This window comes from Uloborus diversus, chromosome 2 (genome assembly GCF_026930045.1).
Source record: "Uloborus diversus isolate 005 chromosome 2, Udiv.v.3.1, whole genome shotgun sequence".
NCBI classification, from domain to species: domain Eukaryota; kingdom Metazoa; phylum Arthropoda; class Arachnida; order Araneae; family Uloboridae; genus Uloborus; species Uloborus diversus.
In genome coordinates, this window is record NC_072732.1 from 143,894,931 (window position 1) to 144,039,109 (window position 144,179).

Below are 144,179 nucleotides of genomic sequence, written 5' to 3' on the forward strand. Positions count from 1 at the left end.
AATTTCTCGCCAATTGGCTTGCCCACGTTACGGTTCCACATTATGATAACTTGGTAATTTAGTCATCCATCTTATGATAATTTTTCTGGGGAAAATGTTCTTAAAATTGGAATAGAAAAAGAACTAAGTCGAATTTTCGAAAAATCGCTTAAAGGTGCACACCCCCAAGCTACAAACAAATTCTTTGCCAAATTTCATGAAAATCGGTCGAACGGTCTAGGTGCTATGCGCGTCACAGAGATCCTGACAGAGAGAGAGAGAGATTCGGACAGAGAGACTTTCAGCTTTATTATTAGTAAAGGTTAAAAAAAAAAGATAAAGATAAAGAAGACAAAAAAAAAAAAGCGAAAATGGGAAGAAAAAAAAAGTTGGGGAATTTTATAAGAAAATTTGGCAATTTGGGGAAAAAAAATTTTTTAAGAGACAAAAATATCAGTAGGAGTCGATTCATTTTATGAAAATATTAGTGGAAAAATAATTTTTGAATTTGGGGAATTTTGATAGAAAACATCGCTTTTTGGGGAAAAGTTGGAATGGAATTGGGGAAATCTGGATTTGACCATCTGGCATCACTGGTGGAAGGTGGAAGAAGTTCCCAATCGGAATCATTTTTAACTGAATATACGCTAAAAAACAATTTTAGACTATTCTTGGCCAAGTTGAGGGACCAAATCAAGTGTTGAAAAATGAAATTCGTTTACCCCCCATAAGGAATAGACTAACATAAGATCGAAAGTTGTCGCATAGATTTTCTGCTCTCAAAAACAAGAAAACAGAAATCCCTTTTACTTCTGTTCAAATACAAAACTCTTGTAATGAATGAGAAATCAAAGTAAGCCCTGCAACATACAAAGCCATCCCCTGTGATAAGCAATAAATTGTTTCGTGTACCATTTTCCCCCCTCTCTTCATTTCTTACTATCTTGTCACCATTTTCTTGAAGTTAAGAAAAAAGCTTTTGGTCCACTAGGAGGTTTTCAAGAAACTCTTTCTCTTAAAATACAATGTTAACTCTTTCTTATAACGAAAATTGGAAAACTTCATTGTCTTCTTCCTCCTGGATATAACTTCTACAGTCTAAAAAAAAAACATTGGTCCCATGACTGTCTACTCCCGCCCCCTCAGAAATAAAACAAGGAATTGTACTGATATGCTATCATGAAAGACTTATAAAAGTTTTTAAAAAAATCATAAAGTATATAAGTAATTTTAATTTAGTAGCGACACAAGTCTTACAAATCGAAGATTTTCATTTTGCCTGCTGTAACAGATTAAAACAATAATTTCCTTATTTGGAAAAAAAAAATCTCCACATTAAAAGGGTTAATTTGCCGCCCCACGAAATGTGCCGCCCGGGGCGGACCGCCCCCTCCGCCTCTCCCTAGCTACGCCACTGATTTACTTATTTATTTATTTCTGTTATTCGAATGGCTTTTTTATATTTTAAAGAATATGACGTATTTGAATCACGTTTCTCTCTCCTTTGAAATCATGTTTTTTTTTTTTTCACTGCGCCTTTTTCGTTTTAAACCGATCTTTTTAGGTAGGCATTCTGTTTGTTTTAGGATGTAGACAAAACATACATCATTCAATATATATATAAATAATGTTTTGAAAAAATGAGGGCCGTACAGAACTATGAATTCATAACAGGGATTGCAAAACATTACGTTTATTGCTGTCCTCCCATTTTCGCTTTGCTCTTTTTAGTTTTTACTTCGTTTTCATTTTATTGTAAGGTTTTTTTTCCCCCACATTTGAGGTCCAAATCCGAATTTCTTTTCTCTTTATTTGTAAAATACCCATACTTGTTTCGTCTTCGTTTCCCTTACTGTTTTTCCTTTTCTACAGTGCTTAGTTTCAATCTAGTTTGATGTAGACTATAATTTTATTTCAATTGAAATGCTGCTGCTTTTGGTTTTTCTTTTATATTTGAAGGGTAATATTTGCGGTAACGAGCTTTTTTCACCACGAGTTGATTGCTTTTTAGCTATTCTTCTTATTTTATAATGCTACATCATTAGAGAATTTTTATTTTGTGGCAAAACATACCGTTTAACAGTTTTCTCAGCTTCGATGTCAATATGATTTTATTTTCTATTTATTTATCGCCATTCATTTCAACACCACTGATGTTCGCTTATACGCTTTGTAAAGGAATTGTTTCAGTGAACTACTATATTATTTCAATATATTTTTAGTCATTCGTTGTCGCTGACTTTTATTTAATAGTAACTGCTTTCTACATTCACTAAACGTTTACTCCAATACAACATAAAAGCACGCATTTTGGTTTTCAAAAATTTACAATTGAATTCTAAAAAACGCCTTAACAAGCTATACTGCTCTAGATAAGCAGAGATGCCCCCTCCCCCCAATATTTTGAGTTTTCAATAAATCTTGCATTTCTTGATTTTGGTTGAAATTTTCGGATTTTAGTTTTATAAATAATAACGATTACATTAACTGTAAAATATAATATATTCTTTGAAAATATTTTTTTGGCTATGAAATCTAGAATGAAGTATTCTTTAACGCACAATTTGCAACTAGATAAAAAGATGGCATTGGAGGGGAAACCTCTACTAGCCCTAGGTGTCATTTCCTTGTTCTATCTGCATATTTGTATCAAAACATTAATATAAACCACTTTTTATTTAGTTGTCATGAGTTACACCTAAAATTGATGTTTTAAGATAGGATTAAAATGTCTTCGTGCTTGCAATATGAGGTTCGTGCAAATAAATAAGAAAGTATAATTTTGAAAATGGTACTGAATAGATATTTCTATTTTTTCTTACATATTGATTAAGCACATTTAAATATATTAAAGCTAAATTTAAACTCAAACTGCGCATTGCACTGCATTTATTTGTTCAAGAAAATATTTGTGTTTACCACTTATAGATTAAATGTTTTGATTATGTATGTCGTCTTAAATAAATAAGACAAATGATTGCCTGAATTGTCCATAGAACACGTTGTAGTCAAGGAAATATCGTCACAAACTTTCTCTACTTACTTGATGAACTCTTTTATTTTTTTATGTAAAAATAAACAGAATACAATATGAAAAATTCTATAACCAAGTTTCTGTACAATATTTTATCGTTATGTAAGTCAAACGTAGAAGGAAGAAAAATAGGTAATGAGAGCAAGAAATGTGAGAGAGAGATAAAGAATGCATTAAGATAACTTATCCTTGGAGTTTAGGCTCTGTGGAAATCAAAACATGTAAGCAAAGTCCTGCAGTCTGTTTGTCACGCTTTCATGATCATCTTAAACGTTGAAATTTAATTCATTACGAGAAAGAGAAACAAAGAAGGTACCACAGTGCTCCTGATCATCAGAGGCCTAAGTTTATCATACACTTGAAAAAAAAGAAAATTACGAAATTTTATTTTATGAATAGTTAACTGTGCTTGATTTTAATGACATTTAATACGTTCGTTGAAATGGGCTCCACGTCAACACCAGCAGACCCACCTAATAATTAATATCGTTTTAAGGAAGAGGATCTATTTTGCTTCTCGCGAAATCGCGTGATTTGGCAATGAATATGTTGAACAGCTTAAGGTTTGAATTAGAATATTTTGAAAATTTACGTGAAAATCTTTCAGTGGTGAATTTTCAGTTAGGAGGGGAAAGGGGGGCACATTTGAGCAATTTTTTTCATTTGTTTATTTTTTTAAGAAATATTATCAATTTCTCAAAATAAAGATGTCCCATGAATGAATATTCTTTTCTTTGGGACATGGATTTTTTTCAAATGTTAAAAAAAAATTATTTCTTTACTTTATAGAGTTTTCTTTTAAATGTCTTCAATTGTTTACATGTGCCCCTATAGGGGGGCACATGTGTATAAGCCTGGGTCACATATGAGCGCGATTGAAAAATGCAGAACAAGCATCAAATTTCAACGAAAAACTCTTTCACATGAAACATATACGCATAAAACAATTACATTGTAGGGCTTGTAGCCTATATTAAGTGAGATTATTGCGCAGAAAGTGTGTCATTACGAAAATATTTTTTCAGAACTATATAACTCTGCTCACTGAAATTTTAAAGTTTCGTAGCATGTTCCGATCACTGGATAGACAAGAAAAAATCTTATAAGACTATATAATACATGGAATATTTTATTGCATGCTGATTATTGCTATATATTACGTTTAAGCTTCATAAAAAATATAATAATGCATTTTAAAACAATTTTAAACTGAAATTTTTAGTTAAATGAATATATTTTATCTTTTTATTTCATGGAAATAGTATATGACACTAAAATCTTTATCAACCATGAATAAATCTTTTCATTTCTTCAGTTTATTTTTAAAAGTAAATATGTATAAATCTACTTCTTTTCATTGCTTATGAAATTAATTAGCAACCTTTATGCCCTATTAGGTGCTTTTTTTTCTGGACGATTTCGTTCTTTTTGTTGACACTCAAGCCGTTTCAGAAATTTTTGTTTACCAACACTTGATTTGTTTATTAAGGGTTAGAGGTATCCATCAGCATGACTCTTCCTATAATAGTAGTCTGTATCCGCCCCTGATGTTAAAAAGTTTTGCTTGAAACCAAAGCTGCTATATTACGAATACGAAACGTCTGTAACCATTTTTACCTGCGAAGCACCGAAATAATAGCAGATGGGAAATTTAAAAACAGGAATCGCGTTTTCAATTCTCTGCTCCAACTTTCTTCATCCTGAACTACCTCAAGCGATCTCGAGACCGGAAAAGAAAATCGCCGTACGGTGGCGCTGATGTTCTCTTTCCCCTCACCTGTGAGTTCATCACATCATCAGCGAACTTGCCGTGCGGTTGTTAAAAAAGTTGGAGCCCAGACTTGTCGAGGAGGCTGTAGATGACAGATATGTGGTAACAACTGTTCGCTCACAGAGTCGGAATTGCTCCAATGAACGGACAGTTCGGTAACGGGATACTCAACACCAGTCCATTTTTTACAAAAAGGCGCGAATATTGCCATCCGAGGAAAAAATTGTAACTTTGAGGTTTTTCTCAATTTCGAAACTGAGAATTATCTCTCAGTGGCTTTTCGAACGGTTTTTATGTGGGTGTTTATCTGACCTGGATTTTTCATTTATTAATAAAAAGGATAAAACACATTTCCCACCTACTCTTTGGGCAACAACTAGTGCAAGACTTGGTGTGTTTTTTAATGTCAAGAACTTGGATAACAATCTGTTGCATCACGCGATCTAATTGTTTGCAGTAATCAAAGGATGAGCTGAACGTTTACATGTGTTGTGAAAGTGGAACGCGCAAGGGAATCTTTTAATTTTCTTCGAATGGCAACTGTTTCTTTTGCTGGTAAGTGGAATAAAAAAAAAAATCATTTATTTCAATAAATGCAAAATTAGGTATAATAGTTGTTTGAATGTCCAGCTGAAACAACCTTGGATGATATAGGATACAAATTTTACTGGAGAGCATTTTTACTGACAGCGCAATTAAATTTGAAAATGCTGCCAAGAAAATGTCACATCTAATGTTGCTCCACCGTAATAAATGTTTTTCTCCAAAGGATAAAAATAAACCCAAATTCGTCTTTTACCGAACCAACCAACATTTCACCGAAAAACCAATTTTGAAAAAAAATCCCATCCAATGTTGTTCCAGCCGACCATTCATCTTTACTAATAAAAAAAGCTGAAAGTCGGTGTGTTTGGATATCTGGATTTCTGGATGTCTGTGTTTCTGGATCTCTGTATGTCTGTTACGCGCATAGCGCCAAAACCGTTTGGCCAATTTTCCGATTTTCATAAAATTTAGCACAGAATTAGTTCGTAGCATAGAGTTGAGCAGTTCGAAGCGTTCAATTTTGTTCTTTTTCCATTAAAATTTTAAGAACTTTTACCGAGCAAATTATCATACCGTGAACGAGTAAATTACCAAATTGTCATTCCGTGAAACCGTCACATGGACGAGCAAATTGGCAAGAAATTCATCCTCCGTTATTTGCAACAATACAGGCGAACCAAATGATTTTTTCATTTTGCTACTACGGGCAAAGCCGTGCGGGTACCACTAGTGCTTAAATAAAATCATAAAATCATCTGTTTCAGTATCTAGTTTAAAATATAAATACAAGGCTATCCTTAAAACAATGAAACGTTGATTTGTTAGTAAACAAAATAATTTTTTGTATGTGATAGAAGATAATTTATGCATGATGGAAAAAAGATAAAAGAATTTAAACGCTAGAACCTTCAGTGTTGTCAAAACTTATTTTAAGTTATAAAACTGATTGAACAAAATATATTTCTAAGAATACTCATTTTTTTCCATTGTGTTTTACTTTGAGTAAATTATCAAAAATAAAATTTTTTAATGGGATTTTTATTTATTTTAGTTTTTGTTTGGAGTTCTAGGTTGTGTACATTTCAAGAAGGTTTACATAATATTTTAAACTTAAGGATATTGCTGTTTTAGCATGATATCTCAACAGATCCCTGCTTAGAGGGAATTATTGGAATATTTAATTAATTATCTTCGTTTAAAAAAATTAGATGATAGGTTATTTGTTGTAAATCTTTGCTCTAATCTAAATAAACATTTGCTCAATTGCATTATTGTTCGGTTCTATGATGTTTGAACTTTATTTTTATTGTTCATTTGCTGATTTAAATATCTTGTAGATCTCTACGAGCATCAATAATGTTTACTCAGAATTGTATTTTTAGGCTCTATTCAGATAACATAACACGAGGAATTGAGCATATGGACTTATTTTTACAAATAATTATATTACGAGGTCAGGTTTAAATATTTTATTTCGTAATGCTGGAACGCACGTTAAATAAACATTAACTTTTGATGTTTAATGAAATATTACCTTCCGAAATGTTGTACCTTTCACTCATTCGTTTTTTTCCTTCAGTTTTGCCTTCTTTTTCCGTATTTTTCCTTATTTGAATTTTGAGCGTGTTTCACAATGCTATCCGTGGTCTATCACATAAGAAACATATTCCCATCTTAGAAAGATCTTCATTAAATCTTGTTTTCGAAGGTTTTCTTGCCTGTCAGCGTAGGCATGCGCAATGGGGTAATTAAGATGGAAAGACCACAAAGAATTTACGAACTTCGAAAAATATATGAAAGCTGTAAATCTTTACTAATAATAAAGCTCAAAGTCTCTCTGTCAAGATGTCTAGATGTCTGGATCTCTGTGACGCGCATAGCGCCTAAACCGTTCGGCCGATTTTCATGAAATTCGGCAAAAAGTTAGTTTTTAGCATGAGGGTGTGCACCTCGAAGCGATTTTTCAAAAATTCGATTTTGTTCTTTTTCTATGTCAATTTTAAGACTATTTTCCGGAGAAGAATTATCATAAGATGGACGAGTAAATTACGAAATTATCATGACGTGGAATGGGAGAGCGAATGAACATAGCCAATTAGCAAGAAATTCATCATCCATTATTTGTAAACATACAGACGAACCAATTGACCATTTAATTTTCTACTACGAGCAAAGCCGTGCGAGTACCACTGGTAATTAAATATGTGATCGGTGTAGAATTTTTAAATTTGCATCTTATTTTGTTAAATGCATTGTTTATAAGCTATTTAGAAAAAATTACATTAAAAAATAAAACAACTTATATTAGCATTCGATAAGTAATTGACTTTTTGCTGAGCTCTAAGTGAGCATTTACGACATAATAGTTCTTCGCATGTTAGTGCCCTAGCCTTTCTGTTTTGAAAAATTAAAAATTCCCTTCATGCCTGTAAGACGTTCTTAAAGAATAATTGTTGCGATGAAGACAAAGAAGCACTAACTATATTTTATGCATCAGCAGCTGCATTAATGCTGCAGTTTTATTCACGTCAATAATACTGAAGGAAAATTCCACATATTTTCTGAATTATTTATGTACAATCGAGTCTCGACTTCAGCGAAGGATGCGTTTAAAAATCCCTCGCGTAAGTCAGAATTTCGCGTTGTGGAAAAGGGTATGTAAAGGATTTTTCAAATAAACCTAACCATTTATTTCAGATGTTTGTAAAAAAAAAAAAAAAAAAAAAAACCTAAACTGTTTTAAACCATTTTCACATTAAAAACTAAATTTTTACTTTATTAAAAAAAAAAAAGCTGAGTATTTAAAATACTGATACGATGCACAAAATGAATGGGAGACAAAGGCACAAATAATGATAAAGTCTAGCACTATAATAGTACTGTACAGTAGATCCAGTAATTATATTTATAACTTAAAAAATGATGGGGATAATTTATGCCGCGAGATCAGAACGTTATCAGTCTGCTCTTGACAGTGTATTCACATTAGGCAACTCGTCAGAAGTAGAGAAAGAAGAAGAGTGATGAGCAATACTAACGCACCGCGAGTCCTTTCCTAAAATTTTCGTGCTGCGGGCAAGGAATTTGCGTTAGCTCTAAAATTTGTTACTCGTGGAAACCTCGAGTTGTAGCCGTTTCGCGTAAGTTGAATCGCGTTGTAGCGCAATTCAACTGTACAGTTAAGAAAAGGATACAAGGATTCATCCAAATAAACTAAATGAACGTTAGATTTGAACATTTTTTTTTTATAATTTGATTGTCTGAATTTAGAAATTAATAAACGTGCACAATCGGGAATTCGTGAACACATATTCAGGTGTAGGAAGTATTTATTTATTTATTATTCGTAGTAAGAGTGGCAAGTTAAAACAATTAATAGTACCAAAATAATTTCATTTATTTAAAGCGAACAGTTGTCTAATGATGCTTCAAAACTATGACAATCACCCTCTCCCCTTATTTTTTTCTTTAAATTTTTTTAAATTGTGTATAAAAGTAACCACGAATGCAATACTTTTCTTCTAAAACTTCCCTTTCTTAGTAATTTTGTTTTAAATTAAAAAAAAAAAAAAACATAAATTGTTTCTCTTGAAAGCTGAAAATGAAATTATTCTCTTGTACCTGTATGGATTTAACATCTTGTTGCCAAAAGCGGGCTCCACGATAACATTTAAAGGGCTACGGGGAAGAACGATCAAAGTCCATTTTTCTTTAAAAAAAACAGGGTTAACCTGTTACTGTTTACACGTATATTGTTACAGACAGTATTCAAGAGAAATATTATTCAGGCTAAAATCATCATAGTGTGTGAGTTTTAACAGGGAAGAAGAAGACTAACTGGGAAATGATTCGAGATTTCAAGCTCAAAACTAATGAGGGAAATTTGAGCATGGTGGACTATGATCATTCTTCCCCGTGGCCCTTCATTTAATTTCACGTGCTGGATTGGCCCTAATATTTCTTTTTCTCTAAAAAGCGCAAAGGATTCTTTTGTGGATCATGGAATAGTAGCTTCTATTATCCTATCAAAGCTGATTTTTGCAGCACTTTGGAAATTAGTGCTTTAAGCCAGTGTTTTGCGAAGTATGCTGTATGTATCCCAAGGGGACTGGAATTTTTTTTGGAAGCCATAAGTTGCACTGAGCTGAGAACATTGGGTAAACCAAATAAGGAATAAACCATAACTAAAAGCAAGATATAATTTTGGATTGTGGAATTCTGTCTTACAGAGAAAAAGGCCAAAAATATGTCTCTTCCGTCAGCATTTCAAACATCAGGTTAAGTTCAAAAAAATAATAATAAATTAACAAGCTTTTCGATATATAAACACATCACAGGCTAAAGTTAACAAGAATTTAAATTAGTTATAGTTATTTGTTTTCTCAACATTTAAATAGTTCCATTCATAACACTGATAAATGTTGTTCATTATATAACTCACATATTTTATTTTTATTCTACTACTAGTGGTACCCTCACAGCTTTGCCCGTAGCTGAAAATTAAAAGGTCATTCGGTTCGCCTGTAATAATAATGGATGACGAATATAACAAATGACAATAATAACAAATAATGGATGATGAATTTCTCGCCAATTTGCTATGTTCATTCGCTCTCCTATTCCACGTCATGATAATTTCGTTATTTACTCGTCCATGTTATGATAATTTTGCTCTGGAAAATGTTCTTAAAATTGAAATAGAAAAAGAATAAAATCGAATTTTCGAAAATTCGCTTCGAGGTGCACACCCCTATGCTACAAACTAACTTTGCGCCAAATTTCATGAAAATCAGCCGAACGGTCTAGGCGCTATGCGCGTCACAGACATCCTACAGACATCCAGACAGAGAGACTTTGCGCTTTATTATTAGTAAAGAAAGATAAAGAAGATGCGTGAATTTTTGTTTTCTTCTTTTTTTTTTTTTTTTTTTTTTTTTTTTTTTTTTTTTTTTTGTCTATAGCCAAAAAGAGGAAATTACAATAATCATATTTTGATATTAGTCAAACTGTATAGTTCTTCTTCGCCTTTTTTCAGTTTTTTTTTTTTTTTTTTTTTTGACGCGGGTTCTTAATATTACGAAAACTATGAATGAGGTACACATATGGTGTACCTCATTCATAATTTTATTTAGAAAACACTGATTTAGACACACAAAAATGTTCTTATTTTTCGAAAACAGGTAAATATGGCTTTTTAAGAACATTTACAAAAAGGTTTTAACCATTAGTTTATGTCTTCCACATTCAAAGCCTAAAAATACTACGTGCAATGATTTGTAGTTTTGTGTTTTATCATCGTTATTATTATTAATTTCTACTATAGAAGGATGGACCATTTTGTGTATATTTTTATTATAACTAGTCATTTCATGTTGGCTATTAACTTTTTGCCGCACGACTTGAAATGTTTGTCCATGTTCTTTTGCTCTCAGTGCATATTTAGTTTTAAATCATGTTTGAGTTGGAAACGTTTTCTGAAGTAAAGTTAACAATCTGAATGTATTTTTTAATTTCTGTCTGGAATCTTAAAAAAATGGCGAAAAAGGTTATGTGGTCAATGCTCATAAATTGCTTATTACATACTAACTTGTCCTTGTAAACATAGTGTCAATTCTATACATCCACCTCTTCTGTAATAAATATAAGTTCTAAAATTATATTCTTGCGCATTTGGAACTTAAGTGTTTTGTTCCCGTAACTTCTTCAAAAGCAGTTGTACCCCGATGGGAGGTTACTGTAACCCCCCAATTTTTTTCTTATTCAGCAAATTTTGTCTGACGATTCAGAAAATTTGAAGGCATAATTGCAAAGATTGAAATTTTTAATGTCCGAATGTACCTTTTTATAAGATGCATTTAGGCGTGCATACTCGTATTTTATCATTCGGCATAATTTGAGCTGCATTTGGTAAATTGAGAATTTCAGCACTCCCAAAATATTAAGTTCGGGACTCCCAGATTCAGAAAACCTGTTTCTGTCAAAACAAAAGGCGGAAATTCAAAACCAATGACGTATTCTGTCAGACAAAATAAAAACGCGCATTTAATTTTCCGTGAAGAATAGTAACTTTTATGCATTGAGCAATATGAAACATCTTACTTCGTTAAACATTAAATATTATTGAATTCACGTATTGTTTCCATCGAAAATGGAGGGGAATGTGGGGCAAAATGAAATTGCGGAGCGAAGTGAAATAGTGAAATATTTACAATATTTTTAGAGCCACCTATCTAGTAATATTTTTAATATGTAGTCTATTCCTGTCAAGAAACAATTACCTCAGAAAATCAAGAATATGATAATACAATCATTTTTCAAAAACTGATACTCATATTGTTATATTTTGTAGTAAATCAACAATTATTTTTGTTATTATTGAAAGATCAAGTTCTTGTTATTAACATTTCAAATACTAATTTAGACCTACTAATTTTCAGTGCAGTATATAGTTGTTTAATATTAAGCTAATTTGTACTTTAAATGCTTTGTATAGTTAGGCAAGTGCATTCGAGGGAAAGTGAAATAGTTCGTTTCATTTACTTTTTCAACGTTTTATCGAATCACTTACGTATTCCTTTATTAATTATTTCATTTACATTCTTTCATTTAATTATTCTCTTTCTTAATCCTTCATTTACTTATTTTCTTCTTCATACACTATTTTATTACCTGATTTTTTCTCATATATAAACTTATTTATTTATTTCTTGTTTCTTTCCCTTTCCATTTAGTCATTCATTCTTTTATTGTTTCATTTATTTGATAAAAATATCTTTAATAATCGAACAGAAAATATTTTATTAGAAAAATATTTTATTTTTCACCTTGCCGAATGAAAGTTTTCAAAAGGAGTGAACAATTTCAACCTTTTTTTGGAGGTACAAATTCATTGCCATAAATTAAAAGAAAAAAAATTAATGCAAGTTCTATAGTAAAATATATTGTTTTTTCGTTATGTATCGTAATTTTCAGAATAAATTTTCTACTTGTTCGTTTTGAAAAAAAGTAAGTAATCTTAACCATTTCACTTTGCTCCACATTCCCCTACTTTAAGCACAAGTTTTACACACATTCTAGTGATATCAGTACAGATTTGTATTGCGAACTTATTGTATGCACTTTATATTCATGCAATTTATTTAATCATGTATTATGGAAAGAATTGTTTTTCTGTTTTAGTAAACACTAGGGGAAAAAAGGTTCAATAAAAAGAAATATTATCTTTACTATCCTAAACAATACTAATGACCAGAGTCCGACAAAAGTTGTAGTCTTAAGTGTAAGGAAAAATTTTTAGGCCCCACCCATGACAAATTATTTTTAAAAATTCAGTTTCAGAGAAAGGGCTGATACAACATGATTGGTTCTCGCATGATTTTGTGGTGAACAACTAACTTTTTCAATTAAAAACAGAGCAGATTATTAAATCTAAAATTGAAAACTAAAGCAGAAGAAATTTTATCTTGAAACATGCCAAAAGTACATTTTTTCTGAAATCTCAAATAATAAAAAAAAATGCTTTTTTAATTTAAAACTTTAAAGTGGTTTTCTTTGTTCAGTAGGAATGCTTCGAATAATATTCGACAACTTTTTGAACTTAATCTTTGATTAATAGGCTACACTCTCCAATTCTAAATTAACTGACAAAATATGAACTTATTTAACTTTTTTATAGTTTACACATATGTGGGACGTTAACAACATGTTGTTCAGGAGAAAATTACAATTGATGATGACTGAAAATTTTAGAAAAATAAACATTACTTTGCTTGTAAATTATCTCTTTACTTGAAATTGCAAAGACTAAAGGCAAAGTGAAATTAATCCAAATTAAAAAATTATGTACTAAATTGATTTTTTTTGGCTCGTCCTAAATGAGCTAGTCATTTGATTTGTTTTTTTTTTCAGTCGCCAGAGAGAACTGATTCACGGGATTTATGCGGATTATCTTTAGCAAAAAAAAAAAAAAGAAATATTTTATCTTTTTATTTTCTATAAAACCAGACGAAATGCAACACTTATAACAAAAGACCAACTTGTTTACTTTATGGTGCAGTAACGTCCCGCATTCGCATTCTACAATTGATTTATTGCGGTGGAGATCTAATGTATTACGTCGAATGCTGTCAGCTATAGAAAAAGCTGTCATTTCAAGGAGGTGCGGCATGGACGATAAAGTCGAAAGTGAAATGCTATCTAGCCGATGTGCGTAAAATATTAGACGGCTATCTTGTTGCTAATATACGAAGCTGTGGGTTTCCTTGTGTAAAAGTAGAAAAGTAAACCAGGGCTATTCGGAGTCAAAAGAAAAATGACTGACTTCGGCTCCAACTTTGGGAATTTTAGAGCCTTCGACTCCGACTCCTTTACCGCAAAATCAGTCTTACTCCGACAGCACTGACAGAGTTGCGGATTAAGAGAAAATGACCAACTCCGACTCTTAAAATTTTAAACCTTCGACTCCCGACTCCAATTTTGGCTTCTTTAGCACAAAATCAGTCCGACTCCGACTCTGCAGGCATTGCTCATGTCTGACACTTTTGCAAATTGAACATTGCTAAAGATTCTTAATGGCTGCTTCTCCACATTACGAATTCGAATAAGTTTATCTTTACGAATATTGGTTCTATAACATTGTTGTTTCATACTGGCTGCCATGTTGGTATGGACGCTTTACCTGTGTTCACGATATTTTTTTTTTTCGTAAGTAAACATGGAAAACGTCCTCTACTGTAGCTCAGACTACTGTTTCTGGTCACAACACAAATCAACTGTTACACAACTAGCTCCTACATTCTCCGTTAGATGTCTTATGCACTGAATAAAAAATAAAGAAGTACCCCCAGTGGCGGTTACAAGGGGAGGGTCGTGGGGAACGTGACCATCACCCCCCTAAATAGTCGACAATAGTATCTGTCCGCATTGTGTTTAAACATTGTATGAACAAAATATTAAAGATTTTAGTTGTCTTTTCAACCCATTAATTACTTTTGAAAGTAGATTTTTGAAATTTCTTCTTTCTTTGCTTATAAAATTAATTTGCAACGTTTATGCCGAAAAGAACCCTATTCCTGATCAATTTCGTGCTTTTTTTTTTACAACCAAGCGAAAACCGTACGTTCGTTTGGGGGGAGGGTCATTCTTTATCATGACCTCCCACTCTGTCCCATGGTAGTCTGTATCCGCCAATGGGTACCTCATAATTGAAAGTAACGTCATGTTGGATGACTTTACTGCTCCTGCCATTCATTCGCTATTTCCCACTGTTCGGCAGTTTTTAAATATTTTTCATTCTCTATAATATTGCCATGAAGTGAATTTAAATCCTAAACACTACTCAACAAACTACTCAAGTATCTGATTGAAATGAAGCGCAAACTTGCCATTGAATACATATGTAGACACTCTTTGTATTTGTACACATATGTGTGAATTAAAAAAAAAAAATCTGTATTAGTTTTACTGAACAAATATACTGCTAACCGAATGTTATAATATATGTATGTAAAGTATTTTAGTCAAGAATCATCTTTCACCAAAATGAGAAAGATTTCAAGACTACGTTGCGACAACTAATTAGCGTATTAAATCGATCTTAAAGACAGATAATTTGACTTCTCCTATTTTAGAGGAACATTACCCTAAAAACATAAAACATGTTCAGTGGAGCCCTTCTAGCTGCCACAAGAGAGGGAAGTAATAAAAGTGTTACGCTACGTGCTAACAAAATGTGTCCGGTTTTCACTTTTTAGAGTGTATCCCAAAAGGTTATAGACAAAGACGATTTCTTATTTTAAGATTTTAGAAGCGGAAAAAGGAGATCTAATTATAAATAATATTGAAATAATAATACGGCAGAAAAATATCGCACCATCACTGAAGATCAAGATTGAGAATGTTTTCTGATCGTCAGTAGCTAGTTGCATCAAATTATATTAGTCTCATTTAATATTTTTCTTTCTGTTTTCTGATCGCCACTTTTTTTGTAAACCAAGTAAAACAACTAAGCTTATAATTAGCTTTTAGATTGCTACTAAAACACAAAAATTGTTGGTTTAATTAAAAGTAAATGTAATTAAGCAGTGGCACTAACGTTAATTAATAAATAGGTGGAGTTGGATGAAGGAACGATCGGGTGGCGGTTGTTATTAATGCAATACCTACTTTTTCATTAACGTTCGTATTTTTAAGCCATTTTTGATAATCACTTTAGAAATTTCACCAGACACTCTCAAAACAAGATTTTGAGGAAATTTTGGCTTAAAGAAAGCGATTTTCATTATTTTCCGTACTTCAAATCTTAAACTGTTTCGAATTGTCTCTTATTAGCAAAGCTTCGTATTAATATTAACCAGACATTCCCTATTCGGCGAGACCAGGAATCATAGCTGATGATCAGTTCATAACAGTGACTTGCTTTGTTTAAATTAGTGCATGATTGAGGCACATAAAATGGGCCAACTGTCAAATTATAGTTATGATAGAAACAAGGGACCCTCGAGGGTGATGTCTTACTATAGTTAGGGCACAGTAACTTGGAAGCATTGGGAAGGCTACAGAAAGCGTCATCACACCATTGCGCAAGCGGTCAGGTTAGGTTTACCCCAACCATAGAGCATCCATTTGTCTCCATCTAGCAACTTTCCTAGTTACCGTACTTCAAGAATTTTCTGATAATCTTCGCAACGCTGATGATTTTCTTTTCTTAAAACACTAGATTTTCCATTGAACCACACCATGTATGAATCCTCTCCCATTGTTGTCTGCTAAAATTTGTTCGTGGTTCCTTGCAAAGGTCATTCCAGTAATATCATTACAGAGGAGCTAGGGGGACAACGATCGACTCCGATTCCTTTAATTTTTGAGTCTCCGACTCCTTTATTTCAAAGCCTGTCGTATTCCCACTTCCCGACTCCAACTCTGCAGCCCTGAGCAATGTGGCCCAACCATCCAGTCCATGTAAATTAAACGTTTTTTCATCTCTAAAAATATCTTTCAACCATTCATTTATATAATTCATGTGTTTTCGAGCGCATCGAACACGAGTATTTAATCTGTTTATAAACTGACGATTGGTGTCGTCTATACCAATTTCATCAGCAAGTCTGAGAAAGCTCGGTCTACTCTTATTATTAGTCTATGTTTTGAATCAAAAGAATCTGAGTAAATCTTTTTACTGCAGAAACTCCATAACCTCTATTTTTTGGTTTACAAAATGTTCTTATTTTTTTCAAGCTATGATTAGCTACCGTATTTATGAATCTCATCAAAAAGATCTATTTAATAATTGAATCAAGTAGCATAGAACCCAATAACCTGAACTGAACAGGAAGCAATTGGAATGAAATAATTCTCTGCTGCATTTCCTTCGAAAGAGAGCCTCGAACGAGGTGCTTTATATCACCACGGGTACGTGCTAGTGATAGCTATCACCAACATAATATGAAGTGGAACACATGAATGAAGCTTTGATAGGGATTAAAACAACAGCAAAACTCGCTGACCGCGAAGCAACTCCAACAATGAAGTGAGCGTATGTGTTCGAATAAATACGCATCCGGATCTATTCGTTGCTTTCTATAATAGAGGTTTGCAAAATGGCGCTGATATAAAAACGCCACTTAACATTTCCGCGAATTAACCCGTTACGATTCGAATGTTCTCCTAATAGATCTTATGGAAGCTGTTACTGGTGGCGTCTGCGGAAAAGGTAAAATGGAAAATCTCAAGCAACAAACCAGTGAAATGTGACGGTTTTCTTCCGTTATACAGATAACGGTCTACTTAAGCATGTCGTAATATCCACCAACATCGAGTGGATCACTGTATGTGTCTTGTAATCTGTTTGTAATGATGAACTTGGATTATGTAAATGTTCAAAAATGCCTCGTGTTGTAGTAGTTATAATGTTTGAAGACATCTTTAGCTATAATGTACCTGTAAATGGAAATTTTCAACTCTTCAACTATAAAGTAAGAAAAAACAACGTCAAAAAAAGCACAAACTGCCAGTTACAGCAAACACGTGAAACACGTATCTGCTGTAATTGGCAGTTTGTGCTTTTTTTGACGTTGTTTTTTCTCACTTTACTGTTCAGCACAAAGGTATTTATTTACCTTCTTCAATTATAATTGGCGCAAAGCTAACCTGGGAGCATTGTAGTGATGTGGTAAGAATCTGCGGAGTCTTCCCAATGTTGGCAGGTTAGGTTTGCACGAGTTATAATTTTACGTTAGGGCTTGCCTCGTACATGTCGTAAGTTTGTCGATTGGTAAGGCTAGTTCATAAAGTCACCAGGGGTCCAGTAAGGCATGAACACATTGGACACGAGTTCATGGCACCAAATAGGTCACTGAAGTGTGTATTTTAAAAAAAACTCAATTTTAATATTTTTCTTAAATTGCCAAAACGCTACGAAGTCACCACTGTATGTATACTCGATTATTACATTTAAAAGTTATAAAATATTTTGTCTTGATATTTATGTCTTGTCCCAACGAGTTAAAACTTGACGACAACTTGTATTATAATTAGCGTATGCGAGAGAGAGAGAGAGAGAGAGAGAAGATATCTGTTTATATAAAATAGCTTGTCCTGACTGACAATCAACGCACAGCCAAAACTACTGAGGCTAGAAAACTGAAATTTGGAACATAGATTTGTTTTAAGAAAGGATTTTTGGAATTTTCAATTTTAAGGGGGTGAAATGGAATGGGGAACGTTGCGCACTTATATGCGAAATTCTCAAGAATGGGCACGAGTTCAAGGTCGAACCAGGTATTTTAAAAAAACGAAATTTTACGAGGGTCATAAATATCCCAACCTCAACCACGTAGGACGCTAATTAACGGAGAGACTAATAAACTCAATTTTACATCCAGTTGAACATACATTACGTCTATACCAAGAAATGATCAGATTTTTTCGGTTTTTGTACCGTTGGAAAGCCCATAAAAAACACCATTTCAAAAATATCGGCAAAGACTAAAGCCGTGGACATCGAAAAATGACTACAAAAAAGTTATAAGCGTTTGAAGTAAAAATTAATTTATTTCAAAAAGAAATTTCTTCCTCCATTTTTTGCGCGAGATTAATTTTAGCTTAAAGAAAAACTGAACAATATTATTTATTGCCATTTCTTGCTTGAGTATCTAGAAGTAAAATTTCTTGCAATCGGCTTTTAATGCATCGAGGCTTTGTCTGTAGCAGGGCATTTAAAATATATTTCCCTTTTGATTAAGTTTTCGCTAGTCGATATTTTCACATACGATTTTAATGGATGCGTAGTTTTTAAAAATATCTGACTCTTTCTGGTTTTGTTAACGATATTTTTAAGGGTGAATGATATGTTTGTTTTAATGGCGATATTGAGGAATATTTCTCTAATTTGAAAGGGTGTTTTTTATGCTATTAGATCCATTCCAATGAATATTTTCAAAACTATTCCAGACGAGGATTTTAAAGGGCAGTTGCCGCTCTTTGAAAACTGTTACCTTTATTATATCGGAGACTCGGTATTTTTCCGTTACAGCACATTATTAATCTTGACGATTGTTTTTGTTTAGCTCATTGTTATCATGATTGATTAAACCTTCATAGAAGGTTTTTTTTACATGTACGCGTGGCATTTTTTTTTTTTTTTATCCAACAGACTTCCTTTAAATTTTTAGCACGGGCACTGCCAGTAATGTAGTATAAAGAATCGCTAAAACTGACTTGGTTTCTATAAAACGAAAGTGTCAGTATGTTTTATTGTTTCACTCTGTAATGCCCGGTGGAAGGGGATGGACAACAAATAAGGTTGGTAACTAGTGTTTTACAGACTCATATTAGGGTCGTGAGTGGAAGTGAAGTATTTGCACCTATGTTGCCATTGTTGCGGAAAAAATTTCACCAATGAGGATTTTCCAATAGTTTTTGATGCCACGTGAAGTTTTTTAGCACGTTCCATTGTTTTGTCTGATGCGACTTTGATGATGTTGTTCCTAGAAACATAGTGTTAATTTAGAAACGGAATTAATGGATATTGTATTCGAATTTTAATATGTCGAAATAAGATGGAGCCAGGAGGTTGTTTTTTCAAATAATTATGTACTTATATGTTAGAAAACAGAAGTTTTCGGTGAGAAAAGATATTTAAGAAAATTCTGCATGCTAGAATTGATAGTTCATTCACAAAAAATCATGGAATTCTAAAGAAAAATCCATAAAGTTGTTGTCGTGTGCCAGCTAGGCTGCCAATTTGGGGTGCGCTGCTTCACTTTTCCAACTGTACCTTAATTTGGTGTGAAGTCCGACTTCTACAGTACACACATGCCATAAGGACCCGTTTATAAGGTAGGCAACCATTCACACAGCACATTCACACAAAGAAAGGACAGGAGAGAGAAAGTACGTCCATGCCCGAGACGGGATTTGAACCCGGACCTTCCTGTCATAGTCAGACTTCTCTGACCACTAGACCATTCAGGCGGCATCCATAAAGTACCTTATCAAAAATGCTTCTTCAGAAGCTCTAATTATTTATGTATAAATGATTATGTATTAGTTAATGTTTGAATACCAAGTGTGGGTGTATTGGTCATGTACATAAAGCATTCGAAATATGTTATTTAAACGCTTGTTGCAGAAATTCTTTTGAAAACAATTTAATAGAAAAACTTAAAACTCCGTTGAAATATGAGCCATAGTTTATAATACTGTATTGCTTGATAGCTAATTTTTTTTATGAAATTCTTCCGAACAGATCCAAAAACACACGATTTATAAATAGTTTTAGACCGATTTCAGATTACTTGAGAGTAATTTCGAAACCCTTAACATCAGAGATAAAAAGAACAGCGCATCAACCTTGAACTCTTTCTAACGTTCTATGCACCTTTGGCTTGTGATATTTCATTCTATGCTTCACCTCAATATTATGTAAATTCGGCTTTGTGTGCATAATAGACCTTAATTTTCCTGAAACAGACATAACACGAAACACACTCGTGTAGCCATAACAGATGGAACTATTGAAAACAACCTGAAAGGTAAAAAGCAATAAATCACAAGATTTATGCCATTTTCTCCAAAAACTACAAACGTTCTCCCTCATTTATATCCCCCTATTGTCTGGTGCAGAATTAACCCCCACTTTTGTTCCTCGTTTACGTCGGCACATAGCGTGACTATAACCGGCTTCCTCAGAACAAATAAAATTTCCAGATCTCAGAACCATAAACAACCAACTAAACAAACACCACAAGCCGTGAAATGATAAATATGGAACTGATCGTGCTGTTGCTTTGCTCATTCTTTTTTTCTTTTTTCTTTATACCCTTTCTTCCTTTTCATTGAATCAGATATTTTAACCCGTTACCTGTATTCATGATAGTGACTCAATGCATCCCACCCTGGAACGCTCTGAAAGGGGCGGATGAATTAAATCGTTATTCTGGGTTGCTTTCATGTTTAAAAGATATCACGGCTTTAGCCAGCTGACCTCGAGAATTATGTATTTGGATGACCCGCTGTCTAAAATATGATTTTTTTTTTGTGAAAAATAGAATTTAGTGATTTAGTAACTGGACGGTTAAAAAAATGTGTATTCCTGGTTATTCGTGTGCGGATTATACGGTTTGAGTCTAATCCGTGCACATTGAAAACCATTTTGTTATTTATTTATTTATGTAGATTTTTCGTAAACCAAAAAAGGACACTTAGTCACAGGTTTTGTGACGTATCTTTTCATCTTAACAGTATATAGCAAGGATGGATAAGAGGGAGCGATTGTCCCTTCCTATCCTATATTAATGTGATGTATTCGCACATTTTGTTTGTCGAAAGTTTAAAATGTCTATAATCAAAAGTTTAGCGAACTTGCTGTAAAAAAATTTTTAAGTTACTTTCTTCCAATTGTATTTTTATTTTTGCCAAAATAAGAAGTTTATTTCGAACGTATTTCGCTAGAAAAATTTATAAAACTTTGCAGCACTTGAGTGTATTGACCTTACGTTTTCCCCTTACAAATACGTTAAGGTCAAAAAGAGGAAACAGAAGCTTTTGCAAACAAAATTTCAATTACATTCGTCTCTCTCCACAACACTGTGTCCTTTTTAGTTTGTATTTTCTTTCTCGAGTTATTGTTAACGTTCTCAAAACTTGCTGTTGCTGTTATTGTATTTTTGTTTCTCTCGAGGAACTGGTTTAAACTTCCATTATAAAGGAATTTCTCAAGATAATTGCACATGAAAAACAAACTTCTGTTAAAATTTTTGGTGACTGATTTTTTCTTACAGCACAAATGATAACATAGATTTGCTCAGTGAAGGCGTGGAGAATACAGTTGAAACTTTAAAAATATAAACAGGAAATTATGTCAAAACATTTAATAAATCATGAAGAATTTTGAACTTATTTATGAAAGCGATTTTTGCCACAACTAATATCAATATGAATTTAATGGAGTAATTCAAATGAAATTTCAAAAGCGTACAAGCATATTACAAAAATAATTTAAGGAATTTTATCTTTCTCACCAAAAACAAAAAACTTTTTGAATTTCACCAAGAGTCATGTCAACGAGAGTTGAAAAAAATATTTTTGTACTAGAAAAGTTACAAAATACAAAATAACGTATTATTGAGCAAATTAGCTGGAATAATGCAAAGCACTGCAGTACTCCTGTCAATTTGTGCATTAATACGTTGTTATATATATATATAGTTTGGATTTTAGAAGTTTTATCAGCAAAACTTACCCATTTTAAGAACTTTCGGGTGAAAATATTTAGTATCTCAATCGTAAAACTAAATTTTTAAAAGCTGCTGGTGCTAGTTGTATACAATAGATGCAATAGTATGTGATCTAAATATCATTGTTTGACAAAGATGGTATCATTTAACGCATGCAGAATTTTTTTTTTAAATGAACTCCTAAAACATTTTACGTTGTATTATAACTCCTTTTAAAACGGTAACTGCGCTAAATGTTGAATTAAGTCTGAATACTTTTCGTAATATTTTGGGAGATGCTAAAATAAAAATCATTTAAAGTGAAAAAAAAAAACAAGCTATTCTTTCCCCATAACTTGATCTGAATTCTTCACAATTGTAAAATTTTATGCCACTTAAAGGGCACAATAGAGTGCCTAATGCACTATTAGAGCTTCGATGAAAGGAGTGTCAGGCAGTAGCAATACTGTCATAACTAGACTATTTTCATGAAAAAGATCTGAGAAATTATGCAAGCATAATTTTCAATGAGGACTGTTTAGATTCATGGAAAATACACCCCAAGAATTGGATAGTTTTGATTCCTAATTAGATTTTCGAGTTGCAAAGATAGTGTTACCCTTTTCTATAAATAACTATTGAACATTTTATGAATAAAATACATAATGAAAATAATTTTCAGTTGTATTTTCTCTAAATCAAAACTTTTATCAAGTAATTGTCTTAATTAGCTAAAGAAATAATAAATGATAAACTATCGATGTGTCTACGAAAACTTTCAATGATTCGAACTTTTTGAAAGATATATCTATCACCAGAGAATTATAAATAATATTTTCCTCACTCATCCGTAGTGCAATTTTAGTGACGATCTCCAAGCAACAATGTTTTTTGCACTTACGAGCCAAATTAATAATTTAAAATGTATAAACCACAACGAAAGATATTTTCACTTAATTAGAATAATGATAAAACAAATTGCGAAAATTTTATTAATGTATTCTTTTTTCATTCAATATTCTCTAAAACTAATTTAGAATGAAGAATGCATGTGCATAGCAGTAACGTGTTAATGAATTATTTTTGTATCAATAATAGAACTTAAAACAAAAATATAAATCTAGAGTCATGACTGAGCTAATTAAAAAAAAGTTGATAATTTGTTTTTTTTTTTTTTTTTGCCCCAATATTCTCTAACATATATTTTCTTTCAGAAAAATATAAAAGTAAAAATAAATAAATAAATGATCGAGATATCAATAAACTTTCAAAACAGAGATGCCCCCCCCCCTCAAGTTTAATGCCACAAATTCCCCCCTAAAATTTTTCTCAACCCTCTTTTTCCCCTTTTTTTATTTTTTAGCTCTTTTTTTTTAAATTTATTTTTTAAAAATATTTTTTTATTTAATTATTTATTTATTTTTAATCATTATTATTATAAGAAACGTTCTGTCCTGCGCCAATGACATACACATACACACAAACTGAATTAATAAATGAAATACAATCTAAATAGAATAAAATAAAAAGAATTAAATTAAAAATAAATAAAAATTAAAAAATCCCCCCTCCAAGCTTAGATGGCACAACTTGCGTCATAACACCCCCCCCCCCCACCTCTGGGCACCCCTGTTTCAAAATGACGCGGTCTCAGGGGCGTAGCTAAGGGGGGGGTTTTGGGGACAAACCCCCCCCCCCCCCGAAAAGTTAGTCTCAAAAAAAAAAAAAGAGAAAAAGAAGAGAGAAGAGAAAGAAAAAAAAAAGAAGAAAAGGAAAAAATTCCAAGCGATTATACATATATATATATATATATATATATATATATATATATATATATATATATATATATATATATATATATATATATATATATATATATATATATATATAAAAGAAGTAACCCCCCCCCCCCGAAAGTCGAGTCTAGCTACGCCACTGCGCGGTCTTATCAGAAAAAGAATCCTTCACCAAAGTAATTTTTCCCGCCATGGTGTTTAGTCATCCACTTTTCGCCCTTACATGGACTATCTAAATATTTGATGGTTGTCTCCAGGCGATGAGAAATCCAACTTTTTCCAACTTCTTTAGAGTACAAAAGCGAAACAGCATTTAGCTCGAATGACTTCATTCTATCCAGGTCAAGGCTCTGCCAACTGGTCTCTGGAGAACAGACTGGTGGGTGAAGATAGTGAGAGAAAAAAATCGCCAGGAGTTAGACCAGAATGTATTTCACGCGCTCGATTTTATTTAAAATTCTGCAGAAGATGCCTGGACCGCTTTCTCAAGATTCAAGGCCATCGTCTGAGAGAATAAAATATATGACTGTGACTTCACTTTTATCTTCTTAGATAACTGATTCGAATGAAGAGTGTTTCACAAGTAGAAAGCCATTTTGAATTTCGTTCACACATTTTAAATGCAATTTCGAGCTCGATAAAGCAAAACATTTTCCTAGAATGTGTGCGTATAGCAGTTTCTTCTAGAGAATACGTAATTTTTAATTATTTCTGCTTATGTCGCTGATTTTATTGAAGTGATTCTAATCAAATTAATTTTTAAGAGAGCGTAAATTAAAATATTCTATTGAAGCTTGAAAGAAAGACCTTACAATTATTACACTGAAATGCTTTTGAATAATTTGTTCAATTGAATTTTCCTATTGGCAAACTATTATCGGCAATTCTCTTTTAATCCGCAAACCAAAAATGAAAAATAATGTTTCAGTGCACATTTTATTATAAAATTTATTGTTCCTTCTTTATGAACCTAAATTTTAGAATACGATTCCGTTTTTTACAAATTGGAAAAAGTAAGAGATTTTAACCATTTCACTTTGTTCCACACTCCCCTACATGTCAAAAAAAAAAAAAATGAAAAAAGTTAAACGGTTATGGTCCTGCAATATTCTCCTATTTAATTATCCATTCGCAATAATATTATTAACTAAACTATCGCCGAAGTTAAAATGGCTGTTATTTTCTGCACTTCGCACACTAAATATGTCAAATAAATCATAGTTCAAGGATTATTTTTTAAGTTAGTACCAATTTTGTAATTGATCCCTTTTTCATTCCGAAGCACATTACCTAATTGTTACGTAACATTGGATCTAGAGAGGAAAAATCTGATTTTCTCCCTGAAAAAATGGGGAAAGAGGAAAAATTGATTTTTTTGCAAATTAAAATGTAGTTAATTAGATATATTTTCTGTAAAAAATTTTTAAACATTTCAAAATATTTATGCAATCCATATTCTGCTTTCTTTTTTAACAGAAATGTACACTAAACTTTTAAACCTATTTTTTTTAAAAAAATAGCCTTTTTTTTTCTTGCTCAGAGCACAAAAACACTATCCAAAATATTCGTTTTAGTGATGGAAGTAACAGTTTTAATGAGGAAAGCAGTAAATAATGCTTTTTGGTGTACAGGGAAGTTAAATTATCTTTAAGTATGCTCTATCTGTATTACATGTTCAAGTGGGATACTGACTATTAAACATTTTTTTAAACAAAAAAGAAAACATTGGAACATAAAATATCGTAAATTTCTGATTGCAGTATTTTGTGCCAAAAATATTGAAATTTTCAATTTTTCTCGGGTGAGAAAAAAAATGAAAATCGATTTTTTCCTTAAAGTTTCCGGTTTTTTTCCGGACCGTTACCATCTTTAGTTAAGTTCAAATGTAACATTGTTTCAATGCAATTGAAATTGCATGCATGTGTATCGAAGTTACGAATAACCCCGGTCATCTCTGCAAGAATATGCAGATTTTTCTTAATCTCAAATCTAGCAACTGCGATGAACGTGTATGTAATTTTAATTGCTAATTTTCATGTAAAGCCGTTGGATATAGTGCTGTATTTCATTCGCTTTAAAAATCTTCTAAATGCGTTTATGTGTGATTTGTGACATCATTATAACTCATGAGTAAAAACTTATCTTCTTCAAAACTCGCATGAAGTTCTTTAGTAATTTGAACGGTTGATTAAACGAAACTTTGGTCCGAATTATTCAATCTTAGCTTTTAACTGAACAAAATTAAAAAGGCTTCTTTTTCGAAAATATAGTTTAACCTTTTTTTTTCTTTTTAATTTCGTCTTCACATTAGTGATGAATGAAGCATCCCAAACTACAAGTCTAAAAATTATCCCCCTCTCTCTTTCTCTTGATTTTATAATCGTTTTCATAAAAATCAGTTACTGATTTTTTTTTTTTTTTTTTTGATCATGTGTATTATGTGCTTGATTTTGAAAAAAAATTATGACAAAAACCAACTTAAAATTCAACTCTAATTACTTTTTAAAAACTTTTCCTGCTATGATGCTCATTATAATATTTTGTTACTTAGCATCTTGAAAATGTAGTAATCTGCCTTTCTTTAATATTTTGTGTCAAATAAAATATCACAATTTCTTCTACTGATGCTTATTATCCTTTCCTATACATGCCGTATTTTCAATTTCAGACAAAAAAAAAACCTGAGCTTATGAAGATGGCTATGCAAAACTCGGACCAGATCATAAAAGCAAACGAATGAAAATAACTTGCAAAGAAACAGGGAAACACGCACTTGAAAGTTTCTTTTATTTGTCGGTCATTTAACTTGAAAATCAATTAACCACTCAGAGTACTTAAAGGGAAATATGATAGAAATGAACTCTTGAGCTATCAAAGCAAACAAACATCTCAAGAGGCAAAAAAGTTAATAACATGGAATTTAAACGTCTCTTAAATTTAAAGACATCTTTTTTTATTAATAGCCTTACTTTTACTCAGTAATTTGATAGCACAGGGAAATTTCAATTAAGAGGCCCTTTTTTAGGTTCTCTCCTAAAGACTCCTTCCTAGAGGTCAATGACAGGATTAGAGGTTCCGCTGTGGTAACTTTCCAACTAAGAGAATCCTAATGATAGTGATTTTGAAGACAATCGTTTGAAATTGATGTGATTAACTCGAATAGGTATCTGACTTCTTTTTCTTTCTCTTACGTTGCGTTTGCTTCAATTTCTTCTTGTTCAATTCGGAACTACAGAATACATGACAGATCATTGTCATTAAATGACTTGCATGTATATTTATGATTTTGATTTCTGAGTATGGTGCATGCACTGTCTAGATGACAGTGTTTTCAATCAGGAGCATCTGTTTTGTAAGTTTTTAATGCTTTTGTTGTCTCCTTCAACAGTTCAGTGACTTTAAATTTTTAATTTTACTCATGTTTCATACAATTTTAATTGATTCGAGCCAGCTTAAGATGAAATATAGACCGTATAAGATCACACGACAGATCATTGTCATTGAATGACTTGTATTAAAATGTATATATATTGAAATTTTAATTTCTGAGTATGGTGCGTGAATTGTCTAGATGGTCGTATTTTCATTCAAGAACATATTTTTTGAAAGTTTCTAATGCTCCTTTTGTTTTCTTCGACAGCTCTGTAAATTTCAATTTTAATTTAAATTTTTCTCATGTTGCAGAATAATGTAACTCATTCGAATCATCTTATGGTATATACATACACATTATAAGAATGCATGACAAATCACTGTCATCAAATGACTTGCACGTATATTATTTTGATTTCTGAGTTAGGTGCATGAACTGTCTGGATGGTCGGCTTTTCATTAGGGAGCATATGTTTTCAAAGTTTCTAAGACTTTTTTATTTTTTGTTTCCTTCAATAGTCCAGTGACTTTATTTTAATTTTAATTTTTGTACTGCAGAAGAGTTTATTTGATTTGAACCTGCTTAAGGTGAAATGTAGAGACTCAGTATGTGAATACATCATAAACATTTTCGTTCAGGAGCCTGTTCCTTCTAATGGTGTTTCTTCCCCTTAAACAGTTAAATAACTTCTACTTTTAATATTTTAAATTTTTGTTTTTATAGTGGTGGAAAATAAATCGTTGAATTTGTTTCAGTCAGTGGACAGCGAAATTAAATTTAGCATTAGCATCATACTACTGCGCAAGTTTTGGGTTGCTTATATTTCTGTACGATAAATCGTGATAGGGTACACCTTTTTAAATGGTAAATATAAACGTCAGTTCTGACAAAGTTTTTATCACTGCGAAATTTGAGAATTTTAGTTTCACTAGATAAATTTAATGAATATATTGCTTCTTTTTTATTTATATTAAGGCAATAAGTAGCAATTGCCTTGTAAGCATGCTCTTCATAACCCTTTTAAAAAAAATTGCTAGTAAAAGTGTTTAAGTACTTTTATTGTTTCTTTGAATCATATATTTTCAGTAAAAAATTTTAGGTAGGTAAAGTTCGAAAATTGAAGCTTTGAATCGACGCAGTTCAATATCCTTTGCATTTTTTGAATTCTTTAGTTACATGTTTCTTTATTAATTTTAGCTCTTTTCATATTTAAATTTCTGTTCTTTTTCACTTCCATGTCAATATGTATCGAGTAATACGGTCAATTTTCATCTACGTTTTAAATTGAATCCAACCTAACAATGAATTAACAAGTATTTTAATTGTTGAAAAAATAATTCTCTTGTTAACTTTTAATCAATACTCTAAATAATGACATTTACAGATTAATTAATTATTTGTCGTTGTACTTCTTCAAATACGGTAGAAATATTGAATATTTTTTTGCCCTTGATAGAAATATCTACTGTGGCTTAGAGTCCCGTCATATGTAGGGATTCAAAGAATGCTATTCCATCACACACACGATCGGATTTTACAGCTTAGAACTTTATAAATGCATGTTTAAGTGTTATCTTGCTTTTTCATACTATATGTATTGGTTGAAAACTTTTTACTCCTCTGGAAAACTTTGAAATGGCGCGTTTCACTACGTATAATTACTAATCAAAACTTTTTTCCCTTAAAGTCGTTTAATTGAAACATGGTACAGCCATAAGAACATAGGTAGTGGCGAGAAGTTATTTTTTAGAAAACTTTTGAAAATATTTTTTTTTCTTTTAACTCACTCAAATTAAATTTCATTCAAAACGTATTGGAATAAAATGATGAAAAAAGAAATCAAGACCTTGCTTTAGTTAGTGGTATTTTTCTAATAAATTATTGAATTTAAAAAGCAATATTTATCTCTAACGATTAATGTTTCAAAGAACTTTTGTTGCGTACTGAGAGTTTTTTAAAGCTTTGGTAGGTCTATTAAATCCTTTTCTCAATGTTTTGTCTTTCACTTTAATGCTTTGTCAAAAGGAACGGCAGTTTTAAATGTTAGATGCCATTTCAGGAAGACAAAAAATGAGTGAAAATATGAAGGTTAAATTCCAGTTTTGAATCATCTCTTTAAAATCTCTTATAATTTCGCTTAAACAATAGAAAATGGGTGAAATGTACAGAAAAAGGTTTATAGTTTTCTAAAAGCGTTTCTTAAACCTGTTTTCATCCACACAAGAAACGTTTGGTAAAATTAATTTCTCCATTGTTTTCACTCCGCTGAAGATGAAAAGAAAATGTACCAAAAAACTCGAATTTCTGTCCTTTATCGGAAAGTATAAATTTGTAAAAGCATCGTTTATCATGTAATTTCATGGGTCGGCATTCTTGTGGCTTTCGGAACTTGTGCCGAGACACTTCAGGAATTTGGCTGAAATTGCTTGAGTTTAAGAAATATGAAACTGGGAGGTCTCAAGGTCTTTGACACTGTTTCGAGAATTTTCTTTGCATCATTTCTTTAGACAGATATGAGGCGTCTTATTCTGTTTCGGTCTTCGACAGAAGTATTTCATGTACTACGAAACTTTACAGTTGTTGTCGGATGTAACCGCAAACTCGGATTCAATATTTCTCTGAAATCCATTAACATGAGATGATGTTCTATGTATAATAGTTTGATTATGGTAATTCTGTTGCGCTGAATCCGTGAAATACCTCCATAGTTGGTTAAGAACTAAATTACACACTTCGATATCGATGGAGGGAAATAAATCACTGCGCATGTAACAGTTAGTGTCAAATGTAACCGCAAGCTCACATCTTATGTTTCTTAGGAGTATGGTGTTAAGGAAGGTTCTTATCATAATGGTTGTTTGACATGGTAATCATCTTCGAAGAATAAGTCAATACTTCCAGTCATATCGATATTGATCAAAGAAACAACTTTAGGGGCTGCACATAATTGATGTCATCTTTTCCCCCCAGCATTTTGACCCTCTCCCCCTTCTCACAATGTGTCACACTTTAACTTACCCCTTTCTCATATTCACTAGCAGTCACATTTTCACGAAAACGCCGCCTTCTTCAAAGAGTGACATCATTTGTAGAGGGCCCGTTATGAATGTGAATCTTTATTTTGAGTAAACCTGATGTAATCTGGTGTACTATGTGTGATTGAAGTGCTGTGTGTGTTTATGTTTGTGTACATACTCTGTAACTACTGTATTTAAGTCACCTCGTGGAAGTATTGCATGTATGTAAAATATGTGTAAATTTTGTAGGAGTGAAATTTTCTCTGTAAGACTAAAATACTGTAAAAGCATTTATTTCAGAAGAATAATGTAAGCGAAATGCAGTGCGACTGTTGTATTTAAGTGCAACATAATGCAACTACAGTGTTTAAGAGAAATACTGTTTTTTTTTTAACTTATGAAGCATATTAATTGATAGCCTTAAACGATATTAGCAGCCTAAATTGAATAAAATTCATTGTTTTTCTCTTTCTATAGTTAAATTTGTTTAATAATTTAAAACAATGAGAGAATATAAATTCAAGAGCCATATTTTTACATTCATATTATTTATGGGATTATTTATTTAATAGTATTCATGGGCGAACTCAACGTTGTCAATTTTCAAATTTCAGAAAAACAAAGTTAAATTCATAAGTGACCAAAATCGGCATAAATGTAATCATTTAAATAACACAAGCATTTTATCTTAATATTTAAAAGACATTTTATTAGATTCTTTTGACACTTTGGTTTTGTATTTAAAGAGTTTTTCTTAAGTATTTCGTTTACAAATTACCTGAAAATTTTGTTAGATGTTTTAATGCTAAACTGAAAACACACTTTCGTGTCAATTGAACGTTTTCGATGAAGTTTTTGTTACCAAAACCTTTTAAAAACTAATTTCTTCAATTTAATAATCAATGCATTTTATTAGAATGTTTGTAAAACTTGAAATATTGCAAAGTGCTGAAGGAAATTTTTAAGTGTGCTATTGCACTAATTTTTAAACGAATAAAATAACGATATTTTGCATTTAATAGTATCCAGTGGGTTTCACGAGGGCACAAGACTTTTAACGAGGAAAAACTTAAGAGAGAACTGAAGGATGTGTTTTAATTTCAGGAAAAACTACGAACTCAAGTGCTTTCAACCCTGTTTTTTTTTTCCAAACCTTTAAATGTATTGTGTTGCCATTTGGCAACATACCCAATTGAGACTTCTAAAATACTACTAGAACAAATTTAAAACTCTGCAGTTACCAATAACCGAGAAAATACTTGCTGAAGATGGAAATCAAAAATAGATTTCGTTTTTCGACATTCGAAATTGTAGGACTTATTTTTTAGTTTAATATACTTGAAAATGCTTACTTCTTTTAAGTCTATGACGATTCAGTTTTACTGCTACTTAAATAGCAGGATATTTTACAGTTTTTATCAATGTTTTGGGACGTGTCATGGTAAATTATTTGTTATATTTTCAGTTAAAGCCCGATGTTGCCAAATGATTATTTGACTATACACCATACTTAAATGAAACAATTAGTTTTTAAAAGGATTTTTCTCTTGATTTAAGCAGAAATTTAAAGACAAAAACATATTTTAAAGTGTTAAAAAAAATCATGCATTTGAATCAATGTGTCGGTAAGAACACCATCGTGCTTTAAAATCACAAGAAAACAATTATTCGCATACGAGCGCTTGCAAAAAATATTATAGTGACGAAATAAGCTCCTAAAAGTTCTTATTCTGATGAGAAAACCTACATTTAAATTGAATCATTTATAATCCCATTCTTCTTTGGCATTCTTTTATCTGTTTTCACCTCAGTTGTTCGAGAATTCGGTCTACTTTAATTTTCACCTAACATCACGTGTTACTACTGGTGCTTTCTCATTGGTCGCGAAGAGAAGAACAAGATCGAATTATTCTCTGCAAGATATACTATAATGAATAGAATAAAAAACTCTTCTTAGAACTTTCTCATGTAGCACGAAAACTGGTAATGTCAATTTCGCACGCACAAGTGTTTGTCTTAGCTTTTCTTTTTCGTCGACTACCTTCTGTCTTCGACAATGCTGATTTTTGCTAAGATAAAATTTCAGATGATGACTTGCAGCTGATGAACTCGCTTGATGAAAATTAATGTAGCGAGATTTTTTTTTATTATTACTTCTTTAACATTTTGTTTGTACAAGGATAAATGAATACAAAATTTTTTACAAAGAAATAGTGCTCTTGCAGTCAGGGGTGTCTCGAACTTAAATTTTTGGGAGGGGGGAACTCTTGATCTGCCGAATAGAATTCTGAGTTTTACCAAGTGATAAAATACGAGCATGCTCACATACTTACATTTAATTTAAATGATACATTAGACATCATTTAACAAGTTGCCATATTGTGCTACTGCCTCTAATTTGCTCAACCATCAGACGAAATTTCTCGAATGAGGAAATTTTTGCGTGGCCACGGTGACCTCCCGTGGCAACTCACTGGGTTACAGTTTAGGCTTCTGGCATGCATTGTATCTTATATTATGTACTTGATAAATTTTTATTTCATCCAGTATGTTTAAAATTTACTGACAAAGTGTGCAATGCATAGAAGTGGAACAATTTGAAACAAAAAGGAGACCTCATGTATCCACACATTCACAGAAACGTACAGATAAAACATTTGTCAGAAAAAAAAAAAAAAAAACTGCTTCCCTTTTATTTTTAAAACACTGCGTGGAGATTCAAAATTTTCTCATTTATTCATCAATTTTACATTCTTTGAAGCTTCATAAATTTTCCAAGTAATTATAACAGATTGAGTAGCATTTTCTTAATTAGGCGTAAAGCCAAATTAGAATTAGACCGTCAACCATGTCTAAACGCAGTGTTCGAACTGGTATTTCGGTGTTTCCTGAGAAATTTTGATTATTGTAATATCACCCCGGAACTAAGAATATGATTAATATATAAGGATTAGTCGTGCATCCAGAGACGTTGTGGAGTCATATCTCTTGAACCCATGCACTGTCAAAAATGAAATGCTCAATTTTGACGATTCGGCAATCCTCGAGCACTATTTCGTAATTTTCGACGATCCTTTCGTCACCGAATCACGTGATATTTGACGAAGCCAGAAATCTCAAATTTTTCACGAAATTATTTCGTCCCGATTTCGTCACATTGCAGTGCATTCTGGGAGTTTTCGTTTCAATCTTGTACTTGCTCTTTAAATTATCTTACCTCAATTATTCTAATGGATTCATAAAAAAGGTTTGTATTTATTGAAATTTGTATGTGCAATGTGCCTTCTTTTATGTATTGTTACATTTTTGTTTAGTGTTGTGTTTGCAGTTGTATTTAAAACACATTAAAATTGAAAACGAACGGTTCGGTTAGGTTTAGAATTCTGTGTGCGCTAACTTTGAGTCGCCTCCACGTTAGGCTTAGCTAGCGTTGTTTTTTTCATTTGTAAAAGAAAATGTTGGTTCGTTGACATTTGTTTTCAAAAGCGTACTTCCTTTATTTCGTTAAAAAAACTACAAACATGACTAAAGTTTGTACGAATTTAAACTTACAAAAAAAAAAAAAAAAAAAACCCTCCCGTAGCTTAAACTTAACACAGATGTTAAATACAGCGCTTTTATAAAAGGCATAGAACTTTGAAGCTTTTACTTTCAACATGGAATATATTACATGGTTATGTGTTTTCATTCTTCTCCATGAATTTTACAAAAATAATTCTGTTAAACAAAGTGTATTTTTTAGTTTAATAGTTCAAATTTGTTTCGTTCTGCATTTTTATTTTCTTAAACAAATACTATATACCAATTCCCCAATATGCTTACCAGCTTACCGCAAGTTGTTTATAATAATCTCCTTTCCCTGCGGCAGATGTTTCTAGCAATAAGTGCTTATGTTCATTATTTGTGCAGCCTTTTTTTTTTACTTGCATAAACATGAAGTAAAGTAAATATCAATTTGATAAAATCATTTTAAGATAGAGAAAATATTAATTTCCATAAAGAACTCTATCTTTATTCTTGATATTTCAGCAGAATATTTTCAATATTTTTTCAATTTTTCCGCAAATTAAAATAAATTATTGAAGTGAAGTTTTAATGTTTATTTTCGATTTAAAAAGGAAAAAAAAAAGAAAAATTAATTTGAATTTTGACATCTTGAATTCAAATTATGTTTTTCGCAATCACGAGTGTGTGTGTTTATGTGTGTGTGGGGGGGGGGTATGTGTGTTTGTGTGTAGGGGGGTATGTGTACGTGTGTAGGCATGTGTGTTTGTGTCTGCGTGCAGGTATGAGTGTGTAGGTAGTTGTGTGTATGAGTGTTTGTGTGTGGGGGGGGGGAGAATGTGTACGTGTGTGGGCATATGTGTTTGTGTCTGTGTGCAGGCATGAGTGTGTAGGTATGTGTGTGTGTATGAGTATGTGCTTGTGTGTGTATGTGTTTGTGTACGTGCGTGTAAGTGAAGGATATTGACGAACCTGGAGACGGTTTTCGCTAGAGGAGCAGCATCGTGCGGCCGGCCGGTCGACGTGACGGTGGCGCTGCAGAGGATGCTGGCGGGAAAATAAAATGATAGGACCTCAAAACAGTCAAATGAAAGCAATAAGCAATCGTGATTGCTCAAAAAAAAAAGATAGTATAGCATGTTTGAAAATTGTAATAACAATAATAAGCATTTTTTGTTGTTTATTTTCCCACTTCATGCACTAAATTTATAAGTTTTTCTATGTCAATTTGTGTTACATGATTTGTCATAATTATGAATTTTTCCATTATACATAGTTTCTACAGCTAAAATAAATGCAGCATTAATTTTATTGCCATATTTGCCGCCTCAAGATATTGTCAACAAAAAGTAAGAAATCCCGGTCTACATTAAATCAGACTAAGAAGCATTTTATTGATGAACTTCCAATAAATCCAAATCTTTTAGTTGGAGTTGTGATTTTTCTGAATGTAAAGTAAAATGTCTGAAAATTTAACCGAACTTTCAATTGAAAAATTGAAAGGATAATGAAAATATATGATAAGCTTTATATATGTAACAAGCTTTGCTCACCACACTAGTCCCTATTTTCCTTATATACCTTTGAAAAAAAATTCATTGATATCAGTCAATTAGTTCTCAAGACACAAATAAACAAGAAAATGCACTTTGTTATTGGGTTTCCCCTATCTTTGGCAACTCTTCTCCCTTGGCGTTTTTTATTTACTGCGTGAAAATTGCATATTTTAAAAATCAAATATGCTTAGTTTAAAGGTGATACTCCCTTCGTCTCCGTCCCAAACTAGTAAGTAGAGCTATGATTGAATATTTTTGTACTAGTGATTGATTTTGATGCTTTTATGATTTTGTTCGAATATTTATTAAAGATTTCAAGGTACTATACTATCAATTAACAACTTTACTTGGCAACATTCCCTCTTAAAATCATTACCAGCTGAGTTAAAAAAATCCGAAGTACACACGCCCTTAAGCTACGCCCCATTTTGTAAGTACTCTACTCCCAGTATAGCAGAAAAATCAGTTTTTTCTCTACTAAATCCCTATCCATCAGCTAGAAGATAGCTTTATGTAATTACTAGTTAACTTATGAAATGGAGCGTGGCTTCGAGTGTTGGAGCCCTGGGTTTTTGACTCTATTTTGATAGTGGTTTAAGGAGGTAAAGCTCGGTAAGTAAATGTTGTTTATTGATAACATAGCACAATAAAATCTCTGAAAAAAGTGCAAATAAAATCATAATCACCAGTTTCAGTACTACTTAATTCATAAGTACTTTATTGGAACTAATTTGGGTAGGGAGGGGTACTTCAGAAAACATTCGTGAAGAAAACGGAACACGAAAATCGAAAAAAAACGGTGTATTTTGGCTATTGATTAAAATAAAAAATAAATTAAAAAAAAAAAAATCACAGATCAACGATTTTCGCACCCTTGATTTTTTTATAGCTCAAAAAAATGAAAATTTACGACTTGATGTGCAAAAGAATTAACTCGTTTAATGGCTAAATAATGCTGATTCTCGATTAATTGAAGAAACTCTAATTCTAGAATATTATTCAGAAATTAATTTCAGAACTAACTGAGAGTCAAGCTGCCTAAATAAAAATTTTGTTCATCCGCTGTAAAAATAACTCATTCTTGCAATCTGCTTGAAAAAAAACTGTCAGCATCGAAATAATAATATATTTTGAAAAATATGAAAATTAAATCAGATGCTTTTCAAAGTCACAAGCGAATCGTAGCTTTTTAACTTAAGAAAAAGAACTGAGATTTTAAAAGTAATCGTGAAAACATGTTTTATTTCAGAAATAAACTGCTGAATTTAATCGTAAAACTTTCCTCGAAATAGAAAAAAGATCCATGTGTATGAGGGCATACACCCATGGACTTAAACCTTTACTTATTATGTATATATTCTCTTTTTAAAACTTTTTTTAGGATGGATCCAACATCACGGAGATAATCGGAACAAGGACAGACGAAGACTTTTTCATAATTATTACAATATTCTAAATGTTCGTATATTATACATAGATTTCATGTTACACATGTTTGGAAATAAAAATAAAAACTTAGGGGTAAAAAACAAAGGTATATTTTTATAATTATTTAACAAACATTGCACTAAATTAATTTTACCAAAAGATTTATTTCACATCTGCATTTTTTTAAGATTTATATTTTCAAATACCTTTTGCAATTTTGGCAGAGAATTGTTTTCAAAGTATGAAGTATGAAATGCATGCAATAATAAAGTTCCTGTATTAAACATAAATTTGGCCAAATAAACATTCTACATACAAGCAAAATTAATAAAACAAATAATTAATTGGAAAACAAAAAAGGTAAGGTTTTTCTTAAGATTATCTAATTTTATTTTCTGTATCTAATTTTAAAACAAATATGTACTAACTTAAAGTTGTCCATTTTATTGTACTTTTTCTTTGAAATTTGTGGTATAAGTTGGATAAAAATCTTTGTTTTTTTTTTCTGGAATCTTTTCATGCGATGCAATGAAGAAGAAACTTCTCAGCAATTTTCTCCCGAGCATATATCGATCTAACTGTGCATAAAAGTGGCACATGATTTATTTTTCCAGAACCCAATGTCTGCTGAGGAAGTAGCACTTTTATATTCCCAGTAGGGGCAATGGCGATGTAGGAATTTCTACATCGTGATGCCTCGCCATCCTTACATAGCGATGTAGTTCAAACAGTTTGAAATATTCTTTCCGCTTTAGGGGCACACCCCCTCCCCAATTAGGAGTGTTTTCCTTACAAAAATCCAGGCTTTTATCAGATCTTTTTCTAATTTGGCGCATAGGTTCTTTAATCACATGGGGTAGTACCCCATATGAATACTACACCATGAAAAACTATCCTATGTGGATTTCCAGCATTAAAGGACATCTGGGTCGAATCTGGAAAAGATCCGACGAAAACTGGATTTTTATAAGGAAAACTCCTGTGGGGTTTGCCACACATAGCGGGACGAAAACTACACTATGAGAATTCCCAAACATCAAAAGACAAATGTACCAAATTTGGAACAGATCAGACAAAAATTGAGTTCTTATAAGACCCCTCCCCCACACACACGTGGTTTCCCACTCCATAGCGGGACGCAAACGGGAATTCCTGAGCGTCAAAGGACATCTGTGACAGTTTTGGAAAAGACATGATAAAACTGGTTTTTTGTAAGAAAACTCCTCATTTGGTGGTTGTCCCCCATAGCGGGGCGAAAACTACCCTATGAGAATTCCTGAGCATCAATGAACGAACCTCTATGCCAAATTTTGGAAAGATTCAACAAAAATGAATTTTTTTCAAGGAAAACACCCATCGGGGTTGCCCCCCCCCCCTACCCATACATTGACGAAAGCTAACCTCCGTGAATTCCTGAGCATCAAAGAACCTCTATGGCAAATTTAGAAAAAATCGGACAAAAACTTTTTTTTTATATAAGGAGAATCCCCAATGCGGGGTTGCTCCCCCCTCCCATCATGGAGGGTTGAAAACTACCATGTGTGAATTCCCGAGTATCAGAGGACCTATGTTCCAAATTTGGAAAAGATATGATAAAAACTGGTTCTTTAAAAGACCCCCCCCCCCGTATTGGGGTTGCCCCCCATAGCGGAAAGAAAACCACCCTCTGAGAATTCCTGAGCATCAAATAACGAAACTCTGCCAAATTCGGAAAGATCCAACAAAAACTGGATTTTTTGTAGGGAAACTACCATAGGGGTTGCCCCCCCCCCCATAAAAGGCCGAAAACTACCCTGCGTAAATCCCCGTGCATCAAAGAGCCTATGTGTCAAATTTTGGAAAGGTCCGACAAAAATTGGATTTTTTCAAGGAACACCCCCCCCCCTCTACCCCCTTCCTCTTATAAAGTGATGAAAACTATCCTGCGTGATTCTTGAGCATCTAAGAACCTCTGTGGCAAATTTAAAAAAGATCGGACAAAAACTTTTTTTTAATACGGAGAACCCCCAATGCGGGGTTGTCTGTCCCCTCCCGCCCTCCACATAGAGGGACATAAACGACCTTGTGTGAATTCCCGAGCCTAAACTGACGAACTGAAATAACGAACCTCGGTGCCAAATTTGGAAAAAATCCGACAAAAATTAGATTTTTTGAAGGAAACCCCCCATTATGGGGGGGGGTTAATTAGATACGATGGGGAGTTTAATCTGCAATGATTTGTTTTACCTTTTTTAAGAAGTTGTTTGCTTGCATTTTTACATAAATAAAAATTTGTTTGACATATTTTGTGTGCCTTTTTTTTTAACAATTACTTGTCTTCTTTTTTTTGGATGGGAAGGGGGGGGGGAGTGCAGGCCCGTTGTTTCAATTTTTTCCCAAATATGACAAAGAGTCTGTACTCAATAAAAATTTTACAGAAAACCAACTAAAACAACGGCCAGTAATGTGTAAAAACATGAATGTTCAAAAATCAAGACGGGAGGGGGGGGGTCAATTGACCCCCTGACCCCGTAAATGACGAGCCTGTGAAAATAACTATAAAGTGGGAAACTACGGTGGTAAGATTCTGAATTTAGGATTTGATCACACGCACACAAATCTTATAAAATACAGTCGAACCTCGTTATAACGAACTTAAAGGGACCATTAAAATCGATTATTATAAAACGTGGTTCGCTTTATCCAAAAAACAATAAACAATAAGACAAGGATTGCAAAAAAGTTCATTTCAGCAGTTATTTGTTTTAAGCGTGTTCGAATTAACGAGGTTCGACTGTATTCTCAAAAAAAAAACTAATGTGCTCAAAGAAAAAAAAAAAAAAAGGGGAAATAAATTTTCTTGAAAATTTACGAAATTAACGTCCTCATATATGACGAAATTAATTTGACGAAACTAATGCTCTCGAAACTACGAAAATGATTGTTAATTTGACGAAACTAGAATGAAGAAATATTTCGTTACATTTGACGAAATTCGCATCCTCAAACCACTAACAAAAGCAGTTTCTTCAATTTGACGAAATGTTCGCTCGGAGCATATCCCTGGAAGTGGTTTCGTCAAAAACGAAGAAAATTTCGTCAAATTTGAAAGTCCATTTCTGAGAGTGTGGTTTTAGCACTTATCACCAATCCAAAAATGGTACTTTAAAAACTTATAGAGATTGTTATGACCAAACCTTTGCTGCCAGAAGAGAAATTCAGACTGCCAGGTCTATAGCTGGAAAAACATATTTGGGGAATTCACCTATGGGTTTGGAGGGACTCATGAGAAGAAAATGTGGAGTAAAACCAAATTGCACTACCATCGCAATATTAAAACGAGCTGATGTGTGCATCACATGACTTCCTTTTACTCCAATTTAATGTCATTTCCCCATTACTGGCAATTTTAATATGATTCAATAGTTTACTCTCTAAATATCACCAACAGTGGCCAAACTAAAATCAGATTTAAAAAAAATTTAAAAATCGCCAAATTGGTCGCTAAGTTGGCGACAAAACTTGGCGACCAAAAGAGTGGGGATATACCGCCAAGTGTACGCCAAATTATAACACCACTTGAGTTTACATCGAAATTAAGAATGATTTCCCCCCAAAAAGTGGTAAAACACCCCTTTAGATTTCCCCCCAAAAAGTGGTAAAACACCCCTTTAGATTTCCCCCCAAAAAGGGGTAAAACACCTGAATGCAACCAAAAGGAGAGGTGCGCAACTAGACCCCACTAGGAATCTACGTACCAAATTTCAACTTTATAGGACCTTCCGTTCTTGAGTTATGCGACATACATACACACATACACACATACATACGTACATACAGACGTCACGAGAAGATTCGTTGTAATTAACTCGGGAATCGTTATTACGGATATTTCGCGTGTCTATACGTTCTTAGGCACTTATCCACGTCTGGTGGAGTCGAAAAGAAAAACTCAGTATTCATTCGGGGGTGGGTAAAAGGGAAAGTAAGGTCGATTTCTGAGTGAAATTTTTTTTTGCGAATACAATACTTCCTTTTTTGTAAAAGGAAATAAAAAAAGAAGCCGCTTTTTTCGGGTAACGGCGTCCACCATCCCCACCCTCCGAGTGCAACACTGCTGACTGATGATAAAGATTATTAATAGTGCTATAGAAATATTTTTTTTTTAATTTTTATATTAAATGCTTGCTTGATCTGTATTACTTGGTTTAAATTTCGTTTGTCTAAAACAGATATAATTTTCTCTAAATCAACAGAAGTATCATTATTTTACACTGATAGCTTATAAATTCTTGACAGAATGACGTAGGTATAACCTGAACCTGCCATTTTGTTGTGCAGTGATAGCATAATTATTACCGGATTTTTTTGGTTGATTGTTTAAAATGGCTCTGTGAATGTTTCCAGCGAGATTCGTAAATTATTGTAGCTTGAAATTTTGTTAGAAAAAGAACGAATCCGAATCGCAATCTTCTTGAACTCCTGTACGATACTTGTGCAACGAAACATACTCGTACATGAGCCAAATGATTTTTTTTTTTTGAAGAAACCACGATTATCAATATTTTGTACATTCCCAGGCGAACTATTTTATTCAAAATTAGTTCCCTAAACGTGATTTATTGCAACTATTATCATTTAGAAATAATACCGTAACATTATGAATATTTCTATTCATTAAATTATATACCTATTTATTCATTGTGGAATCCTTTTAAAAAACGACTCCGCATTTAGTTTAAACCGTATTATTTTTCTACCGCTGAATCACGCCAAAATAACAACGTATTAACAGTGCAAGGTGCAACTAAATGCAGGATATATTTAATCATAGGATTCATTGCCCTGACATTCAATCAAATACGCAGCATTTTCAGACGTAGCAGAGTAGCAGCTGCGAAAATTACGTATCATTTACCGAAATACTGTGAATAAATTGAAACATATTAAACCAAGTAAGTATGTTTATGTTATGGGGGTTTTGTAATCCCTGAAAGAAAATCCCATAATTAAATATATATCTGCACAGGAATAGTTCAATTTATCGTAATTACATTTGACGAGTTGTCCTTTTCTAGCTGTCTTTCTTTCTTTTCCTTTTTTTTCTTTTGCTGATATTAAGATTCTGAGGTCTTAATAGCATGAACAAAAAAAAAAAAAATCATTTTTTTTGTAAAACCCAATACATAAAATAAACTTGAATTTTAGGAATATACGTGAACGTGTCTTATAATTAACTATTAAAAAGTTGAAAAAAAATTCTCATGCAGAGGTTAATGACTCTAAATATGTATTTTTTTCTTTTTTTGCTCAACCTCATTAAAGTACATATTTATTAGGATTTCCTGAAAAAAAGTGCTTCAATCTAATTTATTAATGCGTAGTAAGTTTTCCCTTTGTCAAATGAAGTTGTTCAAGGAAGCAAATCTACTTATAAGTACATGTGTTTTCCAGCTTCCCATATAGATCCGGTCTTAATCCACTATTGACCCACAAATTAAGTAACATTCGGCTTATTTTAAGAGCTTAAAAATGCTCTAATTTCTTTCGTTATTGTTATAACTTTCTTAGCTATTTTCGGAAGCATTACCTTAAACTGAAAAGAACATCTTAAACATAAAAATAGAGAAACTCTGAAAAAGGTGAAAATGCTTTCCCTTACTTAGAGGTTTAATAGTTGATATCCATTTAGAAAGAGAACTAATCTGAGATTTAAAAGTAAATTAGAATCTTGGAGCTGATTGATTTACTTTCTATTATGTTTCGAATGCGTACCTTCGCCTTTTCACTATACAGTGCTAGTCAAATTATTAGACTAAGACTGTTTTAAAAGCATATTCTTTATTGATTACATAACTATAGACACATTAACGAACAGTCAAATAATTATCTAATAGTTAGTATGCATTCCTTTGTTCTTGATGAGCATTTTAACTCTTTTCGACATGCTTTTCACAAGGTTTACACCATTTCTTAACACTATTTAAAAAAGGAGGTAAAAAATTGTTTATACTCACAATTATATATATACTCAGATACACATACTCACTAGTTACCTAAAACTAACTTTAAATATAACAGAACATACTAATAAAAAGAACTAGTGAACTGTTTAAGCAGATTGAGGTTATGTTCCTGGTAGGTAGATAAACAAAGAACATAAACAAAGCAGACAGTGCTGCCACCTGCAAACATTAAATTATGCTAAAATAACGTAATAATCAGTGTACAGTATGTACTGTACTTTAACAGTAAAATAAATAGTATTTTAGTACAAATAGTGTACAAAAAACAAAAAAAGGCTCTTTAATCTAATAATTTGGCCAGCACTGTACATTGCGTTCAATATCAGAACTTTAAAAAAAACATTTACTTCTGTTAGCAAAAGTAAGTTTCTACTCCGGTTTATGTTCTACCTATTGTTACATGGAACATCAACGCTTCATGGAAAGTCATTGATATATTTACGTTTTCGTTTTGTTCGTATTGGTAAACTTTTATTTCTAAAAGTTTTACTTTCCGTTGATACTGTGTAGAGCAGTGGTGCCCAACCTATGGTCCGTGGGTCACATGTGGCCTGCGAACCTGACTCAAGTGCCCCATTGTTTTGTACAAATTGAAACCCTTAATTCGCCCCTTTATTTCAAATTTGGAGAAAAGTGTTCAGAAATTGGTTTCTAGGAAACAGACGCAAACTCGGCATTAACAAAATAAGCATCATAGAATGATAATAGCAATTCTTGGTTTGTGAGTGCTTTTTTAATTTTCCTTCTTACTTTGGGAAATTTTAAAAATATTATTACATGTTTATACGTATTTCGGACAGCAAAAATTATCTTAATATATGGGGAGGCCCTCAAAGGAAAAAAAAATGTCCACCACTGGTGTAGAGCAACAATAGTTTATGAAAAAATATGAACAGCTTTACATTCTCATTGTCTTTCTTTTTTTAATAAATTTGGTTTTGGGATGAATTATTTTGTTTTGTTAATGGGTTATGTGGAGCATTACTTTCACAATGGAAGTTCATTTTTGTTGGTACCATTTGTAAAATTATTTCGACTTTTTAGTGTTTTGTTTTTTTTTTTTTTTCTTTGCGGTTGCTTATGCGACGGTGTATTTTTCAGCAGTTTTGTTTGAGGCATCAGTTTTCAGCAGAAAATCAACGATACATCTTGTTTTCTTTTCTGAAATTTTATTGTTGTACTGATACTTCAATTCCTAAATCCATATTTAAAACACTAACTTGTGATGATTATCACAAGAAACTAAAAAGACATGAGTATGAAACTTTTCTGCAGCTCAAAATACTACAATAGCTACGTTTTGAAAGTCAAAGGCAAATGAAACTTTAAATAAAACAAAAAATATTGATCTTTTCATCTACGTTATTTTTATGGAAAATTACGCCCCTAGAACCAGCAATATTTATCTAAGTGCTCGCGAGAAACTTAAAACTTCTAAGATGGTTGAAATTGTCGTAGTGTAACAAAATGGTACTGTAAAAGCATTTATTTTTGTGTGACTTGAATTTTCGCGAGCCCGTCGTAATCCCAAAAATTTAAGCCTCGCGAAATATTTTTTCGAGCGAATTTCTCAACTTTCGGTTCTGTTCACGTAAAATTCGTGACATTTTCAGCTCGCAAAACTACCTATACATCTTCATTTCTGCGAAACTTACGACTCGCAAAAATAAATTCTTTGCAGCAATCAAATTTATCTCTCAAACTAGTTTTGTCCTCAAAGATCGTAAGATTCCAGCATGTTCATTAATTATATTGATGAATTTGTTCATCAATGCTTTTCAATTCCTCAGAATTGCTTGTGAAAATGCTTCCTTGAAAAAATTCAACCTCAATCAGGCGAAAAGATGTTTTGTCAACCATTCTCAGCTGGAGGCCATGGAAGTCGGCATTCCCTGAGGAATCGTCATGCATCAATGGAGTCTGCGTGGAAAATGCATAAACGAAACCGCAATTGCTATAAAATATGGAAAAATGCTCCAATGATATAACACACTTAAGAATGACAATGACACAAAACAATCCTAATGCCATCGAAGATAACGCCGACTCAAGTGTCCGAGCAATTGTCCGGACGAGACGTGATAATATTCGTCAATGAGAATCGGAATAATTCAAACTTTGGATGCCTGATGATTCCCACCGGCATTATATAAACAATGCCTCACCTGTTGATGTAATTCATAAAGAAATTCGTTATTACTCCCATTCTTTTTCTTTGTGCTTCGTAAATTTGAAGCCGAGCTGCATCCTAAATGATATGTGAAGGTTCTTGCCATTTTGCACCTTCCATATCGCGCTCGATGCTATTCTCTCGTTAGTTAAGTTGTTTCCTGATGAATATGGTTGATATGATATTCTAATCTTATCATAACTATTACGATATTGAAGTACGTACAGAGGGTGGCCAAATTATTACACTTAAACGAATTTTTCTGTATTTTCATTATTTTTTACTGTTGTCACATTGTTTTATTATTTGAACATATTTTACAATTTTTTTAAAAGTAAATTTATTCCGGCAACACTTTACTTTTTGCTTTTTAAAATGTTTTTAATGTGATAGACGGCAGTGTATTACAATTTCAGTGAATAGAAATTTTCTTTAATGAACACTGTAAATTGTAATTAGTTTGCAATCATAAAGTTTAATATTTGTAGCATAGTAGTAGATTTTTTGCTTTTTAAACACATTGATGGATTTAAAAAAAAAATAGTTTTATGTTTTGCACTTAGCTGATTAATACAGAGAAAAACCAGTAAATATATAAAATAAAAAGTAAGGAGTGGAAGAATAAATAAAAATAATATTTCATCATTACGATAGATGTTATTCTGACACTTTCCAAATAAATAACTGAATTTAGCACTTGACTACAAATTGCCCTTTTCATTTCGCTAAGAGCTCAAAAGATGAAATAAACATTGGGAAGGATGTTCTTCAACCCTAGGAGGATTTCACTTGACGTGTTTGCTTGGAGAAAGTGGAAAAGTGTTTTAAGCTAACGCAAAAGTGTATGAAACTACGTACTGATATTGTACGTATATTTTAAATATTGTAACTCAGCTTTACGATAAAAATAAACACTCTTACCTTGAAAGTACTAGTTTATTGTACCATGTACCGAAAAATCAGTACTAAGAAATATTTTTAACTCATTGAATATGCGCAAGTTAAGATGATGTTCTTACAGTGCCTAGTGTTCAGTGACAATGAACACACAATTTCAAGATCTACGTGGTTAATTTTACTGTAAACCAGTGCGTTTTCATGTAGGAGAATGTGGAGCAAAGTGAAATGGCTAAGATGACTGAGCTTTTTCAAAATGAACCAATTAGAAATTAAAGTAAGACAAAACAACGTTAGAAGAAGCACAAATTTGCAAATTACAACAGACACGTGTTTCGGCGTTACAGGGAACGCCTTTTTCAATGCAAAAAATAATGAGCTTATGGATGAAAAGACATCCGACAAAAGAGAAAAGCTTTTTGTCGGATGTCTTTTCATCCATAAGCTCATTATTTTTTGCATTGAAAAAGGCGTTCCCTGTAACGCCGAAACACGTGTCTGCTGTAATTTGCAAATTTGTGCTTCTTCTAATGTTGTTTTGTCTTACTTTACTGTTCAGCACAAAGGTATTTATTTATCTCAATTAGAAATTGTTTTGAAACTTACAGTACAAAAAAAAGAACATTGTATTTTATAACAAAACTTGTATTGAAACATTATTTTTGGCAGTGATTTTGAGCCTTCGGAAAAAAGTGGAAAAATTTCACTTTTTTTGAAATGAAAAATGAAATTTTTTGTAATGAAATGTTTTCTATTTGATTAAAATAAACAATTTTGAAAAACAAAATAGAACCGACTCCAACATTTGCTCTAAAACGCGAAAAATAATTTTATTCTTTAAACACCATCGATAATACTTTTAAACATAATTTTTGAAGTTGTCGCAAAAACAAAAAGTAAAATCCGGTGCAACCATGCTTCGTTCAGATTTTTTTTCAGAAAATCATCCAAAGTTAGGAACGAAACATTTATATTGTTTCTCAAATATGCTGTCGTCAATGCATAATGTGTTTGGTAGTGAAGAAACTGGGCCGGCTTAAATTTATAGCTGTAGTTGAGTTATGGTTGTGAATGATTTCATCTATCGTTTTTGCGCCAACTTCAAAAATTATGTTTGAAAGTATTATCGATGGTATTTAAAGAATGAAATTTCCCTTTTTAGAGCAATTTTGAAGTCGGTTCTTTTTTTTCCCATTTTTTTTTTATTTCATGCTTTTAGTGTAAATGTATTACAGAAATAGTAAGAAGTTTAACCACATCTCGAACTTCACCATATTTTTTTCATAAAAATGTTCCATACTAAAAAACAAAACAAAACAAAACAAAAGCTATAAACAGGCCTTGAACTTTAAGCGATTGGCACTAAAAATTTATTTGTGTTCCTCTCTGGAGTTCATTTGTGTGTTAATTTAATTATAACTAATTTAATCATAACTATTTAAATGTTACGTTTTCCCTAACTAATTTACATTTCACAGAATACAAGTTGCTTGTGATGCAATCCTGATATTAGAAGGTTTCAATTCACATTTAAAATGTTTTTAACAAGCACTTTATTATTTTTATAGTATCAAAAATAATGTTTGACTAAATAAATATTACAATGAGAGTATCAATTTTTGTAAATTGCCTGTGTTATCATAAGCTTCTATCATCGGCGATATTTATTTCCTGACCGGAATAGATTACATATGAGGCAGTGAGAAGCAAAGGGATGCAAGTGGACTATTTTAAGTTTCGAGTAAAACGCGCATAAAGATTACGTCCTAGGTAGACTTTTATTGATTTTTTTCTAAATCATGCTGTACAGTAGCAACTACCAGGGCTACTAGTACTATCTCTTGCCCCAAGACAGAGGAGAGGTTCACCTTCCATTTGTATTGGTTATCTCCACTTTTTTAATTTTGCGACTTGCATGTCTTTGCTTCTCACTACCTCATATGGTACAATATAGTTAAAATAATACCAGATAGGAGGAGCTAAACACTGAGTAAATACATTCACTTTTCACTTTACCCTTCTATTTCACTTTGCTCCATATATTCCCCCACTAATCCTATTTTCAATGGAGATTGAAGACTGGTGTTTCGGTCCAAACTAGATTCTCATCCTGTATTTTTAGAATTTATATTTTTGACTTATGTAACATTTAATTTTATTGACAATAAATAACATCTTAAAAAACGCAAGATAGACAAACAAAAGGAGCTAATTCAAATACCATATGGATTTTGGATGTTGAGAACAAATACATGTAGTTCTGTAAATAAACCAAAAAATAAGCTGCCCAAATGAGGAAAAATGTATTCTAACCGTAACGATGGAAACATAAAAATTGCTTTACAAAATGTCAGTTAAACCGGCTCAGAGAGCTTCACCTAATTGTGCTTCTTCTGGTAGTATTGTAATGTTTTTAAATTCCGATTAATGCATTAAGATGTTTTGATTATAGAACGATTAGTAAAAGTTTTACTATAATAGATAAAGAAGATTTTATGAACATGCCAGCACCTGATTTTCAAATTAAAATATTTTCGAATATCAATTAAAAATATATAAAGAAATAAAACTGACTCAGTTGAATCCAATGTTGTAGTAAAAGGGTTGGAGGGACCCAAAATGCTTTCTTTTTCTTTTTTTTTTTTTTGTAACAAAATGCAAATGTTATGTAAATTAGTCTCAAACCACCATTTCTTTTGAAGATTCCCCACCAGGGCCGCGCCAAGCCTGATCGGCGCCATCGTGCACATGTCTTTTGAGCGCCTTTATGCAGTATCGTTCGGACAAAATATAGTCAACACGGGTGAAGCTTTGTGGACAAATGCAATATGGAAAAAAATACGTTTGGCATTCAATTTATCAAAAGAAAAACAACCTGTAAATTTTAAATTTTGGAACACATTGTACGTTTTTACTTCATATCTCGAAGCTATTTCGAGTAAGGGAGGGGCAATTGAAATTGACTTTTGGACTCTGACTTTTTCTCTTCGAAACCTTCCCCTGAGCTGCTGTTGAAAAAAGAGATGGCCAGTTTTAGTTAATCAAAGCATTTGCCTTAACAATTAAAAAAAAAAACCTTGGAATTTGATCGAAATAATTTTTGCTCAATTTAGTCCAATAAGTCCTTTAAAACGGAAACGGCTATTATGCAGCTTAAATTTCTATTTGATATACTGTCCAGATAGCAAGATGTGCAATTTCTGGACTTCGGATTGATCAATACTTAGTTTGTTTCTGAAGTAAATGTTTCAAAATGTAGAAAATTGGAAAACTCACTGTATGGAGATTGTAGGTTTTTTCAAGTATGCCTGCCCGAAAAAAGACGGGCAAGTTTTTTTCCAGCTGGATCTGGTTTGACGAACCCTGCCGTTGATACGCTAATGTATATTAAATATCACACACACATATACACCCAAAGTAAATGACGCTCGAAATATCTCTCTAATCTTTAATTGATAAATAATTATTCTAAGTTTTATGCCTGTCAAAATGTGACAACGGAGTACTGAATAGATTTCTAAATAGAAGTAGAGGAAAAATCTGAAATTGAAATCACATTTCCGGTAAAATCAAAAATTCTAAATTACGGAACCGTTACAAAAGGCACTGAATTTAATATTTAAAACAAATACATTGTTCCTCCACAGCTTTATTTTTAAATTCAATACACAAAAGTACTTAAATAAAAGGGAGGGTGGTAGGAAGGAGAATCGAGCAATAATGGTCAAGTTGTTACTTTTCGGAACTAAAATATTAACCTAAATTATTGTCTACAATAAGATTGTTTCCACCAGTCAAAAGTACTACTTTTGGTCACTGAAATTGATAGAATGAGCAAAAAATAAATAAATAAATAATAATATTAACATGGAGCGAAAAAAATCTTTTATTGTCAAAATGTTTAATTTTTAATTTTTTTTTAATCGTCCGATTTTTCCAACAAATCGTGATCTTTATGACATCACAAGTAATGTACTTTGGCGCGTACTTCACTGGTGCACTAAATGCTGACGCTGGCTGTCTACCGCGTTTCCAGTCTCTTGTTTTCAGTGTAAAAGATTGCGCTTTTGAATAGCATGTCTAGACACAGCAAGTCAATAATTTCTAAATTTAGATTCTCAGCGAGACCGAGTAATTGTTTTAATGAGCTGCATAATTTCGCCGCCGCCATTAGATATAATGAAGAATTCGATTTACTTTTTTTCACGACCTTGCACATAGAGACGGCGCGGCCCTGTTCCCCGCAAACCCCAATGTGAATTCCATGAATATTTTTTCTAACTGCAGCTCTGGTTGAAGCTTAAATTTGTTTCTAATTCTGATTTATTCTTCCAAATGCCAATATTTAATCATAAATGACAGTAAGTATGGTCGCTATGATTCCTGGAAAAATGTAAAACAGTTGTTCAAATAGAAGATTAAAAAAAATAATAATAATAAAGGGAAAAAAGTAGAACTTGGATAATGCAAAGAAAAGTGCATACATTTATTTCTGACCAACTTCAGAGTTAACTGGCATTTTTTTTTTTTTTTTACTTTTAATTTCTTAAATAAGTTTTTTTTTTTTTTTTCTTCATTACAGCGATTATCATAAGCGTTATTACAGCACTCATTTGCTATTACATCAACTCTAAATTAAAATAGAAAAAAGGATTAAAATTATATGTTTACAAGCCGGTACTTAAGTATAGGGTCATTCCATAGAAATGTCAACCTCAACCTCAGAAATTTTTTTTCCACAAAGCCTTAATTGTGACCTATCATTTCATTCAGCATACTTTCTAGTACATAAATCCAATAACAGTTTGCAAAAATTTCATTCGGTGTTTTTCTTCTGGCTCAAAACGTGTGAGGTTGTAGAAAAGGCTTAGGATGTGCAAAAAACATGCGTCCACGTTTTCTTGTGTAATGTAAAAATTTTTGCAAATTTTTAAAAGAACTATGCTTATTCTAAATGAATAGATGTTGGCCCAATAAAATTGACTGTTCTTTTTGCATTCATTATAAGATAAGTCTTTAAATTAGTTTGGTTATTTCACTGAAAATATTTACGTTACGTTAGTCACGAAAATGTACTATTTTCTGCTTAAAAACTAAACCAGATGACTGAACCAAACAGCACTTTTTATTTTCTTACATCTGTGTCATATCTACTTAAAAAGTGCAAAATGTTCATTTTAGTATCAGTAGATGTAAAATAATTGGTGTGACTAACGTAACATTTGAGCTGTGACTAACGTAACGGTTTGCATGTGACTAATGTAACATTTTAAAAATGACTGCTAATATTTAAAATTTATTTAATTTAATGTAAATTTTCATGAACAATTTGGAATATGTAGGCATTCTATATTGATTTTAAAAAAAAGGGTGAAAAATACCAGTAATATTACATTGTAGACCTTCTGTTTACTTAGAAAAATACTTTTTTAAAGGTCTTTATGAAGACACTTCCAATTTAAAGAATTATTTAAAAAGAAAAAAAGTGAGTAAAGCAAAATGAGTACTCTGCATAAAGTGCATTTAACACAAGAATCCAAGCTTAAGAATTAAGATAATAGAAATACAGTCTTAACAAAGAAGAACGTCTCTATTTTTTAGAAAATACATCTCCACCTATTACTAAAATGAAGTAACGGCTGCTCGTTGGAAAACATTTGAAGATGTTACATGATACAGTGACAATAAGCGCTGCTGTCATATATTTCAGAAAATGAAAGAATGATCATTTAGAAATTCAAACATTTGCGGTGATATCTGGAATTAAAATGCATTCTGATAAAACGTTCGAATATTTTTTTTCAATATTACATTTTAATTCAAAAGGATGCACAACACTATTCGTTCGATGAATCAGTAAACCTTAAAAAATAATATGCCATTGAAAAGTACTACGAAGTTTCTTATAATGATAACTAGTATATCAGCAGAATACTAGAATTCAGTAAAACTACCAACTTGCAAAAAGTTAATTTTTTAAAAGAGAGATATTTAGGATTTAATTAGACCAAGAATGATGTTATTCAGTTTGTAAAAGCAGTTTTTTTTTATTTGTTTTTTTCTTCGCACATTCAAATAGAGTTAATTGAACTGAATCCTTCCATTCAATTTCTTACACTAATATGGAAAAAAGTAAAGAGAAAACCATAACACAACACAAAGAAGGTTCCTAAAATGTGTAAAAGTAATATAAGAGCAAGGAATTAATTATAAAAAGTTTTTTATATGCATTTATTGCTTGTTATTCGATGGTTACGTTAGTCACGTTACGTTAGTCACACACAGTTTTTCGGAAAAGTACCATTTAGGGCCAAAAAATATTCGTCTGTAACAAATCTGTAGTACGATTTCAAAAATAGATTGTTCACCTCTTACAAATATATCGGCCAACTTTAAATGTCTGCGTAAGTTTCAGAAAAAATTAGCTCGTAACATAAGCATTGTTTCTCAGGGTTGCAAAAATGTTACGTTAGTCACGATGCCTTTTTTGGTGAAAAAATACCTGCTAGCGTTTATTTTACTTCAAATTCTTGGTAGAAATAAAAAATAGTGACCTTGTAAATTTTAGATCTGCATATTAAACCAAAACACATTTATTTTTACTCCCGGTGTAAGTAAAAAGAGTTTGAAAATCAGCTGCGAATGTTACGTTAGTCACTATGGAATGACCCTATAATACAAAAGAATTCCTCTTTGAACACTGCGCGGAACGGAATTTGAACGTTCTTAATATCCAGCGTTTCTTAGGACAGAAAACTTAAAAACATTTTAATTAAAAATTTAGTTAAATATTAGAATATTTTAGACGTTTATATTTATTTTGAAATGGTTAATTATTAACTTGATCCTCAGAATTCCGTTATTTTCAACGGAATTCGGCGGCTTCTTTAAAAGAATGAACAATTTGTTCTGTGAATTGTATAGTAATTGGATGTCATTTAAAAAAAAACTCAAACCTAATTTTGGGAGTACGTATAATAGTGCACAATGTATACATTTTTATTTATTTATACTTTATTATTTCATTTTTTACGCATGTAAATATTTATTTCTGTTTTTGCTACTATCATATTTTTGTTTGTGGCAAAATAATATAATTTTTTCTAATGTACATTTTTTTGTTCACTTTGAATCTCAAACCTGTGCGACGTTTGGAAGTCAACGTTTATGCCCTCTTGGAGGACACAGCGCCCCCCCCCCCCATTTAAGTAGATGTTGTTTCATCATGTTTTTTGCTTCTACGATTTGTGGAACTCATTTTATATATACTGATTCTATTTCGCTGACAATAATAGCAAGATATGCAGTTCTATAATTGAAATCGTGTAATTTTATCACCACTACGAACACATTTCATTATAAAAATAAGTGTATAACTACCACCTTAGAATAAATTTCAGTACTTTTGAAAAATATTTCTGTATTAAAATTAATATTTTTAAGGATACTCTATAATAAATTTTACTACGAAACTATTTTTATAATAAGCTTTATTTTATTCGAGACTTATTGACACGCTTGTGAAAATTTAAATTAATCTTGAAAGTATTCAGTTCTTAAACTGATCTAATGATGAAATTTTACCTCAAACAAAAGAAAAAAAATCACGGCAATAGTTACGCCCCCACCCCCCCTTCTAATCAATACACAAATATTTCAAATATAGAACACCTGAGTAATAATTCACTTATTCACAAAACTTGTTATCCAATATCGTGTGAAACTTTCAGAGTTACGTGACACCGTGAGATAAAGGAAATCATCATATCCTCTTTGCACTAACAAGTAAAAAATGAGACTTTTATTCGATAGCTCTGAGAAGCAAATTTGGGGTGAAAATGTCTGTTTCCGAGTATTTTTTTTTAACCGGAAACAGCTAATACGAGGGAGGAAACAGGTGACCTTTTATTGATGACATATGCACAATTAGGAGGTGTTTCTGTACGATAAGTGAAATGGAATTGAGCGGTAGTAGTGTAAATGATTTGTCTTGTACAGTGTACGCATTTGAACTGAAATGGAAAGTTTTATGCTTGTTTGGTAAAACAGTATGGTTTTTGATCTTATTTACAGCAAGAGCCGATCTATATTTCTGAAGTAAGAGAACAAATGGTGATTGTGCTTGGTGTGGACAATAGTATTTTCTTTTTAAAAGCGATTGGGATTTTTTTTTCCAGAAAAAGAAAAAAAAAGCCCTAATTTCTTATCGTTTTTATGCTAATTTGCAAAATAAATGATTTTAAATACTTAAATTGATTATGTAGAACTTATTTATGTTGCTTCTGTCAGTTTTTTTTTTCTTTTTTCGATTATTTTCAATGCGCATTCCGCCCCAAATGCTGAATATTTTTAATGAATGAACTATGTTTAAGGAAGTTTGTGCAGTGTATTTCGATTGCACTTTTTCATCTTCTTACTTAATTACATTCTCATTACTTAAAATCAGGTAACGGCTAGAAACTAAGGTAGTAATTTCAAATTCTTAAATATTATCTAATGATAGTATCTATCTCTGAAAAAAACCGTAATGAATTTAAAAAATAGAATACTACTTTTATGAAATGTTGATATCTTTTTGCGGTTCTTTTCGTTAATAACGATAATCGCTTAATAATATTTATAATAAATGAACTACATTTAAGGAACTACATGCAATACACCAACAGCCTGGTTATGCCATCCAGAGACTGCAATTTCGTCTTTGATCTGAACCCATCAGTCAGGAATTGACAATAATCGAGCTGGGGGCAGATTTCATCTCATTAAAGGTAAAAATGCAATAAGTTAACGCCCTTAAGCCAGGGCTAAAATAAATTTGATTATTTTATCTTCCAAATTGTTTGCACTCTCAGCTTCAATCAGGTGTCTTCTGCCCGCAGTTCGGTTGTTGTCTATTGGAGACTGATGCGTTCACAACAAGGACGAAACTGCAGTGTGGATAGCACAACCCGGATGTTGGTATGTTGTATGTAGTTCTGCCTAAAGGGTGGTAACTTACTGCTAAGGAAGTTTGTATGGTGTATTTCAGTTTCACTTTTCCACCTTACGTAAAATCAGGTGATGGCTAGAAGCCAAGGTAATGATTCTAGATTCTTAAGCAGTATCTAATGATAGTATCTAATTACTGAAAAAAAGTAATAAGTTTAAAGAGTAGAAATACGTGGTACGATCCAGAACTTTGGGGACAAGTTGTATAAAACCTTACCCTGAATAGTTCACCTAACCGAAACAAATTCACCTTCAAAATAGCCACCTTGAGCGAATATGCACTTCTGAAAACGTTCATATAACTTTTGGAAGCACTCCTGGAAGTCATTTTTCGCAACCTCCTGTAAGTCCTCCTGCGATGGAGCTTTAACTTCCCGGTGATGAAGAAAGCGAATTCCATGTTGAGGATGCACGCTTCGATTGGACGTCATTCAATTAACACTACGTTTCTTCGGGCTTAGACCCGTGTAACTTTTACCTATTCAAAGCAGTTAAAAAACATTCTCGCAGAGACGCTTTCTTTCGTCAGATGAAGTTAAAGCTGCATCACAGGAGACCTTACAGGAAGTCGTGAGAAAAAGCTTCCAGGAGTGCTTCCAAAAGTTATACGAACATTGGCAAAAGTGCACAGTCGCTCAAAGTAACTAATTTGAAGGTGGATGTGCTTCAGTGATGTGAATTATTCAGGGTAAGGTTTTACACAACTTGTCCTCAAACTTTTGGATCGTACTACGTACAGAGCCGGTTCTAGTAGTTCTGCCGCCCTAGGCGATATTGGCAAGTGCTGCAGCCCCCCCCCCCCTCCAATTGAATAATAATAATAATGTAAAATAATAATGTATTAATAAAATAAAAAATAATTGTAAAGTGCTTAAAATTAAAGTAAGTTCGTAGTTAAATTTCGAACTGGGTTTTGGGTATCCAAGCACTGATACGCACTTTAAATTATCTTTTTTAACATTAATGTAGTGCATCTTATGGCACTGAAACAAATATTAATATTTTCAAAAGACTTTTAAATCACGCAATTTGCCGCCTCTAAAACTAAATTGAATTTTTTGTTAAATTCCGAACTATGTTTTGCATATCCAAGCACTGGTACACACTCTAAATGACTTTTATTTTTCAACATTGAAGCAGTGAATCTTACCGAGCTGAAACAAATACTCATACTTAAAAAAAAGTTTACATTTTTAAATTTTTCACCCCAAAAATCAGACGCTCTAGGCGACCGCCTAGGTCGCCTACTTCAGGAGCCGGGCCTGCTACGTATGAGATATTGGTATGGTTTGTGGTTTTTTGCATTGTTGAAGCCAATCGTTTAAAAACACGTTTTATAAATGAGCTATGCTTAAAGACGTTAGTATAGTAAATTTCTGCTTGACTCCCTCCCCCCCCACACATACACTTTTTCATTTCTTAGAAAGTTATTGCCTCTGAACAACTTTTTTTTTTTTTCATCTGGTGACATGTTGCACGTTTTCATGTAATCAACAATGTTTTTTTCTTGTTACTAACAAAATTCATTCCAATTAGGAAAAAGTTAACTCTAGATATGTCTACTTTCCTTATTAAGAAAACGGAAGAGGGAAAATATTAATTAATAACCAAATCAGAACGGATTTGCGCTTCACTTGATGCGCAACGAAAACATCTAAATCCTATTAACTGAGGGGAAAAAAGACAGGACACGTGTTGGAATGAGTATAATTTTCGGAAATAATTATTCTAAATATTCTGCATGAGTGCGTTTCTGACACAAGTGAATTTTTCTGAAATGAGTTTCGTGCAAATATATTCATTTATGAGAGCATTTTGATAATAATTAAAGTGCTTATTGCTTTGTTTTTAAACTCAATAAAGAGTAATCATCGAACTCGATTGCGCAATCAAATGAAACTGTTAATGCATTGGTATTGATTTTTTTTTCCTTTTTTTTTTTTAAGCTGTATTCCATGCCAATCTTTCATTGCTAAACGAGAAATTACGAACCAAGAAAGAGTCACTATAAAAATAAATAAAATATTTTAAAAAATGAAAAAACCAAATAAAAGGAAGAATTAAAAAATTTTAAACTAAGTGAATTTAAATGAAATTTTATTTTAAAAAATAAATTGATAATTTATATTAAAACATTTTTATCCATTTGTAAAGCCTGTCTGCTTGCATTTTATATCAAGTTTTGAAAGAATTAAAATAGAACATGTTTGTCGAAAATGGAAATGGTTTCAACGTTGTAATTTCAAATTCGCAAATTTTTGTTCAAAATCATCCTCAGAAGTTTCAATTTTCAATTTCATTTGCTGAGTAAATTATTCAGCTCACCCACCAAGCCCCAATTGAGCAGAGCTTGAGGCTGGACCACTGATTGTAATCAGGTGAGGAGGTGAGGAGAGAGTCCTCCCGAAACTTCTCAAGAACATAACAATAGTTCTCGGTAGACTCTTCATTAACTGGTTAATATATGTATTTCTGACTATTATAAGTGCTCAACAAATGTAATTATCAGGTTAAAACAAATGAGTTTGTGACCCACTGGCCAACTTGTAACGATGTAGTAAGTGATGTCATGCGACCTGGCTTCATTCAAAATCACAAATCGTCTTGCATGAGACGCTTTAAAAAACATGCGTCCCTTACAACTTAAATGCTTGTTAACCCATTTCAGATGCATCTGTTGGCATTGACTTGTCTGCAGCCTCACTTTGCTGTTAAGATACGGTTTTCCTTGTAAAATGCAAATGGAGTGCAGCATAATGCATTATATAGTAGCATACTGCTTTAAGATTTGAACGAAGTTATTTTTAAATATATAATCGAAGTATTTATTTTTGTCACAGATTAATTTTTCGAAGTAGTACGCAGTGTACATGCTATAAATACTACCAATATTCGTCAGACGTGATTTAAAACGTTGTAATTAAAAATTACATTTCAGATACAATAAGAAAAGTTTTGTAATCAACACTTGATTAAATCATAAAGAAAAGATCAATCATCATATAAAATATGTAAATATCGTGCAGTAGTTTTGCAGTAATGCTATAGTTTTTTTTTGAAGTAATATTTCATTTGAATCGCAAAAATAAACCAAATAATTTTTGTGTATTGTAAAACCCATGCAATAGACAAAATTACAAAATAATGTAGGTAGTTTAAATTTGCAGTTGGGTAGGCAATTTAAAATTGCAAATAAAAGTTGGAGACATTCAAAATATTTCTTTTAATATTTTTGAAATTATGTTAGAAATGTAAATTACATATAAGTAAGAACTAGTTTTTTTTACGAGTCCGAAACATTTAGTATATTTTATTACTTTTCTTATGTACAAGAGATCAGGACGTAAAAATGTTACCTTTAAAATATTGAAAAAACGATATTCTAAAAATGCTATAAAAGGAGTCAAAATTGTACTTTCGATGTTTAATTCCTTAAACTTAGTTTTTCCGTCGTCAACCCAACGCCTTTTAACATTCACTTAACATGTTTGATAAAATTAAAGTAAGCTTTTTCTTAGCAGCGTAATTTTACATGTTTTTATCAATCAAATAAAATTCTACCGCGGAAACATCTGTAACTAGTACATTTGGCAAACGAATTAACACATTTAAATATTTGTTGAAGTTAACGTTTTTTAACGTATGTATTTTAAAGCAAAATTTATTTCTCTTTGACACGAGTGATGCTAGATGTTTGAAATAGCTTAGTTCACCATTTAAATATCCTTAGTGTTTTTGATAAAAAACAATTTTTTTTTTTTTTGGCAAAAAAAAAGCGTGTTAAGAAAGACTAGAACTTGTCCGAAATGCCACATATGAAAAATTTTAAGCAAAAATATCTGTTTCTAACTATATTTTTTCCAGATACAACAACTTTTAAACATCGATGTTGGCAGGATAATAAACGAACACGCTTTTTTATCAAATTGTAAAAATAACCAATCGGTCAGAGACAACGAGACCTTTTGTACAAAAAAATATTTAACGCGGTTATGCAATATCGTAAGACAATATTTTTCTTCCACTCGCAAGGTCTCGAAAATTTCAAGGATCCCACGACGATTATACACCACATGTCTTACTATGAGAATCATTAAGAGCGAAAGTAAGTTCGGTTTCTTCAGGAAAAAACGAAACAATCTGTCTAATGGAGGTCAACATCTGTTTCAACGCTCAGCTTTTGACGTTAATTAAAACAAACTCACAATATTCATATTACAATATTTGACAATAACTGATTTCGAAAATTTTTAGTAATTGGTTATATGGTTATTGCATTGGGAATGTCCCTGAGATTTATTCACGATAAATGATGAGATGTTGTTCCTTATTATTATTATTACTTCGCGTGGCGAAAATCTTTCAGATATGAGTCACCTTTGTTTCACATTAACGATTATTGTCATATTTTAAGTTGATTATTGTGTTTTGATTTTATCTTTACAAATGAAAAGGTGTTTTTGTCTGATGCTACGGCATTAATATGGCAAATATTGTGCTTTGTTGCACAATATAGAGAGAAAAGATTTGAATCCTGTGTTTTTATTAACTTAACTCAGGAGATGATTAAAGCAATGATAGAAAAAGATTTTCTAAAAAAATTGTGTAATCCGTTTTTCTATCCGTCAAAAGTAGTTAAAGTAGTTAACCACATTTACGTACATTAATGTTTTTCACTTTACAGTACACATTTAATTTTCATTCAGTTATTTTAACACTACAGAATCTGTCAGAAATAAAAGAAAAAAAAAGTAAGAGTTGACGTATCATTTATTCATTTATTTATTTTTATGAAGGGCATATTACTTCGTTAACGAAGAACTGGGATGTTTCATACCAGTAGTTAGATATTTATCTGAATTGCAAGCTTTATTATATTCTATCCCTATTATTATATTTATAATTAGTTAAGATTACTTACCTTTCTCGAAATGAAAAAATTAGAAATTGTTTAAAATATTACAGTACATATAGAAAAAACAATGTATTTTACAATGAACCTTGCATTGAAACATTATTCTTTATTTTTGGCAATAAATTTGTAATTTCTAAAATAGTTGGAAATTTTTCACGTTTTTTCCATCATTGATATAGTGAAAATTAAAATATTTTTCTAATGAAATATTCTATATTCGATCATTAAAAGTATTTTTGTTTAAAGGAATGAATAAATAAAAGAATGAATCAATAAAGGAAAAGATAGTGAAACAATAAACGAATAAATAAATTAGTAAATTAATGTATGAAAAAAATAAATATGAGAATTAAATAGTGAATGAATGAAAAAAAAAGTGAATGGATGAGCAAAATAGTGACTTTTTCAATGAAGGAATATAAATGAGTTTAGTAATAAATAAATAAATAAGTAAATAAATACGAAAGTGATTTAATAAATGATTGAACAAGTAAACGAAATTAAATATTTTACTTTACCCTGCATCAATTGACCAACTGTACAAAACATTCAAAATACAAAACAGCTTAATATATAAAATTAAAATAAAAAAAATACTGCACCAAATATTAGTAGGACTCAAGCAATGTTTTAAACTTTAATAACAATAACTACATTATTTTAGAATAGCAAAAATCATTTCTAACCCGCAACAAAATAATATAAGTATCAATGGGGTGGTTTCCTTTAAAAGTACTACTTTTAGTCATTGAAATGTATAGAATGAGCGAAAAAGATTACATGGACCCCAGAAAATACTTTCATTTTTCCAACAGTTTTTTTTTTTTTTTTTGAAATTAATTTTCTTAAATGTCCTATTTTTCAAACAAGGCGTGGTCTTTATGACGTCACAAATGATGCAATTTTAGGCATTTTTCTACTACGTTTCCACGTTATGATAATCAAGCAGCGAATTTAAATTGCGCTCTATGCTTGCTATCAACCATATCGTTGCCAATACACGTGAGTAAAGATGCGAATTAAATATTTTGTTCTATGAATGGCAACATTGAATGGCATTTCATCATTTGTGATGTCACACGACAGAAGTGTAAACAATAAAAGCGCAACGATTTAAGTAATTGTTTAAAAATATTAAACTTAAATAAAGTATTTAAAAATGGTCAGATCCTATGTTTTTAAGCATGTTCTTTCAGAAAAAAAATACTTTTAAAATTTGGAAACGACCCCATTTTTGAAAATTGCTTGTATTATCATATGCTTTTGTCTTAAGAGACAACTTTTTTCTTGACTGGAATTTGGTACGTAGTTAAAGTATTACCATATTAGTGGCGCAAAAAAAGAGTAAATATTTCACAATTTCACTTTTTCTGACTATTTTACTTTGCCTGACATTCTCCTACTGCATTAAAACTGCTTCTACTTTAATAATTAATTTGTTTTAGCTGTACCGTTGTAACGTTTTATCTCGCGTTAAATTTTGTTGAGCTTCAATTTAACATTTTCCAACAAATCGAAAAACTGAGCTGAATGTTGAAAAAGTATTTGATATTTTTTATGTAAAAGGCAGTAGTTTTTTTAGCAGAAGATTTATATTAATTGATTTAATCATCAAAAATGCACGTTAAGAGAAAAAAAAAAACAATTTTCAACTTAAATTAGAAGAAAAATAGTTTGTGCTACAAATTCAGTGCTGACACACGAAAAAGTGAACTCTTTAAATTCTGAATAAACTTCGTATTATTAATTAGAAGAACAAACACAATCCCCGTTAAACTTTCTGTCTCCTATGTAATGCCCACTGAAATAGAAAAGCAGTCAGTAGTAACTCAACACATAGATTTTATGACGTTCATTCTTCAATATCGATAGCAAATATTCTCATGTTGACATATATTGTTAGTTTTTTCTATGATTCAGATGAAATACAGCAGTTGTTCCAAAATAACATTAAATGCACATTAGCACACGCTTTTCTTACCTATTTAAATTTTTCTTCAAGAAAAAAAATTAATTGAAATCCCTAAAAACAGTACAAAATTTTGTACAAGGGTAGAAAATATTGAAGTGTACAAATATTGCCTTACCTGCTCCATTAAAGTTCCTATTTCGTAATGGTTTTACGAATTTTCATTATAAAAGCGTTTACATATTTCACGTATAATCCAAAGCACACAAAATGTATTGAAAAAAATATGTAAAAAATGCTACCTTAAATTGGCGAAAAACAAACCTCATACAAATTAATAAAATTATCTGGTCGTGAAGCTTTGAAAATATTGAGTGTGTCATTATTGACATTTTTTACGGAGATAAAGTACAGTTGAGCCGTTTAATGGAATAGTCCTTTTTGCACGAAAAAGCATTCTAATGAGTGATTCCATTAAACGGGATTAAAATATTAAACACACACGGTTTGGCACATTTAAAATGCATTTCATTAAGCGAGATATTCTTTTAACCGATATTATAATAAGCGGGGTTGACAGTAATTAAATGCGAGTTAATATCAGATGCATTTCAAGTCCGTGATATTTAGTCGCTTTATATTTAATGCCCTCATAAATACTCAAAATCGTGGGTCGTTTCTCGCTTTGAACTACCAGGAAATTTCTTTTTGATAATGACATTAATTTGAAAATTAAATTGACGTTGTTCTTCGCAATATTCTAACGCTTTCATCGTATCTTTTTGCATCTGAAGGTCAGCTAATCTATCTGAAACGCATCTCGACTTAATAAGCTATTTAAGCTCATTAAGATGTAATGAACATGCTGAGGCTTACTCTTAGGAGGCGTGGGTCTGTCAATAACTTGCCTTAGGTCACTTCATTAATTTTCCAACTTTGGCGACAAAAGGTCATTATGTGTATCACGTGTCGGTGGAGTGATGAAGCGGAACATATCTTGATTGCCTTGTTTATTTTCTCAAAATAGAAGAACTTAAAATCCTCCAATTGTTTACACTTAATGGAAATGTGTATATTTTAATAAATTCTTCAATTCAATGTTGAGTGGAAAGTATAATTTTGATATCATTAAAGAAAGTTATTGAAACTCACATTTAATACGTGAAATACACCGCCAGCTCAGTCATTTCAGCCGAGGACTGCAGTTTCGTGCTTATTAGCACTCATCAGCCCGGCATAGGAAAGTGACTGAGTTGGAGATGGAAAACCTCTTAAGGAAGCCAAGAGTGCCAAACAAACTGGTAGCTAATATAGAATTAGCGCAAACCAGACGAGTGACCGAAACAATGGTTCGGTTCAACTTCGGCTGGAAATTACTGAGCTGGCGGTGTATTTCACGTATTTCTGCCTTAGCCCTGGCTATAGGGCGGTAACTTACTGTGAACTCACATTTAATATCAGTGCTTGAAAATTTTTACCGGAATTCTAATCTCTTTAGGTTTGTGAATTTGGAAAACTTTCTACACTCTGAAAAAAAAAACCCACCTAATTTAGGTAATGATTCAACTCTAATTCCCTCTTTCTGTCAATTTTGGCAGTGGCTTATGTAAATTATATACTTTCTCCATTTGGTTTTGATAAGTGCGCCTTCTTTTTTTGCAACATTTTTTGCTAGTTTTTTTGAAAGTTTCTACCTGCGAAGTCTTCAATATTTTTTGCCAGTGTTGTATGATTTTGTATGGCAGTTTTTTATATTTATCTCGTATATAGCTACAGTTTCTTTGACTGAAAAGGGAGTAAAACGCAGCAAATGCATGAATATGTATGCGAAACATCATTAAATTTGCTTAATTTGCTCAAAGTTCATTATTTCAATTTACTTCTCCGCTTTTTCCGCATTGAACATAAAATTTAGAACATAAAAGTGTCTTATCTACAATTTGTTTTACTTTCTCTCTCTCTCTCTCTCTTTTCTACAAATATGTCAAATTTGCTAATTCTTTCTTGTAATCAGCTAGCAAGTTATTTAAAACTATTGCTTCAAAGATTTCTAGACTTTTCGAACAACTGTAAATATAAAAACTCATACTTCAAAAATAATTTGAACTCCTAGAAATGTGATATTATGATCAAAGATGTGATTTTTTTAACACTAACTAAAATATCCAAGAACGTTTGATGTACCGTGTATATCTGACTCGGAGCCGTTTGTAACGGTTTATAGCTGTGGTGAAGAGCATGGTAACGTATTCAAGACCGTCATATCGAAATTTATTTTAGATTATTTTAATTATTAATTTTTTCTTATTATTTTGTTTTTTGCTATGCATAATATTCACGTTCGTAATTGGCTCATAAGAGCTGAAAATTTTGAACATTTTGATTTGCGCGTGCATAACATCAATTCCATGATTGCCAGAAAGTTCAAATTCTTTACACATTTCTTGCATTAACAAATCACGTATCACGTACATTATTATCAGTAGCTTGCGGCAACTTCCTAACACTTTTACTTGACATTGAACAAAGTGGCATCGCTATGTCGTGTATTTCATAAAAACTGTTGTTCGTTAAAGATACTCTCAATGTAACAGTTCATCGTAATAACAACGCCCAGCACATGGCCGTCACATTACGTTAAAGACCATTGCAAATCATTGTGTAAGAAAATAATCTCACATTCAATAGCAGTTAGACTGTTAATTTTTAAAACAAGAAATGAACGAAATAACCACGTACGAAGCATACACTTAATGTAACGTTCACGGTTGTTGTAACACCACGCGCATGACTTCAATATTACTTCCAAGGCCAATGTAAGTCATTTTGGAACTTCTGGGGAGCACGGCCTCATAGTTACACCTGATTCTAAATTTTTGCTTTAAGAAATGAGTACGAACCCATAGAAATAATAACTGGGCGTGCTTTCATCTAAAAGGAATAAGACCAGGAAACGCAAACGTCGTGAACATAACGTAATAATCCACCCATATCGCTAGTGGGGGAAGGTTATTTTTTTATTTTACGAAAGCACGCAATCGTTGTCTGCTGTCAGGGCTGACCCAAAACAACGCTCTCTTGCCTGCAACCAGTTTGTTGGCTGCCAGTTCAACCTCCGCTGACTTTCCAGGTCGAGGGTCAGCATCGAAATGGACCTCGATCGGCGTTTCGCTGCTGTTAAAAACTTACTTCCGCCGGAATCAAATGGCAATTCAGTCTAGTATTACAGTTCCTGACGCTAATTCACGTAATCAGTTTTCGATGGGATAAAATGAATAATGTATTAGAACAGGTGGTGTTAACCGTTCGTCAACATGGTTATTTTGCTAGAAATAAGTTTGCACCACCAAAATGAGTAAAAGCCCTTGCCATAATTTTTGTTTACATTGGATTATCGTAAATGTGTGGGTTTCGGATTAATAAAATTTTCAGACAAGGGTTACTGTTGATCGTTTTTTATTATCTTGTCCATGGAAAGTGAAAAGCCAAATATGGAAAATGTTTTGAAAGCTGCTTTGAGGACTTCGAGAACTTTCAAAGAAGCAAAAGTTGATTGTCTGGAGGGAATAAAATAATAATGAACAGTTTGTATAGTATGACAGACAAACCCTTCCAATATTTCCAGGGGGAGGACAGGGTACATACTCAATGCAATTTGTTTTGGAAAACAACAAAAACCACACCCACTAATATGACAAAACATTTGTTCAAAAAAACCTAGGGAAAACACCATTTAGAAGAGATAAAATGGAGGGAGTGAAGATTTTCATTCGTGAAGGAAAAACCTCAAGTCACGTGACATAATTTAAAGTAAAGCATTGCAAGAAATCAGGGGTTTCCCCCTAGTTTCACGCAAAACGTGTCAACCACTCGTCGTCATTGAGTCACGTGACTTCAGGCCTTTGCCCAAGCTTTCGTTTAACCAATGATTGGATCCCACCATTTACTAATTCCTGGTCTAAGGAAAGCACTTGACGCCCCCGGCCCCCCTAAATGACGCGTTTGATGATAGGCCAGTCAAATATGCGTTCTGGAGAAAGTTAAGTGCTGCGACAGAGAGGGCAGCTATTGAAACTTTGCCGACCGTCGAAGGATACTTTCATTCCTTTTAGTAGTTGTATTCTCCAGTTGTTGATAAATGGCATTAATTACTGAAAATGTGATATAGACGGTTTCATATTTTTTTTAACCTGTCAATGATCACTGATTTACTCCAGGGTGAGCCAAGTCAAAGGCATATCCAGTTCCTGTTTTGGAGATGATATTATTAAAATAAGAGCTCGCAAATTGGAGAGTGTTGTCCTACGTGTACTATTCCAGCACAAAAGGGAGTCAGACACTCTCATCTAGTTATTTCTCTAAATTTAAGTCCCCAAAATGTAATTTAAAGAAGACTTTATCGCGTTAAAGGGTCAAGACTCAACGCCTGGGTCCGTGCTTTACATTGACGCCGCTATTAGCTCATAACAAAAATGACGCTAACGATACTGAAAAAAGTCCTAAGTTTTATATTCAACAGTTCCATACAGTGCTTTTTTATGCTTATTTTTTCCGATGTTTTCCTCAGAGAAGCTTTCGGAACCTCCCCCCCCCCCTCTCCCCTCGCACTCCATCCTGAGTGTCTAAAGTAAATTAATTGACGCCGGTACAGTGGCATCGCTCTACAGTCTGATCACGCTTTTCTCAATAATTTATAATTTTAGATAAATATTTGTTATGCTCCCTTTTTAGAACTGGAGCTAAAAGCATTGTAATCCAATCAGCCACAGTACTGCGTAGAGCAAAATCTCGTACAAAATGCTTTATACAATCCATAAATAAATCACTGCTGTTGCAGATTCTGATTTTGGATTAAATATTTTTCAAAAATTTCTTATAAATGTCATCGTTTCAAACAAAATTTTCTTCACTTGTGCGGGAGGAAGTGTCAGAAGAGACGACTTTGGGTACCTAACCGAGCACTCACATGCAGAAAACAACGTCATACAATAAAATGTTACGAAACTTGATTCCTCACAATATTGTTTATCTTTGCAGATAATTCAAACGTTTTTAATATGCTCGTGTGTTTCAAAAAATACTGGAAAAAAAATGCAATTTGACAACATGTAAATGCGGATAAAATAACTTTTAGTGATTTCATAGTTACATTTTCCCAGCCCACAGCATGTATTATTCTTTAATAATTTTACAATATTTGTATTTTTCTTTATCTATCCGAAATTTTGCTCACTATAAACGCGTAATTGAAGAATGTTGAAAAATGTTCAAAGGAGCTCTTAGTTATTTCACATTTTTTCCAACGAACGAATGTTTTTTGTTTGCCAATAAAAAGATAAACATCAAGCTAGAAATAACAAGCCACACTTTTTAAATAAGAAAATCATATTGCAACTCACGATACATAATTAAAGCATATATATTTTTAAATGCTATGTGAGATTTTTTCACGTGAAATTTCTCATTCTTCGTTCTAAGAAACACTTTAAATCCATGTGGTGCTTATCCATGTGGGTTAAATCCATTTGTAGGTGTGATTTCGGAAAAATTCGAGTTTTTCTTTACAAGCGTTTTTCCCTTTTCCTTACAGGAAGTGAAAGTCGGTGAAGCTCCGGTAAATGGCATTGAAATGGCTTATTGGTTGCGCATGGGCAGTTCAGTGGAGCCTTTCCGGACCTTACTTTATTCGTTTGTTTTACCCGCTCTTTATGGGCTTACGCATGCGTAATTCAGGATCCTACCCGTTCATTTAATTGCAGCGGATATAAATAATTTTGGTTTTTGCGCGAAATTTATGATCAGCGAAAGCAAAATGATTTTTTTTCCACAAATCATAAATATAAAATCATTCGGTTTACCAACTGAATGTTCGTTCTAGATGGAATGTTTTTCCATTATGATGCTCTTTTGGGTGGTTCAAAAGGACTTTTTTTTAGCTACTGCCCAGAACGCCCTTTATTTTTTTAGACTTACTAGTAGCAATATGCTGTAAAAGTTTTAACTTCTTATTTAAATTTTAAGAGGGTGCTCAATGACCCCTTAATTTAACATTAGCCCTAGCATAGAAAATGCCACAAATTTAGAAACATTTAATTTCCCCAGCTTTTTTTTTTTTTTTTGTAAATAATTATTTTATTGCAATGTATATGCATATTACTCGTGTATATTATAATGTGTACCATTGTTTTTTCAGTTCAATGTATTTTTAACTCCCCCTTTCCCTCCTCATGCATGTGAAGTTTGGTAGAGGGGTGGAGCACCCTCTTTGAGTTGAAATAGGAAGCTAAAATTCTTCCAGTATATTACTATCCACAAGACGAAAAGTAATAAGGATGTCCTGTTATCTAGGAGAAACTTTCTTTTTTTTTTTTTTTTTTTTTTTGACATGTATTTTTGAATGCTCTTACATGTATTGTCTCGTAACTTTTCCGAGTTTTATGCACCTGTAATAAGTTTTCTATGTCAGAAATATCGAACCTTTCTCATCCAATGCGTACTCTTTATGCATATACTTCTCTTACGCATACTTCATGCGCTAAAAAGTGTTGTATAATTTAAACTATAAAACCATCAAACTTTAACTACGCATTAGTAATTTAAATTAAAACAAGTTGAATTTTAATTGTCATTTAATGCAAAGTTTGTTCACGAGACATAAAATAATTTTCAGACTCAGAAAATAATTAATGAGAACGCCGAGATTGCTTTTAATAATTAAGTTCGCCATTGTTTGCCTCTAATGTGTTTAAGCACAGCCACCGCTAATCATCCCAAGTAATAAACTTGTTTTTATAATTGCTCCTCAGGAACATTAAACTGGAAAATTCTTTTCTGCAAGAATAAGTCGTCCAGAAGACACTTCGCTCAGATGTCCGCTGGAGTATTCTTTTTCAATGCCAATCCAGCAGTTAATTTACAAAATATTGCAATACTGTATGAATCTGATTGAACGACATTGCTTAATTTTTTAATTCTTTTAATGGTTAACTTCATGCTCTTTATATTTTATGTATCCCCACTTACCATCAGTTGTGAACCAATGAACCACTGATCTATGTCGTTCATCCTCTTCAAGTAATTTCTATTTTTTGCATTTCTGTTTTAGAGGCCTTTTTTATTTTTCGTCAGTGTTATTCAATCAATGAACCACTGATCTATGTCGTTCATCTTCAACAAGTAATTTCTAATTTTTGCATTTCTGTTTTAGAGGACTTTTTTTGTTTTTTATAAGTATTTTTCAAGTATTTTTTTTTTCCTCCACTCTCTACGTTGTATCAAAACCCCTTTCGCTTGGCCCAATTCATATTAAATAAGCAAAACCAAAACTAGTTTCTGCACATTCTTTTTCTGTAAGTGAAAATAAATAGCCTTTATTTTTACCTAAAATTGACAATATATTATCATTAAAGTTGATACAATATCTAATATTCTTGTCCTTGACTAATTAATACTCCCCATACTCTGCATAATAAAGACTCAGAAATTTATTCGAGAAGATTCGAAAGATTAATTCTGAGAAATTTTAACAATAGATAGAATTTTTAGCAAGAACACCTCCAATTAAACTTTTGCATTATAGAAGTTTGTTCCTTATGTAGGTAAATAGTTAATTGAGTCTGCTTACCTTGCTGTTCAAATATAATTCTCATCGGAAACTACCGCTGTCGACAATACAGGGTCCGCAGAGCCCATCAACTCGGGAGGATCCTGTGACTAAAGGAAACCCAACATACTTGAAGTAAAAAATTTATTCCACTTTTCCCACTAGGCACTTGTCAAACTACACTACACAATTAAAATCAAAACATGTTCAATATTCAATGAATAAGTAGTGCATTGAACATCAGCAGGTCTTGATTAATATTTGACATAGTGATAAAAAAAAAATTCTACTTTGCATAAAAAAAAATTACTTTTTATGTACCACACAGTAATACAATATCAGTATCAAATTTTGAATAGGCTTGTATTATAAAGTAACTTAACTTTCAAAAGTAACTTTTTTTGAAACTGAAATTAGCAACATGTTTAGTAACATAGTTACAATATTACCATATAAAGGGCGCACAGGCATTGTAAGTCTTTTTTTTTTTTTTTTTTTTTTTTTTTTTGCCTTTTTCCCATTATTTCACTTTATGTCACAGCACCAATATTTACTTATTTTGTAAAAATGGGCAAGATCTGAAAAATCGCCCTAACTTCATTCACGAGAAAGATAGACTATATGTAAACAAAGTATTGGTTAACTTTTTTTTTAATCATTATTATTTTTCAAGAGAAAATCCCCACCTTCTGGAAATCTTTTTGTTTACTTTCGATGTATGTATTCAGTGAGCAGATTAGTTATTTCAGAAACAGAATCTTTCAAAATCCATGTTGCACGTAATTTGTTTTTTAATTCAATGAATAACATGTAGGGTTTCTAAGATATATTCCAGGCTACTAAGATTTTTTAACTTTTGTCGGTATCTGTACTTCTGCATATATATTTTTGAATTTCTTCTCCATTAACAAACAGTTAATAACTCAAATTGATAACTCAATATTCTATATTTTACTCTTTTAATCCAATGAGCGTAGTTAATTGCATCGCATGCATTCTGAATTCACTCGTAATATCCCATAAAGGCTTGCAGAGAACGTGCGATAACGATAATTCGCGTTTTCTGATTAATGATGTTTCGTTTCAATTAAACGAATGATACGTTCTTCATTAAATGAGTGATGTAGACGGATCGTTTAATGCGTTTAGGAGGCAGCTATGCTCGTGTTTTGTGCAACTATCTCGTCCCGAAGCAACGTGATTTAACTTACAACACTAACATAGGGATAAAAACATGTTTTCTCACTTCAGTGTACTATCATACTTCGAATGTCCGAAAAAAAAAATCATTAATCTAGCTTTTCTTTCTCCGTTATATTTTTAATGAATTAGAAAAGATGTGAGAAGCGAATGTTTAGATTTGTGAGAGAGCTATTTGTGAACAAAGATAATTTTGTGCAACACTAATTGCAAAAGATTTTGCATACGCAAGATACGGGTAAAGACTGGAACTAGGGATTAGCTTCTAAACAGTCAAAACTATCGTTGAAAAGGGTTTCTAAGTTGCTCCAAAACATATGTATGTAATTCATAGCTGTGATGGTAACATTTTTCTCAAAAACTACATTCACTTTGTAATTTTTTTCTGCTTTTTTCTGACTTTTGTTGTAACCATTTTTCGTAATTATATTCATTACACATATTTTTGTGTCTTAATATAAATGTAATTAGATAATATTTTTGGCAAGAAAAATATTCTCATTATCTCTCAGGTCCACTGTATGGAGCAAAGGGATAATTTTCCATTTCCACAACTACACCTTTTGAACTCAAAATTTTAGTAGAATATTGATATTTCTGAACAAAATGGTTTTGGGCTATGACATTTAAAAATAAAATTTATTTAAAGTAAACACACCAGTAGTGGCCAGTGCCTCAGTAGTGGTCTCTTCAAGGTTTATAACGCTCTAGTAGTGGTCACTGTGAAGTATATTTTTAAACTGTGGGTCTACAATAGTAAATAACTCTCTTGAAACTCAATGAGTGTATTATAGCTCTACTCTTCCTTAATAGTTCCATTTTTTTAAAAATGGTCGAGTTTCAATTTGTTTAATTTTTACCCATTTTTTCCCAAACCTCAAATTTGATCCAGAAGTGACCACTCCAGAATCTGAAAATTTCAGTAATAGCCACCTGAAATTATCCCCACAAAGAATTTACATGACTTACTTTAAATTCAAACAATCGATGAATAAAACTGATTCAACATGATAGTTACATTAAGTACCAATTTATTAATCACATTATTATTATTCATTTCTTTCTTCAAAGTGCATAAGTAACCTTGAAGTGGCCGCTACAGAAGCACTGGCCACTATTGTGGTGGCTACTGGCCACTATTTAGAAAAATGTATTGAACATTTTTCTAAACGCTCCCAATCATTTTTACGCCTAAGAACAATCCAGGTTCGCTGCTTTCGAAATCATCACTGTCAGTTTAGCCAGAGGAATCAGAGTCGTGGCCGACGCCACTTCCAATTCCATCGGATGTCACACGATGCGTGAATCTGCTGCGGTCGTCTGCTCACTGGGGAGGTCATTAAAAAGCCAAAAGAAGAACAGAAAGCCATCGCATAACATGATCGGATCTGGGTTAGCAGCGAGCGTGGTACTTTATACTCCATTTCTGATTCATTTCGCCGCTTCGATGACTAGATTGTCGGAAGCGACCTAATGACCTCCACTGAAAGTTAGCGTGGTGAGCTGGACACGCGCCACGCCAGTCTGTGAATAACCTTATCCACGCAATTCGGAGTAGCACAATGTGTTGGAGAATCGGAGTTTGGGATAATTTTAGACTTCATATTTTCAGTTTCTGAGATTTTTTTTTTTTTCATTTAGGAATATTTTAAGCATACAGGATAACGGCAACAGTAACAGACAGAAGTTTGGATTTAAATAGTAAGATTTTTTTACGGGCAAAACTAACATTGCTTTGGCCCATGAATACGGTGCAAACATCTAGGGTTATCAGAGTGAATTTTATGAGCCATTTGGTATTTACAAGGCAGTGATGGAAATTTATGAACAGCCACCACGATGTGAGCTGGTGTTTCATGTTCATTTAAATTTAATAAGGCCTTAGTTCTAACAATAACGCGCTTTTGCACATTTTAAAGAGAAAACTGGAATTTTGTCCATTACTCATCCTCTCCTCAACCTACCTGTTACTGGGTCATCAGATTTTTCGGTGTCTGTTACTAGGGGTCGGACCTTTTTCCGAAATTGAGCAAATAAAAATAAATTTAACTAATTCAAAGGATCCAGAAGCAGCCAAACGTTAATGAGATGTAGTTGCGTGAGAGAAAAATTGTTTAAAAATTCTAAATACATTATAAAAGGCTCAGCAATTTGAGTTTACCTGAGAGCGATGTCTTAAGCATGTCTGTTCCTGGTGCCGATGCCGTTACCCTAAACTTTTACCTTCCGCAGTCGTTGGTTGTGATTGTGACCATTGAATAAAGAATTTATTATTGCTACATGCAATGTACCGACAGCCCGGTTCTCACATTCAGGGACTATGAGTCCATAATAGGGATTTAAATGCCGTTTCTGGATGGGATAACCGAGTTGTTATTGTATTGCATGTAGTTCTGTTTTAACCCTGTCTTTTGGACGGTAACGTATTGTTTAATACCCAAGCTTTGTCTCCAATTCACGAGTTGAACCGCACCAAAGCTGCGGACTCTCACTGGTGAGACAGATTTACTTTATCTACCAGTTTGTTGGCACTCTCAGCTCTTATAAGATCACATCTGCCTCCAGCTTGGTTATTCACTATTCTAGACTGATCAGTCCGTAATAAAGACAAAACTGCAGTCTCTGGATGAGATACTTGGGATGTCGGTATATTGCAAGCAGTTTTGCCTTAGCCCTGGCTTAAGGGCGGTAACTTACTGCTTAATTTAAAATTGCTAATTTGTCGTTTGCAACTACAAAAAAGGCTTTGTATTGGTTCCATGAAAAAGTAGAAAATAAAACTGTTCAGGTTTTTTCTCTTCAGAAAGTCTACTTTAATTTATTTCTTTGAAAGTCTTAAGGCTCAACTACGGGGCGACGGAGTTGCATCATGCACTTGATTTGACTGTAAAGGATGATGAGTACGTTTAGTATATAAACTAGTACAAAACTAAAAATCAGCAAACTAAATCCGTTTTAAACGCATGAGTTCCTCCAAATAAATCTATACCCAAAAGGTTGAGAGCTATTTCTTTTGGTATTGGTAGTCATTTGTCATCAGGATCACATCTTTCGCAGAACTCTATAACTTTCTTCAAAAAATTGTAAAGATAATTTTCTGTATTTGCGTATTTGGGTGAAGAAAACCTCTAAATTCTCTCTGTCAACTCGCTGAAAGTAAACCATATGCCCTGGGGCGCCCCGAATGTAAATTGTTGGGTGCGCGGAAATTCTCAATTTGCCGAATGAAACTCCAAATTTTGCCGGATAATGATAATTTTGCCGAATAGTCGGTTAAAATTTGCCGAATAGGGAAATTTTTGGAATGTCACACACCCGTGACCTCACACAAGGGCACCCCTGAATATGTCAATTTCTCTCTTTTACTTTAGTCCGATGCCTGAAACGTATCAATACACTTGGATGGATTAATATGGATTTGAACAGAGACATCTGGATTTTGGGCGGGAGGCATTACGTAGGAAGCAGGTCGGATTTCAAATTGTTATGCTTTAAACAGGGTGATATTTAAATAATACGAAAGGAAAATAAATATTCAAGCAACAATTCATGCTAAGTTAAATTCGGAGTAAAGGACATAGAAGACATTTAGAAATAAACGTATAAGTTAAAACACCAGTAGTGGCCACTTCAAGGTTTAAAACGCACTAGTAGTACCCACAGTAAAGTATATTTTTAAATTGTAGGTCTACAATATTAATTGTCCCTCTTGAAACTCAATGAGCGTTTTATAACCCAATGCTTTCTAAATCTTCCCAATTTCTAAAAATGCCAGAACTTTAATTTGTTCAATATTTATCCATTTTTTTTCCCAAACCTCAAATTTTATTCATTAGTGGCCACTCCAAATTTCTGAAAATTTTCAGTAGTGACCATCTGACATTCTTCCATCCGAAGAATTTACCTTACTTACTTTAAATTGAAATAACTGATGAATAAAACTGATTCAATATGATAGTTACATTAAGTATCAACAAAAAATCACATTATTATTGTTCATTTCTTTCTTCAAAGTACAAAAGTAAACTTGAAGTGGCCACTACTGAAACACCAACCACTACTGGTGTTTTACCTTTAATATAAAGGCAAAATTGAACGAAATTCATCTATTAAAATTAGGGAACTGGTGGTGTCAATGTAGCAACGCTGAAAATGCATCGTTTGAAACAGTTAGTTTGCACACAATTTAATAAAAAGTGGTCATTCGGAGTATTTAAGTGTGAACATCGGTCTATATAAGACAAAAATTCAGTAACTTGATAAATATACTTGCTGCATGTGCATGCATGAAGGACAAGGTAAGTAAATTTTCACCCAACCCAGTTGATTTGTAAATCAGACCTTAAGTGATTCCATTGAAGTAGAGCGGAAACCTAAGGAATCATGCTGAGTCCAAGACAATGAAAGTAGTTTTCTTCATCGACTTCCATTTTGTTCTCGACGACATGGTATTTATCGGGACATAGCTTTTGTCGTAATCAACTGTTTTATTGTTCCATGCGGTTTTCCAGTGTGCAATCTGTTTTGAAATGGTTGTCACTGGACGTCTGGATATTTGTAACGGGAAAAAAATTGAAATTCCCTTTGATTTTGAAATGTTTTGTATCACTTTGTCCTTTCCTTATTGTTGTGTTCCGTTGTGGTGTTGGGATATATTCAACATTTTATTGCAACAAATAATAATTTTGCCGTTCAAATCATATGTTTACCGGAAATATCAGGAGTTTTTATTTCATTTTCGAGTAGCCATTCATGATGATAAAGAATGCAATGGACTGAGATTAATATTTACTAAAATAGCACCAAGCGCTCAGATAAGTTCCTTTGATAAGTAATTTCATTTAAGGTGTGACTTTAACTCGTCACTGTGACTTTAACTAACGCCATAAATTTAAAAAGAATCTTTCTGCCACGTAGCCATACTAGTACTATTGTTATTGCTTTTGATACTGCCGGTTCACATACACTGAAATAATAACAGTTACGATAAAAATATTATTAATTTTATTTTTACCCATTTTAACATTTTTTTTTTTATTTTATAACTATTACATTATTGAATTCTAAAACTTTGATACAAGCATGCATTTTTATATGAAAGTGTTAACAGGTGGAATTGCCATTATATCTCTTCAACATATCTCTGTGCAATTAAATTGCGTCTTTGGGACAGATACACGTTTTGTATTAGGCGCGGAGTTGGTAAATAAATGCATTTTTCGGAGATTTGAATTTTTTTCTTATTCATAGAATATTTGACTTCTCAAGTTATTATTTTTTCTCTTTATACATTTTTTTCAAGCGCTTTTTTATTTTAGATAATGTTTTTAAAGTCTGTTGTTTTCTAATATTATCTATGCAGTAATAACTTACTAAAACTAGAAATTGTTGCATTTGAAATTTTAACAAACTTGTAAAGCAGAAATTGTGCGAATAATTTACGAATAATATTGCAATTTCTGCAGCGTCAGATACATTTCACAATATTTATAAATACATTATCCAATATTTATCATATCTTTTAGACATTCCCAATTTTAATTGAGCTTAGAATGTGGGAAATAACATTTCAATGGAATAATCAAAAACTAATGCTGAAATCTTTTAGTGCACTTCAAATGTGTAATGCAAAATTTTTATGTGTATTATTTCGTAGGTGTTATTCATTCTACTGTTGCACTTTGATGTATAAGGAAATTAGTAATTTTCCCTCGGTAGTAGTTTGTTTTTATATTCGTTGTAAAAAAAGTTATTTTATGAATTTTAACTTTTATCATGTTGTATATATCCTTTAGAGTGCTCAGTAAACAAAATAAGATGTATCTAGTTCAATTTTAAGTTAAAAATCAGTAAGTATCAATAGGATTAAAACAGTGGTTGGAAGTAGCGCGCTACAAGTAGCGACGCTACTGTAGTAGCTACATTTTTTAGTAGTTTGTAGTGTAGCGCACTACTTTTTAAAAAAAGTAGAGTAGCGAGTAGTTCGCTACAAAAAAAAGTAGTTTGTAGTGATTTCTGGAAACTACTTTTGAATAAAGTTACAAAAAAAAAAAAAAAAAACGCGTTTTCAAACGAATCCGACTGGTGCAATTATTACGCGAGTAAAACTTGCACCAATGAGATTCGTAACACTGAAAAATATGAGCTGACCTCTGATATATTATTTTGACGCCATACGTAGTATCTGTTTGACGCCATACGTTGTATCTGTTTGACGCCATTAGTTTGTTTGGCATAGAAACTTTAACATTTTCCCAATATTCCCCTTGAGTAGAGCATGGCTTAGAAAGAAAAAAACGAATTTATTCCGTTTCATGCAAACTTTGCCCGTTAAGCAAAAAGCTTTCGGTATCAATGCCATTTGCACATGCAGTCGAACCTCAACTTACGCGAGGGATACATTTCTAACTTTAGATAAACAGCCCGCTTATGTGAAATTATGTTTCATCAACTTAATATTTCGAAAAAAAAAATGCGGAGCGGCGATTTGTACGTTAGCAATCTGATGTTTCGACTCTACGGTGCGGGGAATTTTGGCTTTCAGTGATGCCAAAGGGAAATTCCATTCACGAAACTAATATTTAGTACCCAAGAAAGAGGGTGATATAAACCCTGCGCTTCTGCTCCAAAAATTTTCGTATAGCGGGTGAGGAATTCGCGTCAGCTGCAAAATTCGTTTCTCGAGTAAAACTCGCTATATAGACATTTCGTGTTAGTCGAATTGCGTTGTAGCCCGAGTCCACTGTTGCTAAAAAATGCACATTGAAGTAAAGTAAGTTTTTAGTTATGTTACATGTTTCGGATAATTAGTAGAACCGTTTGGGGTATTTTTCATATTTCTTTTTTTTTTCTTTTTTACTGATTGGGTGTTCATTTATTAACATATTAAAAGTCAATTATTAAATGTTCTGAGTTTTTGAGATTATTCGGTAAAATTGAAAAATTCGTTTTTTTATTTTGTCCGGGGCATTAGAAAAGAGATGTGTCCAGGTCCGGAACCGTAGCTTGAAGTTCAAAAGCAATTAATTCCTACGAAATATAAGTTCTTCTAAAATTAACTCATATAATGAAAATTAAAGTTCTTCTCTTTTGTTTAAAAGATGATGCTTTTCATCATCTAAATAAATTTTATGTATATGTATGTCTATGTAAAATTTAAATCAAATTATGACTAGATTTATCTCAATTTCAAGTAGCCGAGTTACACTTCTTGAATGAAATACTATTTACTGTCAGGAAAGGATTAAAAATTTGAAAGTTGAATTCCTTCCACATTTAAGTCCTTTCTTGCAGGGAATATTTGCAAATGGTATACAATGTTTGAATTGACGAATCGTTTCAGTAAAGGAAAGAAAGAATAGATAATTTATAGCAATATTCCATGTTCAAATGAACCAATATATCAATCTCAACATTTTTTTTATTCAATCCGCAAACGGTGTGTATTATGTGTATGTTATTTATTTATTTTTTGAAAAGTAGCGAAGTAGCGACTACATTTCAAAAGTAGTTTGTAGTTGCTACATTTTGAAAAAAGTAGTTGTAGTTGTAGTTAACTACATTTGTGTTAAAGTAGTTGTAGTTGTAGTTCGCTACAAAAAAATGTTTTTCCAACCACTGGATTAAAAAAAAGCGTATTGCATATCTGAAATTCATCTTTTTCAAAAATTCTTCTGCATTTTAGCATAATAAATGTGGGTGAAAATTTAATACCTTTTATTTTTTTCTTTCACAGTTGAAGGAGCAAGAAGTTCTGATGTAAAGGAATTATGATGAATAGAATATCACAAAACGATGTAAGTTTTTACTTTTTATTTTTTATTAAGTTTATAAATTTGATTTAGTGCTGTGAAATCTAATGGAATAACGCGAAAAAAAATCGAAGCATACATTACAAATTCTGTACAACAAACTCTCAAAACTAACTTCCCAAGTTGCCTCCCCCTCTCTCGTTCTCTAATTGGGAATTACTTTTTGCCGAAGAGCGATCGAAGAATATCTCCCGATTGTAGCTAATAATCGTAAATACCTCCGAATTATTTCGTATTTATGGTACTCTTAATCCTTTTTATACTGATAAGCTCAAGTCTGCTCCATTCTGTTTTACCATACTTGAATCGAAACCAAAAATTAAACGAAGCCTCAAATGCTTCATATACGTAAAAAACTTTCATTATTTTTTGAACATTCACCTACTTTCCTAATTTTTCAGTAGATTCATTTTTCAGAACGAAAGACTCTACAATTAAATATATGGCAAAGTTATTGTTTTGTATTTCCGATGAACTAGATGATTTTAGTGATGTATTTCACGAATGTAACATTCACACAGAAGTTATCCACCTACTGTGTGGGCGGATTACCCGTTAAAACAAACAAAAAAGTGACAGTGAATTGAGATCATTGTTGGTTTACAGAGAAAGTTGGTTGGGATGAAGACAAACAACCGATCACTTTATCATCGCTATCCTTGTAAGAAACTGGGAAAGCTGAAACGACATTCAAGCAACAATTGAGGTTCCGCCTACCATATGTTTGATAAAATTTTCTTTATGGTTTCAATGGTAACAGAGCAATGGATTTTGTTAATGAGGTCATCATGATTTTAGTTAGCTGATTATTCAATTCTGGATGTCAGTGGAATCAGGTGAATCAAGTAGGCGATGACGGATGACATGGATAGTATTATCTTCAAAATAATTGCATTTATTGGGAGGAGAGAGGTTTAAACTTTCTACATTTAATCCATCAAGACATTCCATACTCAGCCTAACCACTTTTTATGGTCTTATTACACGGTGCAACCATCTGCAACTTTTTCCTGCAACTTTATGTATTTCTGCGGGGAAAAATTGCTCGGTGTTGCCGATAATTGCATATAATAGTTGCATTTATTCGCAGGTTTTAACCAGTGATAATTCTCCAGACTTCATGACATCAATGACCTCAGCTATGTATACTTGGTGACGTCTGCCAATACTTAAGGGTAAACCTGTTAGTGGGCAGAGAAAGTTGCAAAACGTTGCTGTAACTGAAGTTGTACCGTGTAATCAGACCATCATATTGTCCTCTGTCTCTTATTAACTTTTAAACATGATGTTGTGCAATATATTCAAACTGGATTTACTTCTTCGAATTTTTAACTTTTTGCTTACATCTAACATTAATAACATATGTTTAACATTTTTCAATCGTGTAAAACATAATTTTGTATCCCTAGAAGAACAATGTTGCAACTCAAAAAGAGTTGATTTTGGGACAGAAAAAAACTAATTATTTTTTTAGCAATAAAGTATGAAGTAGTTGCTAAAAACTGACGTAGTTACGAAATGTTAGCCATCAACTATTTACAATGTTCCCAAAATAAATTCTTCTTTTTGTTTTGTAATGTCAAGTCATCCTCCATTTTTCTGAAATTTCGGAATTATACCTGTAACAGTAATGTCACTGTTCTTCTAGAGGTGCGATTTATTAGCTTAACGAGAAGTCAAATAGTTTTATGAATGCAAGAGCAAAAGTAAAGCATGCACGTGAGTTTTTTTTTTTTTTTTCTTTTTTTTTTTTTAATCAACCAACGTTGCAAACAGTATCCTAACTTTGAACTTCGTTAATGAATTTTCATTAAAGATATCGCTTGAAAAGTTATTTTAGAAACTCGTAAGAAAAATAATCCCAAATAAACTTTTACTTTTCACAAATTGATCAAGAATCCGAAGCTGTTTTCGGAAAGATTGTTTAGAATATTCATTGATTTCAGCCGTTATGATTTTCATGTTAATCTGATCTGTAATTTACTTTTGTTGTTGTATTTTCTGATCAACACAAATCTTAAAGGTTCTTAGTGAAGCAACATTTAATGAATGCCATGCTTTTTGTCATAAGATATTTTGGAGACATCTCTAAAAACATTTCATTCATTTTTATGTTTTATGTTTTTGTTTATATTATTTACTAGCGGTACCCGCACGGTTTTGCCCGTAGTAGAAAATTAAAAAGATTTTTGATTTTGCTGTATATTTACAGATAATGGGTGATGAATTTCTCGCCAATTTGCTATGTTCATTTGCTCGCCCACGTTATGGTAATTTGCTCGTCCCAGTTGTGGCAATTTACTAGTCCATGTTATGATAATTGGCTCGGTAAAATGGGTTCAAAATTGGAGTAGAAGAAGAACAAAATCGCTTCGAGGTGCTCACCCCTATGCTACGAACTAATTTTGTGCTAAATTTCATGAAAATCGGCCGAACGGTCTTGGCGCTTTGAGCGTAACAGACATCCAGAGTTCCAGACATACAGACTTTCACCTTTATTATTAGTAAAGATAAAGACATTTATACAAGTAGTAAAAAAGGCAATGATAAAAATTAGTTCCTTAAAGAAAAATGCCGACGAAACAGCATTTTCCCAGGCACCAATTAGTTTTGTGATCTGATATAGAAATTTGTAAAACACTAATTTGTTAACGATAAGACATATAATTATTTATTAGAAAATCTTATCGAGGAAATAGCATGCGTTTTAAGTATTTTCTTTCTATTTGTCCAGATTACTTTACTTCCAACACAGTTTTTTGTAGATATCGTAAATTTTTCAACCCCAAGGCACTTACTTTCGACCGATATAACAAAATTTGTATTAGCGATGATCAAAAAGACATTGCTTAACAATCTGATGAAACTGGACACAATGCTTCAGGAGCGTTTCTCTGAAAATTGCAGTCTGCAGCAGTAATGACAATCCTTGACGGCAAGTCTCCGATGGGAGAGATCTATTTTTTCAGCTATATAAATCAAAAGATTAAAATATAACTAGATTTAAGATAAGCAGTTCTAATCGAAAGTGTGGTTTAGTTCTTTGTCTTCATCACGGGAATGAGCTTTTGACATGCAAGTTAGATATCAAGTAAGTTTTTTGACCGCACCAAAGCGTCTGTCCTTGACTCATGATTGCCTTGATTTTATATACATATCGTGCTGAAATAAGAAACGAGTTTTAAAAAATATGAAACAACGCTTTATACATACTGAGAATCGTTGCTTATGCAGATGTTGGCGATAATATTGCATGCGTCATTTTTATAAATGTGTACTCACGGGATTTATAGGGGGAGAAATGCAAGTGAGGGGAAAATATTGAAAGATTTTTTTTTTTTCCGAAATCCCTTTTCAATTTAGAAAAAAAAAAGGAACACGATAGTTCAGGGGTTCCAAACTTTTTTTGATTCGTCGCATTCTTTGCAAAATTAGAACTTTCTCACGTCACCCTAGCATATGTCTTTAATTATACAGGGTGCCCGAAAAGTCCTTGACACATTTAAAAAATTCATAGAAAACCAACAAATTGTCGTATGAATTTGTGGTTTGCGCCATAATACTTAACAGGTTAAAGAGTTTTTATGACATCGAAAAAAAAATGAAAAGTGGGGGAGGGGGGGAGAAGAAAAAAGTCCTTTCGCAGCCAGGGTGTTAGTACATGCTATGCTTGTAATTCCTCGTTTAGTAATTTGCATTCCTTTTTGCGTTTTCTCATGTCAATAAAAACGATTTAAAAGTCGCAAATTCATACGACAATTTGTTGGTTTTCTATGAATTTTTCAAATGTGTCAAGGACATTTCGGACACCCTATATGACAATATATTGAAACCATGGATACTTTACACCACCCGCTTTCCTTCTCTCGGCGGAACTCACTTTAGGAACCCCTGCTGTAGTTGGTAAAACGAAAACCTTTTCTGTTTCTTGTCATAGGTTATTTTTTAAAGCCTCTTTAAGTGTATTTATTGCACTGAAAATCAGAAATATTACTCAGAAATGTACTTTAACGTATTTTTATGCTTTGTACCTTGAATCAAAAATAAGCATTGGAGAAAATGTGATTAAGCTACCTTCATCATCTTTGACCCCTCCCCCCCCCTCTCTTCTTTGTTACGAAGTGTCGCACTTCGCCTTACTTCCTCCCATCGTCACACGTCACGCAATACTACATGAACATAATGTTATAAAAAATATTTCAATCAAAACATACATCACGCTTTTTACCCATGCCTTTCCCTTGTCACAGTCACAATGTCTTGAACCTCTTCCTCCCCCTCAAAATGACATCATTTGTGGAAGATCCCTTTTCCCAAAGTCACAGTATTTCATAAAGGGTAAGTGCTCCAGTAGTCGGCCACAAGGACATAAAACTGCTTCTAAATAGAATATGTATAACGCAAAATCGAATATGATGCATTCCCACATTCCTTTACCTTTCCCCAATTATCATCCAACAACAGTGAAGTTGTAAGTACGTTTTAATAAGTAGTAATGAGTCATTTTATTTTAAATGGTGTGCCCATCATCCTAGTTTGCGATTCTGCTTATTTTTTTCTTAAGAAGACACATCATCTTTAAATGTTAAGTACCCTTATTATTTTCGTTCTGATGTAAATTGGCTTTTACTTATGTTTTAATGGATAGTATAACATTACGTTTCAATTAAAATTAAACTCCTTCTTCGACTCAATTATTTTTAGAGGGGTGGCCGACCAATGGGTACTGAATTCTTATGCATTTCCAAAAGTCGGCCATGACAGATTGACCACTGGTTCTATACTGTTTTGTTGATCTACCCAGTAGTCAACTGCGTACCTTATATGGATTTTCTAATATTCATCAAATACTAATTAAAATAAATTATTGACACATCGGCAATTCAGCTGTTTTGAGAAAAAAATTCCCCTTCTAACGTTATTTTTTCTAAAGAAAATGTTTAAACTTTCTGCTTCCTTGACAAAAGGGGGTTATTTCTTCATTTTAATGCCTCAAATGTTGATTTTGACTTAGAATTCTTGAAAACTGGTGTTGTAAATTTAGTCCTTCGTTGCGTTTAGAATAAATGTTCTATTGCTTTTAACATGTCATTACCAAATGGTGATTTATCGGCTTTCTTATCAAACCATCTAACGTTTATGGTTTGATTTTACTAAGGCTAATTATTTTAAATGTTGGTAACACTTTTTATTACTGCTTCCATATTTATTTCCTTGGGTTTTCTTCTCTAGGAAATCAAAATTTATTTCTTGTTCAAAATAATGCTGACTTAGCTTGAAATTGCATTCCGTAGCAACTAATTCCATTTTAGTTTATTCATCGTTTACTAATATTCTTGTTGAAGGATGTATGATTAGACACAATGTCTGAATTTCAATTTTACCTACATACCGGCCCGTCATTTGGCCAATCAATGGGGGGGGGGAGCGATATTGACACTTCTGGATTTTTACAACATAATGCAATCAAATAAACTGAATACATACCCTTTGCCCCCCCCTTGACGAAAAACTTTGAAAAGCCGGACGAGCCTACGTAATTAATCTTACTGCAGTTCGTTCACAACGAAGTATCATTGTTTTTTATGATAAATTTTGCTTTAAAAGTGATCTTGATTACTAATCTTTAAGTAAAAGGATTTTTACTTTTATTGTTTTGTAGTGAAATTATTTCCAAAACTACAATTTTAATTTAGTGTTTCGTATGTTGATTTTCGTTCTAATGGACATAAGACTAGTCAAATGTCAATTACATAGATCAATAATTCGCTCTTTATCGCTCATGAATTCTATCAACTCTTTCGTTCATTCTTAATGTTAACATAAACAGTTAACACTGAAACCTTTTTGTGCCTGGGTAGGGGGAAAGGGAATCCAAATTCTCATCTTTTGGAAGTTTCCAAAAGATACCTACCCCCCTCCATACAACCTCCATACAACCCCAGGGTTGAGTGCATTTCAAAATGCTTACCCCCCCCCCCCAAATCGACTCAACCCTGGTGTTTTCCATTCATCAAATTTCTTCTTTCGCAGCATATGATATCATTTTAGTTAATGACGTAGAACAGGAGTTCTCAAACTTTCAGGCTCTGCAGTCCCTTTGAAGACTGGCATGAGGTCACCCCCCCCCCTCCCTTCGTACGTGCTTAATACAAGCAATCTAATGGGAAACTGGAGCTGATATAAATAGCTGAAAACTAGTAAATAAGGAAAAATCTGGATAGTTTCACACACAAAATTTAACTCAACTGTTCAAAGCTTTATTTTGAATATCTTATTACAAGAACATATGAAATCCATGATGAAAAGAAGTAAATACAATTTTTTGAGGTAATGTAGGATCCAAGTGAGATTGGCGTACACATTAGTCACTTTCACAACATTAATGATACATATAAAGGGTGTCCCAAAATTAACGCAAGATTTGAATTTGCCGCCATTTTTGCAATAAATTGTGGGCAATCTTGAAAAAAGGACAATTTGGCAGCTGAGGGTCTAGGGTTATTACAAATGGAGCGTTTTCGATTCTATAATGCGTTTTCATTATCGAACAATTATTTGAAAAATAATGAAAGTTTGGGCGGGTCAAGCAGTTTACTGTTATTGGCGCTCGATATCGCAATTAGGTAATGCGCAGGTGGTTGTGGGATTGCTGACATAGACGTTTGACTTCAAATAACCCCATAGGGAGAAGTCTAATGATGTAAAATCACACGATCTAGGGTACAATTCATATCACCGAAACGAGAGAGTACACGAACAGGAAATTCCTTATGCAGTGATTGAATTGTTTCGCTGGCTGTATAATAGCATAACACTCCACTTTTACTAACCCTAAACTCCCAGCTGTCAAATTGTTCTTTTTCCGTGGCTGCCAACAATTCACAGCAAAAATTGTGGCAAATTCAAATCTTGCGTTAATTTTGGGACACCCTTTATATACCCTAACACCCCCCCCCCCGCCTTGTGATTCTTTTGCACCCCCCCTCCTCGTAGGTTGAGAACAGCTAATTTAGAAGATAAATAATAAAAATAAAATATTGCATGAGATCATTTTCAAACTGATTGCAGTTTAGAAGATAATATAAAGATAAGCGTTATGAAGACTTCCAGAATGCAAAATTCTTTCGTAATTACTGGAATAATTAATTTTGTAAGTACACTGCAGTGCTATAAGTTTCGCATTCAATTTTAATCAAATTTATTCACTTTTTCACCTCATAAGAGTAAAGAAAATGAAACGGCCGACTACTGGGCTCATGCATGGCCGAGCACTGGGTTTCTATGGCTGACTACTGGAGCATTTTCTCGTATTAACAATACATTGCTTTTTAAAATAAAAAAATTTTTATTCCAGAAACAAGTTAGTGAATCATTATCAGAAAGGTACAGCCTAAAGGCTTACTTTGTTTTTGTTGTTGTATAGATAGCTGAAATGTATAGGTTAACAAAACTCAACAACTAATCTCTTAAATGGTCGACTACTGAAGCTTTTACCCTATAAAGGATTACCAAACACCAGATACTTGACACCATCATATAACCATTAACGCGATGATCGAGAACGAAGGTTTTGGTACTACTCGGTTAATGTCTTCAGAAATGAAACATTTCATTCATCAAAGTGACTGTATTAAACTCACTTACGAGTTTATTCAGCCTCTATTTTCAACGGACGAGTTCCCAGTAAAGGTTGTAAATTTTATTTCTGTTGGTTCAGGTTATTTCAATCTTTTCTTGGAATTTAATCAGATTTGGGATATTGGCTGCTTTCTTTCAATGTGGTACCAAATTTGCTGGAAAAAATTCCTGAATTTTCCTGAAGCTAACTGTGTAATAATATCACGAAAGATAATTTCAAACCGTTGATTTATTACGAGAGATACATAAAATATATGCCTTAAAACTATAGAACATAAAGTTTTTAAAAATGTAAAATAATGCATTCACAAGATATTTTGAGTCTATCCTTGCAACCTGAAAATGCACGTTTTTCATTATATAGTTGTATTTTCCAAGTTGTAATGAAAAGTTTCACTAGCGTATTTTGAAATTACAAGAAAGTCGATCCTTAGATAAATTAATTGAAGCTATATTATCGATATATTTTCATGTTGCTTCATTTTTATGTGCTAATGAAGAAACTTTGCCTACGTGTATGGCAGTTTGTGTTTTTATTGCTTTGTTGTTATTAGCTCTACAGCCTATGTGAAGATATTTACTTTGGAGTTGTTAATTTTTCCAAATGATACTCAAGACATTAGCATAGAATTTGTGAAGATTACTACTTTCAAATACTGTTAATTTTTCCAAATCATATCCAGTTTATAAATATGGTCGGCGTGAGGATAATTACTTTTAAACTGTTTCATTCAAATTATATCCGACAAAAATATAGCCGGTGCGAACATAATTAATCTCAAATTGTTAATCTTTACAAATAATTTTTGGGGATATTATCTTTAAAAAAAACTGACTTTTAGAGGAAAAGAAGATATAGTTTTAATGAGGATTTTTAGAGGACTGCACACATTAAGAACTTAGCAGTGTAGTTTCCAGTTTAAGGACTGTTATCTTTGTTATAATGGGGATTGTTAGAGGCTGTTACAGATAATAAAAGACTATTTTGGTAAGTCGTGGAAGAGAATGCTATCTGTGCATATTTTAATTAAATAAATAAAACATTCGACCTTTTTTCTTTTCTTTTTTTTTCGATTTTCTAAATCTTTTGAGAAGATACCGCAAGCGTATTCTTTTTTTTTTTTTTTTTTCAGCGCGGATAGTAATGGAATGTTGGCAAAGTAAAATACTAAAGATGCTTTTTTAAAGGATAAAATTGGAAATATGTTTCGAGAGTCACAGTACATAAAAAAAACATTATATTTTATAATAAAACTTGCATTATTGAAACCATGTTTTTTACTTTAGGTAGTAAATTTGCGCTTCCAAAAAAGAATGGAAAATTTACACTTAAACAAAATGTTTTTCTAATGAAATATTTTCAATCAGATTATAAAAAATATTTTTGATCTAATGAATCAGTAAATAAACGGTTGAATGAATAAATGAAAAAACAATAAACGATTAAAAGTAAATGATAGATTAAAAGAGTGAATGAATATGAAAATAAGTGAATGAATGAATAAATATAAGAGTTAACTATTAAATGAAAGAATGTAAATGAATAATAAATAAATAAACACGTAAGTGAATGATTGAGTGGGTAAGGGGAACAAACTATTTCACTTTGCCCCCGCATGTGCTTGACTAATTGTACAAAATATTTAAAATACAAATAAGCTTAACATTTACTAATTAAATACTGCACCGAATATTAGAAGGTCTCAATTAGCATTTAAAATGGTAATAACAAAAACTATATCTTTTAACATAACATAAAGAATTTCTATCTTACAACAAAATATTACACTATGAGCGTTAATTTTTGAAAATTTTTCCTCTATTATCTCATGCTTCATTCTTCGACGGTATTTTATTCGTAACTGGAATAGACTACATGTGTTACTACATAGTTAAAATATTACCAGATAGGTGGCGCTAAAAACATAGTAAATACTTCACCATTTCACTTTGCCAAACATTCCCCTTCTAGTCGTTGAATAAAAGAACATTAAATTATATCGAAACATAAATTCACTGAGAACTCTTACTGCTTAGAAAAATTGAAAACTGGCACCAACTATTATCATTTTGGACATGTTAATTTATTTGCCAATCATTATCCATTCGGGTAATGTCTTGAAAGTGTATGAGTTTGACCTGTTTGTTCTCGTAACGTCTGTCGATCAACCGAGCGCGCGTGACTGCTTTTGTCGAACTCTACCGAATTACCCATTCAGTTGAAACATCTAACTCTACATTAGGCGTTAACTGAAATAACACTAGACTGGCAGCACACTTTTCTTGCTCGCGAAACCTAAAATCTTAATGAAATGTCAGTCTAAAGAATACATAAAAGCAGATTGAACCCATTGTGATATACAGCTCAACATCCATAGAACTGTATTACTTAATACTCTAGCTAGAATTAATTCGTCAATCAAAAGAAAGCTTAGGTTGGTTTAAAAATACATGTAAAAAAAGTTTCTCCTAGATAACAGGACACCCCTCAATATTTTTAGACTTGTGGATAGTAATGTACTGGAAGAATTTTAGCATCCTATTTCAACTGAAAGAGTGCTCAACCCCTCCCCCAAACTTCATAAATATGGAGAGGGGGGTTAAAAATACATTGAACTGAAAAAACAACGCTAAGTATTATAATATACACTAATAATATGTATATACATTGCAAGAAAATAATTATTTACAAAAAAAAAAAAAAGCTGGGGAAATTAAATGTTTCTAAATTTGTGGCATTTTCTATGCTAGAGCTAATGTTAAATGAAGGGGTCATTGAGCACCCTCTTGAAATTTGAGTAAGAAGCTAAAACATCTACAGCAGAATACTATTAGTAAATCTAAAAAAATAAGGGGTGTCCTGGACTCAGGGTGGTTCAAAAAAAAAAAAAAACCTTTTTCAGCCAAAGAGAGCTGTTATAAATTTTACCCGGTTTCTTTTTCATTACAAACTATATGGAGATGCTGCCATTCATCTTTTCAGGTTTATACTGAAGATGTTCAGCATATGAACACTAGTACTATAAGGGCCCAAGGCACACATTTAACAAGTTCAGCATTTAGCAGTGAGTTACCGCCCTTAAGTCAGGGTAAAGGCAGAACTACATTCAATATTCCTAACAGCCCAGTTATCACATCCGAAGACTGCAGTTTCGTTCTTGTTAGGACTCATTAGTCTGGATTAGTGAATAACGGAGCTTTGCCTTCAATGCACGAGTCGAACCGCACCATGCTGCGGACACTCGCTCGTGAGATAAATTTACTTTATTTACCAGTTTGTTGGTACGCTCAGCTTCAATGAGATTTCATCTGCTTCCAGCTCGGTTATTCGCTAATCCATACTGATGAGTTCTGATAAGAACGAAATTACAGGCTATGATGTGATAACCGTCCGGTACATTGCATGAAGTTCAGCATGTTTGTCAGATTGTTCAATTATATGTTTTCAGTGAAGTATGCAAGAGTTTACCGTAGCGAGAGCGATTTTCAAAACATTTAGTGGATCAATTGTATGTAAAAATTTTAATCTTATGTTTTTAAAAAAGGATTAGTTCTCTAAACACACTCCTTAACAACTCTGATATGATGTCATTAACCATTAATATTGTTTACATGAGGATATCTGAGGGTGCAGCGAGGGGGTTAAAACTGTAAGAGCCCTTGAAATTAAATCTTATTGATACTGAATTGATTTTATTCCTAACTGGAATAGACCACATATGCTACTACATAGTTAAAATATTACCAGATAGGTGGCGCTAAAAACAGAGTAACTACTTCACCATTTCACTTTGCCCAACATTCCCCTACTAGTCTTTGAATAAAAGAACATTAAATTGTATCGAAACAAAAATTCACTAAGAACTCTTATTGCTTAGATGCTTTGAAAAACTGGTACCAACTGTTATCAATTTAGACACGTTAATTTATTTGCCAATCATTATCCTTTCGGTAGTATGGTAATTTATATGGAAGTATAAACTGTTTGACTTAAAACCCTATCTGGGGAAAATTTCAAGCAAACCCCTAATCCCAGATCTGACTGCGCTGTGGTGAACCCCCCCCCCCCCTCATTTCTTGAAGTTTTGAAGATAGAATGATGTTGCATGGTATTCAATTTGGTGAATATATTCCTCTTCTGTTTATCCGATGTATTTTTGGTGTTTTGCTGCTGAAAAAGAGCATTATGAAAATTTATGAATCGTATGTTAGCCTCCTATTTCTTTTTTTTTTTTTTTGTTTATATTCAGAAATACATTTTTACCGATACTTTAGCGTCAAATTTTTAGTGTAGCGCAATTAAAACATTTTTACTGAAATTATGCATAGGAAGTGAAACGCATAAAATAAAACGGATAAAAGCACATGAAGAAACTCAAAGGTTATAAAAATGCACAGCACGTTAGTTAATATTTAGTTATTAACTGTTGATGCTATTGATTTATTCACCTATCAATAATTTGACAATTTTATGTTAAGCTGTTTCTTTCATTTTTTTATTTTCATATTCAATTGTTTCTTAAAAATTCCGCTTCGCACAGAGGGCTACTCCATGAAAAAGCCGCCATTTTATACCGCACGTGACAGTTCATATATTTTGCTAAAAAAATACAGTTTTAAAAGGTACTGAACAAAACTTGTAAGGCCGTGGTGGCCTGATCGGTAAGGCATCAGATTTGTGACCGGAGGGTCTCGGGTTCGATCCTCGCTAGTCGAAGATCCACCGTCGTCATTAATGGTGACTGAGCGACGTCAAATATGCTCATGGTCACAATGTCCTCCAAATGAAATGATACCTCTGGGGTGATAGATCAGAAAGTTATTTGGCTTCTGGTCTGGTTCTAAATTATCGAATTATCGTAGATGGTGCTGCCATCTATCGTGTTATCTGAGCCAAATCGGACTTCCACCTAGAAATAGGCGCTCGATTAAAACGAAAGCCTCTGCCTTAAAATCGAGTAGCATCGCTACTCAGGCTCGGGTTCCCGAGTGGCATAAGTAACAACAACAACAAAATTTGTTGCTTAAGAAATCACACACGTTTGGGGTTTCATAAGCAACAAAACTCTGTTCATTACCTTTTTTAATTATTATTTTTAATGAAATATATGAGCTATCACAGCAAATTGGCGGCTTTTTCGTGGAATGACCGTTGATATTTTTTCGGAGAATTCAAAACTATTAAAAAAAAAAACCCTCCACGTTTACTTCATTCTAATGAGCTTTCACTCGCGATAAAAGCCTGAAAATGTGTCTATGCACCCCGCCTAAAATAGCCAATACATTTTTTTTCTTCGTAATAGAATACTGTATCATTAACTTACGCCTTTCAGCTACACCCTTCAAAACAACGAGAATTTTATTTATAAAATATAAACTAATTATATGATTTTTTCGATAAGTATTGGGTAGGAACTGCTTCAATCATTCGCCTTTGTCCGGTTGAGTGAGTTTACACTGGAGTTCAATTTAAGGTATAGTTGCATAGCTATATTATAAGAAAAATAAAACTTTAAACTCGTTTCAACAAAAAAAGTAATTTTCTATCAACAGAGGTTGAAAAATGTTAAATATTGTGGTGCACCTTTTTACGTAATGACGTTCAGAAGTTATTATTATTATTTTTTTTTTTATTTTGCATTTCAAGAAAAAGGTAACAATAAATAGCCAATCTAGTTTGGCTTATGTTTATTCTTCTTTGGAAAAGAACACAATAGTATCTGAATCAGAAAGAATTCCGTTTAACTTAGGATTTATTTTATATCTTGTTTCCTAATGCACTGTAAAGTGTATATGCGTTTTATAGCGTCTTATACGAACAACGGAACCTTAATTAATACTTTATTTATTTTGCGTTAAAAAAATCTCTCATAAATATCCACTCTAATTAAGTTTATATTTGCTTTATTTGGAAAATAATACAATAGTATATGAATTAGAAGGAAAATACTTCAGGTAATTTAGATTTCCTTTTAAATTTTGCTTTCAAATACACTGCAAGTTTATGTACGTGATATTTATATTTGTTAGAACTTGTTATGTTTCTCAAGTTCAATGCTTCCCTATTTAAAAACTTCAAATACAATGCTTTTTTTTTTCCTTTTTTAAGAAACAAATAAGCAGATGTAGTTTTTTAAGCGAAAATTATAGTTTATTTACGTAACGTACATAAAATACTGAACATTTACTACCTAACGGAGATATTTTATTGCTTCATAAGATTTATATTAGATAGTTCTTATGCATCAGACTTAACAGAAAAGACTTAACGGAGAGAAATTAAAGTTATCTTATCTTTAGATCAAATCTACATTGACTAACTACTATATAGAAAAATAGCATATTTTTCAAATGTAAGCTTTGCTCTTCAGAATTCCTTGCAAAGTTTCTGAAAGTTTAAAGGAATGTCTAATGATTTCGTTATCAGCATTTTTATTTCTGACTCTTTCGCAACCTCCATTTTAAATAAAGCCCACAACTTTATGAACTTTACTAGTGTTTCCCGCACGGCTTTGCCCGTAGTAGAAAATGTAAAGGTCTTTTGGTTCACCTGTATATTTACAAATAATGTATGGTGAATTTCTCGCCAATTGGCTTGCCCATGTTATGGTTCCCTGTTACGATAATTTGGTAATTTACTCGTACATCTTAGGATAATTTTGCTCGGGAAAATGTTCTTAAAATCGAATATTCGGAAAATCGCTTCGAGGTGCACTTTCCCATGCTACAAACTAACTTTGTGCCAAATTTCATGAAAAGCGGCCGTACGGTCTAGGCGCGTCACAGAGATCCAGACATCCTGTGACAGAGAGACTTTCAGCTTTATTATTAGTAAAGATTATCCTGAAAGCGATAACTTAGCAGATTGATTCATATAAATAAACTACAGTCAATATAGGAGAAAGAAAATTAAGTTACTGCGTTAGAAACTGACGTCAGGCAACTAGTACTATGGGAGAGATTTACAACCCTTTAATACTCACTCCAATGTTGGTATAGTAAGTGTTTTTCCCTTTGCTGTTCATGGATTTTTTTTTTTTTTGAAAAATAAATGTTTTGGATAAAATAGGCGGAAAAAGTAAAATAACGTTTTAACAGATATAAACTATGAAAATGTCAGCAAGTGTCGACACGTACCAGGTTTGAACTTGTACAGTAACATATACTGGGCTTTAGAATCAAAATACGATCAATCCTACTCTCCTTATTTTAACCAATTCTGTAGTTTGAAAGCAGTAATAATAATAATCTTTATACATATAATAGCAAATTAACTGATCGAGTAATTCTCTAACGTTATCAACAATGAAACTCGCGCCATAGCATGATAATTTGATAATATTTGTAGGTAATGCTTGACATGCAGGGAAATGCTTTATTTTGATAAGGCTGAACTGGATCTGGTAACTTGACAGTTTTACTGATAGGACTTATTTTAAGAGAATGAAGAGACGAAAAAGTGGTCAACAATGAACGCTAATTACTGGAGTTGAGGGTTAATTCACTGGAGTTAGGGTTAAAATTTCAACTATAAAAATATCATCAAACAGGCAATTACTTCGTTCAAATGTAGAAGCAATTTTCACTCGTCAAACCTTGACGGGCTATTTTCTAGTTATAATAATAATTATGAAAATAATAATAATAACAACAACCAAATGATAAATTATTATTGATTTACGTTACTTGAGACAAGCAATGCAGTGAAATTAATTACTTCTGTATCTTTGATCAAAGATGATGTGATTGAAAATTAAAAATCGTATCAGCCAGAACGCTCACCTGCTATCGTAGTTTATTTTTTTCTTCGTTTATTTTTTTCTCTCTTTTTTTTTTAAATTACTGATTACCGTTCGCCCCACCCCTTTACATATAGGAAGAATTTTCTGACTGAAAACCACTACTCGAGAATGAGAAGAGTTGAGGTGTGATCAAAATTGCCGCCAACTAATTGAGTGTGAAAACGATTTCGGATTCACGTCTCCCCCAGTGCTACTCAGACATCCCACCGCTTTGTTTACGATCATATTTTAAAAGCGTTAGACCACCTTTGGATAAGATTCTAAGAAATGGCAAAAATGTGTTTTCATTATTTTTCGGCTTTCGAACTGCGTCTGTTTGCTACTCTTTACTATTTTACCTGAGTCTTTTTTACATAACTCATATTTTACCGCTGATGTAGAAATGTGTAAGTGACTTTATTCCCAACAAACCCTCAAGACCCCAAAAACCCCTCCAAGAAGTATTCAAATGAAAAATTGTTAAATCAAGTTGTATTTCACAGCCCACCCACGAAGTCAATCAGCGAAAATAGCGCAATTAATTTTCTCTGGTGAGGTATGGGGGGTTATCCTCATATAAATATAATAGCCAATGATTAAGTAACGCTCCAGACGTCATCAACAATGAAACTCGCGCTACGCCATGATAATTTGATAATATGTTTTGCTAATGTTTAAATTACAGGGAAAGGCTTTATTGTGACAAGGCTGAACTTGATCCGGCCACTCAACTGTTTTACTGATAAGACTGTTATTTCAGGGGAATGAGGAAACGAAATAATGATCAATAATGAGCGCTATCTATTGGGAATCCACTGGAGTTAAAGTTAAAATTTCAACTATCAAAATATCACCAAACGGACCATTGCTTCGTTCAAATGTAGAAGCAATTTTTTCTTGACGGGCTATTTTCTAGTATTCAATACTTACGTAAAATTTAGTGTGTTTGATGTTATGAGTTCTGAGAAGGCTTTAAATTGCACCCAACTATTGTTAAGACTTGGCAAACTACACAAATCAATTATTTTAGATGCTTGCCGCTTGTAAAACAGCAAAGCAAGGGACAATGCTTTACGAAAAAATTGCTTCGCTAATGCTTGATACATAGTCCAGCACTAGTAAAAAAGAAGCTTGACCTTGAACGGACTTATTTATGTTCGAATTAAAAGAGGAAAAATTTCTAGAGCATCCCAACACCAATCATCATTAGCGATAACGTAAATTGACTTTCCTCACCCCTATTTTTATAAATGGAACCGTGGAAGCCTCAGTTCAACTGAAATCAACTTGTCAGAGGTCTATAGAAGAAGCCCGGCATCTCTTGTTTTCAGTGTGTTCAGAATAAGACTCGTCCGAAAGCAAATGCCAAGAATCGTGAGAGGGCTTTTTTCTCATCTTTGGTTGCATCCCTGACCAACTGACAAAATATTGTTTAAAAAATTTCTCTAAGAAATTATAAAAGTTGTTTCACAACCATTATGAACTCGCAACTCTAGAGCTCAAATACGCAACCTTGAGGTGATTAACAATACTAAAGAAAAAGGTAAAACATTAAACTCCGCGAGTTTTCTTTGGGGTAAATTACAGGCTTCAGACAGTTTGTGGTGTAATGTAATTTCAGAAGAATAGAGAAGAAAGCTCCCCACAAACACGATGAAAAATTTGTCATTCACTAAGCGTCAAAGCAAGTTATAAATTACGGCATTTGTTTGTTTTACCTCTTTCATCCGCCATTAGACAATGGCTACAGCGCCCCTTATAGTTTATTGGAGTTGCGAATAGTGAACATCTTGTAGAGACTTTCATAATAAAGGTAGAACTTTTTATTTCATGTGAGGAATAAAATAGATGCAGAAAAAAGAACACGATTTTATTTCATAATAAAAAGTGTATAACTTACTTTTTGGAAATAATGAAGTAAGATAGGGCACATCAGATTAAAGGAGGAGAACATTTATAATTTAATATCTTTATTATTCTATTTTGAATGTGGCATGCTAAGTAAATTAGTTATGTAGGGTTAATCTATCGCGGAGAGAAGGTCAACGACAAAAATTCCATCTGTATATAAAACGATGTGACATGCACTAGAGTTATCATAATGGCAAAATCCAAGTCTAAACAAATTAAAACTTTCTTCTTATCAATTCAGTTGAACTCGCTTTTAACCAACCCCGGATTTAATTAGGTACAATGCAAAGTCTATGGGAACGGAACTTGCTTTTAATGAGCAAGCCCCGCTTAAAGCGAGACAAATTTTGCATTTCATAAAATTTCTGCGTATTTTCATCTCAGAAAATATTATCCTTTTTTGGGAAAAATAAATTAACATTTTGAATTCAGCTGAAAGTAATAAATAAGACATAAATCCTGAAAACAACAACCGTCGACATACTCAATGGCTTCCAAAGTACAGAAGAATTTCAAACTATTTTGAAGCCACGGACGCGAATGACGATGCTTTTCTGGCTAATCGTTCCTCAAAAACAACGAAAAAGATACAATAAGATGTTCAAATCAAATAATCAACTTCTTTAGTACTGTACAGAAATATAAAAATGATTATGAATTTTTTTCACGAACCCGTTTTTTACGAGCACCCCTTTATAACGAGCAAATATAAGTGTCCCTTTGCTTTCTAAACTAGCGAGTTCGACTGTATAATTAAAATAAGGTACTGAAAATCGAAAGTAGATCTGTTCTACATTAGTAATAAAATAAATTAGCCACTCGCTCCGTGAGAGAAAAAAAATAATTTAAAATACCGATCCCGAATCGTCTCTGGTGTGTTTCTTCAGTGATCGTTGCTAGGAAATGACGCACGCCCCAGTGCACTTGACACTCGTCCTATTCTCATGCAGTTCATTTATTTCCCAGCAATGTATTTCATGTATTCCAAACCCACGACACTGCAGATATTGGAGTCGAGGTCAGGTATCGATTCGATGAAAACCAAACTAGGTGCTCTTATAAATTTCTAATGGAGGAAGTATCGTATGTAAAAGTCGCAAATATGCCTAAGTATATCGATTGTAATCTATTAGCCAAAATGAGATAATTTTACGCATATATTATGCACAAATGAGACATTTTTACGGTGCATAAATATATATATTCACAAATGTTTTTACGCATATAATGGCACAATAAGACTTTTTTTGCATATATTTGCAAAAATAACGTTTTTACTCACATATTTGTACAAATGAGATTTTTTACGTACATATTTGCACAAATGAGACATTTTTTCAGCATATATTTTCACAAACGAGACATTTTTTGCACATATTTGCAAAAAATGAGACTTTTTACACATATATTTACACAAATGAGACATTTTTACGCATATATTTCTACTTTATTCTTAGAACTTTTAACAATGGCCATTACATATCATAATATGAAGTATCATCTTTATTGTCCGGCATTTATAAAAAAAAAAATGATTTGCATTTATTGCAGTCGTGACAGTGCGGTCACACTCGCAGTAAGAACAAAACATTATATTCCCTGTACAAAAATCAGTTTTTTTCAAAAGTCGATATTTCTCATTATTATATATAATGGTAACCGTGGTGGTAACCGTCGTTAAGGAGTTGGTCTCCTGACTGGATTGTCTCGGGTTCGATGTTAGCCGGTTAAAGATCCTCCATGTTCGCTAATGGCGACTGGGGTACGTTAAATATGCTTGCGGGCACAAAGTCCACGTTTTCTAATTCCAAATAAATACTTCTGTGTTTGCTGGATAAGGCGTTGCTCTGTTTGCTCCTGTTCTGAGTCAAAACATAGAACTCGATTCACTACCCTCATTTAACCAGTTAGATCGTTTGTAGTGGTAAGTACGGTGGACTTCAAATTTTTTAATCCCACCTCGTCCACGGAGGGGATACAATAGTCAACGGAGGATATTTTTTATGTAAGAAAGTGTCAATAAAGGTTGTTATGAAAGTAAACATGCGTTTTAAAGCTATATGAACTAATATGTGACTCTTGCTTAACATAAACAAATTAAAATGCAGAGGCTTTTGAAATAAAGACTCAGGACCTCGCTCCTTATGATAATCCTATTTTATTGAAAAAAAAATCAACATTCTAGCATTTGTAACAAAATCAATAAAGTGCAACCTAATTTAGTTGGAAAAGAAAATATCGAAAGTATGTTCTTAGTTTCATTGATGAGTAAAAAAAACCCTAATAAATCAAAAGATATATTTTTTCAATTAAAAAAAATTTCATTTTCTTTTTTTTTTTTTTTTGAAGAACTTGCCAAAGGCCGATTTAACAAGCTTCGCGGGCCGCTTCTGGCCCGCAGGTTATAGGTTGTGCATCCCTGCTGTACAACAACATAATCATTGATTTTTGGTTTGCTTCTTATCCTTTCTCGATGAATTAATCTCAAATGGTAATATTTACATTGATCACTACAACTTAGACAGGTGAGGTATCTTGCTTCCATATTTATTTGGTCTTTTTTAAATACAAGTTCATGAATTTTCATTGTTCCTGGAAACGGTGAAATATGCTTTGGAATTTGTTTATCTACATCACTTATAAAACTTTCTTCAACATTTTTTATTATTACATTCTTACAGTTTTTTTTGAAGTACCGAAACTAAACTTTCACAGTCTGGGATATCTGTTTTCTGGACAACTAAATTGTCAGCTGTTCTTTTTATTGCTGCTGCTGCTCCATCAGGAGCACCTTTTCCGTGAGAGCTTTTACTATAGTGCCAGTGAATTTCCTCCGCAATAAACTGAGAGGATAAATATCCACCTATTAACTGAAACATTGTTTTGTTTGTGTACTGAGCACTGGGACCATCACTGAGAAAATGAATTTTTTTTTTTAATCAGGTATAAGAGACTTTAAATTATCTTTGAGTGAAAGCAAATGAGCAGTAACAGCTGATGCATCATGCCTATTACATGCATTGATTGTTCCATATGAAATAGGACTTTCTTTAATATCTTTATGACAATATACAACACAAGTATGTATAGTTACCTGGCTTTGAACCACCAAAGTGGGCTGATTTAATTTCTCTGTGAAACTTACATATGTAATTTTCGGAAAAATCAATATGCATTAGGATTTCATTCCTTTTCAAATTTGTTTTTATATCTGAAATCATTTGATATTGGTGTACAATGTTAAATGTATGATTAAAAAATTTGATGATATCAGAGAAAAATAATTTCACTAATTGTTTTTTTGTACTCTCAATATCCACTTTCATGGTTCTATAGCAAATTTTTATTTCACCTTTAATCTTCATAGTAACTTTTTTGTTAACCCATTTTAGAAGTAGCACAGGTTCATCTTGAAAGTCATTTATTTTAATTTCTTTTAATTTGCAGGCATCACATTTACGATTTAGGCAAAGTTCTCTCTGAGGATCACAACATGTTGCTTTAAGAACTTGAGATATATTTTTTTTTCATTTATAATAACAAGACTATGTAGTTTTACTATTAAAAGCTTTATGTTTTCAAGAACTTTGCATAAACATGTCTCCCGATCGGAAACTTTCGGAAATAAGATCCAAAAAGGTCGGAGACGACAAAAAGTTTGATAACTAAGAGTTTGATGTTGTGGGCATTCCTTTATAATCATTTTATGCAAATTATACATAGTATCATTTAAATAACGTTTTTTTTTCTTCTTGTAATTGTTTCTTTTTTCCCTGGGCACAAGCGACTTGCTTTGTCAGATTCTAGAAATTTTTGAACATTTAGCTGTGTTACTTCTGTGAAATCTCTTTTTGACACAGTTTTGTAAATATTATTACCATAATTGCTAAGCATTTTGATTGAGGTTATTTTTTTACCTTATTGAGTAGTCGATACTTTTTCATAATTTTACCAGACAAAACTTGTAGCATTGTCTTTTTCACTTTGTGAGATTTTTCGGTTTTAAAGTTAGTTTGTATTTTTCTGCCAATAACTTCAGCACGCAATAATTTTCTAAACACATTGGATTTGCTTTTTCTATCTTTACTATTCAATTCTCTTCGAACTTTTTCTCGTGGTCATTCATTTTTCTTTTCTTCACTTTTCTGAGATCTGCTGAATCTTTTTTTATATTTTTCAAGTCTAGTATTTAATTTTTTGTTTTTCTCTTCTTATTCCTCTATCTTCTTCTTTAGTTTATAACGGTTTTTTCTTATTGTTTTTTTCCTCTCAAAATTCTAGAATTCTTGTTTTCCTTGGCACTGTGTTACTATTGTCCAATTCAGAAGAGGTGCTTGGAGGTTTATCTATAATTAATTCTTCAGTTCCTTCCAACATTCTTTGTTTACGATATTTTCTTGCTTTTTCTTTCCAAAGTTTTCTTATTTTTCTTTTTTCACGTTTATTCATTTCTTGAGCACATTTAATTTTTCCACTAGGTAGCCTTTCTTTGGTAGTTAACATTCTCTCTCTTTTTTCTTACTTTCTTCAAACATAAGAGGATTTTTTTTTTTTAATTTCTGTCTAGCACGTCTCATGCTAAGTTTCTTTTGTTCCCTCCTCTTTTGGATTTGAACGTCTGACTTCTTTTTACTTTTTGGTTTTGCCATTTTTTTCTACTATTAAAAGAATATATATATATATATATAGTATATATAAAACATTACTGAAATCATTTAACAGAAAAACTGACAAAATGAACTTCTTTAAGAGTCGAATTTAATTTCTTTTCTATAAAAAATACAAAACAAAATTGCCCTATATTTTGTTTAGCAAACTGAAATTTATTATGATTTTTTCTAAGGCTTTGTCTCTTCCGTGGACCACGTCATCTCCTCCGTGGACATGCCACGTCCACGGAAGGGAAGTCCACGGAGGAGACAAAAGTAAGCTTTAGAATTTTTCAGAGTTTTGATTTTAAAGTTAAAAAAATGGAATGCTTCTTTTTATCAAATATACTACTTTCGCTATCTAAAAATGATGTTTCAAATACAAAACAGTTTTATTTTACCTTTTGTATGATGACCACGGAGAATACACTAAGAACTTTGCCAAACCAGATTTAGACACAACAATCCAACACGTGTACAAGAGAACTAAAGTTGATCACTAGAAAACAAAATGGCTAAGTATCCTACCATTTACCTTATATGGACTTGACTTTTGCTGCCCTCTATTATGTATTTATTAAGTTATTTTAAGTGTCCACGGAGGGAGACTTCAATCTTAGGGACAAAGTTTATGAGTCATTTTCTTTATAAATACAATTTATTTTTTTTTAATTTTATTTTAAAAACATCTTAGAACTCTTAGCTAGTTAATACAATCAAAGATATTTAAAACCAATTTAAACAGTTTGAGACCAATTACAAATTGCTTTGTCTCACAGACTTAGGGACGTCCACGGAGGGGATTTTAAAGCAACATTTATTAAAAAATAAAACTGAAATATTAAATTTATTGAATTGTCATGCATAAAATTAATTAGTTCAAAACTTAACTAAAACACATGAAAAAAATATTAAGGAATATACTGAAGTTTTTATTATTTATTACTAAGGGACTGTAATAGTCACCTTTTTGTGAGAATGACCCATAACTGTTTTCGTTGTAGCGCATTTCCTCAATGTCGCCATTTTTTTTGGTTATAAATTTTAGCGATGATTCTTTTTATTCTACAGCTTTCGCTGACTGCGTTAACAACAAATCACTTTCCGGGCTTATAGCTTGTTTATTGTTCAAAATATTTCTTGCTACTTCTAAGCACAATTGAATTTATAAAATCTCTAGACATTCATATTCACTAAACTGGACACCAATATTTGATTTAAATACACAATTTCTGGTTGGGTTTACCTCATTCTTGATGATTTAAGACAAGTTCTAACGCTGAATTTTGAGGAATGGAAACTTTGTTTGGTTATTTGGTTGTTTTGGTAAAAAAGTTATTTGGATATATATAAGAAAGTGATGTAAAGTGTAATAGGGGAATGTTTGCCATAGTGCAATAATTTAGATAACTTTTTTTTAATGAAGAAATTGGAAATTTATAGTACAGAAAGAAATAATGTATTTTGTTGTAAATGAAATATTATTTATATTTCCAATTAAAGTCACAATAAAAAATAGAGATACATCCTTTGTCAGCATTTCAATACCTAAACGCTGCCATATTTTTAAAAATATATCATTTGTAACGAGACGCATTATAACCTATGGCCAAGGTTGCTGTGAGATTGGCATTGAAACTGTCATCGAACACATAAAAAACTGAATAGATATGCTACCAAGATCCTCCTGTTTGACCAGACAACTGCTTGTAACAAAAGTGCCCTGGCAATAGCCAACTATCGGCACTTCCTGCTTATTTTCACGCCAGGGGAAGAAGCGTTTATTTTTTGTTATTGTGTGGGCAGAAACTACGGATTGTGGAGGTTTAAGATACCAAGGTCACTAGCACGGCGGTCAGGTGACGTTTTACAGAATCTAGTTACTGATTCTGTTTAGAATGCGTGTTATTGTTGGGAATTGAGTGGGATCGTTATTTTCCGATTTTTTCGACGCTTGAACTGCACTTATCTGTTTGTTGTGACGCTTTTTCGGTGCTGTTATGAATCATAAAGCTCGGACAGCGTTTTTTGCTCGTCCAGAGTTGAAACTGTGGGATGTTAATTGTTTTTTTTTAATGGTGGCATTAGGGCCTCTTTAATAATCACGTCACATACGCTGCTGTACTGATGACTCTATAAAGAATTCCTTCCCCCTGTTTCGCGTCAAAGCAAGTTCTAAATTTACGAAATCTCTTACCAAAATTCCCCTTCTTCGATCTTAGAGCAGGAATTAGTAAATGAGCTAACAAGTCCAATTTTTTGCTTTGTAAAAGCTGAGACAAAAGATCCCAAGTCACGTGACTCAGCAATGACGAATAATTGACAAGTTTTGCAAAAAAAAATAAAACCTATCACGTGACTTGAGATCTTTGCTTCACAAATGAAAGTTTTCACTCCCTCCATTTTAGCTCTTCTCAATGGCTCCGATATTTTCAAAGGTCGCGGGTCAGCAAAATAAGTGAAAATCCTCTGATATTCTTTCTTGAGATTAACATTTATAAGTAAAAACGCATGTTACACAGAACAATAAAACTGATAAAAACGCAAATACTGTTTCATGGCTATCGCAGACGAACTTACGGGAAAAATCTGCTAAAAACTGCAACGAGGTGAGTAAATCCTTCTGATTTATGAAAAACATAAGCCATTTCACTTCAGTTCTTGTCTTTCTTCAAATTGCAATCAACTTTAATTATGTACACAAAATGTTGATGTTGATGGTGATACTGTATTTTGTGTTGTCAAAATTTCAATCATGTCAGCTGTTGTTCAGGGTTTCTTTGTTGGACTGCGATTGAAAGTCACTCTACATCTCCCATCAAAACCGAGAAGGTCTTGTTACCATTCGGGTCAGAAGTAGAGGAGTTGCCTTTAGTTGTCATCAGTTCTTGTGAACGTTTTCCACACCATCTAGGAACTTAACAGGACTTACGTGTTGTAACCTTTGTTTCTTCTTCATAATATGGTTTTAATAAATAGGTAATCGGTCATAGTTGACAATAATGAAACATTTAAAAATTCTGAAAAACCGTAATACACATTGATTTAATACCTGAATTTAATGCCTTTTCCTGGCAAAAAACTTGAACAGAATTTACATAACTGGTTTGTAGTGACGTGCATAGCAACCTATCATTAAAGTTTCATAATTTAGAATAGAGGAGAGTGTTGTACCTTGGGACACTGCTAATTTCTAAGAATCTATTTTTATCAGCCATGTTTCTGTAATCTCTAATAGTAATCTTCATCACTAAATGGTGCCATAGTAAAAATCATCATAAAATGAGTAAAATTGACGATTTTGTGAGAGAAAGAAAATTTCATGACTCAAAAGTAAATATTTTCTTCATTTTTATTTCATTTTCTGTCTTTGTATTTGTGAATTTAATAAACTGAATTTCATTTTGTTGCAAAAGAGAAGTACTTTAAATAATTTGCTTATGAGGAAATAATGATAGCGCCTCAAGATTGACCATCATTTTGATTTTTCTTAAACCACGTGATGATTGTACCTTGGGACAGCCAGACATATTGTACCTTAAGTACCTTAGGACACGTTCAAAGGTACAACATATGTATGGTTATGTATAATTAAGATATGTTTAACGACATGGGACAATGTTCTAACCTTATGTAGTCTTTTAAACACATTTAATGTTAGATAATAATTCATAATTTATTACTCATAATTCATATTTATATAATTAAGAGCCGATGATAAAGTAACCAGCGTGATTCAACAATGAAATTCACGCTACAGCATGATAATTTGATAATATGATTTGGTAGAGTTTAACAAACAGGGAAATGCTTTATTGTGACAAGGCTGAACTCGATCCAGTAACTTGTTGACCTGTTTTACTGGTAAGACTGTCATTTTAGGAGAATGAAGAAATGTAAAAATGGTTAACAATGACCGCTATCTACTGGAGTTTAAAGCCCCTATATATACGAGCCGGCGTATCAGCCATTTTGGATAGGAGCCCGTGTTTGAGTGGTTGTCTTTTCTGGCGAGTTATCGCATTTGGGGATTGTTCACTGCGAGCGATTATTAGCTGCACGTTAATTGTTTATTAAATAAAATATCATTTACGACTAATATGGCGAAACACGAAACTTGGCTATGGTAACCCTTGCTACGCAACAATGAAAAATCCGATCCAAAATGGCTAAACTTAAGCTGATGCGTCGGCCTATCTATATAGCGGCACTACTGCAGTTAAGAGGAGGACCCCAACGTCTGGAGTTGGTTTAAAACTTAAACTACCAAAATATCACCAAACAGGCAATTGCTGCTTTCAAATGTAGAAGAGTAGAAGCCATTTTCAACCCGTCATACCTTGACGGGCGGCTTTCTAGTTATTAAATATTCATGATTTAATTCACTACCATGAAAAAAAAATTTTTTTTTTTTGTTTTCTGGTGCGAAATTGATGGCTGTTCCCTGAATCATGAATACTTTTCCATAGTACAACAGGATGTGTCCCAAGGTACAATAGGATGTAGTATCTTGGGACAGCTTGGAACTTTTACTTCAAAAATGACTGGCAACATTTTGTTTTCAAACTGTCTGAATTTAAAAAAAATATATATTGCATAGAAATATGTTGTGGTATTTTAATGTGACTTTTAGATTTTAAATTTGTTCCAAATAATTGACGTTATAAATTAAATTTGAAAAGTGTCCCAAGGTGCAACACTCTAACCCATATACTTACAAACTTTTACTCTGTACAATAAATTTGCATTACAAAAGCCAACGATTACAAATAACCATACATGTTTTACGAATATTGCCAATAGTTAAGAATATATTTATACTGGTAATAAAATCCAGTAGTAATCTTAAATGCTACATTAATTCCTATATAATCTCTAAATTAAGCAGTAAATGATGGGGGAAGGAACGAATTTTTTTTCTATCATTAATTTTGTATGCATCCAAATATAATTAATGTACACTTTTTATCTTACATTTTCCGCATTTGAACACATTTCGAAAGAGTTTTAATTTTTTTTTAAATTGAAAATAGCGAAAAGTATATTTTTGACAGTGCGTCACTGCTCATGTATAGTGGGAATAATGAAACGCTTTAAAATATGTGCATGCAGTTTTCACTCAAAACAGTTTGCTTATTAAAAAAATCTTGATTAGTAGGATGCAAAAAAGGAGATGCATAAAAATACAAAATGGTAACGCCTATAAAATGCAAAAATGGAACTTGATAATTTTCACCCAACTTTTATTTTTTAGTTTTGAAGTTTTAATTCAGTTTTGTTCAGTTCAAATAAACAGAACGTCAGGGTCTGTAGATGAAATGTTTTGATTTATAAGTTCCCTCCACTCAAGTAGGCTGAATTTTAGTTTTTTCATTCAATGTTTTTTTTTAATTTAAATTTCATTGTATTGAGCATTTTGCCTGCCTGTCAAGTTTTTTCGTATTTTTAGTCCTCATGGAAGCAAATTTGTCAATTTATGAATGCAATGATAAATTCATAACAAATGCAGTTTTTAATATAACATTTCACTTGTAAAGAGCAAAAGTAGTTCAAAATTTGACAAAATAAAATGCTGGCTACGAAAATGCCATAGTAATACTGATCCTTTTTATACATATTATAAATTGTATTCAAAATATTGGTGGAATTTTTCCTTACTGAAACAAAGTGCCTTATCGTGTTACACTTCACAATTTCTCTTAAGCCTTAAATCTCAAACTGCTTAATTTCAGGGTAGTCTTGCATATTCACTTAGATCATCCGACACGAATAATTTTAAGTAGATAAAAAATAGGGTGATTACATATGATAAAGCAAAAAAGTTGATTTAAATGACAGCAAGAGTATGTCGGTTACTTCTCAACTGCTAACCGACGCATGCTTTTCTCTTTGATCTAAATAACATGATAATGTAAAACTATAGATTAACTAAACTGAAAGTAAATATATGTCGGCTAATTCTTAACTACTAACCGGCGCTTACTTTCCCCTTCAATCTAAATAACCTACTTTCAGAATAACCCATTTTGCTTAATTTGATTTATTTTCATTTTATGATTCGAAAGTGAGTTTAAAACATTCGGGGGGGGGGGACGGAATGCATGGATTCTGAAGTGATTCACCAAGCTGAGCTATAATTCATACTGGTAACTATCTTGTAGCGACTTGTAATAAAAGAACTTTTCCTTTTATCTTTACTTTATTTAGGTCTCTTAAATGGTGAGACGATTTAGTTCCGGTGCTTCCACCTTTTTTTCTCAAGTACCATTTTGGCCTGTGTTCCACTTGTGATCTGTATCGAAGCTTGCACAACTATCGATCGGAACATTTTATTGTGACCCGAGTCACGCTAATGTAGATGACCCTTTTCGCTCTGAAACTTCGACTTCTTTTCCAATCGCTTCATTTGTGGATTTTCCAACCATAACACTTGCGTGAAGCTTTGACAGTCTAGAAAACGAGCTATTTCTTGAATTGATGACATCTTTTGTTTTGATGTTAGAAAGTGAGTGGAGATCGATGGTTAGTTCTTCTGATGCTAAGTGTACGAGGCTTGAAAAGTAATTGAAGTTCAAGTCCTAGAAATGTATTCTAAACCAATCATGCTTACTATTCCCTAGATAAACTTTTTTTTTCTTGTGCTCGACTATGATTTATTATATTTACGAAAATGAATTTTTTATAGACTTCCTAAACGCTCAACTTGTTTTAACTGCTTAGCTCATATTATTATGTTTATTTTGACTGGCTTGCCACTGTAATCTAATTTTCTCGGTAGTGTTGAATATTTTACAACAAATACGAGTAAATAAATAAATCACTCTCAAAGCCTAAGAATTTTAAAACTTTCGAGCTATTAACTAACGTAGTTACCCTTTCAATATATCTTTTACTGATGACCTTGACAATATCTAGTTCCCAGCGTTCGAAATCGGAAAGTGATAAAAGTCAAAACTATTGTTACCCTTTCGAGGATATGTCATGTAGATCGAGTTCGAATTGTCCTAATTACTACCTGCTGATACGCAGCCGCGCAGGATAAAGAGGTTCGAAAAATACCAATTCGAATCTTGATTGATCAAAAAGAAGGCTACCAAAGTAGGTGGAGTTAGAGCCAAGGTTGTAGATTGCGTTACGAAGACAGGTTTTTTAAGAGTCGAAGGTGATTGTTTTAAAACAAAGAATATTTTGGTGGAATCGTTTTCATTATGATCGAAATTCACTTTTTGTTTCTCTGTAATTCCAGGACATTTATTTTGTTTTACCCTCACCGTCGTGCTTCGCTGTTATCATTAGAAATGGGTTTTACTTGTTTGCTTTAACGAGAGTGAAGTCACGAATTTGTATCAACTAAATGAGTTGTGCAGAGGATTTGTAAAATTAGCCGAATCGATGTCGAGGTAAAAAATATTTCGCTAAAGTCGTGATTTGTGAGGAAAATTTGCTTTAAATAATGAATATTATTAACGGTTTTTTTTTAAAGATTTGCTCCCATTCTTTTCTTGAAACATATTTTTGAAGCATGCCATTTGCATTTTGAAAGCAAGAAATATAATTACGTTTCCAAACTGTTTTAATACGAAGCTTTCTTTACTCCAGAGCTTAACAGGAATTTAAAAAAAAGACTACTACTGCCGTCTAAGTGCAAAAGACGTATCTGCATCTGAGTTCAAAATGAGAAATTAAAAGTTTTTTGCCTCCTTGTATTCCATAAAGATGCAACTTCTTTTTCAGCTTTTTTAAATAAATATTTCCCATTCACAAATGACCATAAAACATTGTATTTAGGTGAAATATGTGAAAAAGAAACACTTGGGGACCATAACTCAGTTGAGATAAAAAGTGCAGATACGACTTGTGGGCTTATCATGGCAGAATAGTGATAATTTGTATTTCTGTTCAAAGTTTTGTGCCTCCTTGTATTTGATACAGATATAACTTTTTCAGATTTTTTTTAAAAATATTTCTCATTCAGAAATAACCATAAAACAATGCAACTAGGTGAAATATGTTACAAAGATACACTTGGTGACTGTAACTCAGTTTTGATAAAAAGTGCAGATACGACTTGTGTGCTTATCACGGCAGAATAGTGATATAATTATGCTATATGAAATTTGTTACTACTTTATCTATTTATGTCATGTCATAGAAGTGGTGGATATTTTTTTAAAATCATACTCACCAGACCTAGGCATAACTGGCAACAGTGTTTATTGAGCAACCAATATATTTCAGAAAAAAATTTAAAGCAATTTAAATCATTGGCAATAATTTCAATTGTTGCGTTATGAAGTCTAGGAAAGAAGTTTCAGTGATCACCACTCACATCGGAATTGGATAAGCGCAGTGGGGCAATTAGGAGAATTAGCCAGTCCAGCTCTATGAAAATGTTCAATAAGATAGTCATGTGGCAAATGCAGAAATTTTATTTTTTATTTTAGGTTGCATTGTTTAATTTTTGAGTTAAAAGGGAAATCTTTCTGTTGTAGCAATAAATAGGTAGTAGAGTTAGGGAGCTATGTGGAATAATCAAACTATTAAATGATCACACCTTTTTTTTATTACTTCAACAGTGCTTAAACTATTGAGAGCTAAAGGATAAGAAAGAAGTTAGTTGCATAAAAAAGGGAGCTGGTTATAAATGATGTCACTTTTTTTTCGAAAAAGCAGGCCCCCCCTCTCTGTGTTACAAAGTATCACATTTTTCGCCTTACCCCTCCCAAGTATGATTGTCCATGCATACGGTTAAAAATTCCTTTTAATACAAAGAGTCCCCAATCACTACAATTACTCTATAATCAATCATTTGACTGTTAAATCAATCGAAAGAGTCAGAGGAAAGCCGGTCATTCAATCAAGGAAACATTTGAAAGAATCAATTTATAACTGATGACTTGAATATAAGTCATTCGAATCATTCGATAAGAGACCATTTGCAAAAATCTCTCGTAAGTGATCCCTTAATGATTTGGATCATTCGATTATAAAAGAACCCAACTTCTTTTTTTTTTCTAAATCGCTTTGCAGAGTTAAATTATTTCTTTTCCCTATTGTAAATATTGTCGTCTTTTTTTTTTTTTTTTTAGTAGTGTCACAAATTTGTTTACATAAAAGTAACAACAACATTTTTCATTTTAGTTCATATACAGTGCTCATTCTGAACAATATATTGATACCTAATAAAGTAAAACCTTGTTTTAACGAAGAAACCAGTGAAATCATTTCGGATTAACGAAATTTCGTTATAGAGATATTACAAATGTTGACATGGTTCGCATGTAAATTGAATCGGGGATTAACAAAGTCTTTGCTATAACAGACTTCGCAATAATGGATTTGACTGTATATTTATTTTTTTTTCCTAAAAACTATCTTAGTTCAAACCTTTTTTCATTTTTCTCGATAAGTAGCACTGTTGTCTCAATTCTCTTAAGCGTATGATCCATTTTGATAATTAAGCAGGGATAAATATTCCTTATTTGTTTTCCTCAGGTATCATTTATATTATTGTAAAAGTTATTTGCTTTTTTTTATGTCTACTACTAAATTTCGCATTTCCAAACGTAAGAAACTTAATCTACAAGTGCTTACAGCATAATGCCAAAAAGCGTTTTCTTTTCTTTCAAACTAGGTAATTGTATTGAAATTCAGATTTATTTTAAATATTTAGTAATCATTAGACTCCTGATGCTTTAAGTTTTAAGCAAGTTCCATTGCAAAACAGACATAAATATTTCTAATCATTATTTATAAATATTTAACTATATTATTTAGTATTTTTGTATGATGATATGACTTAGTGATGCCTTTGTTACTAAATCTACAATGGTCTACTTCATGTGACATTATCCGAAAGATCGTTGATTCGTTGAAAGTTCAACATACCAGGAGATCTGAGTAGAGATCTTGTCATGCAGCTAGAAACATACTCGACATTTGTAATGCAAAACTGCCGGGTTTACTCTCTTAGTATTTCTACCGAATTTTAAACTTGCGATTTTTATGCAAGGAAATCTTTAATAATTTACACAATATCGCGTATGCTGCTGTTGAATAAAGCATTTATAAAATGAAATTTTGAAGAACAGTTTTATTAATGACTGATTGCTTATGGAACAGTAGAATCCGGTATAAATGCATGAAGGAACACATTATGCATCAAGAAAGAGCTATTTGTTAAGGATTTTCAGTCTAAGAATACGATATTCATGCTAGACAAAAAGGTTGCGACTTGAACGCGAGGAAGATTTCGCGATTTTTTCTGCTTTTGACCCACGACTATTATGTGAAGACATCTATAAGACAGTTAACTTAGTACTTATATGTTCAAACATCAACAATGTAATTAAATTGCTTTTACTTGCAAGATACATGATTTAACGCACACATTTTTCTACGTGTACGAGTATTGAGAGAGTGGGACTAAATACAGTAGTAAACATAGTATTTATGTGCTGAAGTACAACAAAGTAGCCAAATCCGAGCAGAGCATCAGTGAAAGTTGAAAGAATGTGAGCTACTAATGAAATCCAGTCAAACATTCTAAAAAGTTCAATGGCGGTTTGTTTATATTTAACTGTTGCCACTTGACGATACGTAATAATCCCAAATCCTGTGCTACGTACCTTAGCGTTTTTTTTTTTTTGTTTTTTTCACAAAGATGTAATTGAAACTCATTTTACCTGTTTGATACAGGGATTATTTCATAATTTGTTCTCCTTGTGGTACTAATACTGGTAAAAACAACTACTACAACACTAAAATAACACTAAATACATCCATCAAACAAAACATTTATGAACTAAAATATCATCCAATGTGTTTGAAACTATTCTTTAAATCGAAAGTAAACATTTTGCTTCTACAGTTGTGTTCATTTGATATCTCGGTCTTGTTTAGTAACACTTTTACCTTTAAAATCAGCAGGAGAAAATGTTAAGTACTTAATTGTTAACAATCCAGAAGCTATTTCTATCAAAACTTTAATAACTACCTGAGATTATATCAATTCAAATTCATCACGACAAATACTTTTGGTTTCCGCATATTTAGAACAGTTATTCTTATCCGAAAACAAAAGTGGTTTTTACTATCATTTTAAAAGAATATATTTCACATCATTTTTACCATTTTTTTAATTCCGAGCGCATGAGTTCCTGTTTCTAATTTCGAATGTATGTGTTCTATATTGATTCTTCCGATAGCATTCAGAGAGCGCAAAAGAATAAAATCGTTCTCTTCCTTCTTCTTTAATACAGAACACTACAAAAGTACCCTGAGATGAAAGGATATTATGTTAAAAGTGAAGCGGAATGTTTTTCTCAACTTTTTTAAGTGAAAAAAAATGAGAACATGTGTGCTGTAACAATGTCATGAACTTTCTTTTGTTCAGCATCCGAGTTTCTTGATTATATACTGCCGTGTGATTGACAGTTAAGAAATCGAAAGTAATTGAAACGTCTTTCTGAAGATCGTTAACATTGCCGTACTTTATCTAATTACTTTAGCTGTTTTTTAATTGTTCATTGTTAAAAAAGAAGGTAACACTTGTTTCAAAAAAGTAACTTGCTGTTAATTCTTCTTGCTTCAAGATAGTGAATGTCTTGAAATAACTAAGAAAAATGCGAGTTTCAATTTATTTGCAGAATAAGTAGAGCAATTGAAGGGTTGCAGAAACAAAAAGTTAACTCCATTTTTTGATTGTTGGGAAATATCCTGGAGTTTACTGCATGTTGCCTCAAGCGAATGAAGCAGTTAACTCCTTCTAACGAATAACTTGAGAACGATCAACCGGATATAACTCCTTTTTTCGGTCGTTTTGTTCTACAAGGAGCTGTACCCCTTCAATTGCTTATTCCATCATTTTATACGAAACGGAATGGTTTTACAGGAAAATGGTACCTGTGTTATCTACATAAAGATCTCCCAGAAGCCAGTGCGGTTTAGTTTAGAAAAAATTGAAAAAATTAATGCCTCTAGTGTATTAGCTTAAAATTTTAGACTTTTTACTTTCATTTGACAATTTTGAAGTGACTATACTCAATACTCTTCTGTCATGGTTTAGTAACTGAGAAAAATAATTTTGCTTTCATTAAGATTTTTAAAAATTACAAAACAGCAAAAAGCGAACTTAAACGCGTTGACTTCTAAGTAACTGAACTGGCACTTAAATAATTGCATGAAAAAATATTCCACGATAGAAATCAGTTGAAGCAAGTTTAAATGTATGAAAAACATTTGTAGTGTATAGCTGTAATCGTATCTGTGTAAATATGTAGATCTTCTATTTATTTATTGAGCAATCACGATTGCTTATTGTTCTCACTTGACTGTTTTGATGTCCTATCATTTTATTTTCCCACCGCCACCCTCTGCACCATCACCGTCGACCGGGTCCTCACAATGCTCTTCCTATAGCGAAAGCCGTCTCCAGGTTGCATCCATGTCCTACACACACGCGCATACATACACAACTACACACACACACCCCCACACACAAACACACACGCCTACATACACACACTCGTGATTGCGAAAAACATAATTTGAATTCAAGATGTCAAAATTCAAATTATTTATTTTTATTTAAATGCGAACGCTTAAAAAACTGATGCTAAAAATATTCATAGAACACGCAAATAGTTAAATATATATATTTTTTATTGCTTTATTCCGGCAACCATTATTTGTTTGGCTCAGATATTGAGCTTCATTCTTCTTTTTTTTCTATTATTTTTACCATGCTTATAATTCATTTTATTCAATAAAATTATTTTTCTTTTCAACCAAAACAATCTTTCCATATTGATATTGAAAATTGTCTTTTTTTGTAAGACAAACGAAATTTTTATTTTCCTTCTTTAGTTTATTAAATTAAATGCCCAAATTTTTATTAAGTATACAAGTAGCGTATTTCAATAAACAAAAAAGAAATTATGTTCCGTAATATTCCATTATTTATGAAAACTAAAATCAGAATATTTTGAAAAATGTCATTAATTTACGTAACTAACATATTGGATACGTAAAGAAAATGTCCTGCTTAACTGTATTATGTTTCAAACAAAAACAATATGAAAAAATGCGAGTAAATTAATTATGCACACAGATGTCTTCCCATTTTCACGAATTTAAAGGTAAAAAAAAGCATTTTTTCACATGAAAAAATTATCTCCTTACTAAAATTCAATATAAAAAGTTCTATTTTGGTAAAACTAAAAAAATAAAAAGTAGCCTCTTTTTCTTTCAGTCAGGAGTACTGAACAGCAGCTTTCAAACTAAAGGACAATAGGGCAATGTATATAGGTTTCTTTACATTAGATATAAAACTGTATATGAATCTATGTGATTATAGCATTATTTTTCTTACAATTTTTAAAAATATAATAAAGCATCTTCTTTCTTTTAGGCATGAAAAGAATGGAGTTTGATTTGGCGCAACATGTTTCCTTATGATCTCCAGCAGCAGTTGTGGCCCTAAATTGTTTGAGAAGTTCCTTCAAAACGTCATCACGAGTCCTAAATCCTTGTGGGAGTCTGCACCTGGAGGAATAATGTCTTCCTCCGATGCGACAACGTACCTGAATACAGTCAAGTGGGGCGACGAGGGACATTACTTGAAGGAATTTACGAGCAAGTTCAAACTGCCCCAGGTTGCCAAGATTATCAAAGGCCAACACCAGAATCTTGGGGTGCCAACACTGCCTTCTCCGAATCTCAACCAAGTGATATTCCTCTCCTCCGCTGGCACAAAGCTCAAAGTAATTGCCCAGTGTGTGAAATTCAAAGATGCTGGTCGAAGGATGGTGCCAGTTGGATCTAAATTGGCAGTTCCCGAAAATTACGACGGATGGTTTGAAATACTTTCAGAAGACGGCCGGGCCGTTCGTTGCATTGAAAGCGTAGCGGAACTGACTAGAAGAAATCCCAAGTCTTGTTTAGTTCGAGACAGCATTAAAGTAAACCTGCCAAGACCTGATGATGTAGACAGCGTCTGGGACAAGACTCGAACTATATCTCCTGGGGAAGTGCTCTCGCTTGGAGAACTTGCTACTGGAAGCTCACGTGGTAATCGCAGCAGTGGAAAATATCTCAGCTGTGTGACATCCTTTGGCGATACTGTATACTTGCCCCTAGAGCTTCGTGGAAGGTTTAGTACTATAGCTGGTGAAGATAATATCTCGGGCGTGCATACCGTTAAAACACTGATGTCGAAAAGATTTCCTCTGATGGTCCGACTCGTGCACGGTAAACCACCCGTTGGTGTGAAAACAGGATCTCAATTTGTGCATGAGATGCGACTGTATTCCTTGATTGAAGAAGAGTGTCTTGTTGCCATGCCTTTAACAAAAGATGTGGGTGTCGTTCCCCTACCACCAAATGCCGCGCTTAAAATCCTAGCTCCTAAAAATTCGGAAAGCCTCGTAAAACTGCCAGAACATACAGCTCTTGCCAACAAGTGCCACACTTTAATGGCTGAAGTTTCTGGATGTATACAAGTCTGCGATGTCAACTCTGTCCGCGAGATAAAAAATCTGCCTCCCTCTCCTCAGTACGTCTACACGAGACGACAAGCTCCTAACACCTACCGCACGGTTCCTCTGGTCAAACGCAGCGCATCCGACCCTCAAGGCACCAATATGTCCGGAAGACTTCATTTAGAGCGAGGGCTATCTACTCCAAATGATTCTTCCCTTCCTTTTAAAGAGGTTTCGGATGATTTTTCCGACTCCGATGACCTTAGATACGATGAAATCGACCAGATTTATGATTATGTGAGAGGATTTGCTCCTCTGCCGGTGAATATCAAAAATGAGTTTTCAGCTTCTGAAGAGCATAAATCTCAGCTTTTGCCACAAATTGCCGTAGATAGTATAAACGGTAAATCAGGAGACAGAAAACCTCCTGAACCTCCTCCAATAGAGACGATTCCCGCTAGGAAATCTAGCAATGGAACTGTCAAGCACCATCAAACGCCCCACAAAATCACCGTTAGCATTGTGAATCGAACGCCCACCATCAAAACCAAAGATATGTTCTTCCCAAATCGAAGTCAGAAGACAAGAAAATCAGCTGACGATCACATATATGAAAAAATAGAGAAAAGGAAAAGTGGGCTGAAATTAGTGAAAGTATTTGAAACGCCTGGAAGAACACCAATGCGTTCCAATAGCGCTAGCAAAATTTTCCAAAATGGCACTCAGAATGCTAATTGCGATAACAATAATAATAACAAACTCCCCTACAAACGACAGAGCCAATATCAATTGCACGTCAATAATTCCCAAAACCATGTGAATGGCAAAACCAGGTTTCAAAAGAATAATAAAAATTCTTACGCTCACAAAGATCTATCTGGTGTCAATCGGAATAACAAATCTCAAAAGTCGTCTTGGGTGAATTGTGGCGTCAAAACTATAGCGACTTCTCCCCTATTCCACATCCGATACAAGTCTCTAACTGATTTACTTATGGACACAAAAAAATCTAGCCCTGACTCTAGTAATACGTCTTGTGGCAAAAAGATTCAAGGCTCAGCTGGATCCTCCTCCACTATTTCATCGAAAAACGATAATGATAACCAAGACAATCAGTCGGACATCCTCGAGGAGGCACAAAAAAATGCTAGAAACGGCCGTAGGTTGTCCAGGCCAAAATCTTTGTCGAATCTGGTTGGGGACATAACGCCAAAGAGGAGACTGGACAATCATAACTATTACAATCTCGTGCAGAATGATCTCATAAAACCACCAGAACTAAATTGTTCTAAATTTTATTCCATGCCTGACTCTTCGCGATACGCTAAAAACCATTATGGAAATTCCCATCATGCAAAGAAACTTGGAACATTGTATTTATGAGATGCTTCCTAAATACATTTTGACTCACGATCAGCTTTATTATAAAAGCAAATGTGCAAAATTTTTCATCCTTTAGCCAAGCTGTTCAGTATACGTGATGTCCTTTGGTGATAAACGTCAATATTTTTTTCTTAATTTAACCTGATAAGTGTTGTCAAAATATGAAAGTCTTCATGTTTTCCATTACTTTTCCAATGCCATCAGTGTATTTTCTTTTGTTCGTATTTGTTGCGTTATTGACTATTGATGATGAGGGTGAAATCAATTAAAAAACCAGTCACATAATTTGATCCGCTGTGATATTTTCACACTCAGCCAGCTGTTTATGTGTGCTACTTCAACAGCAGAATATGATGTAGTGTAGAAAACTATAATGATGATTAATTGTTATTATTTTATAATAAAGTGCGTAATATATGTACATTGGTTTGATTCTTTTCAATCACAATTTTTACACAAATGTTTTTAAAATTTTGAAAAGTGATGAAAAAAACGGAAGCAGAATGCAAATTTTGGAAATACTGTGTTGTCAGTTTCTATTGTATCTGTTGTGAAAACCCGTCAAATTAAGCAAAGGACAAATTACAAAATACTTAAACTACAAAATACATCTCGGAACAGTATTAATCTCATGCTTATATCCACGATTTCTGGCAGGCGGTGCAAGGGGATGTACTTTCATATCCTAGCTTTTAAAAATAGCTAAAAGAGGAAAAGTTACAAAATACTTCAAAAAGACTGCAAAATGCATCATGAAGACTATTAATCTCGCGTTTATTAAATGAAATTTTTTTTGACAAAAATAAATCTCAGAATTCGCTTCAAAATAAACAAACAAAATATAAAAATAATAATAATGTTAAAAAAATAATAAAACAGTTTTAAAAAAATAGTAAATTAAATTCGGTTGCAGCCGCCTATATATCATTCTGAAAGCACCCATGACTGCGGCTGAATAAATGTTGCGCCAATCATAACACCCACTAATTCTTTTGCTGTCAAAATTCTTGTGATACTGTTCTTATTTTAAAAATTCAAATTGGAAACGCACTTTTAGCTTCATAATAGTTATTAATCCAGCAGTTAAGAGTTCTTACCATTCTTCTCACTTAAATTACATGCTAAATTGGCAGAGAAATGTCAAAGCAAAGAAGGCGATAAAAAGCCTTAACTAGCAACAATGCTTCTATTATATGGAACTCCGTTAGAAACATGCTCAAGGATCCTAGTTTATAAAAACCTTACATTTTACAGAGCAAAAATATTCGTTTTTCAAAAAATTGATTTCAAATTTAATGTTTTCTGTTTTCTCTATGAATTCTATCCTTTTAGAAGAAGATGCAATGAAATGTTAGCTTACCTGACATTCTGACAAGTTCCTCTCAGCATGGTTGCAGGGTCTTGAAATGGAAAATGTATTCAACAGCTCAATTCAAATCACAGTCAAATTTCTGCCACTATCGTCAAGAGCCTCATATAACATTTCATGTGAAAAAATAAAATTAACTAAAATTGGAGACAGTTTATTATTATGATTATTTCTAAAAATTTAAACATCAGCATAAATGAAATTTGATAAATATATGCCTCAGTTGCCAAATCGATTAACTCCACTTTAAAAAAAAAATCCCCATTTCTGCTTTAATAATGCTTAATCAATGCTAAGAATGGGAATTTATATTAAACTTTTGGTTCAGTACATTTCTGATCCTGCGATGGCAGAAAATGTAACACGAGGGCCCGTTCACTCCTATGGATAACACTATCTTCTGCATCACGTTTCTCAACATTTTGTTTTATGGAGTTAATCGATTTAACAAGTGAAGCTTCCAAATATGTCTGGAAATACCTCAAGTGCAACAGATAACACCCTTATTTAAACCTAGTTGCTATACTTCAAAAAATAATTCATTTTAAGAAATAAGATAATTGGCCTACATTTTTCCCGCCAAAAAGTAATTTAGTTGTTGGAAAAAATTAAAACTAGTCTTCATTGTACGATCCAACAAGTAAAAACGGCTATAAAATATTCTGGACTGCAGTAGGACTGCTTCAGTTTGCATGTTTAGAAGCAAATAATGTATATGAATTCGAATTTTAATCGATCTTAAAACTTTAAAGCTAAGTATATAAATTGATACAATCAACAAAAACATTATATGTTAAAATAATTGAAGTTATCTATTTTCTAATGATTATAAGCATTATACCTGAATAAACCAATAACGAATGCAAAAGTTAATTTTGAACGTTTTTTCCTGATAATATTTTTTTGTAAAATCTGAAGTAGACGAAGCAGTTTTTGATTGTTTCAGCAGAAACGCAGTCCCTGATTCGGAAATATATATATATATATATATATATATATATATATATATATATATATATATATATATATATATATATATATATATATATATATTTATTAGTGCTTTATTAAAAAAAACATGTTTGAGAAAACGCATCCTTAATTTAGATTTTTCCGCACTTACTCATTTTACGTGTTTTGTAGTTATAAAACCTATTTCAGCAATACTAATTCTGATATTCCTGTTAGAAACTTTGTCATCAGTCGTCACTTTCGCTGTAACATTTTTAAAAATTACTAATTTATTAAATATGTTTATAAATGCGAACTAAATTTATAAATACGTTTGATGTTCCAAAAAAGAAAAAACAATTAACGGGAAAGCCATTCCAACCCAATCCTTATAAAGGGTGTCCCAAAATTAACGCAAGATTTGAATTTGCCGCCTTTTTTGCAATAAATTGTGGGCAATCTTGAAAAAAGAGCAATTTGGCAGCTGAGGGTCTAAGGTTATTGCAAATGGAGCATTTTCGATTCTATAATGCGTTTTCATTATCGAACAATTATTTGAAAAATAACGAAAGTTTGGGCGGGTCAAGCAGTTTACTGTTATTGGCACTCGATATCGCAATTAGGTAATGCGCAGGTGGTTGTGGGATTGCTGACATAGACGTTTGACTTCAAATAACCCCATAGGGAGAAGTCTAATGATGTAAAATCAACGATCTAGGGTACAATTTACGAACAAGAGATTCCTCATGCAGTGATTGAATAGTTTCGCTGGCTGTATAATAGCATAACACTCCATTTTTACTAACCCTAAACTCCCAGCTGTCAAATTGTTCTTTTTCCGTGGCTGCCAACAATTCACAGCAAAAATTGTGGCAAATTCAAATCTTGCGTTAATTTTGGGACACCCTTTATATCGTCGATTTCGAAAAGGTTTTGTGCTTGAATTGCTTCCCTAATCTAAAAGTAGGCGAATTAAAATGCGATTTCTTGGTGATACTAAATTAATAGAAATGTTAGGGAGAAATTAGTTACTGCATCATTGTGAAACAGTGGGAGCATTACAATTTTCAGCTACAGTCGTGCAATCAAAGAGGCGAATGGGAGGGGGGGGGATCAATAAGAAAAATCTTCATCCCTAACGTTTACAGAATAAAACATATAGAACGTGGAAAAATATATCATAAAAGTTTGTGTATGCAAGTGTGTAAATATAAGTTTTTATTTTACATTAAATTTATTTTAATAGCTCAAACATTTTTTAAACAATGTATAAACATTTTTTGCAGTTAAACATAGTACAAGAAAGCATTTTCGAATAAGTGAAATACCAAAAACGTAGATTTATTTTTTTTAATGCAAAGGAAACATAATTTATTCAATTGCACATCACTAATTAACATGCAGAATCGTTGACAGTTGTAAGCGATCATTGTCTTGAAGCTGTTTACCAGACCGTGAAAATTTTAGCTTCGTCATCTGAAGACAATGGTTAAGTATGTGCCAGTCAGTATGGTGGTTTTTCTTCTTTTTCTCAGTATTATTATTTGCTTTTTGTTTTAGAACCCATCCCCGAAGTTTAGAAGTTTTTCAGGGTGCGGCAAAACAATATGGGCAAGCCAGTTTTAAAATAACCTTATTAAAAATAAATAAATAACAAATATTAAGAAGATAAGAGCTTTACTAATAAATAGTTTGATTGTTTTCAAAGTGGCCGCCTTTTGTAGAGATGCAAAGACATAACTGCTTAGTGAAATGAAATCGTCAACTGTAAGCCACAAGTCTTCTACCTTAAACCTATAACATTTCTACCGAAGCGATTACTTCAGGGAGTCCAACCTTTTGTGTGGTTTAGGACAGACCATAGACTCTAAATAGACCACACATCCATAGGATTGGGATCTGGCGAGTAGTGTGTTCCCTTTATAAATGATATCATGTCCGGAAAAATGAGTCTTGCACCACTCTTATGTCTTTCTGGACTATTGAGCTCGTGCGGAATTTCGTTGAACTGTCCAGCTAATATTGCCGAAGTGCTTTTTAGCACACGGAAGTACAACAGCTTTTAAAAGGCCCCACTGGTACACTTTTCATTCATTTGCTCTCATCCACAAAAACTAGATGTGTTTTTTTTAGCTTGCAATGGTTAGCCTCAGATCAAGTCCGATTGTAGAATTTGATGCGATGTTCAACAATTTGTAAGAGGCTTGGAGACTGCACAGACCAATAAAAAGCTTCTCATCAGTGAAGGTAATCCGTGCACTCACATACGGCCCATCTCAAAAGTTTTGAATATCTTTGGAGCCGCATGAGTCAGTTTTCTTCAGAGAAAGGATGAACGTTTTGGAACTTGTAAGGCTTTAGTCCGAAGTCTGTTTTTGCCATTAACCACACTGATCGGTCACATATTCTCAATTCACGAGCGACCTTTTTGGTGGAAACCCGTGAATTTCATTGAATTTAATTTTTCGATGGCTTTACTTTTAATTGAAGTTTCCGCTATACGTTTCTGTCCACTTCCTGGAGATCGACCATCGTTTCAGAGTTCTTTGAAACGGCAGTTTACATCAGACACTGTTTGCCGAATCACATTAAGCAAACAAACTATCATTTTCATTGCTTAAACAACCCTAAAACAGCAGATCTTTTGCTTGACCTTGTAAAAAAGTCAAAAAAAAGAAGTAAACTAAGAAATACTGTATAAAATATTTTCTTATTAAAATGGCAGACATAAGAAATGAACAAATTCATTAAAAATAAATTAGTTAACTTTTATTTCATGAGGCCAACTTTCTCCGAGAATTTTTTTTTTTTTTCCGCACCTTGTACTTTTCTAAAATCTTCAACATCAATGACTAACATTTTTAAAAAATGCATGTACAAAATCAGAGTTTCGATGAAAAGAAACGCTTCATCAACGATTTGTGCTTCAATAATGACTTATTTTTACTCGTTCGTATTTTTCTACTGAAACGACTTTTTTAACAGACTACATGAAAATTGTTTTCTCTTTTTCTAGGAATGATGTCAAATTTTAGAAAAGGGGTCAAAAAAGTTAGTGGCTAAAATACATTTAAGTACGTCTACGAGTATTAGCAAGTTCTTGCGTTCTAAGTTGGAGGGCATACCTGGTTGAAATTTGTTAAAATTATCTAAATACCTTATTAACGTCACAAGATATTTTTTTTTTTTTTGCTGCATTAATCGTTACTCTGTTGCTTCTCCAAGTTTTTTTACTGCTATTCTATACCTTCACCACACTTATTAATAGAAACCACAGGTATTTTTCGTCCGTTGTTTAGGCGAAGGAAAAATAAGTAAAACAAATTCAGACAATGAGGACTGAATCACTCTTTTGAAGATCGTAGGAAGGGAAGTATCAGTAGAAAATACTTAAAATCTTATACACTTTCCGGGAGAGATAAGTAATTCTCTTGTTCTCGTAACTGAAAATTCAAAGGATAAGCCATTGTGATGACTATTCGTTTTTCTCTTTATATTGTCTTAATTTATTTTCCCTTTTTTTGACACAGGGTAGTCAACAAATCTCTTTTTTTACTCAATTGTCTTTGTGATTGGTAGATACAGGAAAAAAAATCATGTATAACTTCAAAGTTTTTGATTTAGAAATCTGTAAAACAGTGTATGAATATTGCATCTTTCTATAAAATGAAAAAAATACATAATTGAACGATTCGTGATCAAACTGTAACTCATCAAACACAGAAGAGTACAAAGAGCTGCTGATAATTGTTTCCTAAGGAATCAGTAATTTTTAACTTCCTCCCTTTATTAATGTTAATGACTCTTTAGTTTCAATAACTCTTTTTTTTTTCTCACATCCGTAAGCGTCCTCCAATCCCCTTCCCCACCATGCTTATTTTTCCAATATTACATTACTGTTTGAATCATTCAGTTATAATTTATTCACCATAAGAAAATTTCGAAACATCTCAGAATATTTCTAGCAACGTTCCGGGGCTTTCCACAAGTACCCTGAGGAAAACAAATACAGTGGACGCCGGTTAATTGAATCAGTGGGTAATTGAATCATCCGCTTTAATGAATCAAATCGTCAGAAACAGAACAAGACCCAGCTTCATTGAAATTAGCCGCTTTATTGAATCAGCCACTTTATGGAATTAAAACTGTTTAGAGCAAAGATGATTCATATAAGCGGCGACCACTACATTTTACGAAAATTTGCTTAATGCTACAAGTTGTATGAATATAAACTTTTCAAAGTTGTAAAATATATTTTCAGCTAGCAGTATGAATATATACTCAAGTTATTTATGAATTTTTTTCACCTTCAAGGCTTTTATGGCCCTTACAGACTGACTGAGCTCCGAACGAAGACAAAGTGCAGTTTGTGGATACTGTATATTCACAGGAAATGCAGACAAATAAGCTTTTCTATATTTGCTTGCGATTCTGCCCTCTCTTGGCAATAATAGCTTAAATGCATTTAGAGCCGACCTGGGAAGCCAAGGAAAGTACCAAAATAATGTAAAAGTTTTCTGAGATGGTTCCTGATTTATTCCAGAAAAGTGACTGGCTGTTATTGGGAAGGTTACTGAATTCTACAGAAGAATTACAGGTTAATTTGAAAATTAAAGCTACAGTAAACACATTTTTTTTTTTCAATTTTTGATCTAGGTACCTAAAACTTTGAGTGCTTGTATATTTATAACATCTGAAACAGAAAAAAAAATGGTACAAAAAAAAAAGAATGCTTTTTCAGAAATTTGAAGTAAAAAAAAGTCACGAAAAATTCATAAGCTTTCAACCTGCTAATGCGGCACAATTGTTCGTCAAACTTTGAGTTTTCACTTGTTTTTCAATCATTAGGCATAATTACATTAATTTATGCATTATATATTATGAAACAGTTTATTAAAAAAAATGGCTGAAAATGAAAATGTATGTGAAATTTTCAGCAAAGGGGGGGGATTAAAAATAGAAGAGTTTAATTTCTAATTTTACATAACCGTCATTACGGAAATTCATGCATGCAACAATAACTAGATATTATCCGAATGTGTTTCTAAAGTTTCATAATAACCTGATAAATATTGTGGTGCCTGGGCAACATTTGAAGTTTGTTTTTATGTAAATATTGCCAGCAGTGTATACGCGCTGCAAAATGTAAACTAAGGAACGTGATCACGTTTTTTTTTTTTTTTTTTTTTTTTCACTATTGGAGAACCTCTAGGAATTTAATCTAAAAGCTTATATTCTTCCATTATTGTTCACTTTCATGTCATATTTCGAACCGGAAGTTTCAAACGGGCTATCAAATGTACGGATGTATCAAATCGAAAATCAAGCTATTTGAGAAATTAAAGTGAATCTTCAATCCATTTATCAAAAACAAAGAAATTAATTGCTCATTTTGTTAAAAATAAGAGGGATATTAGAATATAAAAAAAGTCTTATATTTCTTGAGGTTTGGTAAGAAAGCTCCTCCACAAAAAAAAAAAAAAAACTTGCATCTAAGCTCTGGATATCACACCCTTATATAAAAAACATATAACTCTTTACTATGGGGTTGATAAGATTTAATACGGTTGAAAACTTCTTATCACTACTTTACATCAAATATTGAAAAAAGAATATGTTAAATTATTTTCAGTAAAAAAATTATCGAATATGTTTTAATATTTTAAGCATAAACAGAAGAGAATACACTCCGTTTCAAAACGAATGCGAAGACAAATTACAATAATTAGTTTCTGCACACTGATTGTAATTTTTCATGCACAACACCCTCCCACACACACTCACATACTCCCCCTTTTCCTTATCAATTTTTTAAGATTGTTTTTTTTAATTATTATCACATTTTAAGTTTTTATTTATTTATTTTAATAACCCTTCTTACAAAGTTGAAACATAAAAGTTCATTTATGCACCCAAATTCCTTTAACATTTCATGCCTCAAGCCCTAAATGATACATTTCTTTAAATACAGACAGCTTAAGTCAACAATATAATTTGATTTTGTGAAACTTCAATTCAAAGTTTTAATGACAACGTTATATAACGAAATTACTAATAGCAGACTCACAAAAAAAAGCTCATTAAATTTCATAAAGGGTTTTTTTTCTCAAAAATTTAAGACCTAAAACAAATTAGATAATACCTCAAATGTTCTGTTTTCTATTAACACAAAATACATCTTCATTTGAGGCAAAATATTAATTGTGAAGCTAGTACATAGCCTACATGGTGTTTATTTCTCCAAGATTTTTATGTCCACCCGATGGCTATAATTAACGAGGCTATTGAACTTTTGTTGTTTAATACTCAGTCGCATAAACCTCGTGTAGGTATGGACGCTGCGTAGGCTTCGATTAATGCAATGGATGACCTTAAGTTACGACGATTCTAGCTTTGCTAAGAAACCGTGTCGAATTTTTATATTAAGTAACATATCAAGAAATGTTACACAGATGAAACGCTTTTATAATCTTTATCGAATTACTGTGGAATACTGAAAAAAGATTCAGAAAAATTCAGTGGAATTTCTCAACGTAAAATGTATTTCATTTAAATAAAGCATTAGTTAAATGTAATGAATTTATAAAGTAGGGGAATGTGGGGCAAAATGAAGTGATTAAGATGACTGAGTTTTTTTCAAAATGAACTAATCAGAAATTTGTTTTGACAATTACAGTACCTAAAGAAAAAGAACATTGTGTTTAAAATAAAACTTGCGTTAAAACAACATTTGTTGTTTTTGGCAGTTAATTTGGGTCATTAAAAAAAAGATGGAACATTTTCACTTTTTTTTCATGGGGCAAATAAAAAAAAAATATTTTTCAATGAAATATTTTTAAGTAGAGTTTAAAACGTAAGTTTGATCACAAGAATCAGTAAATTCAAGGTTGAATGAATAAATGAAAAGATATGTAGCAATGAATGAATAATTAAATGAATAAATTAATTAATGTATGAAGAAAAGTAAATCAGCGAGTAAAAGAATAAATGAATAAGAAAATGAGTGAATAAATAAGTGAATTACTAAATGAAGGAATGCAAATGTGATCATTAATAAATAAAAACATATGTGATTTAGATCAAATGATTGTGTGAATAAATGAAACAAACTGTTTCACTTTGCCCCATTCACTATGCCCCGTATGTACTTGACTAATTGTACACTTTATTTAAAATACAAATAAGTTTAATATTAACTAAACTAATACTGCATTGAATATTAGAAGGTCTCAATTCATATTTAAAATGTTAATAACAAAAACTTTATCATGTTGTAGTAACAAAAATAATTTTGACTTACAACAAAATATTACAATACGAGTATCAGTTTTTTTTAATTGCCTGTGTTACCAAATGCTTTAATCTTCGGCGGTACTTTTTTCTTGACTGGAATAGACAACATATGAGGCAGAGAGAAGCAAATGGATGTAAGTGGCAAAATTAAAAATTTGGAGATAACCAGTACACATGGTAGGTGAACCTTTTCTCTGTCTTGGAGCAAGAGATGGTACGATTAACCCTGGTAATTGCTACTGTAGAGCCTGATTTGGAAAAAAATTTCAATGAAAACCTATTTAGGATGTTATCTTTAAACGCTATTTACTCAAAACTTGAAAATGTTTACTTACATCCCTTTGCTTCTCACTGCCTCATATGGTATTACTGAGTAGCAATAATACCAGATAGGTAGAGCTAAAAGCAGAGTAAATGTTTTACAATTTACCTTTTCCGCACTATTTCACTTTGCCTGATATTCATCTACATGATAATATATATATATATATATATATATATATATATATATATATATATATATATATATATATATATATATATATGTATATATATATATATACTAGAGGACCCGACAGACGTTGTTCTGTTCAAACTTTGTAAATTGAAAAGTTAAAAAAATTCGATAAACTATCAAGTGTTTGAACCGTTCTGTTGAAAAAAAATTTCAGTGACTAAAACTACTTCTTTTGACTGAAGGAAACAACCCCATTGTTTGCTTCTGCCACTATCAGCAAGGCCATGGCCGAAGAACTTTGGCCCTTGGTCTTTGGCGTCCACAAATTTGGCGACAATTGGGAAAATTGCTAAGACTCCTAGTTTTCAAACTCTTCCCGCAATTTCTACATTGTCTGGGGGAATTATCATAACGTAGATCGTAAAATATGCAGAATTGGCGAAAACATTTCCCCATTGCTTAAATTCCGTGGGGCCAAGTTTGTGGTTTTTTAAGATATTAAAATGAAGCGAAGCTAAAAGACGTAACCATGGCAATGCGAAACAAAACATCAGTAATTTTAATGGAGATTAGATTTATTCGAACTTTATTTTTAGCGGCTTGTAACTTTTTTTCCTTTGGAGATAGAAGGTTACTTTTTCGACCGAAGGTCGAGATATTTCTGGAGTAAAAAATGTCACTTTTTCCAACGATGCCAAAAAGAAAACTGTGGGACAATTCCTTCACTTCTTATTAATAGATTTAATGAAGAAAGTATTGCCAAAATTTCAGCTAAGCCTAAAAAAGTTCGAGATTAAAACGCTAATTGCTCCCGTCGTAATGAAACTAGAGCGTTAAAACAAATTGCTTAGAACGCGGAAAATTCTACCCTTTTCAACGATATAAAATATTAATATGTGCAAGTAATTTTTCACCCCTTTAATAGCCAATAATAGGCAATTTACGTGAAATTTTGGGCCTAAATTGGAATTTAAAAAAAAAAAACTATGTATCGGATTTTTTCGAATTATAGCCTATGTTACTAAGCAAGAAAGCCCCTTTCATGTAGTGAAAGAATTTTTCAAATAGTTCAAATAGGTGTAGTGGTTCCGGATATTACCTCGAACATATAAACACCCAAAAATCCGCCCTCTCTCTTTATAATATTAGTAAATATATATATATATATATATATATATATATATATATATATATATATATATATATATATATATATATATATATATATATATATATATATATATATATCAATGCAAAATAAATGAACTACATAACCCCAAAGTGAAGTATTCTCAACTATTCTGAGGTTGGATCAAGGACACATTTATAAAGATTGCTCACGATCCACCTCTCTGCGCTGCTGAATGTATCTTTATTGCTAATTATACGAGAATATTGATCTAGTTTTGCTGTGAAATTAGTTCGCATTCCTGAAAAGTAGCATTTTCGTTGCAGTCAAATATTACGTCAATCATTCTAAGCATAAACTAAACCTTAAGTTTGCAACTAAACCTTGATTTTTTAATTAAACCTTAAGTTTGCTTAATATAACAGAATGTGAATGATAATACCCAGGATTTGAAGAAAAAGAACCCACCTTTTGAAATAATCTAGCACACCTCGGTTTTTGTGATGAAAATTTATAGCGACAAACATTACTCTTTTTATGTTTAATTTCCTTCTGAAGTAGGTAAATGTTTTCAATCTACAGTGCATTTTCGAAAAACCAACTTTTCCGTTTTTTAGGGCAAGTCTATCTGGAAGAAATCGAAAGATTTTTTTTCGAACTGGACTCAGTCTGGAGAACCCTGATAGTACCCCTTCATAGCAAATTATCAATGGGAAAGATTGCAACCAAATAACTTACATCACGAATAAAAGTTTTGAAAAAAACATGTAAATATAAGTTGCAAATTGTCAATAAAACTTTAAAAATAGCTATTTCAAGACTGTATTGGAGCTCTTCATCTGTGCTCTATAGTCGTGATATATCGTATCAATGAAGCTCTTCTGAAGAACTACTGTAAACCGTGTTCACCCATGACTCTCTTGCTGTGTGCTGAGCCTTTTTTGCACTGATGAAGGAGTCCCATCCCAGCCTTAAAATAGTAGCTATTTGCAGTAATCGTGTTTACTCTTGACTTCGTGCTGCATTTTGAGCACTTTTTGCACTGATGAAAGGGCTCCATTACAGACTTGAAATAGCTATTTGCAATATTTTATGGTGCTTCATTTACATTTAAAATTTTGGCACGAAACTCTTTTGCTCATTTTACTAACATCATACTTAAAACCCAAAAATTACTCCAGCTTGATAAACAACCGATTAACACACATGTATGAGTCGGGAGAATTGAACTGCAGAAAGGACGGGACAGGGTTGCCTTTGCACAAAAATGAAAAGTTAAAAGTTGTTTTAAGCTCGTCTAATAGATTTAGCGGCAAGACTCTTAAGCCGCTACATATACTGGAGAAACTAGACATATATTTTTTACATTTTATGTCTTTATAAATACAGAGCTGTTCCATTCGTCCCGTCTTCCTATTCCTTTTGCTTCTCACCTAAAAGGTTTTAAAAGACCCTAAAAAGAAGATTCTTTTCTTTCGAACAGACTTTAGATAAATGCCCATTAAATATATCAGTTAGGTCTGGGATAAAGGACAAATCAGAGTTGAGTTTATGTGTCTGAAGACAAAATAAACCTGATTTTTTTTTTCCCCATGAAAAAAATCAAAAAGTCTGGACCTTTAGTGATTTTTTTAAAATATATTTTACAAAAAAAAAAGTATTTTCAGTGATTAAGCATTTTTTCATGTAAGGGTTAGTGTAACCATTAAATGAAATGATAGAAAGTTGACGTAATGTATCAACTAAAATTACCCTTTTTTATGCTTTCGTTTCACCTGAATTTTCAAAGAAAAAAAACACCAAGAACGATCTCAAACTTTTCACCTTGTCAAGCTTTTAATAGAAATAATGAAAAAAATCCTCCACAAAACAATCATTGTTGGCGAAAACACAACGGCACCGGTCATTAGGCTGTGTTCGGGAAACAGAGCTTCCACAGCGCAAACCTTCCCTCACTCTCACCCAATATCAAAAAGCTCTTCACACAATAAGAGTCCTCATCAATCATTGCTTTCTATTTCCTATATTCCCCTTTCAACGGCTTCTGTTCTCATCCACACTGTAATGACCTCCACTCCAAAGAGCCAATTTCGCGATTGTGTGACCTGAGCGAAGGTACAGTTTGAAGGTACGCGTCGAAGGCTTCATTCGAGATCCATCCAGAAGAAAAGATGAAAATGTTTTGATTCATTTTAACGAGTTAAAATAAACTTTGAGGTAATTGCTCGTTTCACGGAGAGTTGATAAATATTTTATGGAAATACCATACTGTTTTTATTATTTTTTACACCCTTTCTTTTTAGTATTATCAAGGTCAGATCTAGAAAAATATGAAAATGAAATATTACAAGAGATGTTTGAACAGGTGCGATTTGAATGCATGCGTTTAAATTGAGGAGCGATCAAAAGGTGGTTTTAGAGCTTGTTTTTTCAAACTCTTGCTCGTTTGATGGAGACTAAATAAATATTTTATAGTTTTACTGCAGCTCTTCTTTCCTTTTTGTTTAGCTCATTTTAAGACCACCATGATGAATATAGAAAGATATGAAAGCTAACTTCGGGATTTCACCTACACATGAAGCTTGATCGGGATTAAAGATACTGTTTAAAAGTATGAAGTGATATTGGAGCACGATCAAAAGCGACTTTTACAGTGAAAATCGACTTTATGCTCCTGAGTGGTTCTTACTCGTTGTCATGTGCTCTATCTCCCTTCAAAGTTTGAATACGAAGTTCTTGGTCACCCTGTATTTTGGAAAAAGCATTCGTTTACTAAACATCAGATATATATTTTATAAAAGCTATTTAACTTTAAAAAATACTAATTAGCAATTAAAAGTACAGAAGTTGAACATTTGATTTACGTCAGACTATGAGAATAGCAAAAAAAAAAAAAACTATTTATAAAGTGAACCGTAAAATTAGAATACATTTAAGATCACTGAAATACATTCTTCACAAAATATTCGACATATCGAACCCCGTCAACGTAAGGGGCGCAACTCAAAAGTTTAGAAAAAGTACTAATTATTGATTTAAAATCTAAATTTAAGGCTCCTTCTTGCTACAAAACTCGTACAAAGTTAAGCTTATAACTGATGTATTAGCATAAAAACGATATCATGAATGGTGACACATCATTAAAAATGTCACAATTTATAAGAAAAACTTTCAAACTTTAAGTATGATTTATTAATTTAGACAGCAGAAACTACACAGTAAGCAGCACATCAATATGTTTTTGCGCGTATTGTAATATCTAAGACGAAATCAGTGAAAACTAGGATTGCATAAAACTTTGACTTTCTCAAACGCTGTTTTTATTTTTGAGTTGTGTCACGTTCATTGCCGGGATGCGATATGGTAAAATTTACTTAAAGATTAATAAACAAAACTAAATCGTTTCGTCTCTTCTAGCACATGCACACATTGCTATTGATTTGTGGTGCCACTAAATAGCATTCTTCGAGTATTTATCACTTGGGGATTCGTGAAGGAACACCTCTGTACAAAATTTCGTGGATTGAAAAACATAAAACAATCAAACGGAAAGATTCAAACGGCAAGTTTGAACTCAATCCATATAAATTACAAGAATTTTCAAAATATCTCAAAAGAAACATGATAAAAATCACTTTCGTAAAAAAATAAACAATAAAAACACTTTCAAAGGCACAAGGTAAAAACCAAAGAACAAATGTTTTAAAATTTTTAAAATTAAAAATTTTAAAATTTTTAAAGCTAGGAACTTATTATATGAAGACTCCTTGATTAAGACATAAGCTAAATGCAATAAACATTAAGACAGCGGCTAAATGCAATAACGCATATGAAAGTCTATGAACTTTAATAACGTATAAGTGATTTAAATTACATATTTTTCAGCTATTGCAAGTCCAAACTTGCAAAATAATTTTCCTTCGTAACATTGATTCGTGAAAGGCTACATTTTCATTATAAACTCTAAGTAAACAATTTAACAAAGTCACTAGATACTCAGGGTCAAAATACTGATGACACTTCTTCTCTTCAAATATTAACAGCAGGAAATTAAATCTCCTGCGTAAAGTCAAAATATAGCTAAACAAACAATGCGTCACTTTTATAAAAGAAAGTAAGCGACATTTGATCTCCACACGTCTTAACTCCAAGCAGCCAAGAACATCTTTGTTTAGTTCAAGGTAAGTTGTTCTGACTTGTTCTCTTTAGAAAAAACGTTTATGCCAAAAGTTATGCGCCCTTGAGTCTGGATTTGATGGTTTCTTTCAATGGTGCCTAATGATGCTAATTTCATAAAATAGGGAATAATTTTAAGTAGTTTTCATGGGGACTTAGAAGGATTTTGTTAGTGATTATGCTATAAATGGGAATTTCTTTCATTCGCTTTGTTTTTAAATCCTTAAATGTGGTTTAATTTGTTATTGTAAAGTTAACGGTAGAGTTTAGATATTCCGAAGCGATGAGGAAAAAAATTAAAAATCAATAAAAATAATAGAAGTAGTGTTTGAAAATGTTTCGAACAATTGTAAAGCTTAGTGGATGAACAATGTTATGTGATAAATAAGTGAATCTGAGAAAATCAGCTGTTGATTTTTAGATTGAGTTATGCCTATTTATTAAAACTATCCTCTCTGTTGTGTCGCAGCAGAGTGCACATTTTTCTCCTTTTTAATCAACACTTAATAGATATTTAGTTACTTACCACTTAAAAAGTGTAACATTTTTCTTAAATTCATTTCGTAAAAACAATTTTTTAGTTAAAATATATCAAATTTTACGAAATAGCAAATGTACTTTATAAAATCCAAAGTTTGAATTGCATTATTTTTAAAAGACTAAACCGTTTTCTTTATCTTGGATCTATTTTTACCCAGTATCTATTTTTTTTTTTTAATTTGATAAAAAAAATTATATTTAAAAAAAGTGATGGGATGTTCTGCTCAACAGTCATTATAAGAAAGTTTTCTCTGTTACAGGGTGATTTTCAAATGTATTGACACAATTTGAAAATTTTTGACATTATTAACATTGAAACTTTAAGAGGTATAAATTCTTACAATTTACAGCTTTCTAACCAAGTGATTATTTGTGAGTTAATTTGCTTAAATTTTAGAAATTCCAAAAAAAGTCTTGGAAAGTCACCATTTTTCTCATGAGTATTACCTTTAAAAACCATTCGGTAATTTCTTTTCTAAAAATAAATAACCTAACAAATCTTGATTAAACTATTTTAAATACTCAGTTTTAAGTCATTATGGTACAAATATTAACTTTTTAAAGAAATTTTTAAAAAAGAAACTCATGTGTGTTACTTTGTTTCTTAAATAAAAGGTACAATTTACGATAAAACATATTAAATTAAACATTAAATGTTTTCATTGCAACAACCTCGAATAGCTAAAAAATTTCAATACTGGAACCAATTTTTAAAGATTCAAGAAAAGGTTTATTAACATTTAGCTATAGTAACTCATGAGAGACGGTAACAATTCATGAGAGATGAACTCCTTAAATTATTTATACTACAGTTTAGGCAGTAATTCGTCTAAAGTATGTAGTTATTTGACTATCATATCTTTAGAATTACAGTCTTTCCTAAACAGCAAACACAAATTTCATTTCTGCAAAAATTGGCTTTGTATCAGTGTTCACTCTTCAATTTTCAATAAAAGCGAATTTATTTTATGTAAATGTGTATTCAGATGTTCTGCTACTGCCTAACTTTTTTTAAACAACAACTTTAACTCTTTATATTTTGTTTTCTATTTTTAGAAAATGGGTTCAAGTAGCCCCGCGCTGGAGCTACTTGGTCCCGATTTTGAAAAATAAACTCAAAAGGTACATTCTAGTGAGCAAACTATTGATGTTAATTGCAAATTATTTATGTAAATTAATACAAAATCAACGCATACAGGCGTCCCTTGTATAACACGGTACTTCTATAACACGATTTTGATATTACACGGTACCAAATTTGAGATTATTATAACACGGTTTCGATATTACATGGTCCGAAACTTAAATTTAATGCTTCATGGTTTTGATACAGCACGAATATTATATTTATAAAAGATGGAATTTCATTTTTGTTAAATACATTCTGTTAATGGTTGATAACTCTAATAAGTTTTTACTTTGTCTCTATGAAATTTGGTTTCGATATAACACGGTACACATCCCTTGATTTACATTATTTTTAAGTCTCGTATAACACATTTCGATATAACACGGTACATCTTAACCTATTTTTCTAATGCACATACATAATTAGTATTAAAAATAAGTAAAACTGTTATTTTTAAAAAAGTCTCGTATAACACGGTTTCGATACTGCATGGAACGAATTTTTACCTTCAGGAAAGGGCTTCTCTGATCTTTTATCACTGTAACATGCTATAACACTCAGAACACGAAACTGAAGCAAATGGAGAGCACATAATATGCGTTACGTTATTTTATTCATAGAATTATCTTTTCTGTTCCTCTTTTTCATCAGGTGGGAAAAATCAAACCAAAGTTATCTTATTTTCTATTTATTTTCACCACTTATATCACATAACGCGTGCACCAAGTGCGTTAATTAGAAGGAGCTCCATGTAGGTTCTAACACGGTAACTTTAAGTATAGCCACTTTTAAGGCATGTGTATGTACAGGATTTTTATATAATCTTGCTCTGATAAAAAAAAATTTACTTTAAAAAAACTATTTAAAATTTATATATATTATTTTTTTATTTTGATCCTTATCTCATTAAGATTTTTTTTTTTTTTTTTTTGACTGGCTTAGTACTAAGCTAAATAGCGCTAATGTCGAAAACTGAAAATGCTGTCTATGAAAGAAAAAATTCCCAGGTGCGTCGCGAGGGAAGCTTTGGGGGCAATCCCCCCCCCCCCTCTAAAAAATTGGTTTCAACACATACTGGCAATTCTAAGATGGCAGCTTAATTTTTACAAGGATTAATCTCATCAAAACTAACCCTGTTGTAAAAATTTCCCCGCCAAGAAAACCTTCAACTTTTTCGAAAAAAAAGAAGGCCTTCATCCTAACCCCAAAACCCTCAGCCTTAAAAAGTTATATCTAATTTGCCCGCCAAGTATCTGCCAAACTATCATCCTCCCTCTTCTCCTCTTTCATCACAAGTACTTCCGTTGGAACCTCCTCCCACCTTCAACTCCTCAGAAATATGGATAGATCCTTTAAATTGTTTATCTTGATTGGCGAGAACCTTTTTGCTCACCAAGCAACCACTTCACTTAGAAAAGCTTCCCGCCAAACAAGATAAACAATTTAAAGGATCTATCCATATTTCTGAGGAGTTGAAAATGGGAGGAGGTTCCAATGGAAGTAGGTGTGATGAAAGAGGAGAAGAGGGAGGATGATAGTTTGGCAGATACTTGGCGGGCAAATTAGATATCATAACTTTTTAAGGCTGAGGGTTTTGGGGTTAGGATGAAGGCCTTCTTTTTTGTGCGGGAAAGTTGAAGGTTTTCTTGGCGGGGAAATTTTTACAACGGGGTTGTTTTGATGAGATATCACATCTTTTTGCATTGTTATTTATTACTTTGTCTGTATATTTACAATTGAAAACTTCAAGTCAGAAAAGTTTCAATTGAAACAACGCTGTTTTGTGTTTTTGAGGAACAATAATGGCAAGCCTAATTTTACGTCAAGTTATTTTCTGACCATTAAGATTCTATGTTCGTTTTGCGAGAATTGGGCCGTTTAAATTTTATTGCAATTCTTGTATCATCTCTGTCGCAAAGAAAACTTCTTTAAATTATATTGTTTTCGAGCATTTTACAACTTCGCAATAAATTCTATTACAGTTTCTTTATTTGACGGATTATTCAACATTTTCATGAAGGTTTCTTTAAATGTTTTACAGCTTGCGGGCTATTTTAATATAGCTTTTCACTTTTTATTTAATGACATTTTTCCTTAAATCGTGGATTATTTTACGTTTTATGGGTAATTTTAATTTTTTTGGTGATTTATCTTTCTCTTGATGGAAGTCTTTTCTTGTTTAATACCTAGTTTTGTTTAAAAGTTCATTAAAAAGACGAAATAACGCATATTATCACCAAGCAGAAAAGAAAAAAAAAATAAACCATTAAATATTTTAAATTTGAATGTGTCAGAAGATCTATACAATTCTACTCGACGTCAAATCGCGAATATCCCAAATTTGGCACGCGACTGCGCATGATGCGCGCGAACTAAGCTCATTAAAAGTCTTGCTTAAATTAATTGCAAAAATTTCGTCTGCTAGCAAATTACTGCAAAGCAGGAATATCCACACACGTATTTCATATGTTTCAATTCATAATGTGTTGATTGTGAAAAATGCACTAATTTAGAAAAGAAGCAATCCAATAAAAAAGTGCTATTTTTCGCTTTCAATTAAAAAGTCATATGTGTCGCATTAATATACGTACATTTTCATATAATATATGACGCAAAATATTCTAATGATTTAATTCCAGTTTCGCGCCGATTTTTAAGATTAAAAATTTTAAATGTCGGCGATTTGATAATTTTTTAAATATATCAAAACTGAAAAACAGGGGGGAAGGAAATTTCGTATCGGCAAAACTTGGGGGGGGGGGAGGGCGAAGGACGGCATTCTAATCTCATTCATTAATTTGTTTATCTGCTTAAATATAAACAAACAACATGGAATCTGAAAACAGAAAGCCCAATGAACAGAGTCCAAGCGCATGCGCAGTCGCTGTGGCAAATTTGTGATATCCGCGATTTAAGAGCCATTATTTTGAAGTTCAGACAAGGTGTGGCAGTGACCATTTTTGATTTTTATAATTTTTTTATATGTCAAAGTACGTCATGAGAAGTGAACTGCTGAAATTTTTAGCCTTCCAAAAAATTATTTTCGCTCGTTAAAAATTCCCAAAGTTTGACGTTTTGCAGCGCTTTTTAGAAAAATTCTAAAAGTGGCGTTTCAGTGCGCTTTAGCTCTTTACAGAAACACCACCCCACGGTTATGTTTATATTTATTGGTTGTACTGTATCTAGTGATGATGACTTCATAGTTATTTTGGTTGGGGGTTGTTGCTTTCTTCAGATAAGGGGTCGCAAAGTATGGATTTTATCCGTTTTCGCGCAAGTTGAACCTACGTTATTTCCCCCAAAAAGCCACCCCCCGAAAAAAATGTAACATATACTGAAAGTTTTTACTATGAAGAGAGTAAATGGCACAAAATTTGTTTGAGGTTTAATTTTTTTTTAGGAGAAAAATACCCTGATATTTTTCAAATTATCAAAAATTGTGCTTTTTTGATCGCAATTAACTCAAAACAGCATCACTAGGAAAAAAAACCTTTTATATATTATGGTACCTGGCTATGTGTAAAACATCATGAAAAAGAAAGCAGCATGGGATCTCTTCTTGTTTTCCAGAAAATAATTTTTTTTTGTAGCTCATTTTATGCGTTTTCTCGTACGTAAAACATGTGTCCAGTATGCAGATTAGATCTTCTAAAACTTTAAGGATGTAGTAAGAATGTATATATGTGTGTATAGAGAAAGAAAAAGACTAGTAATACTTTATTTTTCTGATTTTTACAAATTGATGGTATTTTAATTGCAGGTAATTCAGAAAACGATAAATCCATATCATATATATATATATATATATATATATATATATATATATATATATATATATATATTATCATGAACAATATCTGCTTCACTTTCCTCTAAATGTCTATTTTCTATGTCATCTTCAAATACCTCTAAAAGGCTGTCAGTTCTTGATAAATCAGTATTATTCGCTTTTTCTTGCTTGGGATATCAGTTAAAAACAGTTTGAATTTGACTTTTTGTCAGATATTCGTTCGGTTAAGATATTTTTATATCTTCAATCATCTCTGTTCTCATTGCATGTTCTACTTGGTCGGCCGTCTGTTTTCTGCCGATTTTTTACCATAAAGGAACTTTTCATAAAGAAATTCTATTTGTTTCAATGAAAATTGTGTACTTTTACGAGTTGGGAGAGCCCACCCCTCACATGAGACTTCCAAAATGTTTTCTTCTCTGTTTTCTCTTTTGTTGCAGAACATGCAATGAGAATAGAGATGATTGAAGACATAAAAATATTCCAACCGAACGAATATCTGACAAAAAGTCAAATTGAAGCTGCTTTTAACCGATGTACAAAGGAAAAAAAAGCGGATAATACTGATTTATCAAGAACCGACAGCCTTTTAGAGGTACTTGAAGATGACATAGAAAAAAGGCATTTAGAGGAAAGTGAAACAGATATTGTTCATGATATTTCTTCCATTGCTACGGACATAAATAAGAAAGAATTATTTTGGGATTGATACGATAAATCTATATATATATATATATATATGTATATATATATATGCTATATATATATATATATATATATATATATATATATATATATATATATATATATATATATATATATATATATATATATATATATATATATGATATCGATTTATCGTTTTCTGATTTACCTGCAATTAAAATACCATCAATTTGTAAAAATCAGAAAAATAAAGTATGCTACTCTTTTTCTCTTCTCTATACACACATATATACATTCTTACTACATCCTTTAAGTTTTAGCAGATCTAATCTGCATACTGGACACACGTTTTACGTACGAGAAAACGCATAAAATGAGCTACAAAAAAAATTATTTTCTGGAAAACAAGAAGAGATCCCATGCTGCTTTCTTTTTCATGATGTTTTACACATAGCCAGGTACCATAATATATAAAAGGTTTTTTTTCCTAGTGATGCTGTTTTGAGTTAATTGTGATCAAAAAAGCACAATTTTTGAGAATTTGAAAAATATCAGGGCATTTTTCTCCTAACAAAAAATTAAACCTCAAACAAATTTTGTGTCATTTACTCTCTTAATAGTATAAACTTTCAGTATATGCTACATTTTTTTCGGGGGGGGTGGCTTTTTGGGGGAAATAACGCAGGTTCAACTTGCGCGAAAACGGATAAAACCCATACTTTGCGACCCCTTATCTGAAGAAAGCAACAACACATAACCAAAATAACTATGAAGTCGTCATCACTAGATACAGTACAACCAATAAATATAAATATAACCGTGGGTGGTGTTTCTGTAAAGAGCTAAAGCGCACTGAAATGCGACTTTTAGAATTTTTCTAAAAAGCGCTGCAAAACGTCAAACTTTGGGAATTTTTAACGAGCGAAAAAAATTTTTTGGAAGGCTAAAAATTTCAGAATGTTCACTTCTCATGACGTACTTTGACATATAAAAAAATTAAGAAAATCAAAAATGGTCACTGCCAAAATTTCCGTTTTTTGTCTGAATTTCAAAGTAATGGCTCTTAACATCTAGTTGCAAATGTTGGATCTGTTTTAGTCTTGATTGAATTTCATTTCCTAAGACAACTTTTGAATAACTGTTAGATCTGTTCTAACCTTGCAATTGCAGTCAGAGATTAACAAACCCTATGAGCTGAGAGTAAGTTCATAAGAATTTAGGGGAAATTAGTGATTTTCAAACTTTAATTACTCCGGTCCATGATATCCCTGAGGGTTGAATTTTTGTTATGTACTCAATGACCTCCACGAATATGTATACAAAAAATCATTACCATAGCCCCACGGGGAGCTGTGATAGAACCCCGGAAGGTACAATTTGGGTGTGAAAACGATGGGGGAGGAGGAAGGGGGTCAAATGGCACAAAAGACACATCAGTAGGGCACAAGCAATGTGTGTGCGAAATTTCAGCTTGATTCATCTTTTCGTCTGGGCTGTAGCCCTGTCAAAGAAAGGGAAAACTTTTTTGAACAGCGATTTTTTAACTTGAATTCCGCCTCCCCCTGATGGTCCAGGGAATTGTATTTTGGTTTACGTCATCTGGGGCCACTTGAGATTGAGTGTACGAAAAATCAACTTCGAGGTCTTCATGGGACTGAGATACAGAGGGCTGAAAAACCCAGAAAATCCCAACTTGTTCTGTCGTGTAAACTGTTCTCAGTCACGTTTTTCTTCCGTCTTTCTTGGCGGTGGATTTGCTTTTGTTGGCTGCTGACGTTTGGTTTCCTTGGCGGTCGGGACGCTCCTACGTCCCATGATGACCATAAACGACTCTCCCCCTCCCTCCCCCGCCAGGAAATGAATTCGGACTGCACTAGTGGCTCTAGCTGCATTAATTTTCTTTGTCATTGCAAGACTAATATTAAAAACAAATAAATCTGTTTTTTTATTTTACCTTTTCAGAGGACATCGAGCTGAAACGGGAGCATCTTAAATTCAAGCTATCCATCCTATGATATAAATGTTCAAGGACACAATTTTTGCTTCTCCCAGCAAAGATCTCCAGCCAAAAGAAAAGCAATGCAGATACTGCATTGAAAGTGAACCACAAAATCTGTACTTATTTTTTAATGATTGCTAGGGACTTAAATGGTTTATAGAAATGCAGACAAAGTACTTTCATATTATTAGCTTCTAATGATGCACAGGTTCTACTTTAAAGCTCTTGGTTAGGGTCAAATTGATTCGCGAATTGCTTTGTTCTACATGAAAAGGTATTATTGTATTCTTGAAAGGAAATAAAAAGAACATTTGTATATTTGCGCAACTTAGTAAAAGAAAATCATTTTCTAGTAAAATGATTTAAACTTCATAGATATAAAAAATATACGTACATTTGTAAAACATGAACTTTGTTTAGCAACGAATCAAAAATTTATTCGAAATTTTGGCAAGATATTCGTTTTACTAGTAGATTTCATCGGTCCAAATTAAAATGTCATGATGTTTTTTATCCTTCAACACCAACTTTTGTGATAATTAATATTGATTGATTGCTACTAAGTCTTTAATGATACACCTCCAATGAAATCCAAAGAAATGTTTTCTTCATGCTGCAAGTATTTCTTACTGATGAATGGTTTACCAGTATTTTGTCCTGGACAATCAATAAGAATTCACACAATGTGGCACATCTGGAAAGCTATTATCGTTTTTCTCGACAGTGGGAACATGATTCATCATCTTTACCGATTATTTAATTTCACTGACTTGAGTGGGGAAATCTTTGGATTCATGGATGCCTTGTTTTCCTGTCTCATTACAAATTCTTTGGTAATTGAAACTACGCGAATACAAAAGCTCCAGCAAATCATCACATCAGATTTGAACTTAAAAAAGTTTCGTGTTAACCAATCGGAAACGAAGAAGATCAATGTTCTGCAGTTTGTCTTAATGTCCTTCATTATTCTGTCAATCGGTATGATTCTTTACCATGGCATCATCTCACCCATGTGGGACTATGACTACATTTTCAGTTCTAAACCATTAGTTATATCTTACATCTTGTATGTCTCAGTTAGATACATGTATGCTGCATCGAGTAGTGTAATATTCTACACTATCATCTGCTTACATCTGAAAAATATGATTCATGATTTGAATAAAAGAGTCAATAAATTGCAGAAAAAGAACGAAAATATTAAAAATCTCCAAAACTCTCACTGCTCAACCAACAAGAAATGCAGGAAAAGGAAACTGATTCCAAAAGCACACTCGCTTGGTACATTACCAACATTCCCAGATAAAACGATGTCTTTTGAACAGTATTCATTTGCCGTAAATCAATTAATTTTATCAGAAAATGATTTTTACTTAAGAACAGAAATCTATAAATCACAGCAGACGAGAAACATGGCAACTCTTCGAAAGCAGCACAAACTATCATCACTTCACAGACGATTTGAAAAAAATAATCAAGAACCAAGGAAGAAAAATAAAACCGTTAAAAAGATTCGACGCTTAAACAGAAGATTTAACGCAGTTGGCTTAATAGTGGAGGAAGCAGACGATCTACTCTCATTTCAGACGTTTTCTTTGTTACTACTGACTGTAGTAAGACCTTGTTGCTACGTTTATTCATACATCATTAATGATTTTATCCGAGGTGATTATTTCTTACTCTTTGCAATAGTAGTTGGAACATTTTTTGATTTGTTGTGTTTTGCTGTGATTATTCTGTTTGGGTCATTCGTATCTGAGGAGTCTAAGAACCTCTGCATGAAGATACTGAAATTGTATCAATACTTAAATGTTCAACCAGATGTAAAAACTCAAGTTCACATCGAAGTATTTGCCTTTAATGTGTTCTCGTCCAATCCTCAACTAACCACATGGAAGTTCTTCATAATATCACGCAGTTTTTTGCTTTCTGTCATTGGTGTAACAGCTACATACATTTTCGTGATTCTGCAACTTTGCCAAGTTATACCTCAAGATAGGTGCAGAGTTGAACATTGAAAACCTTTTTATATTTAAAGATTCAAACATTTTTCTGCTGTAAATATTCGACAACCTGTAATAGATCACTGCAAGTTGTCACTTCAGAGAATAACTATCATTCAAATTGCAACAATACTTCTCATCCTGATTTTAAAATCAAATATCATATCAAAGTACTTGTGTTTAGTGTATTTTCATCATGCTCTTATTTTTTATAATAGAAAGCTTTATTGATGTAACATGTACAAATAGATCATGAATTGTATGGCTTTAATAAGTAACATCTCAACGCAAGGGTAATGCAAAACGTTACAAAAGTGATTCTTTCATATTTTTGCCTATAGAAAGTTGGACAATTTTGGACTCTCCTACGAGTACTTTGTTCGGGTCATCCGTAACTGAAGAATTTAAGAGGTTGTATGCATAAAACTATTGAAATTGCTTCAGTACTTAAGTATTTAAACTGAAAGGAAATCACACACTTCGAAGTATTTACCTTCAATGTATTTTAACTTAATCCTGAAGTAACCATATGAAAATTCTTCCTAATATCATGAAGTATCTTTCCTTCTGTCATTGGTGTAAGAGCGGCATATAACTTAGAGATTTTACAACTCTGGCATGTGATAGCTAAAGGTAGGCACCTGTAGAAGTTTGAATACCTTTCAGCGTTGTCTGCTTGATTTCTTTAATGCTCATCTGTACCTTGAAGCAAAAAGAACCAAAGTTATAGTTTGAGCAAATTTTGTTTATGATAGTAAGCTTTTGGTTTCAACAACAATCAATGTGATGCAGTAGTATTGAGTTATAGAGCACACATTTACCGTAGGGGAATGTGGGGCAAAGTGAAATGGTGAAATATTTTCTCTGATTTTAGTGCCACCTATCTGGTAACATTTTAACTATGTAGTAACACATGTAACCTATTCCAGTCCAAGAGAACGTAACCTCAAAAATCAAAGAATATAATAATAAAAGCAATTTTCAAAAATTGATGCTCACATTATAATATTTTATTGTAAGTTAAAAATTATTTTTGTTATTATTAAATGATAAAGTTCTTGTTATCAATGCTTTAAATATAAATTGAGATCTACTAATATTCGGTGCAGTATTTATTTGTTGTATATAAAGCTTCTTTGTGTTTTAAATAATTTGTACAGTTATTCAAGTGGATGGAGCAAAGTGAAATATCTCATTTGTATACTTATTCAATTCTTTATTAAATCACTTTCATATTTGTTTGTTAATTATTTAATTTACATTCCTTCATTTAATAATTCCTTTTTTTTTTCATTTTCACTTATTTTCTTATTCATTCACTATTTTATTCACTCATTTATTTTTCTCGTATATTAATTAACTTATTTTTTTATAGTTTTTCCTTTTTCTTTTTATTTATTCATTATTTTATTGAATCATTCATTTGATCAAAAATATCTTTAATAATCAAATAAAAAATAGTTTATTTGAAAAAAAAAATTTTTCACTTTACCCTATAAAAAAAGTTAAAAATTTCCACCTTTTTTAGAGGTACTAAGTTATTACCGAAAATAAAAATAATAATGTTTCAGTGCAAGTTCTATTACAAAATATATTGGCCTTACTTATGAACAGTAAATTTTAGAACAAAATTCTAATTTGTTCATATTGGAAAAAGTAAGTGATCTTAACCATTTCACTTTGCCTCACATTCCCCTACTATACTTATAGTTTTTTTTCAACAATCTGTACTTAATTTAGACCAAAAAAAAATTCTTTTCTAACTGAAGTATAATTTAAATGAGTTAAAATTACATTGAAATTCCTATTGCAGCTTGAGATGATAACCTTTTGAAGGGCTCCATATTTGCTGGGCCCAGGTGCGAAAGTTAACCAGAGCGATAAAACCAGAAACAGTTAAGAAACTTTGTGATCACTTTGCTCAAAACTGACATTTTTGACATTGGTAGTTCTCAGTTCAAAGTACAGATATATTTTCTTCCAACCTTTGAACTTAATTGCTTACTGTTAAAACTTCAAAAGACCAACAATACTACTTACTGTACACATTTTAATCTTAAAAGGGCGATTCTCAAAAAAATGTTCCGAGCATACCGCTAAGTTTTTTATTTTTTCCAGCTAACCAAAGCCTTCAAAAAATAATGCTGTTAGGGAATAATACATGCTTTAATATACTATCAAAGCATAACAGTTAATCAAATATTTAATTAATAGTTCCTTGAATAAAATAAAAAACTTAGTGTTACGCACGGGACATTTTTTCGAGAATCACCCCAAAACAAAAGAGTTGGTAAAAAGGGTTGCGCTTATTGAGAGAAAGAAAACATAATGTTATCAAGATTGGATCGTCACCTAGTAAATTTATTAGTTAATTGTGGCACAAAAAATTTAAAATTTAATTAATTTCTAGCACATGAAATATTTTATAATTAACAATTTTTGGTAAAGCAAATTCGAAGTTTTATGCTGATTTATCTAAAAAAAATGTTTAAAATTTTTTCTACAACTCTTGCACTCATTTAGGTTTATAGACCAGCCTCTACAAGAAGGAAAAAATATTTTACCAAATTTTGGCTCAACACATTGAAAAATCTATATTTTAACGAAAAAAAGCG

General features: G+C 32.4%; 1 protein-coding gene across 1 annotated transcript; it reads left to right on the forward strand.

Annotated features, from left to right (window-relative positions):
• The first annotated feature begins 4,855 nt into the window (after positions 1-4,855).
• On the forward strand, positions 4,856-116,472 carry LOC129217383 (uncharacterized). The gene is made up of 3 exons (XM_054851675.1): positions 4,856-5,339; positions 78,142-78,202; positions 113,611-116,472. Exon 3 carries the CDS (start codon positions 113,654-113,656, stop codon positions 116,060-116,062), a length of 2,409 nt encoding a protein of 802 aa, XP_054707650.1. The 5' UTR covers positions 4,856-5,339; positions 78,142-78,202; positions 113,611-113,653; the 3' UTR covers positions 116,063-116,472.
• The last annotated feature ends 27,707 nt before the right edge of the window (positions 116,473-144,179 follow it).

What these genes read in the sequence shown, in the direction of transcription:
- LOC129217383 (XM_054851675.1), top strand. Translation starts at nt 113,654, where the DNA reads ATGATCTCCAGCAGCAGTTGTGGCCCTAAATTGTTTGAGAAGTTCCTT.